The following is a 144,179-nucleotide window of genomic DNA, read 5'->3' on the forward strand; positions in this document are numbered from 1 at the left end:
AAACCCATTGCCAAAAGTGCCTTCATGCCATATTTGCTCCTCTCCTTAGTTTTTCTATTACTTTAACTACTAACGTAAGACCTACAATGGCTTGTGATCAGTGGTCTTTTTAATTTTCCTTTGCTGTGCACAACCTGTTTGTTGCACTGCACAACCCCTTCAAAATTTCTCCATAGAGGCATATGTGTGCATCTTAAAGGAACTCTTGGTTGCACGCAGACTTGGGAAGACAATGACCTAGTGGTATTATCACTAGACTATTAATCCCGAAACTCAGAGCTAATGTTCTGGGGACTCGGGTTCGAATCCCGCTACAGCAGGTGGTGGAATTTGAATTCAGTAAAAATTATCTGGAATTAAGAATCTACTGATTACCATGAAGCCATTGTCGATTGTGGGAAAAACCCATCTGGTTCACTAATGTCCTTTAGGGAAGGAAATCTGCCATCCTTACCCGGTCTGGCCTACATGTGACTCCAGAGCCACAGCAATGTGGTTGACACTCAACTCGGGCAACTGTGGACGGGCAATAAATGCTGGGCAGCCGGCGATGTCCATGTCCCATGAATGAATAAAAAGACGACTGCTTGTTGCTTGCACGGTATATTCTGCATTGATGCATGGCTGCACTCCCATGCAGCTTAGACGCAACGTAGTCAGTGATTACTATGATTGTCAATCCAACCAATTCTCTTTAATTGCTTAAAGTTGTGAAATTTTGATGATTGGTACACTTGACTCTGAACTTTAAATTTGAATGTTTTGCCATCCAATTCGAGGCTGCCCTACTTGGGAGTAGAAAGGAGAGAAATACTCTCACTTGCTGCAGCCACTCTGCGGAAAGGAAGAATTGCAGTCGCCTGGCCTTTTCTAAATGATGCAGCCGCCTTGTTGGTTATCAGATATCAGCTTTGGTGGCGGCTGTGTATTGGGATTGTCACTTCGCAGAGGAAGGTGTCTGCTTGCGAGCCACCTGCAGGCAGTTTAGAATGGGAGAAAATGGGATGAAAAGGTTTCTGATAAATGCTTTCTGTTGAGGGGATCTGCTTGAAAGGATTACACATACCGTTTTTCCAGATGATAAAAGACCTGGTAATCTTAATATTAGGAAGTCTCGTTGATCCTTTCCTCTACAGGGCAGTATATTCTGTTCAAGGGACAGCCACATAAAACCGCAGTGCTCCTCTGGAATTCGGCTGCTGTTTCCTTTATTGATGGTCATATAAATGTGAAAGAAGTTAGTGAAAAAAAGATGTTGCAATGCAACTTCACAATTATTAGTCAAGGACAAAGTAGACTTTACCTGTTGAAGCTAGGCTAAGAAGTGATTAGAGCTTAATTGGTATGTAGTTCAAACTTGCAAATAACGATTCTCGGGTTGGTTAAGTTTACTTTTTAGATTACGTTCTTGAAAGAACTCTCAAAAAATGGTTTGACATAAGATTTTTAAGCCACATAAAAGATAACATTAAAGTTTCAAGGGGACAGACCCCAGGACAAGATAACAAAGATCAGAATAATTGTCTCTTTAACTGAAAATTGCAGCATACATACTACATATTTCTTAGTAACAACTGTGACTACTTTTTAAGAAGAACACTTGTTCTCATTAGTAGTATGTATATTAAATGTTCTGAACATATGATTCACGTTGAGGTGTACAGAGAAATTAAAGTACCAGTATTACTGCTAAAATTGTTCAGTTTGTTGAATAGATGAGATGGTAGTGACAGTATCACGAACATCATGTGGGTTGATTGATACATTTGAGAACAAATGTTGTTCCACTGATTTACTGTCTCAGGTACTTCAGGCCGAGACAACTTGTTAACGAATTTAATATGATGTTATGCCAATAGCTTTTGAAAATTGCAGTTTTGAATGCAGTCTGGTGAATTACATGTTGGAATTATGTACTTCTAAATACACCTCGGGCCATTTCTGGCATGTCAGCACAGGGCTGCATTGCTTTTAAAGTGCTGACAGCTTACTGAATTATCATAGAAAGTGAGCAATAATTTATGTTCACAACTGGAAACTGCAGTAAATCTGTTATACAATTCCCAAAAACGGAGGCACATTCCTACAGTGATTTCAAATGAAATTTTAAAGGCCCTTTAGAACAAGTTATGTCACATTATATCTTTTCTTATTTACACTTCCAAAGTGAGGGTATATTTTTAATGTTCACATAATGTGCACCAGGTATAACCATTGGTGCACTTTTGTATTCCCATTGAAGGGTTCAACTACATCATTCCTCATTAACTCAGGCTCCATATCAATGTATAGTTTAGAACTGGTTTTCTTAGCCAAGCACGGGGCTAAGAAGCCAAAAAAATGAAGCAATTTGTAAATTGTAAATCAGCCTTTGTATTTCTCGTACAAAACCTGTGAGAATGGTTTTCTTACTGTGGGAACATTTTTCAACCTTGTTGCCAGTGCTGACATGTCTCATCTCTAAACATAATGAACATGATTGCATGGCAATTACAATCCCTGATTTAACTATTTTATGTTAACAAGTCATGCACATGATACTGTGTTAGTCATCTGGTCACATAGCAATTTTATAAAAGTTTGCAGCACAAGTGGTTTTGTTAGAAATTAACATATAGGATAAATGGTTAAACAGCACAAAACAGTAAATTTCCAACACAAGACATTCAACTGTTGAAGAAAACAACACAGATCAGTTCGAGACTTGTAGAAATTATTAACAATTCAATCGACTAAAAAGTGCAGAGAGTCTCATTTCAGGGATGATGTGTCTCTAGTCACAGACACCTTTCTGACATTTTCTTCAAACAATCCCCCCCTGCTCAGACTGAATAGTGACCAGTGAAGCACATCTTATTGTACACCTGGTTTTGTCTCTTGCCACATTCTAAGACCATGAGCAGAAATGTACGAAATTATAAAACATGACATTCAGTTTATTTCACCAAGTTACAATTCAAGATTCCTGTTAACCAATGTCAGGGCTATTTGTTAATATAACAAATCATATAAAAACATTTCTGCAGCCGTCTACAGTATATGCAGAATTTGCAATAGAAGGGCCAGTAGTAACCAATGATTGAGGAGCTAACCTCATTTTACATGTAACAAACTGCTAGGCTGTTCTTTCTGAGGTAATCACCTTCTTAGATTATAGATTAATTTCCTGAATTACTGTATTTCACTTGGACACCTACAGACATTGAGCCGAATCTTCAAATGCGAGTGGGATCCACTGCTGTCACAATTTGAAAATCAAGGTCCGGGAGGTTTTCTTTTTAGAGTGCGGGCATCACTGGCCAGGCCAGCATTTATTGCACATCCCTAATCACCCTTGGGAAGGGTAGGTGGTGGTTTTGGGATCCCAAAACCTCTGAGACAGTTTGAAATTTTCATTGTGCTGCTGGAGTAGAGAGAACAGGGAACCCTCTCACTGTCAATTAATGGCCTATTAAGCTCCCTTAGAAGCTTGTTGAGGGGCAGGGGTGGCTGGGAATGTAACTTTTAATGTTTATTTTGTTGATCCCAGAGAATGGTACACTTGCCTGGATGAATGCAGCTCCAACAAAACTCAAGAAGCTCGACACACCCAGGACAAATCAGTCTGGTTGATCTGTAACCCATCCACAAACATTCACTGCCTCCACCACTGATGTGCAGTGACAGAAGTGTGTCCCATCTACAAGACACACAACAGGGACTCACCCAAGACTCCTCAGACGGCACCTTCCAAACCCACGGCCACTACCATCTAGAAGGAGCACATGAAAGTTGCCCTCCCAGCCACTCAACATCCTGACTTGGAAAATATATCACCAATCCTTCATTGTTGCTGTGTCAAAATCCTAGAATTCCTCCCTAACAGCACTGCGGGTGTATCTACATCACAGGGATTGCAGTGGTTCCAGAAGGCAGTTCATCACCACCTTCTCGAGGTCAATTAGAGATGGGCAAAAAATGCAGGCCTTGCCAATGATGTCCACGTCCCATGAATCATTCTCATGTATTGAAAATTCTGACCATTTGATGAGCTGACCTCATTGGTGGGACAGTGGCTGGCTGGTGCCTGCCATCACTGCTGATACGAGGCAGACGCCCCCCCCCCCCAGAGATGGTTGCTGCAACTAATTGGGTGGCAAGATCACCTCCAGCCCAATTAGGATATTTGCATTAAAAATAGCCTCACGAGAGCAATGCAGTTGAGGCATGAGGTCTGGACCCGGAATTCATCTGGGTGTCATGTTCCTGACAGTGTTTTGAAAATCTAGTCCACTATTTCAAGAATTACCACGGGATCTTTAACAACCACACAAATCTGTTTGCTTCCAGAAATGAAGGGTTTGTTGTATAAAGAGAGATTGAACACTTTAGGCCTATACTCTCTGAATTTAGAAGAATGAGGGGAGATCAAATTGAGGTATAGAAGATGATAAAAGGTATGGGTATAGAGGTATGGAGCAAATGCTTCCCCTTGTGGGGCATTATAGGACGAGAGGTCATAGTCTTAGGATAAGGGGTAGCAAATTTAAAACAGAGTTGAGGAGAAACTACTCCCAAAGGGTTGTGAATCTGTGGAATTCGCTACTCTAAAGTGCAATGGATGCTGGGACAGTGAGTAAATTTAAGGAGGAGTTAGGCAAATTTTTAATTGGTAATGGGTTATGGGGAGAAGGCAGCAAAATGGGGATGAGGAGCATATCAGCCATGATCGAATGGTGGAGTGAACTCAATGGTCCGAATGGCCTAATTCTGCTCCTATATTTTATGAACTTATAAAAGCTCATCCAAAAGAACAGGACCTTCTGACAATACAGCACTTGCTCAGTCCTGGACTGGCACTTACACTTCTACCTCCAAGATGAGAGACACAAGAGATGAAAGTAGACCATACAGCCTACCGAGCCTGCTCCGCCATTCAATATGATTTAGATTGATTGTGGCCTCCAGTTTCTGCCCATTCCCCAAAATCACTTGATTCCCTGAGAAGCCAAACTTTTGCTTATCCCAGAGGAGTGTAGATTCTTTACAGAATCTCTACAGTGCAGAAAGTGGCCATTCAGCCCATCGAGTCTGCACTGACTCCCAGGATCCCACCCAGGCTGTTCCCTGTAACCCCACGTATTTACCCCACTAATTCCCCCTAATCTACACACCAAGGGGCAAATTACCATGGCCAATCCACCTAACGTGCATACCTTTGAATGTACTTTGTGCTTGGCTGAGGAGCCAATGGTGCAAAGCTACCATCTGTGGGATGACTGAACATCTCTAAGTCAGAATCCCACCGAAAAGAATGATGCGTTTCTGTGTTTTGTGTTTGACCACACCTCAGTCTCTCTGAACATCCACATTTATTGTTTTAAACCTTTTTAACAATATTCTGCTTTTCTATTCTTACCACCAAGTAAATATCCTCACATTTTCTCACAATATACTCTATCTGCCATCTTGATGTCCACTCAATTGACCTGTCTTGATCTTCAAGAGTTCCTGTGTTCTCACAACTTACATTTCCACCTGGCTTTGTATCACAGCGAAGGTGGATACATTACTCTCTGTCTCTTTGTCTAATCAAAGAATCCTACAGTGCAGAAGGAGGCCATTCGGCCCATCAAGTCTGCACCGACCACAATCCTACCCAGGCCCTATCCCCATAATCCCATGCATTTAGCCTAGCTAGTTCCCCTGACACTAAGAGGCAATTTAGCATGGCCAATCTACCTAACCTACACACTTTTGGAATGTGGGAGGAAACCGGAGCACCCGGAGGAAACCCACGCAGACATGGGGCGAACGTACAAACTCCACACAGACAGTCACCCAAGCCGGGAATCGAACCCGGGTCCCTGGCGCTGTGAGGCAGCAGTGCTAGCCATATGCCACCGTGCCACCCTTTAAGTCATTAATACAGATGGTAAATAACTGATGCCCCAGCACTGATCCTTGCTGTTATGTATTGTATGTCTTGTCTGGCTTGCCGTATCTTGCAAGCAAGTGCAATTGCAGGATCCATGTTTTCTTGTTAGTTTGATGACTGAAAAAATAAGGGACAGTTGCAACATTAACAACCTCCTATGCCTACATGTGTACTGATTAATCCTTGAAGGGTGCCAGGACCAAAAATGTTATAAACTGGCGATGAGGACAATGAACCTTTGAAGTTATGTCACCCGAAAAGTGAAACTAAAGTAAGAAAACTTTATTCTTCAACTGATCCACATTTTGCATTTGCAATGCACTGCACTGCACTGCAGGAGAAGACTGGCAGTTAAATGCAGGGGCATGCAGAGCTTGGAACAAAAATAAACCAGCAGACTTTAAAAATAAAAGGAAATTGTAAAGTATAACAAGAAGTAAGAAAAAAGCAATGGAACTGTTTGAAGATTTCAAAATAACAAAATGGCAATCAGAAGCATTATTGCAGTAAGTTAAAATAAAATCCAAGACACAGGCAGCACGGTGGCATAGTGGTTAGCGCTGCTGCCTCACAGCACCAGGGACCTGGGTTCAATTCCAGCCTCAAGTCACTGTCTGTGTGGAGTTTGCACATTCTCCTCGTGTCTGCATGGGTTTCCTCCGGTGCTCCGGTTTCCTCCCACGCTCCAAAGATGTACGAGTTAGGTTGATTGGCCAAGCTAAATTGACCCTTAGTGTCAGGGCAAATACATGGGGTTACGGGGATAGGCCTGGGTGGGTTTGTTGTCAGTGCAGACTCGATGGGTTGAATTGCCTCCTTCTGCACTGTCGGGTTTCTATGATTCAAAAGTTAAGAATAATAACAACAGAAAAGAGCTGGTGAAATAAGTTACTATATTGGGGAAAAAAAAGGGTTCTGATTGGACCACTTGTGGGAAACAAAATGAAACATCGAGCAGAGACTTCCTGTCATCACTAAACATTTTTAGCCAATTTTAGATCAGAAATGTGAGCTGATGCATTTGGTGGAAGGAATAAACGATCTGGAAGAAGGTGTAACTGGGGTGATCAGTAAGTTTGCGGACGACACGAAAATGGCTGGATTTGCAGATAGTGAGGAACATTGTCAGAGGCTACAGAAGGATATAGATAGGCTGGAAATTTGGGCAAAGAAATGACAGATGGAGTTCAATCCAGATAAATGTGAAGTGATGCATTTTGGTAGAACTAACTTAGGGAGGAGCTATACGATAAATGGCAGAACCATAAAGGGTGTAGATACGCAGAGGGACCTGGGTGTGCAAGTCCACAGATCCTTGAAGGTGACGTGGAGAAGGTAGTGAATAAGGCATACGGCATGCTTGCCTTTATAGGACGGGGCATAGAGTATAAAAGTTGGGGTCTGATGTTGCAGTTGTATAGAACGTTGGTTCGGCCGCATTTGGAATACTGCGCCCAGTTCTGGTCGCCACACTACCAGAAGGACGTGGAGGCTTTAGAGAGAGTGCAGAGGAGGTTTACCAGGATGTTGCCTGGTATGGAGGGGCTTAGTTATGAGGAGAGATTGGGTAAACTGGGGTTGTTCTCACTAGAAAGACGGAGGATGAGGGGTGACCTAATAGAGGTGTATAAAATTATGAAAGGCATAGATAGGGTGAACGGTGGGAAGCTTTTTCCCAGGTCAGTGGTGACGTTCACGAGGGGTCATAGGTTCAAGGTGAGGGGGGGGAGGTTTAACACGGATATCAGTAGGACGTATTTTACACAGAGGGTGGTGGGGGCCTGGAATGCGCTGCCGTGCAAAGTGGTGGAGGCGGACACACTGGGAATGTTTAAGACTTATCTAGATAGCCACATGAATGGAGTGGGAATGGAGGGATACAAAAGAATGGTCTAGTTTGGACCAGGGAGCGGCGCGGGCTTGGAGGGCCGAAGGGCCTGTCCCTGTGCTGTATTGTTCTTTGTTCTTTGTTCTTTGAATAGGCAATACAAACTTAATGGCACAATTCTAAAGAATGTGCAAGAACAGAGGAACCAGGGGCTGCACGTGCACTGATCTCTGAAGGTGTCGGGACATATCCAGAGAGTGGTTTGCAAAACACTTGGGACTTTGGCTTCTTAAATGGGATTTTATGACCTCGCTCAGGCGAAAATTCCATTCTGCGAGCTTCACCCGCCCCGGTTCCGGGGCAGGTAAAGCGGTGAAATTCCACCATTGAGTACAAAAGCAGGGAAGAAAGGTTGCAGAGGAGATTCACCAGGGATGGAGTGAAGGAGGAGGGATTTAGTTGCAAGATTAGTTCGAAAAGACTGGGATTGGTCTCCATAGAGCAAGGGAGATAAAGGGGAGATTTGAAAGAGGTGTACAAGATTATGACAGACTTTGAGAAGGTCAAGAAGGGAAAATTCTTTGATCAGTTGATGTACAAGGGTGAGGGGACACAGATTGAAGATCTTGGGCAAGAGGTGCAGGGGGAAGGTGAGGAACAACTTCTTTACGCATGAATGGTAATGATCTGGAACTTGCTGCCCACAGGATAGTCCAAGTGGAAACCAACAATAATTTCAAAAGGAAATTGATAGGTGCTTGAAGGATATAAACTTGCAGAGCCACAGGGATTGAGTGTGAGAATGGGACTGCCTGGCATTCTCCACAGGGAGCTGGCATGGACTCAGTGGGCCAAACGATCTTCTTGTGTGCCATAAATGGCATTATATTGCACGGTCAAGTTCACAGTTAGAGTCATTTCAATGCTGAGCCTCGAGCAAATACTGCAACAGGACATTGCGTAAAGGAGCACATTGCGTAAAGGGGCGCATTGAGTAGAGGAGCGCATTGCATATAGGAGCACATTGCGTGGAGGAGCACATTGCGTGGAGGAGCACATTGCATGGAGGAGCGCATTGCGTAGAGGAGCGCATTGCATATGTGGAAGAGCGCATTGCGTAGAGGAGCGCATTGCATAGAAGAGCACATTGCGTAGAGGAACGCATTGCATGGAGGAGCGCATTGGGTAGAGGAACGCATTGTGTGGAGGAGCGCATTGCGTAGAGTAGCGCATTGCGTGGAGGAGCGCATTGCGTAGAGTAGCGCATTGCGTGGAGGAGCGCATTGCGTAGAGTAGCGCATTGCGTGGAGGAGCGCATTGCGTGGAGGAGCGCATTGCATGGAGGTGCGCATTGCGTAGAGGAGCGCATTGCATATAGGAGCACATTGCGTGGAGGAGCGCATTGCGTGGAGGAGCACATTGCATGGAGGAGCGCATTGCGTAGAGGAGCGCATTGCATATGTGGAAGAGCGCATTGCGTAGAGGAGCGCATTGCATAGAAGAGCACATTGCGTAGAGGAACGCATTGCATGGAGGAGCGCATTGGGTAGAGGAACGCATTGTGTGGAGGAGCGCATTGCGTAGAGTAGCGCATTGCGTGGAGGAGCGCATTGCGTAGAGTAGCGCATTGCGTGGAGGAGCGCATTGCGTAGAGTAGCGCATTGCGTGGAGGAGCGCATTGCGTGGAGGAGCGCATTGCATGGAGGTGCGCATTGCGTAGAGGAGCGCATTGCATAGAAGAGCACATTGCGTAGAGGAGCGCATTGCATAGAAGAGCACATTGCGGAGAGGAACGCATTGCGTGGAGGAGCGCATTGGGTACGTAGAGGAGCACATTGTGCAGAGGAGCACATTGCATGGAGGAGCACATTGTGCAGAGGAGCACATTGCATGGAGGAGCGCATTGCTCAGAGCGCATTGCGTAGAAGAACGCATTGCGTAGAGGAGCACATTGCATAGAGGAGCGCATTGCTCGGAGCGCATTGCTCGGAGCGCATTGTGTAGAGGAGTGCATTGCGTAGAGGAGCGCATTGCTTAGAGGAGCGCATTGCTCAGAGCGCATTGCGTAGAAGAACGCATTGCATAGAGGAGCACATTGCATAGAGGAGCGCATTGCTCGGAGCGCATTGCTCGGAGCGCATTGCGTAGAGGAGTGCATTGCATAGATGAGTGCATTGCATAGAGGGGCGCATTGCATAGAGGAGCGCATTGCGTAGAGGAGTGCATTGCTTGGAGCGCATTGCGTATAAGAGCGCATTGCGTGGAGGAGCGCATTGTGTAAAGGAACACATTGTGTAGAGGAGCGCATTGCGTGGAGGAGCGCATTGCGTGGAGGAGCGCATTGCATAGAGGAGTGCATTGCGTGGAGGAGCGCATTGCGTGGAGGAGCGCATTGCGTGGAGGAGCGCATTTCGTACGTACAGGATCGCATTGCTTAGAGGAGCGTATTGCGTAGAGGAACATATTGCGTAGAGGAGCATATTGCGTAGAGGAACACATTGCGTGGAGGAGCGCATTGCGCAGAGGGGCGCATTGCGTAGAGGAGCGCATTGCGCAGAGGGGCGCATTGCGTAGAGGAACTCATTGCATAGAGGAGCGCATTGTGCAGAGGAGCACATTGCATGGAGGAGCGCATTGCGGAGAGGAGCGCATTGCTTAGAAGAGCGCATTGCTCAGAACGCATTGCGTAGAAGAACGCATTGCGTAGAGGAGCACATTGCATAGAGGAGAGCATTGCTCGGAGCGCATTGCTCGGAGCGCATTGCGTAGAGGAGTGCATTGCATAGAGGAGCGCATTGCATAGAGAAGCGCATTGCGTAGAGGAGTGCATTGCTTGGAGCGCATTGCGTATAAGAGCGCATTGCGTGGAGGAGCGCATTGTGTAAAGGAACACATTGCGTAGAGGAGCGCATTGCGTGGAGGAGCGCATTGCGTGGAGGAGCGCATTGCGTAGAGAAGCGCATTGCGTAGAGGAGCGCATTTCGTACGTACAGGATCGCATTGCTTAGAGGAGTGTATTGTGTAGAGGAACATATTGCGTAGAGGAGCACATTGCGTAGAAGAACACATTGCGTGGAGGAGCGCATTGCGTGGAGGAGCGTATTGCGTGGAGGAGCGCATTGCGTGGAGGAGCGCATTGCATATGTAGAGTGCATTACGTAGAGGAGCGCATTGTGCAGAGGAGTGCATTGCGTAGAGGAGTGCATCGTGTACGTAGAGGAGCGCATTGCTTAGAGGAGCGCATTGCATGGTGGAGCGCATTGTGTGGTGGAGCGCATTGCGTATGCAGAGGAGCGCATTGTGTAGAGGAGCGCATTGCTTAGAGGAGCACATTGCGTGCGTAGAGGAGCGCATTGCGTAGAGGAGCGCATTGCATCTAGGAGTGCATTGCTTAGAAGTGAACATTGCGTACATAGAGGAGCGCATTGCGTAGAGGAGCACATAGCGTAGAGGAGCGCATTGCATAGAGGAGCGCATTGCAAAGAGGAGCGCACTGCGCAGAGGGGCGCATTGCGCAGAGGGGTGCATTGAGTAGAGGAGCGCATTGCATAGAGGAGCGCATTGCGAGGAGGAGCACATTGCGTAGAGGATCGCATTGCATAGAGGAGCGTATTGCATAGCGGAGCACATTGCGTAGAGGAACGCATTGCGTAGAGGAGCGCATTGCGTGGAGGAGCGCATTGCATAGAGGAGCACATTGCATAGAGGAGCGCATTGCGCAGAGGGGCGCATTGCATAGAGGAGCGCATTGCTTAGAGGAGCGCATTGCTCGGAGCGCATTGCATAGAGGAGCACATTGCATAGAGGAGCGCATTGCGCAGAGGGGCGCATTGCATAGAGGAGCGTATTGCATAGCGGAGCACATTGCATAGAGGAGCACATTGCGTAGAGGAGCGTATTGCATAGCGGAGCACATTGCATAGAGGAACGCATTGCGTAGAGGAGCGCATTGCGTGGAGGAGCGCATTGCATAGACAACATAGGCTCTAAGGAGCAAAACGTGGAATCGTTGTGCGTGGAGATAAGGAATAGTAGGGGGAGAAAGACACTGGTAGGCGTGGTCTATAGGCCCCTAAATAATAACTTAGAGGTGGGGAGGGCTATAAACAAGCAAATAATGGATGCGTGCAAAAGTGGAACGGCAATAATCATGGGGGATTTTAACCTACATATTGATTGGTCGACTCAAATTGGACGTGGAGGGCTTGAGGAAGAGTTCTTGGAATGCTGTCGGGATTGTTTCATTGAACAGTATGTTACAGAACCTACGAGAGAGCGAGCTATCTTGGATCTGGTTCTGTGCAATGAGACAGGTAGGATTAAGGATCTTCTTGTGAAGGATCCTCTTGGGATGAGTGATCATAATATGGTGGAATTTCTAATACAGATGGAGGGTGAGAAAGTAGGGTCCCAAACCAGTGTCCTCTGCTTGAACAGAGGGGAGTACGATAGGATGAGGGTGGAATTGGCTAATGTAGACTGGGCGAGCAGACTGGTAGGTAGGACAGCTGAGGAACAGTGGAGGATTTTTAAGGAGATTTTTTTAAGTACTCAGCAAAAATATATTCCGGTGATAAAGAAGGACTGTAAGAAAAAGGATAACCGGACGTGGATAACGAAGGAAATAAAGGAGAGTATTAAAATAAAATCAGATGCGTACAGAGTGGCCAAAAATAGTGGAGAATTAGTGGATTGGGAAAGCTTTAAAGAAAAAAAAGAACGACTAAGAAAGCGATTAAGAAAGGAAAGATAGATTATGAAACTAAACTAGCTCAAAATATAAAAAATGATAGTAAAAGTTTTTACAAGTATATAAAAAGGAATAGAGTGGCTAGAGTGAATGTTGGACCCTTGGAAGATGAGAAGGGGGATTTAATAGTGGAAAACGAGGAAATGGCTGAGACTTTAAATAAGCTCTTTGTGTCGGTCTTCACGGTGGAAGACGCAAATAGTTTGCCGAATATTAGAGATCGAGAGTTGGTGGGAGGGGAGGTCCTTAATACAATTACTGTTACTAAGGAGGTGGTGCTTGGTAGACTAATAGGACTGAAGGTAGACAAGTCCCCGGGCCCGGATGGAATGCATCCCAGGGTACTGAAAGAAATGGCTGAGGTAATAGCAGATGCGTTAGTAGTAATTTATCAAAATTCGCTGGACTCTGGGGTAGTGCCGGCTGACTGGAAAACAGCTACTGTTACACCGCTGTTTAAAAAAGGAAGTAGACAAAAGGCGGGTAACTACAGGCCGGTTAGCTTAACGTCCGTAGTTGGGAAGATACTAGAGTCCATTATTAAAGAGGAAATAACAGAGCACCTGAATAAGAATGGTTCGATCAAGCAGACGCAGCATGGATTCATGAAGGGAAAGTCGTGTTTGACGAATCTACTGGACTTTTATGAAGATGTCACTAGTGCGGTTGACAGAGGGGAACCGGTGGATGTGGTGTTTTTAGATTTCCAGAAGGCGTTCGATAAGGTGCCTCACAAAAGGTTGCTGCAGAAGATTGGGGTACACGGAGTTAGGGGTAAGGTGTTGGCGTGGATTGGGGATTGGCTATCTAACAGGAAGCAGAGAGTTGGGATAAATGGGTGCTTTTCTGGTTGGCAGTTGGTGACCAGTGGCGTGCCGCAGGGATCGGTGCTGGGGCCTCAATTGTTTACCATTTACATAGATGATCTGGAGGAGGGGACTGAATGTAGGGTATTCAAGTTTGCTGATGACACGAAGCGAATTGCGTGGAGGACGCGGAAAGTCTGCAGAGAGATTTGGATAGGCTGAGCGAGTGGGCGAGGATCTGGCAGATGGAATATAACGTTAGCAAATGTGAGGTTATCCACTTTGGAAGAAATAATAGTAAATTGGAATATTATTTAAATGGAGAAAAATTACATCGTGCGACTGTGCAGAGGGACCTGGGGGTCCTTGTGCACAAATCGCAAAAACTCAGTCTGCAGGTGCAGCAGGTGATCAAGAAGGCGAATGGAATGTTGGCCTTTATCGCGAGGGGGATAGAATATAAAAGCAGGGAGGTCTTGCTGCAACTGTACAAGGCACTGGTGAGGCCGCAACTGGAGTACTGTGTGCAGTTTTGGTCCCCTTATTTGCGAAAGGATATATTGGCCTTGGATGGAGTGCAGAGAAGGTTCACCAGGTTGATACCGGAGATGAAGGGTGTAGCTTATGAGGAGAGATTAAACAGATTGGGTCTGTACTCGTTGGAGTTTAGAAGGATGAGGGGTGATCTTATAGAGACATATAAGATAATGAAGGGGCTGGATAGGGTAGAGGTGGAGAGATTCTTTCCACTTAGAAGGGAAACCAGAACTAGAGGGCACAGCCTCAAAATAAGGGGGGGCCGGTTCAGAACAGAGTTGAGGGGGAACTTCTTCTCTCAGAGGGTAGTGAATCTCTGGAATTCTCTGCCCATTGAAGTGGTGGAGGCTTCCTCGTTGAATATGTTTAAATCACGGGTAGATAGTTTTCTGATCGATAAGGGAATTAGGGGATATGGGGAGCAGGCGGGTAAGTGGAACTGATTCGCTTCAGATCAGCCATGATCTTGTTGAATGGCGGGGCAGGCTCGAAGGGCCAGATGGCCTACTCCTGCTCCTATTTCTTATGTTCTTATGTTCTTATAAGAGCGCATTGCGTAGAGGAGCGCATTGCATGGAGGAGCGCATTGCGTAGAGGAGTGCATTGCATAGAGGAACATATTGTGTAGAGGAGCGCATTACATAGAGGAGTGCATTGCGTAGAGGAACACATTGCGTAGAGGAGCGCATTACATAGAGGAGTGCATTGCGTAGAGGAACACATTGCGTAGAGGAGCGCATTACATAGAGGAGTGCATTGCGTAGAGGAACACATTGCGTAGAGGAGCGCATTGTCCAGAGGAGCGCATTGTGTAGAGGAGCGCATTGCGTAGAGGAACGCATTGCGTAGAGGAGCGCATTGCGTAGAGGAGCACATTGCGTACAGGAGCGCATTGCATAGAGGAGCGCATTGCGTACAGGAGCGCATTGTGTAGAGGAGAGCATTGCGTCGAGGAGCACATTGCGTAGAGGAGCACATTGTGTAGAGGAGCGCATTGCGTAGAGGAGTGCATTGCGTGGAGGAGCACATTGCGTAGAAGAGCGCATTGTGTAAAGGAGCGCATTGCGTAGAGGAGCGCATTGCTTAGAGGAGCGCATTGTTCGGAACGCATTGCGTAGAAGAGCGCATTGTGTAGAGGAGCACATTGCATAGAGGAGCGCATTGCTCGGAGCGCATTGCGTAGAGGAGCGCATTGCTCGGAGCGCATTGCGTAGAGGAGCGCATTGCTCGGAGCGCATTGCGTAGAGGAGCACATTGCTCGGAGCACATTGCGTAGAGGAGCGCATTGCTTGGAGCGCATTGCGTAGAGGAGCGCATTGCTCGGAGCACATTGCGTAGAAGAGCGCATTGCGTAGAGGAGCACATTGCGTAGAGGAGCGCATTGTGTAGAGGAACGCATTGCCTACATAGAGGAGCACATTCGTACGTAGTGGATCGCATTGCTTAGAGGAGCGCATTGCGTAGAGGAACATCTTGCGTAGAGGAGCGCATTACATAGAGGAGTGCATTGCGTAGAGGAGGACATCGCGTAGAGGAGCGCATTGCATGGAGGAGTGCATTGCGTAGAGGAACACATTGCGTAGAGGATCGCATTGCATAGAGGAGCGCATTGCGTAGAAGAACGCATTGCGTAGAGGAGCGCATTGCATAGAGGAGCGCATTGTGTACGTAGAGGAGCGCATTGCATAGAGGAGTGCATTGCGTACGTAGAGGAGCGCATTGCATAGAGGAGCGCATTGCGTAGAGGAGCACATTGCGTAGAGGAACACATTGCGTAGAGGAGTGCATTGCGTAGAGGAGCGCATTGCATAGAGGAGCGCATTGCGTAGAGGAGTGCATTGCGTAGAGGAACACATTGCATAGAGGAACACATTGCGTAGAGGAGTGCATTGCGTAGAGGAGCACATTGCGTAGAGGAACACATTGCGTAGAGGAGTGCATTGCGTAGAGGAGCGCATTGCATAGAGGAGCGCATTGCGTAGAGGAACACATTGCATAGAGGAGTGCATTGCGTAGAGGAGTGCATTGCGTAGAGGAGCACATTGCTCGGAGCGCATTGCGTAGAGGAGCGCATTGCGTAGAGGAGCGCATTGCGTAGAGGAGTGCATTGCGTAGAGGAGCGCATTGCTTAGAGGAGTGCATTGCGTAGAGGAGCGCATTGCGTAGAGGAGCGCATTGCGTAGAGGAGTGCATTGCGTAGAGGAGCGCATTGCGTAGAGGAACACATTGCGTAGAGGAGCGCATTGCGTAGAGGAACACATTGCGTAGAGGAGCGCATTGCGTAGAGGAGTGCATTGCTTAGAGGAGTGCATTGCGTAGAGGAGTGCATTGCGTAGAGGAGCGCATTGCTTAGAGGAGTGCATTGCGTAGAGGAGCGCATTGCGTAGAGGAACACATTGCGTAGAGGAGTGCATTGCATAGAGGAGCGCATTGCGTAGAGGAGCGCATTGCGTAGAGGAGCGCATTGCGTAGAGGAGCGCATTGCGTAGAGGAGCGCATTGCGTAGAGGAGTGCATTGCTTAGAGGAGCACATTGCGTAGAGGAGTGCATTGCGTAGAGGAGCACATTGCTCGGAGCGCATTGCGTAGAGGAGCGCATTGCTCGGAGCGCATTGCGTAGCGGAGTGCATTGCGTAGAGGAGCGCATTGCTTAAAGGAGCGCATTGCTCAGAGCGCATTGCGTAGAGGAGCACATTGCTCAGAGTGCATTGTGTAGAGGAGCGCATTGCTTAGAGGAGCACATTGCTCGGAGTGCATTGCGTAGAGGAGCTCATTACGTAGAAGAGCGCATTGCGTAGAGGAGCGCATCACGTAGAGGCTGAAGTGGCAAACAACAGAAAGGTCTGGGTCCTGCTTGTGGGACCTTAATCAAAGCGGTCACCCGGTCTGATTGTTCAGTTGTATAGCTGAACCGTCCAGGTAGGGATTGCAACACAGCATGGGAATTAGTCTCAACATTCCTGAGCTAAGGGGAATTCCTTTTCACTCCATGATGGAATAGCAAAGTGTTATCACAGAGTGCCATTTCATAGAATCACAGTTTAGTACAGTACAGAAGGGAAATTCAGCCCATCAAATCTGCACAGGCTCTTTCCAAGAGCAATTCAGTTAGTCCCAAACCCCCGTTATTTCCGGAAAATGTTTGTATAGAACCATACAATCCCTAGAGTGAAGGGGGAGGCCCTTTGGCCAACTGAGTCTGCACCGACTTTCCAAAAGAGCATCTTACCCAGACTCAACTCCCTCCCCTGCCCTATCCCTGTAACCCCGCACATTTACCATAGCTAATCCATCTAACTTACACATTTTTGAACACTAATGGGCATTTTAGCATGGCCAATCCAACTAAACTGCACGTCTTTGGACTATGGGAGGGACCCGGAGGAAACCCACACAGACACGGGGAGAATGTGCAAACTCCACAGTCACCCAAGGCCAGAAACTCTGTCAAACTCTGTTCTCTGGCACTGTGAGGCAGCAGTGCTAATCACCATGCCACCATGCCATCCTTTCTTGTGTTCAAATATTTATCCAAATTCCTTTTGAGGGCTAGAGTGTGATCGAAATTTTAGTATTCAAGGCTATAACTTTTCTGTTGCAATTTATCTGGACATTTCTTTACTTGAGCCTCATTATTGGTGATCATTACTTTCAGAACTCTGGCAGTTGTGTTCCATTTCATAGTGGCACAGTGGTTAGCACTGCTGCCTCACAGCGCCAGGGACCCGGGTTCGATTCCTGGCTTGGGTCACTGTGTGGAGTTTGCACATTCTCCCCGTGTCTGCGTGGATTTCCTCCTGGTGCTCTGGTTTCCTCCCACAGTCTGAAAGACGTGCTAATTAGATGCAATGACCCGAACAGGCACCGAAGTGTGGCGACTAGAGGAATTTCACAGTAACTTCATTGCAGTGTTAATGTAAGCCTTACTTGTGACTAATAAATAAACTTTAACTTTATTGTGGTAAGTCTAAGATTCCAGGTTTGAGGTATGAATTCCTTTATAGTCTTAAGAAGAGTATAAAGAAATTAGGTGCAACACTTGCAATGGCAAGTATACGAATGTTTTTCATTCAGTTTCCATGGTAATGTAATTCTGCATGCATTCATCATACGACAAATTATGTGTGAATGCTAAGTATTTTGAGGTGAAACATGACACTTGATCAGCAATAGGAAGGTACAAAATAGGAGAATTCATGATCAGTATTGTGCCCTAGACTATTTAGTCCAAACATGTATCCATTTTTATCTGCAAAAGGAACAAATACAATTATATTTAGAGGCCTTTTGCTCAGATATGTATTTTCATAATCACTCTGAAAAAAGCATTTAATGAAAGGATTATAAGCTTTTGTGGAGAGGCTGATGGCACAGTTCTGAACTGCACAGATGGTGAGAACTACATTGGTGCAGTGTCTGTCAGGTAGCAAATGTTTCTTTGTTTTGGTACACATTACTGGAGTTGAAAAACAAGCAAAACATATTTTCTTTTTGCCAAATTCAGGGTACCAACAGCTGATTGAGAAGCACCTTACGATTTAAAGCATTTAACTTGCGAAACCTTTTCCTTGTAGGAATAATCTACTGCACTGATTCTGAGCAGAGCTACTGACAATCAGTATTCAGGTGACCATTCCGACAAATAGCTAGCAACACTCCTGTGCTAATGAAGCAAACAGGCAATTAATTGCTGTCTATTACAGCCTTCTATTGACTGACTTCTGACTGACCTCCTTCTGTGCTATATCCATTTATGATATGTTTTGCCAGCATTTGACTACACTGTCATACATTTTCAGCACTCAGACCATTGAAAATACATTTCCAAGTTGCCATAGTGTGACAAACATATGAATTAGGAGCAGAAGTAGGCCACTCGGCCCGTCAAGCCTGCTCCACCATTCAATAAGGTCATGGCTGATCTGATTGTAACCTCAACCCCACATTCCTGCTGACCCCTGATAACCTTTCACCCCTCCCCCCACCTTGTTAATCAAGATTCTATCTAGCTCTGCCTTAAAAATATTCACAGTAAGGAGTCTAACAACACCAGGTTAAAGTCCAACACGTTTATTTGGTAGCAATTACCCCAGTCCAACACCGGCATCTCCACATCATTAAAAATATTCAAACATTCTGCTTCCACGCGCCTTTTGAGGAAGAGAGTTCCAAAGACCCACGACCCTCTGAAGAGAAAAAAAATCTCCTCATCTCTCTTAAATGAGCGCCCCCCTAATTTTTAAACAGTGACCCCCCCCCAGTACTAGATTCTCCAACAAGAGGAAACATCCTCTCCACATCCACCCTGTCAGTACTCCTCAGGATCTTAATTGGCATTGCAACTGCAGCTCACAAGACTCAAGAAACATGGGTGTGTCCTAAGTTAAATGATAATATAATTTCATATTTAAGCAATGTTACAATGTTGGGATTCAGACAGCGATCTGTAACTTGCAACAATTCAAATATTGGGTTTTTAGCAGTGGGAATTCTGAATCTTTTAAGCCAATATTATTCAATAATTCTGTTTATTTTGTATTACAACCATAACAGATTAAATCAAATATCAACAGATTTAAACAAGTGTATCAATATATCGCCATGGAAAACACAGAAATATGTAAGGATTGTAAGGATATGTAAGCTATAAAATATGTTGGAAGTACTTCGATTATTAAAGATCAGAAACTGATACTGTCGCAAGGCATGGGAACTCTAAAATCAATGGGTTAAAATCACAGATCAGTAGATACAAGACGGATGAATGAAGACATTCTACATCAAATTGGCACGTCACGGACAGTGGCAGTAAAGGAGTCAAAGATCATTTACATTTTTCCCAAAAGGTGTCGCACAAAGAATATTGGAAGAGGAAGATAGAATTGTAAGCTGGGTTGACAGTGGCTCAGCAGAGATTTGCCTGAAAGTTCTTAAAAGGCACTCTCCTGGGCCCCAATGAAACACCTTGGGGTGCTTTGCTAGGTTAAAAGTACTTTATAAATGCAGGTCGTCATTGTTCTTAAACAGATGCAGCTGCAAAATCAACACTTAACACTCATTGAGCCAGCACAACAAAGGACAGTAATATTCCTGTCTGTATAATTCATGTTGCTCAGAGCAGGATAAATTTATATTATATTACTTTATATTATAGCTTCATACAATACAAAAATTAGCAAATACTGCAGTTGCTCGATCTGGAACAAATGCTTGCATTTCATCGAATCATAGAAACCCTACAGTGCAGAAGGAGGCCATTCGGCCATTGAACCGACAACAATCCCACCAGCCCCTATCCCCGTAGCCCCACATATTTACCCTGCTGATCCCCCTGACCCTAAGGGGTAATTTAGCATGGCCAATCCACCTAACCCGCACATCTTTGGATTGTGGGAGGAAACCAGTGCACCTGGAGGAAACCTATGCAGACACAGGGAGAACGTGCAAACTCCACATCGACAGTCACCCAAGGCCAGAATTGAACCTGGGTTCCTGGCGCTGTGAGGCAGCAGTGCTAACCACTGTGCCACCATGCTGTCCATAGCATGCCAATTAGTTGTAGTACATGATACTGATAATTTTTGAAGTTATGTTTGGACCCTTCTTTAATTTCTCCCCTCACAAAGCTTTAAACTTTACCCCGAGGATGAGCAATAGGCCTGCTGGTAATCTTCACTTCTGTCTGACCCCCGCTGACCCCTGGGAAGTGGGCTAGAAGGGTTGACTATTCTAACTCTGTACAAGTATTCTGTCCCTCCCTGACAGCCCAAATTGGACCCCGATAATGACATTAATTAAAAGATATAAATGTGCAATACAAACACAGATTTGTACGATCTGCAATAATTCATGAAGCTGATATAACCTTTGCTTTAATATTGTGCAGCAGCCCACTGGGTGGGACACTCAAAGAGGAAAGCAAGTACTGAATAGGTAATGAGAAAATCATGCACCGAACCTTTAACTAAAATCTGATGGATTTATTTTCATTAGAAAGCGAATGAGTTAATCACGAATCAGCATGATTGAAATGGTCTCAGACACCGTGGAATTAAGCAGCTTTGGAGTCTTTTAGTAGTTGCTAGAGGGGTTTTCCATTTCCTAGATTTCCTCCGATTATAACCATAGTTTGTTCATTCCGCTAATAAGTGGTGTAGCCTATGGTCAAGATTTACTCGTTCCTTGGGGAAAAAAAATGCACAGACCTTCCCGCTTTGTTGTCAGACTGTACAAAGTATGCTTTGCTAACACTATTGGGTAATTCGATTTCACCGTTATTGTCACCACCCTTTGCTGAATTTCCTCCAGTTCCTTTATTTTCATCTATTTAATCAAAAATGCCAAATTTGCCGTGCGTAGTCCCGGCAAGTTTGATACGAGTCTGTTAAATAATTTTTATTTAGATTAACATGGACAAAGTCATGAAATAATGCACATGTTTATCTGCTTCCTTCGGCAGTTCTGTCCATGAGGATTCCACTTCAGAGGGCTGATAAATTATTGTCCACCGAGATTTTCAATTGTAATTTATCTCTGTGGTCAATATTTCTCTATTTTTGCTATACGTTCTTTGCGTCATATCCTTTGAAATTCTGGCCAGAATTTTAAGTTTCTCAGGCGAGCACACACCCTGCCTGGAAGCAAATTAAATTAAAGGGGGAGGCAGTGGCCTAGTGGTATTATCGCTAGATTATTAATCCAGAAAGTCAGCTAATGTTCTGGGGACCCGGGTTCAAATCCTGCCACGGCAGATAGTGGACTTTGAATTCAATAAACAACATCTGGAATTAAGAATCTTACAATGACCATGAAACCATTGTCGGAAGAACCCATCTGATTCACTTTAGGGAAGGAAATCTGCCGTCCTTACCCAGTATGGCCTACATATGACCCCAGACCCACAGCAATATGGTTGACTCTGAACTGCCCTCCAAGGGCAACTAGGGGATGGGCAATAAATGCTGGCCAGCCAGCGATGCCCATGTTCCACAATGAAGAAAAAAAAATTAAATCGCACAAGAAGACGTCAAGCACGTTTCCTGAAGTCACTGCGCACACGAGCAATATTTTGGTCAGCGGATGCATGAGATAGTCAGAGGCGCACTTACCGACAATCAAACAGGCAATTTAGCCCATTGAGGGGCCAATTGAACTCAATTTTACGTGGTTCATCTGCCTTTACAGTCAGTGGGCGGATGGGCTGATAGGCCAGGCGGCTTTTACCTTTTTGGCTTCAAACCCGATGCAGGATGGGCTGAAATGTCCGATCTTAAATTAAATTTTAACAAGTGTCTGGGGACTGAGGTTTGTGTTTGAATTTGCTGCCCCGACACCCTTTACATAATTTTTCCATCGTAGTTAATTTTTTTAGAGCTCTGCAGCTCCCTGAGACAGCACCGCAGCAACTGCCCACTCCTGAGAGATCACATTAGAAGCGCCAGCTCACAGTGCCTGCCCTCTTCCCGCACCCCCCAACAGCACTGAGCCTTTCCCAGTGCACGGTTCATGCCAGCTGCCCATTAATTGGCCAGCCGGTGTGAAATTGCGTTCCGAGGCTGGCCATGGCCAGAAGCACATTTTGTGTGTGTCCGACAGATGAAAAATTCCGGCCTCTCTATTGAGTTCAGCGCAATATGCCTTCAACTTATTCTTCAACTGTGGCAAACTCTGATCTCGGAATTGGGGAAAGAGGTCTCCAGCACAATATCTTGTTAGCTGTGCTTGTAAATTCTGGCAAATTGTCCTACTGCCTGTCGGGGTGTCAGCAAATGCTTGAAGAAGACTTTCATCCTTTTTCTTTAAAACGTTAGCTGACCAGATACTGTTTTGCTGTTTACACTACATCTTAGCCAAATCAATGATGCATTGATGCTGGTATGGCCCACAGTTCCAATACCTTAACATTAGAACTAGATTTCCAGTATGAAATATATACTGTTCTGTCTGATAAATGCCATCATTAATATTCAGTGAATGGAAAAGGAGCATGCAAAAATTAAATCATCACAAATTCAGTAGCATTGCTGAAGTACTTTTTCTGGTTGCTTCTTTTTCCTTTGTAATAACATCCTCAATCTTTGACATTATTTGTAATAATATGTCATTAGCCACTCTCGTAACATAACAGTGTAATCTCTGCTGCTGTTCATTGAGAATATCATTGCACATGACGGAAATTACTTTTATCAGGGTCAGCGTTTTGACCTCGTTTAATCATCAGCCAGTCACAACACAGGATTTGTGCCAGTGTACGTCAGCAATGTTGTGACAGGTACATTGTGAGCGAAAAACGTCAGGAGTATTGTGTCATATTACCAGAGCCTCACAAAAATCACAACTAATAGATTTTTGTCTTAACTTCAGTAATTCTAAAATTAAATCAGAGCAAAACAAACCAAAACTTATTAACACTAATTCTAAATCGAATCATAGAATCCGACAGTGCAAAAGGAGGCCATTTGGCCCATCGAGTCTACACCAGCTACAATCCCACCCAGGTCCTACCCCCATAGCCCCATGCATTTATCCTAGCTAGTCCCCCTGACACCAAGGTCAATTTAGCATGGCCAATTCACCTAACCCACACATCTTTGGACTGTGGGAGGAAACTGGAGCACCCGGAGGAAACCCACGCAGGCACGGGGAGAATGTGCAAACTCCACACAGACAGTGACCCAAGTCAGGAATCGAACCCAGGTCCCTGGCGCTGTGAGGCAGCAGCGCTAAAGGAATATTAAACTAAAAGGAAGAAATATTTTCTTGAGCATGAACTAATTTCCCATGCCTTGTGCAATCTTTGCAAACGACAATTCTGGCACTATTACCTAATGCTGCATTTGAAAAGTTAAACTATAATCTCTGTTCATTTTGACCACTAGACCTCTCTTAAATTGGTCAAAAATGTCACAATCACTAGAAAAGTAGTTCAATATATCACATTCCAAGTTAACAGAGAGCTACTCACATTTAAGGTTGTTCCTCAAAGAAAGACCAATTTCACAAATGAATACAATTAAGATTAAACCAGCAAAATCAGTGGAATTTCCAAGCACAAAATTTGCATTTGGAATATCCTAACTCTATAAGATCACTTCTGTACAGTGCCAACTTCCAATTATAATTAATGAGGCACTTAGCATGAAATGCTGTGGTCATAGATACACTCCCCTGCAAATTACAACTAGAATCATTTTGCTATTAACGTGTTTGGACAGATGGGGAAGAAACTCAGGTATTGAAAGCACTAAGAGGAGCATATTTAGTATAGATCTCTCCATTTATAATAACTAACAATTTCTTACATTGAGATGGATATGAATTCTTATCAGTGGTTTGCACTGTTTCTGGTCTGTCCCTGCACAAACCATCCATGGCATTGGTGTAGGTGGTGAGCCTGAATGGGAGAGATTTCATGGAAAAATCTATTGCACGGTATTTGGATCAACCTGGAGATGTGGTGGGAAAAATTCCGGATCAGCAACCATTGTGTAATAGCTTCCATGTAACAGCTGCCTATTAAAAAAGAAGAGTTGCAGGCACAGAGTTTACTATTGATGGCAGTGGACAAAAACAAAACCTAAACAAAGGTTTCTACAGAGAAAACTATGGAGATTAGTTCTGGCAGCAACGTTCCCTCAGTGACGTTACCAGGTCATTAGCCAGTATAATTTCTGGTAGCATGAAGCCTAATTTAAATGATACTGAATTGGTGCCAACACATTAGACAGGATCTTCTGTCCTGGAGTCTAAGGGTGAGACTGGCAAAGGCCGATAGTGGGCAGGAAAAGCAGCATTGAGCCCATTGACAGCAATGGCAGCTTTTCCCACCAGAAGGTGCAGCATCTCGTGCCAAAGATTTTCTGCCATGAGTTCCACGCCGTATCGCTGGCGGGTAGCCGTCGAGTTGCCCACTCTGCCATCTGCTCAGTGCCATCATCAGGGCGCCACATTTAAAGGCCACTCCAGGACACACAAGCCACTCCTAATAAGTCACCGGGAAGTGCTGGCGGCCAAGAAATCCACCCCCAAGTTTGCAGACATCTCCCTGGAGAGACTCCTGGTGCTGCAGAGGCCCAACGTGATGTGCTGTACCCTCGCTCAGGAAGAAAACCAGCGAGTATCTCCTTCATTCTGCCAGGGTAAGTCACTCTCCTCATCACTCTCCACATATACGCACACAGGCGCACACACACCTCATCTACAGGGATCTCACTACTCGCTCTCCCAAACACATCTTCATCTCCCCTGTGGGTCACATCCCCATTACCCCATTGCTCCCATCCACTCACCATCCACACATGCCAGGCATTCTTACCGTCTGTCCTGGCACACGTCCTGCTTACATACTCTCCATTTTTCTTCATGCAGAACAAGCTGGCACACGAGAGGGAGAGATCTCAGATGGGTGGAGAGATGTCAGAGCTGAAGGTCCTCTCAGATTTTGAGGACAGAACCAGAGCCATCCAGCTGGCCAGTGGAGGGGGGGGGGGGGTGCGGGGTGGGTGGGTTGTGTGTGGGGTGAGGGGGGTCTTCTACAATGTAAAGGACTAGCGTCACCCCGTCTTTGTGGTGTCAGATGCTCCGGAAATTGGAAGGTCGTTGTTAAACTTAGGTTTTAATCCGCATGTGACACTTTATAAAGATGCAAGTTTCAGTACAAGGGACGTTAATTGCAACTGGAGATCACCCTTAACCATGAACAAAAGGAAAAAGTGCTGGAAGAAACCCAAACTGTAATACAGGCATCGTCTAATAGCAATTAGCAATCACAACCCTACTCGCATGGACAACGAACAAGAGGCCACTCAGTCATTATTCTCAGAAGATCATCCCTGCTATTCCCTACTGAGACTGTCATATTAATCTTCATTGTATGAGATTGCTCAATTGGTCCTGCCAGTGTAAGAGTATGAAGCGATTTTGGGCTTGTAAATGGGCTTGAAACCTGGATTAAAATTCTGGAATTCCCTCCTTAACAGCATTGTGGATCAACCCACGGTGCATGGACTGCAGCGATTCAAAAAGGCAGCTCACCACCATCTTCTCAAGGGCAACTAGGGATGGGCAATAAATGCTGGCCAGTCAGTGACACCCATGTCCCACGAATGAATAAAAAAAACAGGGATAAATGGCCAGTGATCCAATAAATTGCACTGGGACGCCTGGAGTTATTGTCCTCTCATTTGGCCGGGCCAGATTTGATCATTTACATAAGTACATGAGGAGGGAAAGGAATAGAGAGATATGTGGATCAGGTTGGATGAAGTAGAATGGGAGAAGGCTTGTGAGATCAAAGACCAGCACAGACTGGTTGAGCCATCTGACCTGTTTCTCTTCTGTAAATGCTATGCAATCAATCTCAAAACAACTTTTCAAAGGATATTGCAAGAGTCATTTAGAGCGCTGCTCTTATCATTCATCAGTGCTGACAATGTCAGTTTTGTCCACACATGATAGGCAGAAAACTCTCAATCCTTTCATCTTAAATTTGAAGAGATTTGAAGAGTGCCTGGGGGTGCATGACAAGTGCGCTGTCAGTAAGGAATGACTAATATTGATCAGTTGATTCTCCTTCACCTTCGAGTCCATCAGCTTCAGGATATTTCTGAGTGAAAACCTTAGCTTTCCTTTTGTCTTTGGTGAACAACTGCCATAACAACTAAACATGTTGGAAAACACACAGCAGTCCTATCAATGGGGATGGAAACATTGAACAGAATTACTTGGCAAATCTTTCATATGTTATTGGAGCACTCAATCCTAACTAAGGTAAATGATTTTGTGGAAAAAAAATCCATTGTACTTCAAGACTACTGATGCTTGAGTGTTGAGAAATGTTCTTTTATGTGTAAACAACCAACACACCCTATGCACTATCCCTTCACCCCCATTCCACCCCCACCACCCTCCCCCACCCCCGACCCCTACTTAGGAATTTTGTCCAATGCTGTGTTTTATGCACCCCTTCACAACATACATTATTTGTTCTTGCTTTTCAATCACATTCTGCAGTGAGAAAATATATAAGTTCAGATGAATCTATACCCAGTGCATTAACTTGGATTACTAACAGAACTTGAATATTGCTGAAAAGATGCAGATATGTTGCTGAAGATTTTCATCTGGCACTCATCAGGACAAATGCAAGAATGCCAAATTTCAAAGCATCACAACTGTATATACTACAGGAGAGATGGGTGCTGATTGGTTAGAAAGACCCTTCTGATTGGCTGAGGCATCACCATGTAGAAAGCAACAGGATGTACTATAAACTCCCCCAACACCCTGGTAATTCAAACAAGGGGAAAGACTTGAACAGATCCGTATTGTTTACAGAGAATGGATTCCTACCTATGAATATACATTGCTTCTCTAGAAATAGAGTTAATTTACTATATTTGTGTCTTTTTAGGCAAACCTTTCACTCTGGAAGAGAGAAGTAGGTGTGGGTTATGCATGCATATACATATTTAAAGTCTTCCAACTTTTTGACAATGTCTATCAAGCTATGTACCATTGGATTCCTGGCTCCATTGTTTGTCAATAGCGTGTTAAAAATTATTTGATTAGAGTAAAGGGTATTGGAGAGGAGTACCAAAATTAGTGAATGAAGGGACTTCACTGTAGGTAGTTGGTTAGAAATTTTCATGCTATTGAACATTGTACTCATCAATTTCTACTATGGAGGGTTTTAATTTGAGCAACATTTTTGAAATTGTTACGATATGTTTTGCATTTCTCTGGATCACAAAATAATGGAATTTGTAATCATATAAGCTTGAATAATATAGCCCCTTCACATCCCTCTATTTTTTATTGTTCTATTTTATCAGGTTATTTATGCATGGATTCAAGAACCATTCTCAGACCTGAGCACATGACCTTGGCTGACTTATTGGGTGGAATTTTACAAGATTTTTTCTAAGTGTCCAGCCAGCGTGAAAACGGGAGAGTTCTTGATCCGTTTTTCGGGGGCATTTTCATGCCCACTCTTATGCACTTAGTCTTTGAAAAAGTGGGCGAGACCATTTCTAGCCACTAGAGGCAGTGGGCGGGGCTTAATTCGCCAGACAACCTGCAGCTCAGATCGGTGCCACAAACTGCGCATGTGCAGAAAAAGTGAAAGGAAAAACCCTGAATGACCCCCTCTCTCCTGGCAGAAACCCCCGCAGGCCAGATACAGCCTCTCCTTCTCCCTACAAACATTGGGGACCACCCCCCCCCCCCCATCAACATTGCTGACCCCCTTACCTTCCCCGGACCACCTTGCACATGGCCCCCTCATCACACCCCCCCCCCCCCCCCCCCATCCTGATGGCTGACTGACATGACTCTCTCTCTCTCTCTCCCCTGCCCCCGATCATCACAGATGTACAAATCATGCCCCTCCTCCATCAGCACACCTGCTGCAAGTGCTGACTTGGCTTCCCTTACATGGTAATAAGGCAAAATGCATTAAACTCGCTGGAATGCTCTAACGGGCACGTGACTCTCCCAAACTGCCTCCAGCTGATCTGCTTTAACAAGGGATAGCTCCATAAACACCCCAAGGACAGACAGACAGGCAGGCAGGCGTTGCAGGAAGAAATGGCCTCCAGGAAGACAGCTCCCCGTTTTTCTGATGCTGATCTGGCCAAGTTGTTGGAGACAGTGGAGGCAAAGGCAGGACACCCTCCTCTCCCCAGCAGGGCGCCGTCCCAGAAGAAGGGATGGAAACGCAGCCTGGGAGGCAGTGGCAGTGGCAGCTTGCATCACTGCCAGGGCACTGGCCAGGAGAACCGAGAAGCAATGCCACAAAAAACTGAATGACCTAATCAGGGCAGCAAGGGTGAGTGTTTAACCTCATCTGGCATCCTCCCCCTAAATGACCTCAGATTCCCCCACCCTCAGGACCCTGCATGCTTTCAATCCCTGACCCCCAAGCACCTCCCTTCTCCCCCCCCCCCCAAGAATATCCCTGACCTTGCCCTCTGAGGGCCACCCCCTGATACCCTGCAGGACTCGTGCCATCAGATTTTACATGGCCCGTTCTGTCCCAACAGGAGAAGAATGGCCATAATCACTGGGAGAGGGTGAAGACGGGGGTGGTGTGCCTGAGATCTGGGTCCTCACCCTCTTTGAGGAGCGGGTGCTGGAGCTTGAGGGAGAGGAGGAGATGTGGACCATTAGCGACAGCATGGTTGGGCTGGAGCGTAGAAGTGAGCACCTACCAATCCTCCACTTGTTGGAGAAATCTTAAATAAGTTGCATTCAGCCCAGATTCCTCTCCCTTCCTTGCACTTCACCTTGTGTTCTGTGTTGCAGGAAGGGACCCCGACGTGCCTGGGCCATCTGCATCATGGCCCCCACTGCTGCTCCCACCCATCCTGCCGCTAACAGCTCGGAAGACTCCTCAGAGGAAGCCAATGAAGGGACCTCCAAGGCCGACATCAGTTTTGCGTCAGCTTCCACCTCGCAATTCAACATCCCAGAGACTCTCACGTCAGTGGGTCAAGTTAGATGTGAGGCATCTGGGTCACCCTGTGGTGCGTACAACATATCTTCTGATGTACATCGGGTGGAGGAGGAATGTCCGAGGCCTCAGGCACGTGGGGGTTGCCAGAGGCGAAGTCTCAGCTGGCCCCAGGCTACGTGCTGAGGCTCTGCGATCACTTCTCCCCCGGTTGCTGGAGATGCAGCAACAGAGCCAGGGAATGAAGGAGGGGCTGACCAACTGTGGACCAACTGCGAAGCTGTTGGGAGCAATCCCAAAGCTTCCAGGCAGACCAGCTATTGCCTGTCCTGCGTGGTTCCCAGGCCAACACTGCAAGGATGGCATCCACGGTGGAAAGCTTGGGGCAGGAAATCCTCACCATGAGTGGCAGAGTCTAAGCGATGGCCGAGTCACAGCAGGCCATGGCAGAGTCCCAGAGGGCCGCAGCTGAGTCACAGTGGACCATAGCTGAGAGCCTCAACAGGCTTCCCAGGAATCTATGGCCCCTGGCTAAGAGGCTCAAATAATTCACTGGCTACAGCGTGTGGTATGCATTGGTGTTATAGGGATAGTGTATAGACCGTTGACACTGATGGGGTGTGGAAGTACAATTGTTGGTCCATCAAAGAAGCACAGAAAATGTTTTTACATTGGTAGTATTTAAGAGCTGTTCCTTATTGTACCATTTGAATGATACATAAGTTTCATATCCACAATCATTGCAATTTTAGCTATAAATTATGATGAGACGTGAAGACAATATGCTTCTCGGCAGAGATGGAATGAAACATCTAAGGTTTTGTCTCACATGTCTCAGTTGCCTATTTAAAAGTGAGGAGCAGTTTTCCTATTCGACCTTCTCAGATAGTTTCAGTCGGTGGAAATGGACTCAACCACATCAGTGAACTGATTCAGGTTAAGATTACTAGAGCAATATCTTTGTTACATGGACCTAGTCAATTCTCAGTCATCAGTAAAGTGATGGAAGGTGCCATTGACAATGTTATTAAATGGTTCTAACAAATTGCCCACTCACCAATGCTCAGTTTAGGTTCTGCCCACTCGGACTCCATTACTGCCTTAGTTCAAACATGGCCAAAAGAGCTGAATTCGGGACATGTAGCACTTTTTTATCATTAGTTAATATATTATTTGAGAGAACTACTGCCCTTGAGGGAAAACACAACTGGTTGTACACTTGTATTCATATCTTTTGTTTTTGTTTGTTGGAGGAAAATCGTCTAAGCCGCAAGAGTCCCACAGGTCAGTAATGGTTGTGGTTGTTGGAGGTCAATCATCTCAGCTCCAGGACATTACTGCAGGAGTTCCTCCAGATGGTGTCCTAGGCTCAACCATCTTCAACTGCTTCATCAATGACCTTCCCTCCATCATACGGTCAAAAATGGGCATGTTCACTGATAATTGCACAATGTTCAGTTCCATTCACAACTCCTCAGATAATAAAGCCACCCGGCAAGACCCAACATTCAGGCTGGGGCTGCTAACTGTTATGTAATATTTTCACCACAAAAATGCCAAGTATAGATCATCTCCAAAATGAGAGAATCTATCTACCACCCCTTGGCATTCAATAACATTACCATTTTCCCTACCATCAACCAGAAACTGAACTCTTCCAGCTACATACATACTGTGGCTACAAGAGAAGTTGAGAGGCTGGTAATTCTGTGGCAAGTGACTCACCCCATTACTCCCGAAAACTTGTCCATCATCTGTAAGACCCAAGTTAGGAGTATTACGGATTAGTGCAACTCCAACTCTCAAGAAGCTCAGCAACATCCAGGACAAAGATGCCCACTTGATTGGCAACCTATGAATCACCGTGAACATTTACTTGCCTCCTCAATGATGTAGAGTGGCAGCAGTGTGCACCATCTACCAGAGGCACTGCAGCAATTTCCAAAGTTCCTCCAACAGAACCTTTTGAACCATAACCTCTATCAGACAGTAGAAGATGGGCAGGAGATCCACAGAAACAACAGTACCTGTAAGACCCTCTCCTCTAATCTCCTTTTATGGAAGGGAATCTGCTGTCCTTACCTGGTCTGACCTACATGTGACTCCAAAGCCACAGCAATGTGGTTGACTCTCAACTCCCTTCAGGCAAACTAAGGATGGGCAATAAATGCTGGTCAGCCAGCAACACCCATGTCTGATGAATGAATTTTTTAAGAACATAAGAACATAAGAAATAGGAGCAGGAGTAGGCCATCTAGCCCCTCGAGCCTGCCCCGCCATTCAATAAGATCATGGCTGATCTGACGTGGATCAGTACCACTTACCCGCCTGATCCCCATAACCCTTAATTCCCTTACCGATCAGGAATCCATCCATCCGCGCTTTAAACATATTCAGCGAGGTAGCAGCCTCCACCACCTCAGTGGGCAGAGAATTCCAGAGATTCACCACCCTCTGGGAGAAGAAGTTCTTCCTCAACTCTGTCCTAAACTGACCCCCCCTTTATTTTGAGGCTGTGTCCTCTAGTTTTAACTTCCTTACTAAGTGGAAAGAATCTCTCCGCCTCCACCCTATCCAGCCCCCGCATTATCTTATAAGTCTCCATAAGATCCCCCCTCATCCTTCTAAACTCCAACGAGTACAAACCCAATCTCCTCAGCCTCTCCTCATAATCCAAACCCCTCATCTCCGGTATCAACCTGGTGAACCTTCTCTGCACTCCCTCCAATGCCAATATATCCTTCCCACGCTATCCTGACTTGGAACTATTTGGCTGTTCTTTCACTGCCACTGGGTTGAAGTCCTGGAACTCCTTCCCTAAAAGCACTGGAAGTGTTCCTCCAGCAGACAGACTGCAGCAATTTTTAAAAAATAGCTCACCGCCACCTTCTCAAGAATGAGGGATGGGTAATCAATGCTGGCCCTACCAGACATGCTCACATTCCAGGAATAGACCACCTTACTCATGATGCAAATATAAAGCTAAAAACAGTTCAGATCTGGGGCCAATGGTGCTCAATATTCAATCAATCTGAATGATGTTGCCTAAATTTCTAATTATATAAGATAATGCGGTTTTCAATAAGTTAAAAAATCACTAAGTGAAATTTGCTGCTGTTGTTAGGGATGTATAGGTATTGGTCAGAATTCTGCAGCAGTTCACGCCAGTGGGATTCTCCAGTCCCACTGGCAGCGCACTCCCGCGTGTTGGTTTCCTAACAGTGTGGGGTGACGCCATGGGAATTCCCATTGACAGCAACGGGACCAGAGAATCCTGCCGATAGCAAACAATGCGCCACCTCCCACTGGCGGGAAACACATGGCTGGGAGGCTGGAGAATCTCACCCATTATCCCCAATTAACTCTGTGTTTCCTCAAGGAGACACAGGGCAGCTCCATGTTATTATGAAGCAGATAATCTAATTTGAATTTGTGAAGCTGAAAGGTCTAGCTTTCTGAGATTATAAGATATATACCATTTCTAACAGGGAGTCAAAAAGATAGAGCCATCGAGTAGATTCTACTTCACATCTAGTAATCCCAGGTTACCTGGGCTCCTTGTCAGAGTTGGACATCAAACTAAACTCATGTAATTGTAAATCAGTTTTTCACATGTTGAATCAAGTTATTTCTAATGGAGCACTATCTCATTGTGTCCAGGGAAGGTAATTGTTACAGAATAATTGGTACAGAGCTTTAGTAGTAAATCTTTCTTAGTTTTTTCTTATATCTAAGTGTATGTTAATAGGAACCAATAGCACCCAGCCTTTTACCTCAGACGTGTGTGCAGTTCGAAGAGGAATAAGGATTTCTCTTTCAGCAAATACCACCAAAAAAGCATTAATGAGCCATTCATCCCATTGCTGTCCACATTGTTATTTTTTATTCATTCGTGGGATACGGGTATCGCTGGCTGGCCAGCATTTATTGCCCATCCCTAGTTGCCCGAGGGCAGTTGAGAATCAACCACATTGCTGCGGCTCTGGAGTCACATGTAGGCCAGACCATGTATGGATGGCAGATTTCCTTCCCTAATGTGCAGAAGATGGGTTTTTCTGACCATCGACAAAGGTTTCATGGTCATCAGTAGATTTTTAATTCCAGATATATTTTATTGAATTCAAACTCCGCCATCTGCCGTGGTGAGATTTGAACCTGGGTCCCCAGAACATTAGCTGAGTTTGTGGATTAATAGTCTGGTGATAATACCACTAGGCCATTGCCTCCCCGAGACTGTCCCCATTGCCGGCATAACAATGATCATTGCACTCCAAAAAATAATTCCCCATGTGAAACATTATGACAACAGATAGTGGACTATGTAAAGCAAGGGTCCCTTTTTTCTTTCATTGCATCAAATTAACCATTTGAGCTTCTTTAATTATTATTATATTTTAACCTATTAGTCAATGGTGCGTTATATAAACAAGCATATTTCAATTAAATTGTCAGCGGAGGTTTTGTGGATTGGCATTTGTGACGAAAGACTATAACCCCAAAAAAGTTTGAAATATGTGTTATATGTCATGTCATTAAAGTAATTACCACTCACAAAGTACTCTAACCTTTGCGTGCTGGAGCCACCATTGCTGGAGGGCTGAAACAGTCCCTGTGAAGGAATTCACGCTCAAATAGATACAACCATGGGGTGTACATGGCTGTATGCTGCAAAATAATATTCTAACTTTTCATACAATGGCCGGAATTCTCCGACCTCGCCCGTGGCAGGGTGGGAAAATCTCGCCGGAGTGAACGGTGGTAAGATTCCAGCCAAAATGTTTAATTAACTCTCTGCCTTAACTCTAAAACATTCAGCTCCATCTATCTTCTTCACTCATTAAGAATTAATTATCAATATCTATACGTTATTAGTTATTTCAATTATTTTTGAGCTGTTGATTAGCGGTTTGCCTGAACAAATTTTTCTGAAATGATTAGCTAGTGCTTGATTTGTATTCCTAAATTAGATAGCTAATAATTTACAGAAGTACCAAATCCTTCCTAACCAACATTGTCCCCAATAAGTAACTTAACCTTGAACCACAGGAATAATTGAAAGGCTTTTCCAGCAAGCACAAGTACAGTCACAGGCTATTAATGGTGCACTCTCAATTTTGTGCCATCAATTGATGAATGTCAATTGAACATGAATTGAAAAGCTCAGAAAACACGTACGAATTGTGACCAGTAATGGCGTGAACTCTCAAACTTCTTTCCCTCAGGTACATTCGGAATCAGGTCTCTAGATGTCTCTGTTTTGAAGACTGGGCTCATCACAATTTAGGCTTCCACCTCTGTTTAAACTGTTCTGCAAAGCTGCACGTACAGCATTTTTGAACTTGTTACTAAACAGAAGTGTCAATCAATTTATATTCATGTTTTAGGGCATATCAAAAAACCGGTTCAAACAGGATAAAGTAGAACCTTTAATTATTGTTCTTCCAAGTTATTACAATTTGTAGCACACCCACAGGCATCAACATAAGTGGAGCATGCAAAATCTATGGTAGGCCACGCACTACATCAGATCTTTCTATTTTTTAACTGACTATTCATTGTATATTCTTTTTCTTCTGAAAAATATCAATACGTCATACACACATGAAAATAAAGCGAAATCACAATAAGACAAGGAAGTTATTGTATTGAGTACTTGCATCTTGATTGATAAGTCACTACTAGGTCTCTGAGCCATCAGTCACTCAAATCAGCCAACCAAACCGTTTACACATTGTCAGTCCATGGCCAGGTGCAACCTGCCAACAATGTGAGGATGGGCTTATAGATAAAAGTCAGAAATGTTCACCATAGTTCAAGTACATTTTATGTCAGGAAATGATGGAACAGCATTAGTTACCACAGAGAAACGTGATGATTATGGTGCCCTTAGAAATTATAGAATCCCTACAGTGCAAAAGGAGGCCATTCAGCCCATCTGGTCTGCATCGACAACAATCCCACCTTGGCCTTATCCCCGTAATCCCACATATTTACCCCGCTAATTCCTCTGACCTACATATCCCGGAACACTAAGGGGCAATTTAGCATGGCCAATTCCCCCAAACCGCACATCTTTGGACGGCGGGAGGAAACTGGAGGAAACCCATTCAGGCACGGGGAGAATGTGCAAAGTCTACACAGACAGTGACCCAAACTGGGAATCGAACCCAAGTCCCTGGAGCTGTGAGGCAGCACTGCTAACCGTTGTGCCACCATGCCGCCTGTGGAAAAGGAAAATAATGTGGATTTTTAAAAAGAGATTTGAGAATCAAAACCACAGCGATCGACACCTTTCTGTGATCCTATTGAACTCAATGATCTTTGTTTAACCTTTTGATTTGATGATCTGATGCAATATATGTAGGTCAAGCTATTGCCCAGGAATGGATAATGGATTTCTCCTCACACTGATGTTCATGGACCAGCTTGACAGTCTCCCTCCCTCAAAACAGCCTTTATCAATCTTCAAAATTCTGCACAAAACATTAATCAGCGTTTCACAATTGTTCTGCTTGTATGTAAAAATTAGCTTGGTCAATTAGAATTATTAGAATATGCAGTATCATCTACAGTATAACAAACAAAGAACAAAGAACAATACAGCAGAGGAACAGGCCCTTCGGCCCTCCAAGCCTGCGGCGCTCATGTGCCCACTGGACCATTCTTTTGTATCCCTCTATTCCCAGTCTGTTCATGTGGTTATCTAGATAAGTCTTAAACGATCCCAGCGTGTCCACCTCAATCACCTTGCTTGGCAGTGCATTCCAGGCCCCCACCACCTTCTGTGTAAAATACGTCCCCCTGACATCTGTGTTGAACCTTGTCCCCCTCACCTTGAACCCGTGACCCCTTGTGTTCGTCACCTCCGACCTGGGAAAAAGCTTCCCATTGTTCACTCTATCTATGCCCTTCATAATTTTATACACTTCTATTAGGTTGCCCCTCATCCTCCGTCTTTCCAGGGAGAACAACCCCAGTTTACCTCATCTCTCCTCATAGCTAAGACCCTCCATACCAGGCAACATCCTGGTAAACCTTCTCTGTACTCTCTCCAAAGCCTCCATGTCCTTCTGGTAGTGTGGCGACCAGAACTGGACGCAGTATTCCAAATGTGGCCTAACCATCGTTCTATACAGCTGCAACATCATATGCCAACTTTTATATTCTATGTCCCGTCCAATAAAGGCAAGCATGCCATATGCCTTCTTCACCACCCTCTCCACCTGTGCTGCCACCTTTAAGGATCTGTGGACTTGTACACTCAGGTCCCTCTGTGTGTCTATACTCCTGATGATTCTGCTATTTATTGTATAGCTCCCCCTTACATTAGATATATTGTATAGCTTCCCCTTACATTAGATATACTTCACATGTTTTCTGCCAACACCATCTATAAAGATATACAAGATGTTAATGAACAGATATATTATTAGATAACATTATAGATTAAGTATACAGCAGTACGATTCAGTGACTGCAATCAAAATCCAAATTCTTACACCAAGAAACAATTAAAGAACAAACAAAAAGTTATGTAGTTTCTCTTCTTAAGACCAATAACAGATGGAAAGCACTACAGTTTGTGTTATGTTAAAAGGAAGGACAATTTTAGAATGCATGTAGATCGGCAGAGATGTAATTTTTCTAAGGCAGATTGTTTGACAAATAGACATTTCCTAGTTCTTCATGAGTTAATTCTAAACAAACACCAAAGAGAAAAATGAACAAGGATGCACCATTAATTGAAGGCTGCTAGTATTAAAGACTGATACATTTTAAATTGCATATCAGAGATGTTCTGGCTTTGAGTAGGGCATTATCCTTTCATTTCCAATAGCTCCACTCAAATCCAGTCCATACCAGTGGAATGAAAATTTCCCTTCTGAAAAGGGATCATTTTCCATGTTATTCTCCTTGCAAGAAGTCTTGTGTACCTTGTGTGCATACTGAAAACTCGAGAGAGTGCATGCAAATTTGTAACTATTAATTTAAAGGATCAGAATATAATGGCTGGGTCATGCCAGGATTTTAAAAATGGGTTTCTGGTGGGGCAGGCTGGGAGGGTAAATTTGGAAAGTTAGCCCTTAATATCAGACTTTCAAGCTGTGAACACTTTCAAGTTCCTGTGCGTTAAAGAGCACTGTTCACAAGACTGTCTACTGAGCAACACTAACAATCTGATATCAATCAGCAGTTTCGATTAGAGAGGATCATAAAGGTAGCCAGTATGGGAAATACTGTTGTATATTCCTCTCAGGTTAGGTTCAAATGCATTCTCAGGACAATATAGGGAGCCTTGTATCAAAGATTGTCCTTATATATAGCTGTAGCATTGGCATGAAGGGTTTTCACATTCACACTGATGCTGTTACGCTATGAGAGAAACTTTAATCTACAGTCGGGCACCAATGTAGAATGTGAAACACTGTAACCTACACCATAATTGACCTAAGCATACGGGGGGCCCGATTTTACCAAAACTTCGCGCCCATTGGGCGTCGGGCCTTTAACACGGTGCGCACACGATTCCTAGCAGAGCGCGGCTTTACCAACACCCGGGCCCGCGCCCGGATCTGGCGGCCCACCAATTTAAATGCATTTGCATGCATTTAAATCGACTTAATGAAGCGCGCGCCCAACTCTACCACCAAATCCCACTTTACCACCATGCGGCCCAATCCGCGTCCGCGTTTTGAACGACCTGATAAATAAAAGTCGGAAGCCGGCGCTTCCTCAGTGAGGGTTGGCGAGGAGGTAGGCGCGTTGCATTTGGAGGCTCCCTGGTACTTACGTGTGTCTTGAGTCGTGGCCATTCCGCTGTCTTGGGTCCGTGGCGTCTCTGCGAGTGTGGGGGGGGGGGGGGGGGCTGTTGCTGTGCACAAACTCCGATGTCTGTGTGGCAGCACGGACCTCGGGTCCTGCAGTGCAGCTGGGTCCTAGCACTGCAGCTCACTTCAGGCTGAAGATGTGCACACAGTGCAGATAGCACTGCTGCAGCCTTCCAATGTTACCAGGGGCTATGACTGTGTGCTGCATGTGTCTGGGGGGCATGGGGGGGCAGATGGACTTAGGAGAATCTTGCAAATTGCAAATAATGTAGCATCCTCTTTGTGCTGCCTAATTATCTATGAGAAAGGTAATTAAACTACAGTGTCCTAGTGAGCAAGTAGTGACCTGTATAATACATTTGTGATCTGTAACTGGATTGTTGATGCTCAAATGTTCAGAGTCCTGTGGTGAACTTGGAAGAATTGTCCCCGTGGTGGAACTTGGTTGGAAATAAGATTCAAGGAGATTACTACATCTGGGAAACCAACCATAGTGAAAAGAAGTTTGTATTGGCAACACTTCTCTCACATTCCATGGCAGATGTGTCCCTACTTATGAATGTGATTTGCAAGGGCAACGTTGGGTGCAGCTACTCTGCCTCTGGAGCAGCCTTGGATCCTTTCTGTCATTAGAGGAATCCCCTTTGGAAGATAATGTCAAAGTTATAATCGCAGGGACTAAAAACCTGACAGTCAAAAATCTCTGCTGTTTTGTATTTCGCGCCCGGGTGCGCTGCTTCGGATTTTTTTCGAACTGTGCATGCGCAGTTCACAACTCAGATCGGTCCGCCAGCGCTAAGCCCCGCCCACTGCGCACATCGGGCCGCAGCCGGCAAAACGCATATGGGTGCGCTGAAAAGAGGATTCCGGGCTCGGATCCGTATTACGCCCGGATCCCGCCCTTAGGCTCCGATTGGTAAAATCAGGCCCTGGATGTTGACACTAGCTACAAAAACAAGAAGTATTTTCAATCTCATCACTAACCTTTATGAGCTTCAAATTTAGGCAACAGTATAGCCCATCCTAAACCTCAGGGTAATATCTGTTACCTGGTTTCCTTGAGAATATTTTTAGCAATATTGACAGATGTCACTGCAAAGGTTGACTAGTAGCAATGTGTGCCGATATTTAGATCTATGAAGGAACTGTAAGGTTGTTTGGATGCTTTTTATGTAACCTCAATCGAGTTGTAGCAGATTGGAGGAAACTTGCGGCATGCATACTTTGCCCAGTTACCTTGCAGAGGTAAATACTGGCCAATTTTACCTCTGTAGATTTTCCTGAGGCTGTGAAACTATTTTTTTATAATCTCGCTTCAGTTCATTTAGATATTGGACTTCATTTGGTCAGATACCTGCCGGAATTTTCCAGCCCCCCATGGCAGGTTCCGCTGCGGCAGGGCCGGCGAGCCATTGAAATCTCCGTTCACATTGGCGGGACTGGAAGATCCACTGGCATGAGGGGCTGGAAAATTCTGTCCAATGGAGTTATCAGCCCCAACCACGGTGGCCTTCCCTTCTTGACTTGCTCTACCAGTATCTTCAGTGCTACAACCAAAAATGGGGCAGCTTAATCTTTCATGAGTTATGGGCGTTGTTGGCAATTGTTGCCCAAACCTCGTTGCCCTTGAATTGAGTGGCTTGTGGGGCCATTTGAGAAGGCAATTGACAGCCAACCACATTGCTGTGGCTCTGGGTTCACATGTAGGTCAGACCAGGTAAAGGTGGCAGATTTGCTTCCCTAAAGTGAATCAGATGGGGTTTTATGACAACGGTTTCATGGACATGACTGAGAGTAGCTTTTAATATATTGAATTCAAATCCTACCAGAGTAACCCTATCCCTAGAGCATTAACATAGGCCTCCAGATTCTCAATTCAGTGAAAATACTACCCCACTGTCTCACCACATTTGCTTCTGTGTTGTAGACTGAAATACCAAAAACGTCTGTAACATATTTTGGGCGGCACGGTGGCACAGTGATCAACACTGCTGCCTCACAGCGTCAGGGACCCGGGTTCGATTCCTGGCTTGGGTCACTGTCTGTGTGGAGTCTGCACGTTCTCCCCATGTGTGCGTGGGTTTCCGCTGGGTGCTCTAGTTTCCTCCCACAGTCTGAAAGACGTGCTGGGTAGGTGCATTGACCCGAACAGGCGCCGGAGTGTGGCGACTCGGGGAATTTCACAGTAACTTCATTGCAGTATTAATATAAGCCGTACTTGTGAATAATAAATAAATAAACTTTACTTTACTTTTACTTCCTGCCAGCAGAAACATCATATTCCCTTTAAGTAGCAGCAGCAGCCCTTTACGAACTCCTGCCATGCAGGAAATCCTCTAATCAATCAACTGAGTCCCCAGTGCCTGCTCCAATCATGGTCAAGCTCTAGTCTGATGTTGGTGCAAGTCAGTAACTGCAATGCTCACTGCAATCCCATTCTACTATATCAGTGCAGGGATCCTGGGATCCAAATGTCCACCCTCACACATTCTTTACAGCAATGAGCTTATTGTTGCTATTAAAAAGGGGCACATTACCCCCCCCGCCCCAACTATATCAGAAGGGAAATTGGCTCATATTTTCCATGCTAAAACTTCCCTCCACATCCACCCCAATAGATTAGCATTTGGAAATTACTTCAAGAGACAATCATTGATAAAATAAATGTAAACTGACACATCTGATTTTTGATAAACATCAGCAGTGAACAGCAGTTGTCTATTTTGCCAGTAACAACAGAAAATGAAAAATAATTACACTGTATATAACAAGACAAGACGCACATATATGAGTAAGAAGTTGCTCTTCGTCATTCTCACTGGTGGCTAGTCTCCCAATTCATAAGGTGCAAGGAACATCAAAGTTAATGCAATCATCAGGAAAATTACCAAGTGCTAGAAACCTCAGAAAATACAGAGGCTGTCACCAGAAGGGAAGAGGCAAACATTTGCAAAGAGTGCCAGAGGCTTTGTATTCACAGGTGTGTAATGCATCTTTCCTTATTAAGCCACGTAGTGCATCTGAATATTTGGCAGATACTGCCACTTAAATGACCACAAAGCATTCATTCACTGGATCTTACTTGTGACTCACATCCTGAAATAAGTGACAATTAATATGACATGACTACACAGATACATTGAAACATTAAAGAATGATTATCTATGTTGAGGCAACTGGGTAGACATAATCTAGTAATCACAGATCCATAATTACCAGCATGAGATAAACGCTCAGTACAAGAGTAGATTTCTCCCAACACCCACACCCTGGGAACGATTTTAGATATCAACACACCAGTTAGCCCTGGGTTGTTGCTTAGGGGTGCTTTACTGAGCTTTCATACTGCTGCTAGAAACTAAAAATTACAATAAAAATGCTTGATAGATTTGACAGCTCATTAAAGTTGCGTGTGCGAGAATGTGTGAAAGAGCTTATTTATAATTAGGGAAGAGAACATAGAAAGAAATATTCAGACTGTCAGGTGCAAAGAAATTCTACAGGGTGATAATCCAAGTTGATCATACCAAGAATGTTTAGAAACAATCTTGAGAGGCAGGTTATACTTACCATTTGAGCATGATATTCACTATTTCTGGATATCAGCGTTATCCAGAAATCCGTTACCACTGGGGTAAGACATCCAATCATAACCCAGTTGCTAAGATTCAAATATAGCCAGCCATTGAGCTCCTTGATATATTATAATATATGCTAATTATGCAAAGGAATGTGATATATGTTACCAGCTTTAATGCCAAGAATTGGAATTTAGAAAGACTCAACTTTGGCAGCCATGATTCTCTCAAGCTGTGCTTTTTATTCTTGGCAAACATCTTCGGAATACTTTCCGATGAATAGCTAGGTGGCAACAGAAGCCCAAAGTAAAGGTATATGCATGGGATAAGTGAACTATGTCTGAACTTCTCTGAACTGTATAAGATTGTCAGAAATGTACAACCTTGAAGTGGCTTCTTTTATTTTAAAAAATGGTACATCAAGTACAAGTTTCAACGAGAAAAACGATATGCTGCTGAAAATGTCTAACTGCCAAAGCAATAGATTGTACAGGAAGGTAAATAATTGACCCATTCTTCCCGCGTATCTTGTGAGTTTACATTACAGCCTATGATTCCATTTATTTCCCTAAAAGTAGCTCACAAAGCACTTTGCGTAAATATAAAATCAGCAGAATGGCAAAATTGTTTAAAAAAACATGCAAACATGCACTAAGTATTACATATATTCTGCAACTTGCACTTCCTTTTATACTTTTTTTCAAAATGGCATTGGTAGCTACCTGCCTCAAGTTCCATGTCTTGCATGTAAGAAATTAACAGCTGAGTATATTCTGTTTTATTTGGCTTCTCGGAAAAGTTATCATTTCCTTATTCTACTCCATTTGCTCCACAGAAAGTTACCATTCCTGTGGTCACAGTGGAAGCACTGGGGGGAGTGTGGGGGGCAATGGGGAAGCACAAATCCTCAGGCAACGGCAAGTAAATGTTTGAAATCATGGAGAAATATCTGACCAGTGACCAGAATCCACAATTTGCTGTTGTTGGATCATCTACAAGACTCTGTATTGGCAAATGAGGAGACATGTCAGCTACGAGGTCTTGTGATGGAGCTTTAGGAGGACTGTGTGGGGTGCAAAGCACGGGAGGCCTTTGTTTCTCCTTGTACTCCAGAAGGAATAATTTTTTCTACCTTAACCCTCATGAAAGCTGCCAACCAATATTCATTGAGAGAGAGAAGGCTACAGCAACTTTCGTGCTCAGGTATAGGTCCAAGTTCTAAACAAGGTCCTGCTGAGACAATGAGATCCCATTTTATCTAAGTTAGTGAGGCTTCAGCCTACTTCTACTATAGGTGCCTCAGCCATCTAACTGCAGCGAGTAGTTAAAATGATGGCTAGAAGGATTCTAGCAGGAATAGACCTGGACCAATGAAGTTTAGAATTTCCCTCTTCCCCGCTCCTGCTGACTGGAGTGGATTAAGTTTCTCTTGATGTCTCTGTTAAAATAACAGAGAGGGGAAAGTCATGTTTGGCAGTTCCGGTGAGTGACTGCGTTGAACTTTAGGGCCTGACCACACACCAGGCATCATGGCACCGGCCTCCAACTCTGACTGGCCACAATGTTAGGTGGCCAACATCCCTCTGGGCTGTAGGATGGGAGGTAAGATGGCAAGGATGTTGGGGGCCCTAATCCATGAAGGTGTTGGGGAAGGGTGGATGCGGGGGAAGGAAGCTATCCAGGTTGATTTTCCAGAAACCTGGAGGAAAATTCCTGCTTCTCTTAGCTCCACATTATTGAAGAGAGAATTACCTTTGGCCGGACAGCCAGCTAATACTGAAGGGATTGCGAATGCAAACAGATTCTTCATCGGATACCAATCAGCGGCCGACTGCCCAAGTCCAGGGGGCGCCACCAGCTGTCCTGCAATAGTTCCAGTGGGAGGGAACATCATCATGGTTACAGCGGCATTGGCAATGCGTCATCACGTCATTCCTCACCATCTCTGCCAGGCATCAAACCTAAGATTCAGACCAGTGTGTGGGCTTTAAAAAAAATGCCTTTTGTATAATACCCATATTTGCGAAATGGCTGCTTTTCCAGACACCTTATCCAATTGTGTGAGTTTCATTTTCCTCTCACAGCTTTTAAAGCAAAGCCACGCTGCAACATTGGAATAACCTATAATTATCAGAGCTTTCAACATAAAGGTGGGTAAATGGATCTCAAAATAATGTTGTACATTGGCAGATAGGTTTGATCTTCAGTCTAATTTGGTTTAAGTGACCTTTTGAAATGACATTTCATTTATCAGAAAGAGTATATTTAATTTTCATTAGAATGAAAAATGTTAATCATGTCATAGTTTGTCCTATTCACACTGAATACTAAACATTATGGCTGGTAGGACATTCAGCAGATGCAGATATTTATTTAGAGATCTTTATAAATCAATGCTAATACAGAAATAATTGAGAATGGAAGACTTGAATTGCTTTAGTCTTCTGAGGTATAGTGATTACTTAATTATTAATTAAGCATCACTTACATCAGTAGTTCTTCACAGAAAATATATATACAATCAAATTTCCTTAAAATCAAAGATTTTTGCTGAAGAAAAGCTTGATATTATAAAGGATTCCATCTTAATAACACTCCATCTGCTTTTCTACATAAAATTAAAGCCATTATTTAACAGCACCATAATTGAATAGGGAAAATTATCTTTAATAATTCTATGACCTAAAACATTCACAAAATAATTGGATATATTGAAGAGGGACTCAGAGGGACTTTGCAACAATCTTCAGCCAGAAGTGCTGAATGGATGATCAGTCTCAGCTTCCTCTGGAGGTCCCCAGCATCATAGATGCCAGACTTGAGCCAATTTGATTCTCACGTGATACCAAGAAATGGCTGAAGGCACTGGATACAGCAAAAGCTATGGGCTCTGACAATATTCCAGCAATAGTATGGAAGGCTTGTGCTCCAGAACTTGCCGTGCCCCAAGCCAAGCTTTTCTGGTACAGCTGCAACACTGCCATCTACCCGACAATGTGGAAAAATGCCCAGACCTGTCCTGTACACAAAAAGCAGGACAAATCTAGCCAGGCCAATTATTGCCCAATCAGTCTACTCTCAGTGATGGAAGGGGTCATCAACAGCGCTATCAAACATCACTTGCTTAGCAATAACCTGCTCACTGACACTCAGTTTGGGTTCCGCCCGGACCATTCAGCACCTGATCTCATTACAGCATTGGTTCAACCACGGACAAAAGAGCTGAACTCCAGAAGTGAGATGACAATGACTGCCCTTGACATCAAGGCAGCATTTGACTTAGTGTGGCATCAAGGAGCCCTAGCAAATCAATGGGAATCAGGGGAAAACTCTCCACTGGTTGGAGTCATTCCTAGCACAAAAAAAGGTTGCAGCTGTTGGAATTCCATCATCTCAGTTCCAAGATACTACTGCAGGAGTTCCTCGGGTAGTGTCCTAGGCCCAACCATATTCAGCTGCTTCAGCAATGACCTTTCTACCATCATAGGGTCAGAGGTGGAATGTTTTCTGATGATTGCATGATGTTTAGCACCATTTGCGACTCCTCAGATACTGAAGCAGACCATGTCCAAATGCGGCAAGACTTAGACAATATCCAGGTTTGGGTTGACAAGTGGTAAGTGACATTCGTTCCACACAAGTGCCAGACAATGATTATCTCCAAAAAGAGAATCAAACCATCTCCCCTTGACATTCAATGGCATTACCATTGCTGTAACCCCCACTATCAACATTCTAAGGGTTATCATTGCCCGGAAACTGAACTGGACTAGCTGTTGAATACTGTGGCTACACAAGCAAGTCAGAGGCTGGGAATCCTGAAACAAGTAGCTCACCTCCTGACTCCCCAAAGCCTGTCCATCATCTACAAGGCACAAGTCAGGAATGTGATGGATTACCCTCCCCTTGCCTGGATGAATGCAGCTCCAACAACACTCAAGAAGCTCGACACCATCCAGGACAATAACAGCTTGCTTGATTGGCACCCCATCCAAAAACATTCACTCCCCCCCCATTAGCAACACACAGTGGCAGCAGTGTGTCTCATTTATAAGATGCAGTGTAGGAACTCACCAAGGTTCCTTAGACAACATCTTCCAAACCCACCATTGCTACCATCTGGAGGAACAGAGTCAGCAGACACCTGGGCACACCATCACCTGGAAGTTCCCCTCCAAGTCACTCACCATCCTGACTTGGAAATATATCGCTGTTCCTTCACTGGGACAAAATCCTGGAATTCCCTCCCTAACAGCATGGTGAGCGTACCTACACCACTTGGACTGCAATGGTTCAAGAAGGCAGCTCACGATTAGTGATGGGCAATAAATGCTTACTTAGCCAGCAACATCCGCATCCCATGAATTAATAAAAAATATTATGTGGGGGTTTAATATTAACAATGCGAACAAGTTGGGCTATCAACTGACAAATAGTCAAATCCCAGGAAACTGCCTGTAGCGACAGTTTATCAGTAACAGCAGAAAATAGAAGAATTGAATTTATCCTCTTGTTATACAGACCCATCACTTATCGTAAGTGTGTTGGTGTTAGCAGTGGATGCTATGAATTTCATGGGTTCTAGTAGTCGCTAAAATACTATGGGTATCAGAAGGAGCTTCCACTGGGGTCTCATAATGGCCTGGCGAGTCACCAAATGCACGTTTGCCGGCAAAGGGAGAACTGTGGGAGAGACGCACTGCCGCACCAGTGCTTCCTGACTCAACCTCGGGAATAAAACCAAACATCACACATTGTTAAATACTGTACAGGGATGGGATGAGGTGTTAGCAAGGTCAGAAGAACTACAAGAAAGTGGACTTATTATGTTAAGCAGTACCTGTGTGCTGAACTCTTAGAATGGCAAATAGTTAGTGCTATTTGGGTAAGCTTGGAAAGTGTATGTAGTGAGCATCACACCTGGATTTTGTGTTGATATAAGATTGATACAAAAATATTACTGCCAAACAACAGACTTGACTCCTCTGTTTACCTGGAAATAAAGATCAAAGTATTTGCTGCGTATGTGAGTTTCAAAATACATGTATCTTCACAAGTGGAATCAGAAAGTCTATTTTTTTGTAAAACTCTTTTCCTTCCTGAAATTCGTAGATTAAACCATTTAACCAGTGGAATGGCCTCTTTCTGTTAGATTGTCTGGGCATATGCCACTTGTATCTTCTTGCTCCTAAAAGAAAAGTAAAATATTAAACCATCTTCCACAGCTGTCTGCCCTATGTTACAACAATGACTACACTTCATAAAGCAATTCATTGGCTGTAAAATGCTTTGGAATGTCCTGAGATTGTGAGTATCACAAAGGATACCTAAGGATACATATCTATTTTATATTTAAATTAGAGCATGGATTTCAATTGATTGATCAAAGTTGATTGTTTGAATAAGGGTTTCTGTTTTGATTTCTGAAGACAGTACAAATGTTGGCCACGATTTTCTGGGTACTTTGTGCACATGTGTGCATAAAAAGTGGATGAGCTCATTGGAACAGTCAAGGGAGTTGTTAAAGAGAGCTATCAAGCTTCAAGATATTTAAACCTCAAGCCCTTTAACTATTTGAAAAATAAAACAGTTTGTAATGTTGTAAAATAATCCGTGCTTGCTATTTCACTGTGTCTGTTGGCATAAATCTGAGGGTTGCCATTACAGGAGTAGTGCTGTGTGACTGATTTTTTAATCTAACATTATCACAGTGGGGTGCCTGTCAGTTTACCTTTTGATTGACAGTTCCAAGTGCTTATATCTGCTTTGAGGTGACACTATGGATACAGATGCTTGTGGAATTAAAGAAAGTTAAAACTTTTTTTTATCAATAAGTGTTTTTTTTCTAAATAGTAAATTCATCAATAGACACTTAAGAATTTTATTTGATAACAGCATGATCCTCAGATCTGTCCATGACGGATACTGGATGACTGGGCATGAAGGGTACAGGGGTAAATGGTAGCGGGTGGGGACATGGGTTAACATGAGTTCATATTAAGGGTTGGCACAGGAGCCACAAAGAGCCATGAGGGTTGATGAAGGGGCATAAGTTTGCATAGGGGCAATAACATCCAATTGTTTGGTGGGAGGGGCATGGGAGGGTATGATGGGACTTAGGGGGGGCTGAATGGGGGCACAGGATGGCATGCATGGGGCACTTAATGTGTGGGGGTGAGGGGGGGGGGTATGAGGGGTGAGTGCTGGAGGGCTGTTTCTTTTATTCTTTTTTTTCACAGCTGGGACAAAGTGCCCGAGCACTGAGAGAGGCCTTTAACCCAGCCCAACTCTGCATCCAGTAGCCCCTCTGACTGCCTATGAATAAAATCTTTCTGGGAGCATTAGGAATGACTCCCATAAACACAACTCCCACCCCATCCATGACAAAATGTTTAATTTTTCAGGAGCCGTGTTTGAGGAGCCGGGAATGCTCCCACCTCTGCACACCTGATGAAAGAGTGAAAATTCCAGCCTTAAGAGTTTAAGTGTAAAAAGGAAAATGAGTAAGTACATCATTGGTCTAAAGAAGTGATGAGCTGAAGGCTGCTTCTAAAAGTTTTCAGATATGAAAGAAATCCTTGTTCCAATTGCAAATGCACTGGCTGAGACACCAATGTCTTCCGACAACTTTGAAGTTCCAATGGAATGTGAATGACTTTCCAATATTATCATTATCAGTGCTGCAATCAGTTAAATTGTGACTATCCCACCAATAACATGCCAAATAAAAGTCAATCAATAACAGAATTATTCAAATTAAAATAAAGTAGCACCTGATGTTATTTTAGCAGAACCATCATTCTCTTAGTGGTTTGAACAGATGGCAACTCTGTGTTACACACCCTCAATGGCAATCTGGTTCATTTACTGGGCAGTTGGTGATACAGTTATAGATGTGATAAGCCCACCCATCCAACTGAGACTCAAACTCACTGAGAGTGAGGGTGGAGAGAGGCCATACAGGGTGGATAGGAAAAGTGACTCTCAAATTATTTAACATTAAGCTTTGTTGTGGTTTAGTCACAGAAAACATAATTTGCCATTTTTCTGCATTAATTTAGGTCCTTAACCATCTCAACCACAGAGGTACAGAATTAATTATAGTACTTGCTGCTATGCTACACAGTTTAAAAATACTTTACCTGGCTATGTTATTGACCAGCAGTTTCAGTCTGGACATGGTGATGAGATGTCCATCTTCTCGTACAACCTGATTGGTTGATTCCAAGGAGCGCTCTGAGGGGAGGAACCACATTGCTTAAAAATCCCTTTGCAACTCAAGCTTAAATTTGGAGTGAATGAAGGGAAAGGTAAAGAGGGAAAATATTTACCAGAAACCAGCAACCACAGTCCATGAAACTATTATATTGCCTACCCTGTTTGAAATCACTGAAAGGGTTGTATGAGGCTCAGAAGATGGTGAATAATCCAGTTTCAGTACATGGCAGGGTGGCACAAGTGGTTAGCACTGTTGCTTCACAACTCCAGGGACCCGGGTTCGATTCCTGGTTTGGGTCACTGTGTGGAGTTTGCACATTCTCCCCGTGTCTGCGTGGATTTCCTCCGGGTGCTCCGGTTTCCTCCCACTGTCCAAGCATAAGCAGCTTAGGTGGATTGGCCATGATAAATTCTCCCTCAGTGTACCCAAACAGACACTGGAGTGTGGCGACTAGGGGATTTTCACAGTAACTTCATTACAGTGTGAATGTAAGCATAATTGTGATGCTAATAAATAAACTAAAACTAAACCCTCAATGAACCCTGACCAATCTTTTCCAATGCTTGGTGATACGTATCTTAAAATCCATATATGTAGTGCAGAAGGAGGCCACTTGGCCCACCGAGCCTGCACCGACAACAATCTCACCCCGGCCCTATCCCCGTAACCCTATGTATTTACCCTGCTAATCCCCCTGACAATAAGGGGCAACTTTTGCATGATCAATCGACCTAACCCGCACATCTTTGGAGTGTGGGAGGAAACCAGAGCAACCAGAGGAAACCCATGCAGACATGGGGAGAATGTGAAAATTCCACACAGACAGTGACCCGAGGTTGGAATTGAACCTGGGTCCCTGGCGCTGTGAGGCAGCAGTGTTAACCATTGTGCTGCTTGAAGTAGGAATATTTCATTGAGAAAGCTCAGTATTGAATGAAGGCTAGAAATGCAGAAATATTAATTGTTAATGATAATATTAATATATATTTAATTATTGGAATGCTTTATTATGCACACTGGTCTTAGCTTTGGAAGTTATTCTTCCCCCTACCCCTCCCATATGAACAGATTGACTTGATCAATTACAGTGTAAATCAACATTAAACTTAAAAATTAGATGGGTGGTATCACTTAAAATGATTTTTCTCTTAGATGCATAGTGAGCTCCAAGGTTAAGAAACATCACAGAACAAAAGGTGTTGTGCATTATCAAATATTAAGCTGTTCTGTTTTTCTCTGGTAATTGGTATCAAGAATTCCTCTCTGGGCCGACAGTAGATCTCAGAATTAGGGGCAATATGGAGATCCTACGTAAGAAGTGAAAGTACTATCTGAAATCCCAGTGATAAATCAGAAACATCAGAGTGTAAATGTGAGAAAGTGAGCTATAAGACATGGTGGTGAATCACTCTTGAATGAGTGTGCTGTAACAGTTATGAAAACCAAAAGCAAATTAACTAGTGTTAACTCCACATGAGGTATGCAACTGCACAGGACAAAGTAGGGAGATTTAATGATCAGGCAGTTGGTCTCCCAGGCTAGAGTAGAGTTAATTATCAGGATAGCCAATGAGTTTCAACCTGATGAAATTTTTCAAAGCCATCTCGGCCTTTGGGCTAAGATGAAGCATCAAATCAAGCCCAAGATCAGGTGCAATGCCTCATATTGTCAGCTTGGATCTTGTTTTTCTCTTCATCAGGGCCACGGATTAGATTCAATTTGAATTTGTTTTTTTTGGATGGAATAAAAATGAAAAAAGGTATCACAATCATGTCATAATAATTGGAAAGGGATCCCTCATAATAGATCTTCTTCTGCCTAGTCTGGGTGGGCTGAGGCTAAATTTAGTAGTCCAGCTGAGATCAGTGGTTCAACACAAATGGTAGAACAATGTTCATTTTAATTTAAAACTGGTCGACCTTCAGGCCAATGTAAATCTCCCATTACTGATATTGCATTAGTCATTCTAAACTATACAATAAGAAATGATTCTGTTTGAATGGTCCAGTTCTCCCCCTACAATAACTTTTGCCATTAAGATTAAACACATTTGCTCACTGGATGAAAGTTGGCATGTCTTCTTTTGGTAGTTTGAGAATGCAGTCTATTTTTTCTGAGAGTAATATGTGTGCTGTTCCTTTTGCTCATGGTAGCTTACCAAGGCTATTATCAACTCATATTATCCAGTGAGCCAACTGAAAAGTGCACATGGGTGACAAGAGTTGATTGATGCCAATGTTCTTTCTTAAAGTCAGCATTACATGATTACATGAAGAATTTTGAGATACTGGATGGCTGTCTGCATCCATGAAATTGTACCCCAATAATACTCAATGGTAATTTTTGTGATTATATAATATGGACGACATCTATACAGCATCAATTATATAACTCTACTGATCTTAGTTTCCATTTTGGAGCGAGGTGTAACTCGCAACTGAATCAGTATTGTCAGTTTTACACCAACATCCAAAGACAAAGTTACCCCCATCACCTTCTAGACAGGAGGGGAGAAATCTGAAAAATGAAATGCATACAACATTATCAGGTCTCCCTGCCAAAGATAAAATACTCCTCCCCTTACCTGGTTTAATCTGTAGATGTTCCTTATGCAGATCTACTTGTAGCAGTATCAAGTATGCTGTAATCTCTGGTAAGCCAGGTTAAGAAAATTGAATGCACTCCAATAAAGGAATATTAGCACACTTCAATGTTAAATATGCACTTATAAAGGAAGCCACTGGACTGAAATAAGTTGCTTTTGGTCACTTACACATAGGCATAAGGGGAACCCATGAGTTGCCTCTTCAAAAAGTATTGGCCATATTTAAAGTCTTGAATGAGCAAAATTTGACCCTTTTCTGGGTGTCAGGCTGGGGAGTCAGGGGCGAGGGCTGGGATGGCTCCTTAATACTTAACCCTGGCACTTTGCTGAACGGTGGAGATGGAGGTGGAATGGCTGCCTGCTCCTAGGAAGTGGGCAGTTGATTTGCATCCTGAAAAGCTCGATTATGGGCCTTTTTAAGGGGCCACCAGCATTTTGTTGATGGCAGAGCAAGCTCTACCTCCCCCCCCCCCCCCACAGAATGGGAGAACTGTCAACTTAATGGAGGCAGCCTTGCTGCAGCAGCCAGAGGTTGCACAGCCCCAAAAGGTAGCAGCAGGCACAGGTTTCATTCCTTTTTCATTTAACTGTCGGAGGCTTGGTGACCTTGTTGAGAATTCAGAGCCACTGAGCCCTCTGATTGGGCTGGAAGCATCAGGAGCTACTCACTGTCCTTAATTTCACAGTGGGATTACACGCAGCTAATTAGCAGGCCTTCTGCAGTCAAATTCCCGAGTTGGTCCTGCTGTCCGCAAGTGCAGGCGCTGGACCCACTTTCTGCCCTGATGCTGAGGCCCCAAAGGCCACAGTAAAACTCAGTTTGATGTGTGCTAGTTGTTCCTTCCAGGGCTTCGCTAGCTTTGACATGTTAGTTCTGGTGCTAATCTATCTTTCTCTCTCAGACAATCACTGATCCGCGGTGTATTTTCAGCTTTGCCAATCTTTTCCTTTGGCTTTTCAACACTTAAGAATTTTCTTTAGATCTCTACAATTGAAGACTTTTACCTTCATGCACAAGCTTAACAAATGTGAATGGCTTAGCTTTTCCTGGTCTGTACTATAAATACCAAATCCTTCTGCACATTTACAATATTCCCCTTAGTCTGAGGTGGTGATGCTCATGTTGAATCCGAGATAGTTTGGATAATTGTATGTGATTTTTTAAGGAATCTAGACCAAGATTTTTCAAGCACATTTTTGGAAGACCCATAACTAAAGACTAAACTAGATTTAGAACATGTAGAATCCTAAATTGACCATTTTGGACTTATTTAATTTTTGAATTCATTGACCTAAATTACTTAGATGAGTGATAGTGTAAATAGCTTCTCTGAACCTGTACGCAAACCACCAATTTATTTCTTATTGTTTCATGGAATGTGGGCATGACTGTTGTAAGGCCAGCATTTGTTGTCCATCCACAACCACTCTCTGGCTCAATGGAAGAAGCCAGAGAGTGGTTGTGGAGGATTGCTTCTCTGAGAGGAGGCCTGTGACTAGTGGCGTGCCGCAGGGATCGGTGTTGGGTCCATTGTTGTTTGTCATCTATATCAATGATCTGGATGATAATGTGGTAAATTGGATCAGCAAGTTTGCTGATGATACAAAGATTGGAGGTGTAGTGGACGGTGAGGAAGGTTTTCAAAGCTTGCAGAGGGATTTGGACCAACTAGAAAAATGGGCTGAAAAATGGCAAATGGAATTTAACGCAGACAAGTGTGAGATATTGCACTTTGGAAGGACAAACCAAAGAAGAACGTACAGGGTAAATGGTAGGACTCTGAAGAGTGCAGTTGAACAGAGGGATCTGGAAATACAGGTACAGAATTCCCTAAAAGTGGCGTCACAGGTGGATAGGGTCGTAAAGAGTGCCTTTGGTACATTGGCCTTTATAAATCGGAGTATCGAGTATAAAAGTTGGAGTGTTATGGTAAGGTTATATAAGGCATTGGTGAGGCCGAATTTGGAGTATTGTGTACAGTTTTGGTCACCTAGTTACAGGAAGGATGTAAATAAGGTTGAAAGAGTGCAGAGAAGGTTCACAAGGATGTTGCCGGGACTTGAGAAGCTGAGTTACAGAGAGAGATTGAATAGGTTGGGACTTTATTCCCTGGAGCGTAGAAGATTGAGGGGAGATTTGATAGAGGTGTATAAGATTTTGATGGGTATAGATAGAGTGAATGGAAGCAGGCTTTTTCCGCTGAGGCTAGGGGAGAAAAAAACCAGAGGGCATGGGTTAAGGGTGAAAGGAGAAAAGTTTAAAGGGAATATTAGGGGGGGCTTCTTCACGCAGAGAGTGGTGGGAGTGTGGAATGAGCTGCCAGATAAAGTGGTAAATGCGGGGTCACTTTTAACATTTAAGAAAAACTTAGACGGGTTCATGGATGAGAGGGGTGCGGAGGGATATGGTCCAAGTGCAGGTCAGTGGGACTAGGCAAAAAATGGTTCGGCACAGACAAGAAGGGCCAAAAGGCCTGTTTCTGAACTGTAATTTTCTATGGTTCTATGGTTCTATCCCTAATTGCACTTCAGAAGGCCAATTCTCCCATCAGTTCCTTGACATAATGGCAGGAGATAGGCTAAAACATATAACAGTAATGGCATGTGGCTCTTAAATCTTTTGAATGTTATATCTGGTGTACTAAGGGAAGTGACAGAGCTGATTGTTGGCAGAATTTTGGTTGATCATACAGCTAATTCTTGAAGATTTCTACTTATAATAAATGTGTTATGTTCCAGTCCCTGGTCTTATGGTAAATGTCAATACGTCGTGGGGAGATGACGGATATGGTGTAGCATAAAGATTCTGGCCTCCAAGTTACTAGGGCTTTCTGGTTGAATTCAGTTAAAAGTCCAATGGGAATGTTGCCAACTCCAATTCGACCAGGATTTGCTGTCTCCCAGATAGCTTCAATGCCAGACTCATTGCGGCCTTGCTTGAGGACAAATTATCTCTCCATTCCAAAAAGAAAGTCACACCAGGCTTAGAACTACTGCATCCCTGGCCGCAGAGGCACCAGGCATACATTCGGCAGCTGGAATGCCAAATAAGATGAAGTACCCACTCTCCTGATAAGCAGAGATATTCCACATTGAGAGGTTAGGGCTCCAGGATACAATTTTGGCCTGGACATCAGGTGGCGTGGGGTAGGGGGAGATAATGTTTACAAAAAGGGTTTAAAGTGGGTCCTCTAAGGCAATGATCCACACTTGTTTCAGCCTGGTCCTCAGCAGAGCAAATTTGACTGCTCTTTCTGGCATCTTCGGTAGCGGTGGTGGTGGAAGGAAGGTAGAGGGGGTGCAAGTTATGGAAATCCAGATGCACATCCACGATATCAAGGATCTGTTCCTGCAAGTTCAGCTTCAGCCTTGATCCCAGTATAGCTGCTAGAATCAAATGTCCATAGATTTTATGGCCCTCTGATTTTACTGTTAATATGTCCCTGCTGTGACCCTAACAATTAAGTGCAAATGGGTACTTGGCTTTGCACTTTAGAGTGCGAAGACGTTTTTAACTTTTTCTAAGTGGTAAAGAGACTTTAGCTCATTCCTACTCATAACAACATCTCAGGAAAACAATAACTGCTGCTGGACCGAATGTCAAATTCCCTGATATCTTTTGCAACCATCGCCACAAAAGAAAATACCATCATTGAGAGCTGTAACATGATGTTGTGCTAGCAGATCGCAGTTGGAGCAGCAGTGGGATGTTAAAATTAGCCTGGGGACTGCTGGGCTAAGGGGGTGATTTGGATTATTGGCCTGTGACACTTCCTGGAAATTGCGTCCAAGAGAGTCTCACAGAATCTGAGCTTTGTGTGAAGCCCCAATGCTATCAAACAGCCAACTGATTCTCATCGTTCAGCTTTTCAGTTCATTGATTTAGCAGTCATCGTGAAATGATTATTTAATACTGGTTTTCTTTTTAAAAAGACAACCTTCTGGTTTTGCTGGGTTTTGTTGTTTAAAACATTAACTTATTTCTCAGAATGTACATATGTTTCAAATGGGACTACAGATTTTCCTGCCAGATCATTTAAGAAAATCCACGGGCTTCCGGGAGCTATAATTGTTATCCTAATTAAGAAATATTTCCCAATAGTAAGACGGCTGTATATTAATTAATCTGAGCACCAGAAACCCATTTACAAGACAATGCTTCGGAAGTTGGCAGTCAAATATTTTCATATTGAGAATTGAGACCAATTAATTGAAGAGCTCTATTTTTCTTCCCTGAAAGACATGTGTAAAGTTGAAAGATCGGTGAAGTTAACAATCCAGCATAGGCGGTTTTATTTTTATTATTTAGCTATTACAAGTTACAAGATATCTACAAATTCGTTTTGTAGGATACGTGCTGCACTTGATAGAGGAATAAAGACACTTCGCTTAGCAGCAATGGACTGTTCAACCAAGACCTGGCTCACTTTTGCATTGCACTGCGGAGCTATTTTTTCAAAGGCCTGTGCAAATTCTGTGCTGGTTAGATAACCAGGCTGAGTCCCAGAATGCTGCCGGAGATTGTCTTCACACTGAGGAACATACAGGTAATATTCAAAGAATGACTGAATCCCATTAGTGCTTAAAGTGCAAAAGTAAAACAAAAATCACTCTATTCAGTGAAGGTGTTAAAACTGCTTAAATGGCATGTAATCTGCACGTCTTTATTTTTGCTTCAACTCGAACTATGTTGGCTTTGGAATCCATGCTCTTTCTGAATGTCCTGAAATTCTTTGATAATGCCTGGGCTAATTATTAAACCAAGCTGAACAAAACAATCTAGGGTGGTCTGGTAGCTTAGCACTGAAGATAGGCTCTTCATAATCCTTTGCTCTGCCTGACATTCAGAATCTGCCAGCCACTTTTCCAATGATTATTTGTTAAATTTGTACTTTTTTTTTAACACAACTATCTTCCTCCTTCTAAAAATCCCTGACCCTACAGATTGCGATTAATACATTTTAATTGTGGAGTTATGCTATAGGCTTTTGAGACCTATACTTGGTTAGACTGATACTAATCTGGCAGACCCAATTTACATTGATGGCTCTGCATCTGTCTCATGTGAAGGAAAACAGAGCTTTAAACATGCTCACCTGCACAACTCACGAGGATTCAACTGTTGACTAAATTTTAATATTAGTGAAGAGATGGATTTTGCCATCGGTGGTAAGAATCAGGAGGCGGGAATGATCCCACATTGCAATCCTGCCTCCATTGCCAGGTTGCTGTGAAACGGGATTTTCCCAGTGGAAGGCTCCACTTTCCACTGCTGACTATCCAACTTCCTTCTTGGTCCCCATGCCAACTGACACTGTAGATAGTTCAATCTCCTCAGGTACTGTCCCCCTCTTATTCAAAACTGCCACTGTCATTTGCTTTCTTAAAAACCTATCTCTAACCCCATGCCTTTACAAACTACTATCCCATCTTCAAATTAGAAAGAGTGCAGAAAAGATTTACTTGGATGCGACTGGGACTTGATGGTTTGAGTTATAAGGAGAGGCTGGATAGACTGGGACTTTTTTTCCCTGGAGCATAGGAGGCTTAGGGGTGATCTTATAGAGGTCTATAAAATAATGAGGGGCATAGATCAGCTAGATAGTCAACATATTTTTCCAAAGACAGGGGACTCTAAAACTAGAGGGCATAGGTTTGAGATGAGAGGGGAGAGATACAAAAGGGTCAAGAGGGGCAATTTTTTCACACAGAGGGTGGCGAGTGTATGGAATGAGCTGCCCGAGGCAGTAGTAGAGACTGGTGCAATTTTGTCTTTTAAAAGGCATTTAGACAGTTACATGGCTAAGATGGATATAGAGGGATATGGGCCAAATGTGGGCAATTGTGACTAGCTTAGTGGTAAAAACTGGGCGGCATAAGCAAGTTGGGCCAAAGGGCCTGTTTCCATGCTGTAAACCTCTAACTCTCTATCCTCTCCAAAGTTCAGAGGAAGAATGGCTCTACCGGAAACAAATGACTCTCGAAACATAATTTATGAACGTTGTTGGGCTTTGGGGATTGGGTGTCAGCCAGTCAGCTTTCCAAGGCCGGAATAGGGAGAACGTCGTTGATTTGCCACTGTGAGCATTGATGAACCCCCCCCCCCCAGCTGTGCAAATAATCTCGCCCTGAGCAATTGGGACCAGATTGCCAGGCTGCGACTATGGCAGCCAAAGGTTCTGCTCATTTACACCTGCATCAGTGGAACAGATTTTAAGGAATGAAAGAGTTCACAGATTTTCTCCATTTCTAGGTGCAATCCACATATTACCCACGACAGGTGCTACAGGTACTTTATCCAAACATGCATTAAATGGGAGGATGGGGAAGTGCAGGGTGCAAATGGGGCTGTGGCACAATAGGAACATTCTATTTTTAAAACTGAAGTGCAATGATAACAATAACAATCTTTACATTTTATCAGTTAAGTTGGAAATATATGAGCAAAGAACAAGCCTGTAGATTCAAAAACATCATTAGCCAAAGTTGCAGAATTATTTTAATTTTAAAGATGGTTTGGTTGAAAAGTAAACAAATTTGGAATACTCTGGCAAATGTAAAGAATACATAAAGCTACCCAACCTTTGACACACAATGTGGATGCCAGATTTACAAAATCGAAGAATAAAATTCCTTGTGGCCATTGTGTGTGGTGAAATCATGAATGTATCTATTCTGTGCAGTCAGTGTTGCTGCACATAGCAATTACAGCACTGTTCCAGTTGGTTCAGAGATCTGCAATGTTTGCATTTGTCTGTTTTGTCCTTACCACTTCAAACAATGGTTCAGAATTTGCTAAGATGAGTTTCAGAATATATTCCATCACGAGTGTTTTTGAAACATGTTTCTCATTGAGGCCCAGATATCCCATCACCATTGTCTCCATTTCGTCAACCTACAAATGGTTGGAAGAGGGAAAGTAATAGTCAATACTTAACTTTCAAAGATGAAAGAAAGAGCAACAACACCAAGGTTAACGAGTTGATGGGTTGGCATTTGCCCCTCTCCTACTACATTGTGAACGTAGAGGGTAAAATTACTGCTGGATGATATGGGCTATTTTCCGATTGATGGCTGCTCATTTTGAGGCTCTTAAACAGATGGTCAGCAGATTAAGAATGCAGGGCAGGGTGGACATAGGTGGTGGTTACAACTCAATCAAGGCTTATTTAAGCAGTGCGTATTTGTTTTTGCTTAAATGTAAAAATGACCCAACACCACGTATTTGCAAATTTCAAGTACTAATAGGCAACGAATATAGCAGACACATTCTATCCATTTTGCCTGGACATTGAGTATCCGAACCTGCAGCCTTAAAGGAACATTTGGTAGCTGCTCAAGAAAAGGCTCAGAATTACTTTCAGAAGAATTTTAATAAGACAGGAAAGCCAGAATATTCACCCTGCCTGTGTCTCACAGCCAGGCTCTGTTTGATCCCATCCCCTCATGTTCCCAGGCCTCAACCTCTTGCCAATGAAATTGAGCATCTAAGAGTGGGTTGTTAGTGGATAAGTACCATTTGCTAGCACTGTCAATGACATTTTCCATCACATTGTTGGTGATTGAGAGTAAATTGATGGGGTGGCAATTGTCCAAACTGCATTTGTCCTGATTTTTGTGGATGCACCACATTGCCATTGCCATTTTCACATTGCCATGTTGCTGTCAGTATTGTAGCTGTACTGGGGCAGAAGCACAGCTAGTCCTGGAGCACAAGTTTTCAGTACAATAGCCAGGATGTTGTCGTGGTTCTTACACAGCCTTTGCTCTGTCTAGTACAGTCAGTTATTTCTGGAGCAAATTAAATTGGCTGGAGACTGGCACCTTTGATGATGGGTACCTGAGGAGGCCAAAATGGATTATTCACTCAGCACTTCTGGCTGAAGGTGGTTGCAAATGCTTCAGCCTCATCTTTTGTACTTGAGTGCTGGGCAGTATCACATTGAGAATGGAGATGTTTGTGGAGCCTCCTCCTCTGGTAAGTTATTTAACTGTCCACCATCATTCACAACTGGACATGGCCGGACTGCTTTGACCCTGATGTGTCGGATCACTTAGTGATATTGAGAATATGCAGCTTCCACAGCTTAACATGCATGTTGCCCTGTATTGTAGCTTCACCTAGCTGGTTCCTCGTTTTTAGGTGTGCTTGGTGCTACCCCTGGTCTGCTCCTGGGTCTGCCCAGAAATTAGTGCTGGAATACTGCCAGGGCTGCTGTAAACAGACCTTGTGTTCTTTAGCTCAAGGATCAGAGGGAATTTGGAGAGATGTGCACGTGCAAAGTTAAAATCTTTTCCCAAGAAAAGGTAGATCACAACATAGAAAAACATACTCCCCAACAATCAAAAACTCATCATGGGAAGAAACAATAGTTTGTTACTTTGGCTGTGAGAAGGTTAACTCAAAGGCATCTTTATCTAACGGAGAATGATCTATTAGACCAGTCTTGGGGAAAAAAATGTCCGGATCACTGTCACACTTCAATGAAGTATACAAGGATGATAAGGATGGCTGCATTTCACAACTCCTCTACTAAAATTCAGGTCAAATGGACTATTAACTCCCTGCATCAGTGGCTTTTAAAGGGAGCTAAATTGTCCCTGTTAATCAGTGCACAGCACAACGATGTGCATTCTGCAATCCTGCAATGATATGCTTTGTATGGTAACAGGGCAAACAACCTTTCTCTTTATCAACAAAAGATCTGAAGTGTTCAAGGGCTTATCTACACAGAAGCACACATTTCTGTACATAGAGGAATATTATGGAGTTACAGAACAGTACATAATGAAATATATTGAAATCCCATCATGCTATGCCACAGGATGAGTGGAGACAATTTTTGTGCTCACCAATTCTCCATATAATATAATGTTATATTTTTATCTGTTGAAAGACGTTGCTGATTGGGGACCATAAAGGGGGAGGGAGAGTTTTCAAATCAGTTACCTAAATTCTTCTAGGTCATGCTGACTGGTTACAGAATAACATTAGTGAAATCTTGTGAACTGGACATTCATCTATCTTATGTCATCAAATGGTAGATGGAATGGAAGAACTTGTGAAGGAGGGGGTGACAAAAATCAAAATTGGGAAAGAAGAAAGAAATAGCAACTGTCTAACAATGTCTGAAAAACTTGTGTCAGGAATAATGCAAGTGTGTAAGGGTACAGAGCTAACTAAGCAATCCCTGTGCAGCGGAGGAATTCGGACACATCATATGCTGCACCAGAGGAGGTTGGGTGAGGGTGGCTGTTTCATCAGTGAACAGAATCAGAGAACAAGCGAAGAATACATTTGCAGACCTCCAAAGGTTACTGAGGCAAATGTCTTCACAAATTGCTAAGCTTACCATGTTGCCATACGAAACAGTTCAACAGCACTTCACTGCAAGTTTGATGCAGCATCACAGTGGGAGAATGTACAGCGGCCTGGTAATTGTTCACCTACTTTCTAAAAAGCACTGCGAAGCCTATACTTTAAAGGACACTCTGTTTTGATGTACGTCAGTGCCTCTGCAACACATTGGCAGGTCGATCAGGACACAGAACTCACTGTGCATACTTAAGTGATTGACCTCATGAAATCCAATGGCAGCCAAGTGTGACATTAGTGAGTATAACATTTGTCACAGCTCATCCTGTCTTTTCAATGCCAAGGTCCAGAAACTGTCCAGATGAAAAGTAAAGAATATTATCGCCAGTTATCTAAACTTAATTGTTAGTGCATCATCTGCAAACTATCAGGTCAGTGCACTGGTGAAAGTGTTCATAATATTCCCCCCACGGAATATCCTCTCTACATAATTGACAGTTTGAAAAGATCAGTACAGGGCAATGTACAAAATTGTAGCTTAGAGGTATATGTGTTATTGATGAGTCTGTTTGAAGTTTGAGTTTAAATTTCAGTTGAAGTAATGAAGAAACCTGATGTAATTAATTTTCCGACACCCCTGTACATTGCTACTAATGGACAAATTATATCCTTCTGCTGATCAGCAAAAAGCAAAAAATGGCAGCAACGACTGAACACTGCTAAAGCAACCTATTCAATGTTTTAAAGTAACAAATCTACCAATAATACCATAGCATGTACCCACCATCATACCCAGACTTACTCTATTCAGAATCTCATTCAACTTTTATATTATTTGAACATTGATATTTATTCTAATGTTTTATCATTAAAATTTGCTCATAGTCTCCAATTTAAATTATATTTTCTGATAAGTAAGACTGTCAGGAGTAGTTCAAATAATCACTTTGATCTAGAAATTTGGTTGCCCCTGTTATAGGGAGGGTGCAGAGTGCACTGGCCTGTTTAATTGGTCACAGGCAGCATGTTTATTTGAACTGAGATCTCATTAAAATGATTCAGGTGTGGTCACTGCGGGGGTGAAAAATCAGGTTTCTCTGACGCCGTGCTTAATGTTAATACCTTCTGTATAGCGATGCACATTTACAAACACATGTGGAAAGGTAATTCCTGATAGTTGCAGCTCTCAACATAAGCTGGGTGCTGCCACATACATTGTCCACTCCGCAACTTCCAGTTTCAGGCTTGGTAAAAATTGGTTCAGATGATTTAATTTCAGGTCGGATTCTCTAACTTCGCCCACAGCTGGCATTTTCCGGACTTGCTGCAGTGAACGGAGATTTGGCTGAGCGTCTAATTCTCTGTTCTCGCAGCAGGACGTGAACGGCCAGAGAATTCTGGCCTTCATCTTTCCAGAATACCAATCAGTAGCCCACTACAAAGTAGCTGCTTTTAAATGGGTCCAACAACAATTCATGCCAGTTGTGCACCATCTTCTATTTGAAGACGTTCTTCCTGACGTCTGCTGTATCTGCAAGTGTTTTCTTCCCTAAACTAATTAACATTAAAAAAGTGTTATATTTCCCAGCACTGACATCTCTCACTATGATGTGGAGATGCCGGCGTTGGACTGGGGTAATCACAGTAAAAAGTTTAACAACACCAGGTTAAAGTTCAACAGGTTTATTTGGTAGCAAAAGCCACACAAGCTTTCGGAGCTCCAAGCCCCTTCTTCAGGTGAGTGGCCACTCACCTGAAGAAGGGGCTTGGAGCTCCGAAAGCTTGTGTGGCTTTTGCTACCAAATAAACCTGTTGGACTTTAACCTGGTGTTGTTAAACGTCTTACTGTATCTCTCACTATGTCATTTTCATCACCACATATCAGAGTTCCTCTAACATTTCAGTTCAGTTTGTTATGTTCACTATGAAGATGGATGTATTCCATCTTTTTTTGTCCTTATCTCTGTGAAGGATGTCTATTTTAGGGACCATTGGCACCCAGACTCAGAACCTAATTTAGTATTTTTTTCCAACTTCTTATTCTGCCATCTTAATTTGAGATTGGTGCTTTAATGTCAATTTCATTGAATTTGGATAATTGAGGGCTTCAGAGGCTACGCCACCAGGAACAGGTGGCATTGCCTCTGAAGAATGCTTACAGCACAGTTAGAGGAGATCCTTATTTATTCCATGAGGATGAAATTTGAATCTAGGTTCTAGCGCTGACATGACACTGCTCACTCACTAGATCCTTTAATGATCCACAAATATATCTATTGTCCAAATTATGACTATTATAATGATACCAATTCACACTATTATCACACAAGAAAAAATTGCATTGCAAAACTTTGTTTTTTTATTGGTAATCATAAAAAAAAGCGAATAAATTTGTAGCTCTGCTGGTGCAAGTCATATGCCGGAATTTTGCCACTTTGCCCGCCCCGGAATTGGGGCAGGCATGGCTCGCAGAATGGAATGCTCCATTGGCTCCGGGCAGGGGTTTTACGAGCCTCACCCAAGTGAGGTCATAAAATACTGGCCATAGTCTGCCACTCCACCTCCTTCTGATTAGGGTTTATTTTCAGGTCCTTTTTCTGGTAAGACAAACAGATGGTGGAGGCCTGGAGAGTCTGACTGAGATATAGCATAATAATAACTTTATTTTCCATTTGCTCAAACTGGGGACTTACTTCTCCCAGTTTGAGAGCAATGGAGCTTTTAAAGCTTTTGTTAATTTTGTTTAGTTCTTTGCAGAAATATTTTAGTATAGACTTTTGTACTACACTTTTGCTGGCATTTTTCGTATAATTTTGTTAGCACTTTTTTATTTGCCTTAAACATATGCTAAAAAATGTAATTGGGATCTGGGTATTGCTAGCAATAACTGCACTTATCGCCCATCTCCAGTTGTCCTGAGAAGGTGATCTTGAGCCTTCTCCTTAAGCTGCTGCAATTCTTGTCATGACGGTACTCCCACAATGGTGTTAGATAAGCAATTACGGGATATTGACACAACAAGGAATGAGGATATATGATACAAAATGTTCAAGGCAGGATGGGGTGTAATTTGGAGAGGAACATGGTTAAGTTGGTTAACATAAGTTATCCTAGATAGCGAATTTTAGTCGAATCTAACCATTTTTAGATCAGTTTCATTTTACATTTTCTGAAGTAAGCTAATAAGGTCAAAGAAGCTATTTTGAGATGAACATTTGACTGAAGAAGTCATTTTGTATTCCGTGAACCATCACATTTATTAACCAAAGAATTGCATTGACTAGACATTAGTGAGAACGAAATGATTAAATAAGTAGTCAGCCTCAGCTGATGATAATTGACGACCCTATAATTAATCAGTAATCAGTTATGGGGGAGATGGTGGCATAATGGTAATGTCACTGGATTAGTAATCCAGAAGCTCAGGCTAATGCTCTGGGAACACGGGTTCAAATCCGACCGTGGCAACTGGTGGAATTACATTCAATAAATTTTTAAAATCTGGAATATAAAGCTAGTCTCAGTAATGGTGACCATGAAAATGATCATCAATTGTTATAAACAATCATTTGGTTTACTCATGAGTTTTAAGGCAGGAAATCTGTAATCTTTACTTGGTCTGGCCGACATATAATTCTAGACCCACAGCAATGTGGTTGGCTCTTAACTGCCCTCTGAAATGGCCAAGCAAGTCACTATGTTCAAGGGTAATTAGGGATAGGCAACAAATGCTGAACTTGCCAGCAACGGCCACAAGCCATGAAAGAGTAAAGAAAAAGAACACTCGGTTATAAATTAAAATTCTGTATAAGCTTAATTGTTTCAGAAAAACAATAGCAGAGCGAGCAGAATCTGTCCAGACAAAGGAACCTTTCTAACTTTTGATAAGCCACCGGACATCATGGTTTCCCAAGGTCTGGCTCAAGAATAAGGCTCATTTGTTTACAATCTGACCAAGATTAGGAAGTAAGGGGCATTGAAAGATGTAATTAAAGACCAATGGAATTAACCTAACAACAGCTAGAACCAACCAATAAGCTAACAGTGGCCTGACCTCACATTGCATGATATCCACTAAAAGTAATTAAAATGAGGTCCTGTGAAAAGCTAGCTAACAATCTACTGATACCACTGTGGTGGGGGGGGGGGGGGGGGGGGGGGTGGGGGGGTGGGGTGGGGGGGTGGGGTGGGGGGGTGGGGTGGGCGGAAGGCAGGGGGAAAGCTATTTTTGGTTCTGCTCGGGGTGCCAATGGCATGAAACAACCCCCCCCCACCCCCCGGCTTTTTCTTGACAAAGTGCCATAAGATCTGGAGAGAAAACCTAACATGAGAATGCCATTTTCTGTCAGATCCTGACACTTTGCCATTTTTTGGTAAGATTATGCCCTACGTTGGGTGCCATAGTTAATGCTGAATAGGACTGCAAAAACTTACAAGAAGACATCAATAAATCTGCAGAATGAGCAAATGAATTTCAACACTGGTAATTGTGAAGTATTCCACATTTTGGTAATAAACAAGTCACATTACTAGGAAAGTAAGAATATAAAAGCAACGGATCTAGGAAGACAAATACACATCACTGAACATGGCAATACAGGTTAAAGAAGATGAAGTTAAGCTCTGTGATTTATTTCTAGGAGGGTACAATTGAAAACTTCAAAAATTATGTTGAACTTGTAGTGAACATTGATTAGAACACACTGTAGTATTGTACACAACTCTAATCATGTTATAAAAAGGATATGGAAGCATTGGATTTAAAAGGATGATGCCAGAAATTTGAGGTTATACCTATCAGGAAAATATGAAAAGGTTGGATGCTGAGGGATGAGTATTTAACACCTTCAACACTATGCAAGATTTTGATACAGTAGTTAGTGTGAGATTTCCACAAAAGTAAATTACTGCGGATGCTGGAATCTGAAACAAAAACAGAAAATACTGGAAAATCTCAGCAGGTCCGAAAGCATCTGTGGAGAGAGAACAGAACCAATGTTTTGAGTCTGGATGACTGATGCGCTATCAATAAGGCGAAAGACTACCGATATGCCAATATAAGTGTAGGCTTTTATTCACAACAGAATCAGGAGCAGATCCCAACAATTAACCGACCTGGACTGAACAAGGGGGAGGAGACAGCCACCTTTATACTAGGTGCTGAGGGGAGGAACCAAACTGGAAGGGGATGTGTCCAGGTATGACAAACACACACAACGGTGGTCCATATAGGACAAAGGCACAACTGAGGTCCACCACATTCACCCCTTCCTTTTAAAAAAACAACACGGGGGTGAAGCGGAAACAATATCACAAGTCCAGACGAACCGGTGGCTTGATCCGTCGTCGCGATCGTCGTAGTGCAGGTCGCAGAGTCGTCCGAGCAGGGAGCGATGTCGGCCCAGGCTCCGTACAGTGAGCGTCGAGAGAAGGCGCTGGGTGGTGTGAAGCGGACCGATCCGTCGTCCCGTCCAGTCGTCGGGTACTGCGTGGCGACGGCTCCGGCGACTCAAGCGAGCTGTACATAGGGGCGAGAGGAATGAGCAGTGGCCCTGGTGGCGTATGGGGAATAGTGGGAACCGGAGCTGGGGGGTGGGGGGCTGCAACAGGCTCTGGGCACACTACATTGGGGACAGGGACTGAGGGAGGAAGAGGCGTAGCAGTCTCCGAATGGACGACACCAGGGACCGTGGGGCGGAAGGACGTGATGACCTCCGGGGCACCCGCTGGTGCCAAGTCACGGACAGAAACCGTGTCCTCCCGCCCATCAGGGTACGCTACATAAGCATATTGGGGATTAGCATGGAGCAATTGGACCTCCTCGACCAAGGGATCTGCCTTATGGGTCCGGACATGCTTCCGAAGCAGGACGGGTCCCGGGGACATCAGCCAATCCGGGAGCGAAGTACCCGAGGAGGACTTCCTGGGAAATGAAAACTTCCGCTCGTGAGGGGTCGTATTGGTCGCTGTGCACAAGAGTGACCTAATGGAATGGAATGCGTCCGGAAGGACGTCTTGCCAACGGCTGACTGGAAGGCCCCTAGACCGTAACGCTAATAGAACGGCCTTCCAGACGGTTGCGTTCTCCCGCTCTACTTGACCATTGCCCCTGGGGTTATAGCTAGTGGTGCGGCTGGAGGCAACGCCTTTGGCGAGCAGGTACTGCCTCAGCTCGTCACTCATGAAAGAGGACCCACGGTCGCTATGAATATAGGCTGGGAAGCCGAACAGGGTGAAGAGCTTGTTCAGGGTCCGAATCACTGTAGCCGTGGTCATGTCCGAGCAGGGGAAGGCAAAAGGGAAACGTGAGTATTCGTCAATGATATTCAGGAAATAAACATTGCGGTTAGAGGAGGGGAGGGGGCCTTTAAAATCAACGCTAAGGCGCTCGAACGCGCGAGTGGCCTTTACAAGGTGCGCCCTACCTGGCCGGTAGAACTGCGGTTTGCACTCAGCGCAGACCCTGCATTGCCTGGTAATCGTCCGGACTTCCTCAAGGGAGAAGGGCAGGTTACGGGACTTGACAAAATGGAAAAATCTGGTGACACCCGGGTGACAGAGGTCGTTATGGAGGGACTGTAGCTGGTCTAGTTGGGCACTGGCACATGATCCACGGGACAGGGCGTCTGGGGGCTCATTGAGCTTCCCAGGCCGGTACATGATGTCATATCTGTAGGTGGAGAGCTCAATCCTCCACCGCAAGATCTTGTCATTCTTAATCTTGCCCTTTTGCCTGGTGTTAAACAGGAAGGCAACTGACCGCTGGTCCGTAATTAAGGTGAATCGTTGGCCCGCGAGATAATGGTGCCAGTGCCGGACGGCTTCCACGATGGCCTGGGCCTCCTTCTCGACCGAGGAGTGTCGAATCTCAGGGCCTTGTAAGGTCCGGGAAAAGAAGGCCACCGGACGGCCCCTCTGGTTAAGGGTGGCAGCTAGGGCAAAGTCAGACGCATCACTTTCCACTTGGAATGGGATGGATTCGTCCACAGCGTGCATCGCGGCCTTCGCGATGTCCGCTTTGATGTCATCGAAGGCCCGACAGGCCTCCTCCGCCAGGGGAAAAGAGGTCGATTTTAGGAGCGGACGGGCTTTATCTGCGTAACGGGGAACCCACTGGGCATAATAGGAGAAGAAGCCCAGGCATCTCCTCAGTGCTTTGAGGGTAGTAGGGAGGGGAAGCTGCATAAGGGGACGCATACGGGCTGGGTCGGGGCCAAGGACACCATTTTCTATCACGTACCCAAGGATGGTGAGGCGGCGTGTCCGGAAAACACACTTCGCCTCATTGTATGTGAGGTTCAGGAGAGTGGCCGTACGAAGGAATTTTTGTAGGTTGGCATCATGGTCCTGCAGGTCATGGCCGCAGATGGTGACGTTATCCAGATACGGGAAAGTGGCCCGTAGTCCGTGCTGGTCCACCATTTGATCCATGGCCCGTTGGAAGACTGAGACCCCATTGGTGACACCAAAGGGGACTCGGAGGAACTGGTAGAGGCGGCCATCCGCCTCAAAGGCAGTGTATGGGCGATCCTCCGAGCGGATAGGGAGCTGGTGGTAAGCCGATTTCAAATCGATCGTTGAAAAAACCCTATAGTGCGCGATGTGGTTGACTATGTCCGCGATACGGGGAAGAGGATATGCATCTAGTTGGGTATACCTGTTTATGGTCTGGCTGTAGTCAATCACCATGCGGTGTTTCTCCCCCGATTTAACTACGACCACTTGCGCCCTCCAGGGGCTGGTGCTGGCCTGGATAATCCCTTCCTGGAGCAAACGTTGTACCTCGGACCGAATGAAGGCCCGGTCATCCGCACTATAGCGCCTACTCTTGGTGGCTATAGGCCTACAATCCGGGGTGAGGTTATCAAATAACGGGGGGGGGGTGATCTTGAGGGTCGAGAGACTGCAGGTGGTGCGCGAGGGGCGCTGCCGTGACGGCGCCTTGCAGACGGAGAGCGGGGGATAAGGGCCATCATACTGCAGGATGACGCTTCTATGATGGCTGAGGAAATCTAACCCCAGCAGTACAGCTGTGCAGAGTCGCGGCAGCACGAGGAGCCGAAAACACTCGTAGACTGTGCCCTGTACCGTCAGCGTCACCAAGCAGCACCCGAGGACCTCCACTGAGTGAGAATTCGAGGCCATGGAGATGGTCTGGCTCCAGGGTCGCACGGGAAGGGCATATTGACGCACTGTGCGAGGGTGTATAAAACTTTCCGTGCTCCCACAGTCAAACAGGCAGTTTTCTGCATAACCATTTACCTTGATCTCCATTATGGACTTGGAGAGTTGATGTGGCTGCGACTGGTCCAGGCAAATCGATGCCACTGTTGAATTAAAGAAGAATCCATCTTCGTCGCCGTCTGATGACGTCACGGATGAAGCTTCCTGCTCAGCTTGCCTTGATGTCAGTCTCAAAGATGGCGACTCCCGCACTTCCGGTGACCGCATCAAAGATGGCGATTCCCACACTTCCGGTGACCGCATCCAAGATGGCGATTCGCGTGCAGCCGCCGCCTGCATCAAAGATGGCCGCGCCCTCGGAGCACACATGGCTCCACGAGTCTTCAGAAGCGGCTTTGCTCTGCAGACTTTAACAAAGTGGCCTAGCTTACCGCATCCGGAGCAAATCGCGTCCTTTGCCGGGCAGTGACGCCGAGGGTGCTTAGGGAGGCCACAAAAGTAACATTTGGGCCCTGCTGGAGCAGCCGTCGCAGTGGAGCCGTCGGTGGAACGGGATCCAAGGTAAGACCCGAGATTATGGGAGGCTGCTTCTAACGTTTCAGCCATCGTGGCCGTTTTCCGGAGGTCTAGATCATCTTGTTCCAGCAGACGCTGCTGGATGTATGTAGACTCAATGCCCGCAACGTAGGCGTCGCGGATCAGATCCTCCGTGTTCTGAGCTGCTGAAACAGCCTTACAGTCGCATGCTCGGGCGAGGACTCGCAGGGCGCGCAGAAATTGGGCGCACGATTCTCCTGGCTGCTGTTTGCGGGTAGTTAGGAGGTGTCTGGCGTAAACCACGTTAGGGCTCTTTCGGAACTGCCCTTTTAGGAGTTCGATAGCGTCCGCGTAAGTAGCAGCGTCCCGGAAGATTCCATAGACAGTTTCGCTTACCCGGGCGCGGAGCACGTGGAGTTTAGCAGCGTCGGTGTCGATGGCCGTAGCGGTGTCGACGAATGCTTCGAAGCAGTCCAACCAATGATCAAATTTATCAGAGGCTCCAACCTCTTGAGGGTCTAATGCTAACTTGTCGGGTTTTAGAAACTGCTCCATACTAGTAACTGTTGTGAATAAAATTGATGCGCTATCAATAAGGCAAAAGACTACCGGTATGCCAATATAAGTGTAGGCTTTTATTCACAACAGAATCAGGAGCAGATCCCAACAATTAACCGACCTGGACTGAACAAGGGGGAGGAGACAGCCACCTTTATACTAGGTGCTGAGGGGAGGAACCAAACTGGAAGGGGATGTGTCCAGGTATGACAAACACACACAACGGTGGTCCATATAGGACAAAGGCACAACTGAGGTCCACCACAATGACCCTTAACAGAGATATTTCCAATTGTGATAAAGAGGCCATTAAGCCATTCACCAAAAAACAAATTCGGGAATTCAGAAGGAATTTATTTCCACACAGAGGTGAGAATGTGAGAATTGTTATCCTAGGGATTAGTTGAGGTGAATAGTATAGATACATTTAAGGAGAAATTAGATAAGCCTATGATGTAGAAAGGAATAAAAGGAAAAGAAAAGTTACAATGTACAAATGAGGCAGGGTAGGATAAGGCTCAAAATGAGCATGAATGCTGGCATGGACTAGTTGGGCTGAATGTGCTGTATATTCTATGCAATCCTATGTAAAAGTGTGGCCTGGGTTAATGTTAAATATGTAAATATATAGTCTACATCATCAATAACATAAAATCACATGACAACAGATCAAGAGATATGTAGGGCCTCATGCTGAAACATGAGGCTAACTTTTATGGGGCACCTCCTCCCCTGACCTCCTGAAGGAAAGTCGGCTGGAAGCTGACTTTCTTCATGCAAGCCCACCCCACATAATAGGAGAGTCGACCATTATAGTCCTTCGAGCCTGCTCTACTATTTAATATCATGGCTGATCTTGGGCTTTAACACCACTTCCCTTCCCATCCCTCATGTTCCCTTGATTCCCTGAGACCCCAAAAATATGTCAGCCCAACCTTAAATGTATTCAGTGATGGTGTGTCCACAACCTTCTGGGGTAGAGAATTACAAAGATTCACAACCCTTCGAGTGAAATAACGTCCCCTCATTTCAGTTGTAACAATGTCCCCACATTTTAGATTCTCCAACCAGCTGAATCAATCTCTCAGCATTCACCCCATGAAGCCCCTTCGGAATCTTGTAGGTTTCAATGGGACAGGCTCGTTCTAAACTCCAGAGAAAATAAATTGAATTTGCTCAGCTTCTCATCATAGGACAACCCACTCATCCCAAGGACTAACCTCAATGAACATTTGCTGTACAATTCTAGCAATGTGCTCTTTATTCCTGTACACCTTGCAATAAAGATCAACGTATCATCTGCCTTCCTAACTTGCATCCTCAAAATAAATTTGTTAAACATGGTTTTCCTTTGGTAAAACCATGTTGACTTGTTCTACTCGTACTATGCTTTTCTAAGTGCATTGTGAACACAAGAACACAAAGCAAGAACACAAGAAATAGAAGTAGGAGTTGGCCACCAGGCCCTTCAAGCCTGCCCCACCATTCAATACAATCATGGCTGATCTAGGCCTCAATTCCTTTTCTGTGCCATTTCCCCATAGCCCTCTCTTCTTCGATCTACCAAATATTTATCCACCTCTACTTCAAATACTTCTAATGATCCAGCTTCCACCACGCTTTGGAGCAGAGAATTCCAGAGATTCACCGCCCTCTGTGAGAAGAAACTACTACGCACCTCAGTTTTAAATGACCGGCTCTTTATCTTGTAGCTATGTCCCCCTGTTTGAGATTCTCCCAGTAGTGAAAACATCTCACCATCTACCCTGTCAAGCCCCCTCAGGATCTTATATGTTTGAATATATGTCACCGCTCACTCTTCTAAACTCCAAGGAATACAGACCCAGAGCATTTAGTCTCTCTTTATAGGACAACCCTCTCATCCCAGGAATTAGACTGGTGAATCTCTTTTGGACTGCCTTCAATGTTACTAAATCTTTTTTAAGGAAGGAGGCCAAAACTATACGTAGTATTTCAGGTAAGGCCTCACCAACACCAGGTATAATTTCAACAAAACCTTCCTATTTTTAAACTCCAACCTTTTTGCAATAAAGGTCAAAATGCCATTTACCTTCTTAACTACATGTTGGACCTGTCTGCGAGCTTGTGGTGATTCATACACTAGAACACCTAGATCACTCTGTACTTCAGTCACCTATCACCTACCGTCTTTCTCCATTCAGATAATAATCTGCCTTATGATTCTTCCTAACAAAATGCATGACCTCACACTTCCCCGCATTAAACTCCATTTTCCAGGTTTTTGCCCAGTCATCCAATCTATCTACATCCCGTTGCAGAATCACAATATCCTCAACACAACATGCCCTTCCAGCTATCTTTGTAGCATCCGAAAATTTGGAAACCTGACATTCTGTTTCTTCTGCCAAGTCATTAATGTAAATAGTGAACAATGGCAGGCCATGAACTGATCCCTCCGGTTCTCCACTAGTCATATCTTTCCACTCTGAAAAGGACCCATTTATTCTAACTCTCTGTTTTCTATCTGACAGCCAGTTTTCAATTCATGCTACCACACTTCCTCCAATTTCATGGGCTTTTACTTTATGCACGAGCCTCTTATGCAGCACCTTGTCAAATGCCTGTTGGAAATCTAAATACACTACATCCACAGGTTCCCCTCTATCTACTCTCACTGTGTCACTTCCTCAAAGAATTCGAACAAGTTTGTCAAACATGATTTACCTTTCATAAAACCATGTTGACTAGGTTTGATTATATTCAGTTTTCCTAAATGATTAGCTATTTCCTCTTTGATTATTGACTCCAGTATCTTGCCAATAATAGATTTTAAACTAACTGGCTTATAGTTCCCTGCCTTCTGCCTTTCTCCCTTTTTGAACAAGTCATCGCACTGGCTGTTTTCCAATCTTCTGGTACCTCCTGGAATTTTGCGAGATGGTAAAAATTTCAACCAATGGATCCATTATCTCTGCAGCCATTTCCATTAAAACCCTAATGTGCAGTTCCTCCGGTCCTGGCGACATGTCTGCCTTTAGTCCTTTAAGTTTCTCTAATACTTGATCCCTTGTGATTGGAATTTTTCTAAGTTCTACTATGTTATTTGAAATCAGTAAGAAGTCTCACAACACCAGGTTAAAGTCCAACAGGTTTATTTGGTAGCAAAAGCCAGTAGCTATCGGTGCACTGCTCCTTCGTCAGGTAAGTGGAAGTTTTGTTCACAAACAGGGCATATAAAGACACAAACTCAATTTACAAAATAATGGTTGGAATGCGAGTCTTTCCAGGTAATCAAGTTTTAAAGGTACAGACAATGTGAGTGGAGAGAGGGTTGAGCACAGGTTAAAGAGATGTGTATTGTCTCCAGCCGGGACAGTTAGTAAGATTTTGCAAGCCCAGGCAAGTCGTGGGGGTTACAGATAGTGTGACATGAACCCAAGGTCCCGGTTGAGGCTGACCTCGTGTGGGTGGAACTTGGCTCTGAGTCTCTGCTCAGCGACTCTGCATTGTCGTATGTTGTGAAGGCCGCCTTGGAGAACGCTTACCTGAAGATCAGAGGCTGAATGCCTGTGACCCCTGAAGTGTTCCCCAACAGGAAGAGAACACTCTTGCCTGGTGATTGTCGAGCAGTGTTCATCCATCCATTGTCGTAGCGTCTGCATGGTCTCCCCAATGTACCATGCCTCGGGTCATCCTTTCCTGCAGCGTATCAGGTCGACAACGTTGGCCGAGTTGCTAGAGTATGTACCGTGTACCTGGTGGATGGTGTTCTCACATGATGGCATCCGTGTCGATGATCCGGCACATCTTGCAGAGGTTGCTGTGGCAGGGTTGTGTGGTGTCGTGGTCACTGTTCTCCTGAAGGCTGGGTAATTTGCTGTGGACAATGGTCTGTTTGAGGTTGTGCGGTTGTTTGAAGGCAAGGAGTGGGGGTGTGGGGATGGCCTTGGCGAGATGTTCGTCTTCATCAATGACACGTTGAAGGCTCCGGAGAAGATGTCGTAGCTTCTCCGCACCGGGGAAGTACTGGACGACGAAGGGTACTATGTCCGCCGTGTCCCGTGTTTGTCTTCTGAGGAGGTCGGTTGCGGTTTTTCACTGTAGCGCGTCGGAACTGTCGATTGATGAGTCGAGCACCATATCCTGTTCTTATGAGGGCATCTTTCAGCGTCTGGAGGTGTCTGTTGCGATCCTCCTCATCTGAGCAGATCCTGTGTATATGGAGGCTTGTCCGTAGGGGATGGCTTCTTTAACGTGTTTAGGGTGGAAGCTGGAGAAGTGGAGCATCGTGAGGTTATCCATGGGCTTGCGGTACAGTGAAGTGCTGAGGTGACCGTCCTTGATGGAGATGCGTGTGTCCAAGAATGCAACCGATTAATCGGTTGCATTCTTGACTTCACTCTACCGCAAACCCGCGGATAACCTCACGATGCTCCACTTCTCCAGCTTCCACCCTAAACACGTTAAAGAAGCCATCTCCTACGGACAAGCCCTCCGTATATGAGCTTTTTAACATTTCCTTACTAATAGGTTCCAGCATTTTTCCAACAACTGCTATTAGGCCAACTGGCCTGTAATTCCCTGTTTTTTCCCTCCTTCCTTTCTTGAAAAGCAGAATAACATTTCCCAACTCCCAATATGATGCGTCCATTCCCAAATCCGATAAATTCTAAAAAATCATAGCTAGCATATTCACTATCGCTGCAGTGTCGAGAAGTTGTGATAAAATGCAAATTAAGGAGTCAAATAATTAGGAATGTGTTCTGGGAATGTATGATTAAAAGAGAGCACACTATATTTGAATTGGAATTGGTTAGGAAGACAGATTGACAGAGGTTTTTGATATGCGGAATAGCCTCGTAACATTGTAAACAGATATTTACCCAAGACATAGGGACAACAAGAGGGCATATAATTTCAGGAGTTAAAGCACAGATGGTAAAACTTCAAAAGAGAAAGTGAATGTGAATTTCATTCTGAAAGGGTGAGCTCATGTAAAAAATGTCATTAAGAGGGACCTCTAAGACAAGTAGACCAGATAAGGAAAGATCAAAACATAAAGCAATACATCAATGGCAGGGCTCATCATATATGGGGAGGTGAGCTGAGCAGAGCAGAGCTGGGTTCAAGATCACAGCCACACACAGCAGGAAGTTGTGCTCACTGCAAAAAAGTCAATGTCTAAACCGTCAGTTATTTTTATTCTAATCCAGAAGAATTCCCTAAAGAGATACAAGTGCTCAGTTGGTAACTATGGCTAGATTTTGCTTATAGTTTTTAAACCTATGGGATGTTTTTTGGGGAGGTTTAGCTTGGGTTTAGGAAAATAGAGGGATTTGGAACTGGATCAATGTAATGATATTTGTGTGTAGCCATTATTGTAGTTAGGTATATGTGTTTTGTTGCCTTTCTTGTTTGTTTTAATGTTGAATAAACATTTATTTTGTTTAATTATTACAAGGCCAAAACCTACCTCATTGGTCTTCATATCTTTCCTCGCATATTAACAAAAAACACAGTTGGGAACCAGCATTTCAAATTTCCCTTCTGAGACTTGGAATACCCTTGCATTTAACATCAGTTGGGTTCTTAACAGCAGCTATCTATTTTTAAAACTCTAGGGTGTGGATCATCAGGCTTTAGTCTCTTAAATTTCTCCAATTTTCTGTTGATTTCCTCATTCTTTTTAGCCCCTACTATACCATCTATTTCTGGAATGAAACTTGTGTCTGCTACTATGAACACAGACACAAAGGGGCGGATTTTCCCATTGCGCCCACCATGGGAATCGTAGTGGCCGAGGGACGGACCATGGAAAGGTCCATTGACCTCAGGAGGGCTTTTCCATTTTCAGGGTGAGCGCGGCCAGAAAATCCCACTCAAAATGTTTGTTCAGTGCCTCTGCTATTCCCCATGTTAATTTCTCCTGTCTCTGATTCTAATGGACCAAGATTAACTTTAGCTGTTCTCCCCCATGCATCAAAACCTCTTCTCCCCACACCACTCTTTAAGCTATGCATTTATTTCTCCCCTCATACCTGTATAATTGGCTTTGTTTAAGTTTAAGATTCTTGTTTGTGATTGGAGCATGTCACTTTCAAATTTAACCTGGAATTTGATCGTATTATGATAATTATTTCCCCGTGGATCTTTAACCAAGACATTACTAATTAATCCTGCTTCATTCTACAATACAACATCTAAGATAAGTTCATCACTACTTGGTTCCAAGATGCACTGGTCCAAGAAACTGTCATGAAAATATTCCACAAACTCATAGTCTAGACCACTCTTGTCAACTTGATTGTCCCTGTCTATCTGAAGATTAAAGTCCCTTACAATTGTCTTTGTTACAGATGCCAATGATTTCTTGTTTAATACGCTAGTGTTAGGGGACCTGTAAATGACTCCCACCAGTGTTTTCTGACTTTTGCCATTCCTAATTTCTACCCATACTCATTCTACTTCATGATCTTCTGAGGCCAGATCCCGTCTCTCTAAAATCCTTACATCATCGTTTAATATCAGGAATACCTCTTCTCCTTTGCCATTTCATCTGACTTTCTGAAATATTGTGCACTTTGGCATATTTATTTCCCAACCTTGATTACCTTGCAACAATGTTTCTGCAATGGTGCTTAGATCTTAATCATTTATCTCAATTTGTGTTATTACTTCATCAATCTTATTGCAGATGCTTTGTATATTCAGATAAAGATTTTCTTTTTTTTTTAGTTCTATTCCCAGCCTTATTCGTTCATGTACAATTTTTGATAAATACCCTGTCCCTTTCTGCCCCAGGCTGCTTGCCTTTACCCACATTTCTATACTCCTCTATTGCCTCAACCTTTCCCTTTGGATTTCTAAATCTCAGTCAACCCTGCTCCACCTCTGTTAGTTTAAAGTCCTGTCCCCAACCTTAGTTATATGATTGACCAGGATACTGGTCTCACCTCCATTTCAAGTGTGTCTCATCACAATGGAATAGCTCACTCCTTTTTGAAAGTTTGCTTATTAGTGTCACAAGTAGGCTTACATTAACACTACAATTAAGTTACTGTGAAAATCCCCTAGTCGCCACACTCCGACGCCTGTTCAGTAACACTGAGGGAGAATTTAGCGTGGCCAATACACTTAACCAGCACGTCTTTCAGACTGTGGGAGGAAACTCACGCAGACACAGGGAGAACGTGCAGGCTCCACACAGACAGTGATCCAAGTCGGGAATCAAACCTGGGTCCCTGGTGCTGTGAGGCAGCAGTGCTAACCACTGTGCCACTATGCCGGCCCCACTCCTCCCTGGTTACTGAAGTCACTGCCTCATGAATCAAAATCCCTTTTTCCCCCACACCATTCTTTGAGCCATGTGTTTATATCTCTAAGCTGCTTCACCCTATGCCTATTGGTGCATGGCTCAGGTAACAACCATTGGTGTTCTGCGCTTTAAATTGGCCCCTAACTTCTCAAATTCTCTTAGCAGAACATCATTCCTGGTTCTACCTAGGTTGTTGGGTCATGACAACTGGATTCTCCCCCTTCCACTCCAAGTTCCTCTCCAGTTGTAAGAAGATGTCCTTAACCATGGCACTGGGCAGGCAACACAATCTTGGGAGCACCCAGTTGTGGCTGCAGAGAACAGTATCTATTCCCATGACTATGCTGACTCTTTAATGCTACCACATTCCTCTTTGCTCCACCCAATTGAATGACATCCTTCACCATGGTGCCATGGCCAGTCTGCTCATCCACCTTTCAATCCTTCTCTTCATCCAGGCAGGTAGCAAACACCTTGTATCTGTTGGACAAATAGAGGTGCTGAGGCTCCTCCATCACTACTTGCTGAATCCTCTTACCTGCCTGACTTGCTGTCACACCCTTCTGTCGCTGATCAGTGACAAACTCTATAGATCTACTCCGCAGAAATAATGCACTGTAGGTGGGCTAAATTGGCTAAAGTCACTAGGTAGGATGTTCCTCCCTTGGGAACTGCCAGCCAATCGGATTGGCTGACAGCTCTAGCATTCCTGTCAGCACCAAGAGCTCAATAGTGAGCACTGTCAGGACCACAATGAGTCCCAAGAAGATGGTCCAAAAGGTCCCAGAGTGAGATAAGTCTGGGAAATTGGGCGGGTGGATTTGGCCAGTTTAGGGAGGAGGTTTAGGGGTAAGTGGTGGATTTTGCAGATAGGCAAGCAGGAGGGAAGGGGATACTTCCTAGAGGGACGGCCTGTCCACTCTACCTGCCCACCCATATCAACCCCATTGTGGCTTGGGCAGCGTACTATTGGGGTCAATTGGCTTGTTAACAAACTCAGTTGACCTTTATTTATTCTTTTAAACACAGTGGAGCGGGCTGCTGATTTCAACACCTGTCCATCTAGCATGTTATGGAGGTGAGCTCAGGGGGTTGGCAGGAAAGTGGTGGGATGGGCACCTGCCCATTTTGTGTGTCCTCCTGTCAAAAGCATGCCCAGCGGGGTACATAAAACCCAGCTCATAGTTAGTATAATGTTTGATAAAAGGTAGCATTTACCAAGAATCTAGCCTCCTGCAGTGTCTCTAAGTCCAGACCCACAACTACCACATTTAAGTCCCTCAGAACAACAACAGATGGCCATACTTATTTAATGTCCCCAAAAGCTGGTGTATGTCGTTACCCACACTCTGTGACCAGCTACCACCAATCTTGTGTTGGGTGGGGTGGAGTGGGGTGGGGGTGGTATTAATTGCCACAACCACAATATTTCATAGTTGAAGTCGTATAGAGGGAAGCCTGGGAGAAAATGGTCTGCAGGGACTTTAGGTTGAACTGCAAACTCATTCCCTCAAAATGGTCAAGGAAGTTATCTGCATATTTAATTAGGATCAACCTTGGGAAATTCTGCCAGATTGGGCTCAGCTGGTAATTGCTGAGTATAAAACTCTGTGTTTTGTTATGCACAGCATTGTTTTAAACCCAGGAGAATCTATTCTATTACTATCACCACACAGTATACAGCTTTTAACAAGTAATTTTGCATGAATTTAATCTCCACTGAATCCTTTGAAGACATCGTACTGCTTATTTGGCTGGTTGTTAGTTTTGCAATCAAGTTACCGATTTTGGAAATCCTGCGAGTGATTCAAGGCTAAAAATACCTTTTTTTTGGCTTTGCACATGCAGAATCTTCTGAGTTAATTTGGTAGCTTACCTGTAACGAGTAAACTGTAGAGACAAACATCTGGAAATCACTAACAGATTGCCAGGAGACACAGTTCACCAGCTCGGCCATCAAAACAATGTAACGTAACACCACAGCATCCAACTTCCCAGACAAAATATGGCCAAATACGGCAATCAGCTATGAACACAAAGAACAGAAATTGAATAGATTAAAATATGCAGATTACTAAAGTACAAAGCATCAAAAATAATGAATCTTGAGAAATTGGAGTGAAATGCGGGAGTCCAACAAAACTTCTTTTAGGAAACTGCTCCAATGTTATTTCTGCACCTGGCGTAAAAGGTTTCTCTCCGTCACTCAATAGATCTGTGTACAACTCACAGATTCACTCATGGCAAGTAGAAAGGCATGAACCATTATTTTGTAATGCTTTGACAGTTATACCATATAATACACAATGCATTATCCTGCTAATAATGTGGAACTATATACCTTTTGCCTTGAAGGCTGAAAAATCTGATTGCTGTAAATCGGCCTGTCATCAGGTCATTGCAAGGCTAATTCGTGTTAACTTTCTGATCAGTGGGATGGTATAGTTTCTCCCTAGTCCCCACTCCTCACACACACAGATCCAGAAACAAAAAACAAAAACTAACAGCTTTCATTCTTTTTAAAACATATTTCTAAGTTTGCTTTAGTATCCAAAACAGATGTGTCAACCACAGCGTGATAGGTACCTGATAGATGGAAAACTTTGATAGATGGGTAGATAGTTACTTTGGAACCTATCCAACTGAGAAGTGGATATACAAATATCCACTGATTAAAATGTGGCTATTTACACCCATACATTTGAAGCAATGAATAATGGTATTGTCACTGGACTAGTCATCCAGAGACCCAGGGGACTCGCGTTCAAATCCTGCCACGGCAGATGGTGAAATTTGAATTGACTAAAAATCTGGAATTAAAAGTCTCAATGATGACCATGAAACCATTATCGATTGTCATAAAAACCCATCTGGTTCACAAATGCTCTTTAGGGAAGGAAATCTGCCGTCCTTACCTGATTTGGCCTACATGTGACTCCAGACCCATAGCAATGTGGTTTGACTCTTAAATGCCCTCTGAAATGGCCTAGCAAACCACTCAGTTCAGGGGCAATTGGGATGCGCAATAAAATGCTGGCCCAGCCAGCGACACCCTCATCCCTTGAATAAATTTTTAAAAATCTTTATGTGCATTATTCAGCTAAAAGAGCCCAAATTGCATACATGTGTTACGCATATTTTTAAAGGAGTCTTGCACAAAGAAAATGACTGATGATACTTTATCAGTCTATAGATCCTTTCATAGCCTTCCAAAAACAGAATAGCTGCAGGAACAGTTTGATACATGCTCAAGTTAAACTACTTCAAAGTGTTTTAGCTGGACCTATTGAAAGGTAAGTATTTATAACAAGCATTTTCTTGGGGAGCTTACCCTGTTTGTTGATGCATATTTCTCTATAGCTGTCAGAAAATTAAATAGTGACAAGTTGCTGAAGTCTTCCACAACATAGTAATCAGTAAAAAGTGCCACAAGGGAATCCTGCAAAAATCAAGCATATGTGAAACATGTTAGGAAAATTCACATCAGTATTAAACAATTTTCCCATCCTGACGCAGTGACCGGAGGTTTGGCTGGCCGCCAAATTCCCTGACTTACCTGCAGCGGGGACGAAGTGCGAATGGCATGCAAGATTGTGCCCTGTGATTTTAAAAATAAAACTGCTTATCCATATTTAAGTGAGATTTTTCATCATATCTTTTCCCAATAAACATTTCGGATAGCAGCCCACCAAGACTTCAGTGATCGCTGTAATAAAAAAATATAACTAAGATGAATGAGGGAATATGGCCATCCAGTGACAGCGATGATAAGCAACCCTGTGAAAGTATCCCCTTCCCATGTCGTATCAAGCTTCAAACTGAGGAAATCAGTCAAGCCATAGGAACAGGATGCCTATCGCATGGTAGTTACAGACAGATGAAACATTTCACTTCTGATCCAATATGGGACGGTTCCTCAAGGGTTCTCCCTTTGTTGTACATTTGCAGCTTTTCCCACATTCCCACATCCATAACATTCTTTTAGTGGCCGCACCTTCAATTGCCTTGCCTTGAAAGTCTTGAATTCCCTTCCTACACCTCTCGGCCTCTCTACCTCGCTGCCTTCCTTCAAGACAAATGTTGCAATTGATCATGATCATCAGTTTAGTTAAATGGCGGCACGGTGGCACGGTGGTTAGCACTGCTGTCTCACAGCGCCAGGGACCCGGGTTCGATTCCAGACTTAGGTCACTAAGTCTGCACGTTCTCCCCATGTCTGCGTGGGTTTCCTCCGGTTATTGCGGTTTCTTCCCACAGTGTGAAAGACGTGCTGATTAGGTGCATTGGCCATGCTAAATTCTCCTCAGTGTACCCAAACAGGCGCCGGAGCGTGGCAACTAGGGGATTTTCACAGTACCTTCATTGCAGTGTTAATGTAAACCTACTTGTGACACTAAGGGCCCGATTTTACCAAAACTTTGCGCCCGAAAACGGGCGCGAAATCACGGTAAAGTCGGGCGTCGGGCCTTTAACGCGATCTGTACCCGAATCCGAGCAGCTTTACCGACACCTGATTCGGGCGCGGGTCCGGTCTGTGCCCAAATCGGGTGGCCCGACGATTTAAATGCATTAGCAAGCATTTAAATCGACTTAATGAACTGCGCGCCCAACTCTACCGCCAAATCCCACTCTGGTCCGTTCCGGATCCGCGCTGTAAGCGATCTGCAGAATAAAAATCCGAAGCGGATTTCTATTCTGCAGGGGAACCTCCGAAGCCCATCCTCCTCGGCCATCCTTCGCAGACCCCCCCCCCGCTAACCACCCTGGCAGACCCCACCTCCCCGGATCAGACCCTCCTGGGAGGCAGGCCCCCCCGGCAGAACCCCCCCCTCCCCCGGAATCAGTCCCCCCTGGGAGACAGGCCCCCTGGGAGACCCTCCCCCTCCCAGGATCAGACCCCCCTGGGAGGCAGGCCCCCCTTGGCAGAGCACACCCCCAACCTACCTCGATCGCTGGTCTTTCTCCACCATCCTTCCGACCTGCAGTCCTTCGAGAGCCTGCAGCACCTTCCTGGCCTTCCGCTGGCGTCTGCCGGAGGAGGGGGGCGGGCTCAGATGGATCTCTGGTTGGGGGGGGTGGAATTGGGGGGGGGAGGATGGACTTGGAAGAATCTTGCAAACTGAGAATAATGTAGCATCTTCTTTGTGCTGCCTAATTATCTATGGGAAAGGTAATTAAAAATTTGGGAGAATATTTCAAAATATGGATGGGGGGTTATATATTTTGAAATATTTTCCCAAATTTTTGACTGTCAGATTTTTAGTTCCTGCGATTATAATTTTGACATTATCTTCCAAAGGGAATTCCTCTAATTCTGTGCAATGTTCAGATGAAAACAAGATGAAAGAAAGGATCCAAGGCTGCTCCAGAGGCAGATTAGCTGCGCCCAACGTTGCCCATGCAAATCACATTCATAAGTCGGGGCACATCTGCCATGGAATGTGAGAGAAGAGTTGCCAATACAAACTTCTTTTCACTATGGTTGATTTCCCAGATTTAGTAATCTCTTTGAATCTTATTTCCAACCCAGGTTCCACCACGGGGACAATTCTTCCAAGTTCACCACATGACTCTGAACATTTGAGCACCTCATGGCTCATGGCTACAGGGACATCAACAATCCAGTTACAGATCACAAATGTATTATACAGGTCACTAATTGCTCACTAGGACACTGTAGTTTAATTACCTTTCCCATAGATAATTAGGCAGCACAAAGAAAATGCTACATTATTTTCAGTTTGCAAGATTCTCCCAAGTCCATCCTCCCTCCCTCTCTGCTCTCTCTGCTGTTTTTTTCTTTCGCGCCCGGGCGCACTGCTTCAGATTTTTTTTCGAACTGCGCATGCACAGTTCAGAGCTCCGATCGTTCCGGCAGCGCTGAGCCCCGCCCACTGCGCGGATCGGACTGGAGCTGGCAAAAAGCATATGGGTGCGCTGCGAAGAGGATTCCGGGCTCAGATCTGCATTACGCCCGGATCCGGCCCTTAGACTCCAAATGGTAAAATCGGGCCCTAATAAATAAACTTCAAACTTTTATTTCTTGTTTAAGCAACTGATTTATGATTTCAAGTTGAAACAATAATCATGTACAAACCATAAGCTGAAAATTACATCTGAAATATTATCAGCCAAATGCTTAAAGCATTCCTTTGTCACCTTTTTTAGTGTTGGTACTAATCTGTTTCAGTTAAATGTGTTAGCACCTCTGTTAAAGTAGTACACCTTTTGTGGCAAAAAAGTAGCAGACAGCGAAATTGAAAGGGTTAATATATCACAGATCACATTTATCATGATTTTCTTAAAACCTACCTCTGAGAAAGTTTTTCACAGAAGAATCAGAATCTCTACAGTGTAGAAGGAGGCCATTTGGCCCATCAAGTCTGCACTGACAACAATCCCACCCAGACTCTATCCCCGTAACCTCTCATATTTACCCTGCTTATCCCCCCTGACACTAAGGGGCAATTTAACATGGCCAATCAACTTAATCTGTACATCTTTGGATTGCGGGAGGAAACTGGAGCACCCGGAGGAAACCCATGCAGACACAGGGAGAATGTGCAAACTCCACACGGAGAGTGACCCAAGGCCGGAATTGAACCTGGATCCCTGGCGCTGTGAGACAGCAGTGCTAACCACTGAGCCACTTGACCTAATATCTCCATAAGTGGCTTGGTGTCAATTGACTATATTTTATAATGCTCCTTTGAGGTGACTTGGGGCACACTGTTATGTTGAGGTGCTATATAAGTTGCTGTTGTTGAATGCAACATGAAATGAAAACATTGAACACTCGGGCTGAGATTTTCTGCTCCTATTCGCTGCAGGCATGTTTGGTGGCACAACTGGAAAATATCGTGAGAAGGCCCAATACGAGTTCCTTGGCAGTGTAAATGTGGGACACTACATTTACCACCGTGCAACGTCGGGAATGTCATTCTAATACACTTGTGTATCATTATCAGGCCCATTCACCTGAATCATGCCCTCCACCGCTCCCCCCCCCCCCCCACCCCCACCCCTCCTAAGTCAAATTTTATGCCCATGGTGGCATGATGTCAGAATGCTGTCACATGGACTCAAAAGGTGTACACCGAGTGAGCAGCACTCTGCCGGGAGCTCGGAGTGAGTGCACTGAAGCTGGGGTAGTGCTCGCAGAACAGCTCTGCATCTTCAGGGGTGAGGCAAGACTGCTTAAGCAGCTTCTTCGTGGCTGCCTTGTGGTCCCAGGTCACAGGCGTCAATGAAGGGTTGAAGGGAGAAAAGAGAAGGAAAGGAAAAGGCAGCGACTAACGCTGGACAGTGTGCTTCCCAGCATTGGCAGCATGACTTCCCAGCGGCTTCCTCTGACTTAAAATGTGCTGTGTGCAGGGCATCCCTTAAAGAGGGCATTCGGATTATTGAAGCACTGAGGTGATGGTGGGGTGGGCGAATCAGAACCACCCGCCAGCGACCCAAGGTGAAACCCGTGCCATTTTTAATATAAAGTGCCACACAATACGGCGCTAAGCTGCCGTTGCTGACTTCACCTGAAGTCAAGCTTTGCCGATTTCTGGAAGAATTCCACCCTAGGAGATGGTTTATATTTCTTTCTCTATACCAACTTTCTTTTAGTGCTCCAAAGCATCCGACAATCCCGGAGAGGCAGATAGGTCGTGTGTGCTTAGCTTTTCTTCAACAGGTCTTTAGCAGTAATGTGAATTTTGTGTCTCTTCAACTTTCAAAACTCCTTTAATCCCTCCAGGGATGCATCTGATCTTTATGTTACCTTTGCTAATGACCCAATTGAATGGGTAAATGCTTTGTCGGATGTCTGTAAATCGCTTGATTGATTAAATCTTTGTTTTACATGGCCTTCCAATCACTTTGATATTCTACTTGCAATAAAAAAGTTGAGGTTTGGAAAACATAAATGCTGCTTAATATAGAATTGAAGGATTTTCACATCTGATTCACACCACTAACAACTGTCTTTAACGAGTAATTATGTAAGACTGGCAATTACATTGTGTGATATTATTTTAGCTTAATCCTTTCATATCAAATTTCACTGTCTGCTATTTTAACAGAGGTGCTAACACATTTAATTGAAACAGATTAGCACCTACACTAAAATAGTTGACAAAGTAATTTATCATGAATGCTTTAAGCATTTGACTGATAATATCTCAGACATAATTTTCAGTTTATGGTTTGGTACCTGATTATAGTTCCAACCTGATATTGTAAATTAGCCGCTTAATCAAGAGAAAAAAAAGTTACACAAATTATCTAAAATGATAATCATGATAGATTACAACACTTGCGCCTTTCTTCTTCCTTCACTGTATTTTCTGCTTCCAATGTTGTAATCCTAACAATGGGGGATGTATTAATCCCTTTTGTAGAAAACTAATACTTGAGCTTTTAGCTCACATCCCATCAGATAGAAGAAATTTAATTAGAGTTAAATCTCTTTAAAAATTCATGAATTTCTCCTCCCCTTGTTTTAAAAAAAATACATGCACATGATTAAGCAATAGCGTGATCCTTGCACTGTACAGTAAAAGACACAATACAAGAAATAACTGTTTATTTAAAGAGCAGAAGGCTATTTATTGACAAGAAGAAAGGGCCTTGGATATCCCATCAGCTTAGTAAGCTGGGACAAAGGGATGTCTTATAACAACTTCAGAGTTATTATACTGATTACAAACTACAACCAATTAAGCAGAGCCTAACCTTTTCTTCATATGTAAAGTGGGAACCCTTATGTGTCCCAGATTCAGAAGAGCAGATTTTGTTCATGCTTTGATTAGAGAGAATGGTACTTTCCATCTCAACTGAACCAGCAGGAAAGGGGGACCACAGATTAATTACCTTAAATAAACAACAAAGTTTGTCCGAAGCAGGGAGTTTAATGATCAGTCAACAAAGATTAGGGGAGAGGGGCTTACGGAAAGACAAAATTAGGGGAACAAGAGCTTTGGAATGATAAGCCAAAATGAAAATATCTCCCATGCGCCTCTTTTATAATCTGTGGGCACCGCTGGCAAGGCCAGTGTTTAGTGCCAACGCACAACTGCCCTTACTGCCTGTTGTAGTGTAATTACAGCCACAGTACTGTTAGGGATGGAACTCCAGTATTTTGATCAAACAGTGAAGGAACTTATCCAACAATAGAGAATCTAATATCTCCCCTTAACATTTTGCTGATGAACAAGACTGGACTAATGGGTAGTAAATAACGAGATCTGGCCTACTTTTTGTGGACAAGATCTATTTGGGCAATTTTCCATATTTTTGAGTAGATTTGCAGAATGTTGTCAGGGTCCATAGCCTTTGCTGTATCCAATGCCTTCAGCCAATTCTTGATGCCATGTGGAGTGAATCAAATTAGCTGAAGACTGGCATTTATGATGCTGCGCCCTCAAAAGAGGCTGAGATGGATCATCCACTCGGTGCTTCTGGCTAAAGAACTCTCACTATGCTGTACACAAATTATCTAATTCAAATACAATTGGGCTGAAAGTTAACTAATCCAAAAATATATTACCTACTGGTTTGACACATAGAAATTTACCAATGACTTCCCTGCTTCTGATATGTATTTGGAAATAATAACCATTACAATTGTGGTTCATTAGCTGCTAAATGTGGTCTTTCTAGCTTTATTTTTGATAAGGTATAATAGACAGTCAGACTCAAGATGAAGAGGAGGAGAAAAACAGTTTGTTATGCCTAGTAAAGCATGTCATATTCAATACTACATGGACTGCATTCAGTATAGAATTTTCCGGAACTGCCTTTTATTTTTAAAATGAGGCAGCTGTAAATTGTCAGGCCATGTCTCCAATTTCTGCATAGACTCAGATGTAACTGGAAAGTTCTTAATTGAATGACGATAGGCAGAATGCCTCCTTAAATGAACGTACCAAGATGAACTTGTGGAATTCACACATTATATTGTGTGTGGATTTACCCAAAACTCAATCCCTATGGACTCCAGATCTCTCTGAGCTCTTACTTAAGATACTTAACAAAAAAGAGAGCCACATAAACCAGTTAATCATAGGTGAATGGTCACAATCCATCCCTCATTGTCAGGCAATGACTTTGAACTTCAAATCATTCTGAGTGGACAACAGGAGTAGTCATCATGTGGTCACCTGATCAAAACTGTCCTTAGATATTGAATTTTATTACCACAAAAACCAGGAAGAAACCAGTCAGTCTGGAAACCTCACAGAAGAAACTGCAGCAACATAGACAGCAAATTAAAACTAAGACTGCAACATTATAAAGTCTCCCAGCCTGTTCCTTTTCAAGTCCACCAGTACAGAAACCTATCCTTCTGATAAGACTACATTAACTTAGCGACTTTATTAAAATCCATCGCTTTGAGGGAATCCTGTCATAATCTTGATACAGGACTAGAGCTATTGAATCCACATAGACTACCCTCCAGGATTGTAAATAACTTCATGACTGTGCCTACAATACATACTTTTTCCTAAGACAAATCAAACATATGAGTTAGGAATTATTATTTTGTTTACAACCCTATTCTTCTCAACTGTATTGTGTGTGCGCGTGTATGGCATATGTTGTATGGGTGTGCAAGCGTGTGCCAAGTGAGTGACGTAGCATTAGACTTTCAGGGTGAGTAAATATTCCCCTTTATTTAAACCCATGAAAGCTTGCTGCTGGTTATTCAAATTCACCACCCACTCGGGGGTTAAGAAACACACACACATCTTCCTTTTCAAAAACACACTGATAATGGGCAGCAAAGGGAGGTAATTGGAGTTTCAACTCTCAATCATCCCTGTCCGTGCCAAAATTAAGAGCTGCATCAATTGGTGTTAACAAGGTGAATCTGAGATTAAAAGAGTACATAACAAACAAAAAGGGAAAAGTTCAGTCGCCTAAATTGTTCTTTAAGGAAAGAGGACTACAGCAGTCCTCTGTGTATGTTAACACTAAAAAGTGAAATGGTTGACTTTAATGTGAAATCATTTGCAGAACGGAGGATATAACTTGGCGCAGGTTGGCAACCTTAACTATTGAACAGCTTAAAAACAGTAGCTGACCATGTGGCATTTAACGTGAGGAAAAGGGCAACATGATCTGAGATATTAAAAGTGCTCCCTCAACTCAGAACCTGAAACAGACCAGTTTAACCATAGCAAAATTTGTTTGGAAGAACAGAGGCTATAGTTTCAGGCAGGAAGAGAGGAATGGAGGAGAGAATTCCAAAGTAAAGAAAGACAGAATTCCAGAGGGGAGAAGTTTAAGAGGGCATTGCAAGCACAAAAGGATAGTTAAATGAGACAGGTTGAATTGGTTTACGTATTGGAGAAAGAAGCTGCAGATAATTCAAATGACTCTCGCTCAGACACAAATTTTGATTTCTTATAATATTCCTAGTTAGTACCCATGTAGAAGATTCTTTGTGAAGCTGGCAGATAAGTTGAAGTGGTCTGAAGAGATTTGGACTCTCCTAATGCGGGTCAAATGACAGGAAAAGTTTGCAAGGTTTATTCCATGTTCCCTGCAGAGAGCTCTTTAAATGATGAACAAACAACAAATGCTATCCTGAATGTCTACGAATTAGTGCCAGAAGTATCCTGCTAGACATTTAGGAGTTTTCATAAAAAGCCCACTCAAACCTTTCTCAAATTTGAAAGAATTAAGAACTTGCATTTGACCATTTACAGGCAGCACGGTGGCATAGTGGTTAGCACTGCTGCCTCACAGTGCCAGGGACCTGGGTTCAATACTAGCCTCGGGTCACTGTCTGTGTGGAGTTTGCACTTCCTCCCCATGTCTGCGTGGGTTTCCTCCGGGTGCTCCGGTTTCCTGCCACAGTCCAAGTTGTGCAGGTTAGGTGGATTGACCATGGCAAATTGCCCCTTAGTGTCAGGGTGACTAGCAGGGTAAATATGTGGGATTACAGGGACAGGGTCTGGGTGGGATTGTTGTCAGTGCAGAGTCAAAGGGCCGAATGGCCTCCTTCTGTGCTGTAGGGATTCTATGATTCTATGACCAGAGGACGTGAGTGCTCCAAACTGACAACTCTTACGAAGCATGAAGAGAAGTAATTTTGTTTGAGGAGTTTGAAAACTGCTTCTTGTACAGCCTCAAAAAACATGAAAGAGTAAAAACATGAAAGAGTAAAAATAGAGTTTCAAAAGCCACAGAAGCAGTCACCTTAGCAGATCACTATGAATTAACCTACAAACTACTAATTTGTGGACGGGGTTGGTGAGGGTTAGGGAGGCTGAATGGAGGTCAGTCAGATTTAAAGAGGCTGCGAGATGCCTCACCTAGCTGAAGTGCCACAAGGGAATGCAGAAGAAGCTGGTCACCTATGGACAGTGTCCAGAGGACCTGGCACAGATCCCCAAAGTGAAGGACAAAGGGAAGTTAATACACCCGCAGAAAATAAAGAACGTCAGAGAATGACTAAAAGGTTAATGAGGAGAAAGAAATTAGAGTATGAGGATGTTAAAATTTAAGGGGTTGCATGATTGCTTTAAGAGCCAATTACATGATTTGAAGGTGACGTCACTGAGATGTTTCACAGGCTCCTGTTTAGTTTCAGTTTGTACTCTGTACAGACAGCAACTCCTTCAATAAATCTGTTATTGTTAGTTTGAATCTACTTTCAATGTGCAAACCACAACTTTTTCTTTTTGTTAAAACCCACAACCACAAGGAGATTACAAAAAGAAAATTGGCGATGAGTCAGGATTTTGTTTCATCGAAAACATTGAGAAAAGATCCTAAGTAAAAAATCATTGTAGGTCCTTGCACTTTGAATATTAGAAGTCTGGGGAAAATAAGCAACAGGATTAATGATTGAAGTGTCAAAGTTTCTTCCTGGGAAAATAATTGGGTAGACTCTATATGATTCTATAGGGACATTGACAACATTTAAAAGACATTTGGACAGATACATGGATAGGAAAGGTTTAAAGGGATATATGGGTCAAATGCAGGCAAATGGGGTTAGCTTAGGTGGGCATTTTGATTGGACCAGTTTGGGCCAAAGAGCCTGTCTCCATGTCGTTGATTCTATGACTCCTCAAAGCTGCAGAGTCCTCGCACACGTTGGAGTGTGCAGCGGCAGAGCAGGAGACTCACTACACAGTTAAAAAAGGGTAGAAGCTCTGTGTGGTTTTAAAAGAGGGTTACTTTTCCGATCAGTAAAGGGTGAAATTCCAGGCAGTATCTGGCATATTTTTGAATAAGGGATGTTTTGCTTTATGGCTGGGTCTTTTAAAAAAACATCAAGTCAACGGTCTGCAGTGTAAAAAGTGGAGTTCTGAGAAGACAGTAAAAAATACATATACTTAAGAGTCTCAAGGCGCTAGTGCCTGCGAGAGAAATGGTGCATCAATGAGGATCAATGGATCCTTTCAAAGAGGAAAATTAATCATGGAGTTCCTATGCAGTACCTTGTACAAGTGAATTAAATTGAAAACAAGTTGTCCATACCAGTTTTTCTCAGTATAATCGGAAGTAGAACCTACAATATGTTCCAGAGTACGGTTTATCCAGCAAAGCCAGGAGCCAAAAGTTATGATGGCCTGACAAAGATCCTTGAAGAGCATTACCCCCCAAAGTCAATTATAGAACATTACAACGCAGTACAGGCCCTTCGGCCCTCGATGTTGCGCCGACCTGTGAAACCAATCTAAAGCCCATCTAACCTATACTATTCCAATATCATCCATATGTTTATCCAATGATCATTTAAATGCCCTTAATGTTGGCGAGTCCACTACTGTTGCAGGTAGGGCATTCCACGCCCTTACTACTCTCTGAGTAAAGAACCTACCTCTGACATCTGTCCTATATCTATCACCCCTCAATTTAAAGCTATGTCCCCTCGTGCGAGCCATCACCATCCGAGGAAAAAGGCTCTCACTGTCCACCCTATCTAATCCTTTGATCATCTTATATGCCTCTATTAAGTCACCTCTTAACCTTCTTCTCTCTAACGAAAACAGCCTCAAGTCCCTCAGCCTTTCCTCATAAGACCTTCCCACCATACCAGGCAACATCCTGGTAAATCTCCTCTGCATCCTTTCCAATGCTTCCACATCCTTCCTATAATGCGGCGACCAGAACTGTACGCAATACTCCAAGTGCGGCCGCACCAGAGTTTTGTACAGCTGCAACATGACATCATGGTTCCGAAACTCAATCCTTCTACCAATAAAAGCTAACACATCGTACGCAAAAGCTAACACATCATACGCCTTCTTAACAACCCTACCAACCTGGGTGCCAACTTTCAGGGATCTATGCACATGGAAAATGTGGAATTATCAATGTGGAATAGTTCAGTTCAGTTCAACCGAAGGAATCAAGTGGAAGGTGAAAGCATTGCTCAGTTTGTGGCAACCTTAAATCGGCTGACACAACATTGTGTGTTTGGTGAGTCATTAGAAGATTCTCTTTGAGATCATCTAGTTTGTGGTCTCCAAAATGAGGCTATCCAAAGAAGATTGCTTACTGAACATGCCTTGACTTTAAAGACAGCAATAGAAATCGCATTATCAATGGAATGGGCTGCTAAAGAGGCTTCACAATTTGGTGCAGGAATGAAGATCCACAAGTTTGGAACTGCACATAAGAAGTCAAAACAGCAACAAGCATGTCAAAGATGTGCCAAACTGGGTACTCAGCAAGTGGATGTTGGAGGGAGGATAGTCAATCCAAGAATTGTGGAAAAATGTCTCACACTGCAAAAGCTTGTTGGGCTAAACCAGCTTCCTTGAGAAGAATATTCAGAAGAAGAATCTGGGCGCCTTCAAGAAGAAGAGCAAGTTGCATCCTACAAAAATAATTTACAACATGGGAGAAAAGAATTACGACTGTGAAGAAGAAAATGGGGCTAAAGGAATCAAGGGATATGGGGAGAAGGGGGGATCAGGATATTGAATTTGATGATCAGCCATGAACATAATGAATGGCGGAGCAGGCTTGAAGGGCCGAATGGCCTACTCCTGCTTCTAAGTTCTATGGGCCCGATTTTGCCATTGCCTTGCTCCCGTTTTCGATCGCGGAAACTTGGTAAAGTCGGGCATGAGGTGAATAACGCGATCCGCGCCCGCGTCCACACAGATGCCCACTTTACCAAGGCCCGAAAATGACTGCGATCGGAACCGCGCCCAAAACGGGTCCGATGTCAATTTAAATGTATTTGCATGCATTTAAATTGACTTAATGAGCTGGACGCCCAATCTTATCAGCATTTCATCCTTTACCATCGCGTTCGCCCGTCCAGATTTAGCGTGAAACAGACATGCTCAGCAAAGGCCTGTTTCGGGCGCTCTACCTTCTGAAAAGGTAAGTTGAGAGCTTCCAATGGCTCTCTAACTCAGATCAGTTGGGGGTGGGGAGGGGGGGGGCGATGAAGGAGGGAGGTGGGAAGAGGAGGGAAGCCCAATCATTCTCTGATGGTGGGAGGAATGGAGGCCAGATGGTTCTTGGTGTGGAGGGGGAGGAGAAGGGAGGCCAGATGGTTCTCTGGTTGGGGAGTGGGGGGGGGGGGGGGGGGTGGATGAGGAGGGAGGCCAGATCGTTCTCTGGTGGGGTAGGGAAGAGGGAGGACCAGATCATTCTCTGGTGGAGGGGGAGGAGGAGGGAGGCCTGATCATCCTCTGTTGGGGGGTGGGGGGGAGGAGGAGGGCCAGATTGCTCTCTGGTGGAGGGCGGGGGAAGAGGGAGCCCGATCATTCTCTGGTGGGGGGGAGAGGAGGGCGGGCCAGATCGTTCTCTGGTGGGGGGGGGGGGGAGAGGAGGAGGGCCAGATCATTCTCTGGTGGAGGGAGGGGAGGAGTGGGGAGGACGAGGGCCAGATGGATCTCTGGTGGGGGGAGAGGGGCAGGGGCAGGGGGGTTCCCTGCCACTCTGTGGGCAATTGGTGGAGGGGGAAGGAGGTCAGGATCAGTCTGGGTAGCGGGGGGGGGGGGGGTGGTGGGTGGGTGGATAAGGGGGACAGTTATGTTGTGGGGGTGGGTCTGTGGGGGCCATCGCTCTTGGGCCACTTTAGCCGCCTTTTGCGGCCCGCGAGTGATGTGACAGGGGAGCATTTTCCAAATTTTTTTTTCACTGCACATGCGCAGTTGAAAGCTCCAATCGAAGCAGCAGCGTTTCGGGTGTGATAGGCCACGCCCACAGCGCAATTCAGACTCGCGATTTTTTTTCAAGCTAAGTGCCCGAGAACAGGTTTCCAAGTCGAATTACGCCCAGATTCAGCACTTAAAATCAAAATGGTCCCTATGTTTCTATAATAAAGAAATAGCAGATGAAACGAACAGATAATTTGTTTCTATGTTCACAATAAAAGATACTGTAAAAGACAGAAAAACATTCTAGTAATAGATGTAAATCATGAGGTTGAAGAGAGGAACATGCTGAATTATAATCACTAGAGATGCAGAACTGAGCAAACAGATGGAGTTGCGGGCTGACAAGTCTCTGGGTCCTTCATCTTAGGGTCTTAAAAGAAGTGGCTAATGAGGTAATAGACAAGTTGGTGCTAATTTTCCAAAATTCTCTAGATTCTGGAAAGGTTCCAACAGACTGGAAAATAGGAAATGTGACCCCTCTATTCAAGAAATGAGGCGGAAAAGAGGAAACCGGTTAGCCTGACTTCTGTGGTGGGGAATGTTTTTGATTTGATTTTGATTGGATTTATTATTGTCACATGTATTAACATATCGTGAAAAGTATTGTTTCTTGCACGCTATACAGACAAAAACATACCGTTCATAGAGAAGGAAACGAGTGAGTGCAGAATGTAGTGTTACAGTCATAGCTACCGTGTAGAGAAAGATCAACTTAGTGGGAGGTAGGTCCATTCAAAAGTCTCATGGCAGCAGGGAAGAAGCTGTTCTTGAGTCGGTTGGTACGTGACCTCAGACTTTTGTATCTTTTTCCCAAAGGAAGAAGGTGGAAGAGAGAATGTCCGGGGTGCGTGGGGTCCTTAATTATGCTGGCTGCTTTTGCGAAGCAGCGGGAAGTACAGACAGAGTCAATAGATGGGAGGCTGGTTTGCGTGATGGACTGGGCTACATTCACGACCTTTTGTATTTTCTTGCAGTCTTGGGCAGAGCAGGAACCATACCAAGCTGTAGGAATTGATCATTAAGGAGTTTATAGCTGAGCACTTAGAAAAACTCAAGGTAATAGAGAAGAGTTAGCATGGTTTTGTGAAAGAGAAATCATGTTTAACCAATTTATTGCAGTTTCTTTATGGGGTAACATGCATTATGGATATAGGGGAGCCTGTGGATATACAGTACTTGTATTTCCAGAAGACATTTGATGAAGTTATTGCGCCAAATAAAAGCTCATCGTGTAGCGAGTATCGATAGAAGAATGGTTGGCTGGCAGAAAACAGGGAGCATGTATAAATGGGTCTTTTTCAGATTGCAGGATGTGACAAATGAAGTCCCATAGGGGTCTCAAACCTTTATAATTTAAAACAATGAGCATGGTAGTTACATTTGCGGATGCATGTTTTGAAGTAGAAATAAGGAGGTTGCAGATGGATATAAATAGGCTGAGTGAGTGGGCAAAAATTTGGCAGATGGAGTATAATGTGGGAAAAGAAGTAGTTCACTTTGGCAGGAAGAATTAAAAAAAGAGCATTACTTAAATGGCAAACAGCTGCAGAATTTAGAATTTTTAAATTATTTCATGGGATGTGGGTGTTGCTGGCTGGGTCAGCATTTATTGCCCATTCTTGATTGCCCTTTAGGGAGGCATTTTAAGAGTGAATGAACCGCATTGCTGTGCCCTTGAGAGGGGCATTTTAAGAGTCACACAAAGGCCAGACTGGGAAAGGCCGGCAAATTTCCTTCCCTAAAGGACATTAGTGAACGGGATCGGTTTTCACAAGAATGGTTTCATGGTCATCATTAGACTTTTAATTCTAGATTTTTATCTAATTCAAATTTCATAATTTGCTGTGATGGGATTCGAACCCCAGTCCCCAGAGCATTATCCTATATTACTATGCTACTGAGACGCAGAAGAATCGAGGTGTTCCAGTGCATGAATCTCAAAATGTTAGTACACAGATCGTGCAAATAATTAAGGCAGCTAATGGAATAATATCCTTTATTACAAGAGGAATTGAACATACAAATAAGAATGTTATGTTTCAGTTATTCAGAACATTGGTGAGACCACATCTGAACTACTGCATGAAGCTTTGATCGTGCTGTTTAGGATAGGATGTAAATGCATTAGAGGTATTTCAGGGGAGGTTTACTAAATTGATACTTGGAATGAGCAGGTTGGTTTATGAGGAAAGATTGGACAGACTGAGCGAGTTTCCACTGGAGTTTAGAAGAGTGAGGGGTCACTTGATCAAAGTATATTAGATCTTGAAATAGTGGATGTGGAAAGGATGGTTCCTCTCGTGCCTGAGTCCAGAACTAAGCGGCACTCTTTTAAATTAGAGGTCACAATTTTAAGACAGATACGAGGAGAAATTGTTTACTCTCAGAGGGTTGTGCAACTCTGGAACTCTCTGCCTCTAAAGGCAGTGGAGGCAGGGTCATTGAATAAGACGGAGATAGGGAGATTCTTGTTAAACACGAGAATCAAAGGTTATTGGGGGTAGATGGGAATGTGGAATTTGAAACACAAACAGATCTGCCATGATCATATTCAATAATGGAGCAGCCTCAAGGGGTCGAATAGCCTACCTCTGTTGCTGTTTCATATGTCATAAGCTGGATAACAATTGTGAAAACCATAAAGGAAATACAAGTGCAGTGTGGAATTGCCCACTCAAGGATCAAGCGCTCAAGTTCAAACTTAAAATCCATTTAGACTCAGCAATTCCGCTTCACACCCTCTTGAAGACAAGGTGCAGGAGGGTAACCCACACAATTTATAGGGGGTAAAAACAGTTTACTCACTGTCACCCTAGAAAGAATTATCAATGGACAATGGGTTATCATAGAATTCACAGAATTTCTACAGTGCAAAAAGAGGCCATTCAGCCCATTGAGGCTGCACTGAGTCTCTGACAGAGCATCTTACCCAGGCTCACCCCAAGCCCTACCCCATAACCCCACACATCTATCCCGATAATCCCCCTAATCTTGGAATACTAAGGGGCAATTTAGCCTGGCCAATCCACCTAACCTGCACATCTTTGGACCAAGGAAATTCTTTGCAGACCTACGGAAGCAGCAGTGAAAGGGTTAAAAACTTCACAGGCAATGAAACTGCCGTCGGAGAAACTTGTATAATACAAGCTTTGGAAAAAAAGAGGCTTCTCTTCGTGAAATTTGATTCACTCCGGGACTTCAGAATTGAGCTCAAACTTCTAAGAAACTCAAAATTCACCAAAGAGTATGTCATTCAGTGTTACAATTCCCAAGGCCTTATGGACAGATATTAATGAAAATTTAAATCCACTAGGCAACATGTAACTGGGAATTTAAAAAAGGATAAAGAATTGGAGACACTAATTTCCCGAGCAAAAGTGTTCCTAAGATCAGGTCACAACATTGGAGGAAATTCAACCATAGTTGTGCCTCACCAAAAGAATCTGAGAATCTGAAACTTGAAGCAGAAAAATGGTGCAACCAAAGCAACCTGTAGCAATGTAAAATTAATGTGTGAATGGTAGAATGAGTGTGTGCAGAATGTATGTTCAAATTTCTCTTGTTGTATCATGAAAACAAAGCAAAAGAAAATAAAAAATCAAGATTCAATTTTTCCCCTGCAGCAGAGACATGGTCAAGCCCAGTAATGGCACGTCATATCCATCCCTTTAAACATGTACTGTATTCAGTATAGAATTTTCTGGAACTGCCTGTTCTTTTCAAAGTGGACATTAAAAGACTGCCAAGATGTCTTCCAAGGGTTAAGCGACTTTTACAATTTCTGCATATACTCAGAAATATCTCAAGGCTTTAAAACGTGAATGACCACGGATGGACTCCCTCCCTTAATGAACATGCCAAGATTAAATCTCTTTCACTCAGTCAGGAGACCCATTAAAAATGGAGGTGGATCCAGAGCCCGGCATTCCTGACCCCTATTCCCACATTTCCTGATTTTCAGGACTGTCTTTTGATGGTGTTGGCTGGGTCTGTTCAGAAGCCTGCACCCTATCCTGGCCATCTCCATTGTGAGGATAGGCATCTCCTAGTCTTCCAGAACCTTCACCGAGTTGGACCAGCTTTTCAAAGACTCCAGGATCATGGCCATTGTTATCATAAGTCATTGTCTGCATTGATGGACATTTTGAAAGGTAAGTTCAAAGGGTTCTCCTCATCCCCCAATCCAAAGGTATGTCCTCCTAAACAGTCCCCAGGAACCCCAATGTCACCTCTATGCTAGGGTATGCCCGAAAACAACACCTATGGCTGCTTATGCCCTCGATACCAAGTTATGGCACTTCCATGCCCATTCACCCAATAGACACTGTATAGAACCAATGAACCCTATAGTGACAGGATGCTGAGTCACAAAAAGCTTCAAGAGCAAAAGTCATTCATTGATAACTTTCCACATTCTTAAAAAAGCACTCCCTTTTTACTGCAGCCCAATAAAAGTGTCAATCATACAGACCTTTTAAAGTATCAATCATGGAAATTGCAAACACTTTAAAACTCTTAACATTTTACAAATAAACACTGCAAAATTGACAGCATAGATCACCGAGCCAGTGTCCTCAATCAAACAATGTTTTCTCCGGGGCTCAGTTGTTTTACCAGCTAATGGATTTCTGGGTTGTCAGCCAAACCTCACTGTGTATTCCTGGCTGAGAGTCCAGCCATCCATTAGATTAGTAAAACACCTGAGTCCGGTGTTTGAAATTGATACTTTCCGAGAATTTAGTAGCAAACTAACATTTAGGTTTCCGGTCGTGCTGTTGCTACCATACCAGGACTCCCATTTTGCAGATGTTGTGGGCAGCCAAAATAAAACTGTAGCTTCAAATTCTCACTTAACTCTGGTTCTGCTTCATATCCAAAGCAGCATATGGCGGACTCACTGAAGCAGTAGGCTTACTATTCATTGCTGCAAATTACTTAGGTTGGGGGTGACTAAATGAACTGTAAGCATTTGATATATTTATTTAGTTTCCTTCAGAGGAATGAAGCTTATATTATCCTCATTAAAAATGAATCAAGCCACAGCCCTCTTTTTAAAAAAAGATCATTATATTTGTTGTCTTTTGCTTTGTGCTGTGATTTCTGATTGCCTTATAATTAAGTCTTGCTGAATTAAGAATATTCTTTCCTCAAGAGGGATGGCGTTGATGTTTAATTTTTTTTACAAGTGCATCTTCTGTCTTATTGCTTCTAATTATAGAACATAGAACATTACAGCGCAGTACAGGCCCTTCGGCCCTCGGTGTTGCACCGACCTGTGAAACCAATCTAAAGCCCATCTAACCTACACTATTCCAATATCATCCATATGTTTATCCAATGACCATTTAAATGCCCTTAATGTTGGCGAGTCCACTACTGTTGCAGGCAGGGCATTCCACGCCCTCACTACTCTCTGAGTAAAGAACCTACCTCTGACATCTGTCCTATATCTATCACCCCTCAATTTAAAGCTATGTCCCCTCGTGCTAGCCATCACCATCCGAGGAAAAAGGCTCTCACTGTCCATCCTATCTAATCCTCTGATCATCTTATATGCCTCTATTAAGTCACCTCTTAACCTTCTTCTCTCTAACGAAAACAGCCTCAAGTCCCTCAGCCTTTCCTCATAAGACCTTCCCACCATACCAGGCAACATCCTGGTAAATCTCCTCTGCATCCTTTCCAATGCTTCCACATCCTTCCTATAATGCGGCGACCAGAACTGTACGCAATACTCCAAGTGCGGCCGCACCAGAGTTTTGTACAGCTGCAACATGACCTCATGGCTCCGGAACTCAATCCCTCTACCAATAAAAGCTAACACACCGTACGCCTTCTTAACAACCCTATCAACCCGGGTGCCAACTTTCAGGGATCTATGCACATGGACACCGAGATCTCTCTGCTCATCCACACTACCAAGTATCTTACCATTAGCCCAGTACTCTGTATTCCTGTTACTCCTTCCAAAGTGAATCACCTCACACTTTTCTGCATTAAACTCCATTTGCCACCTCTCAGCCCAGCTCTGCAGCTTATCGATGTCCCTCTGTAACCTGCAACATCCTTCCGCACTGTCCACAACTCCACTGACTTTAGTGTCATCCGCAAATTTACTAACCCATCCTTCTACACCCTCATCCAGGTCATTTATAAAAATGACAAATAGCAGTGGCCCCAAAACAGATCCTTGCGGTACACCACTAGTAACTGAACTCCAGGATGAACATTTCCCATCAACCACCACCCTCTGTCTTCTTACAGCTAGCCAATTTATGATCCAAACTGCTAAATCACCCTCAATCCCATGCCTCCGTATCTTCTGCAATAGCTTACCGTGGGGAACCTGATCAAACGCTTTATTGAAATCTATATACACCACATCAACTGCTTTACCCTTATCCACCTCTTTGGTCACCTTCTCAAAGAACTCAGCAAGGTTTGTGAGGCACGACCTACCCTTCACAAAACCGTGTTGACTATCCTTAATCAAATTATTCCTTACTAGATGATTATAAATCCTATCTCTTACAATCCTTTCCAAAATCTGCCCACAACAGAAGTAAGGCTCACTGGTCTATAATTACCAGGGTTGTCTCTACTCCCTTTCTTGAACAAGGGGAAAACATTTGCTATCCTCCAGTCTTCTGGCACTATTCCTGTAGACAATGACGATATAAAGATCAAAGTCAAAGGCTCTGCAATCTCCTCCCTAGCCTCCCAGAGAATCCTAGGATAAATCCCATCCGGCCCAGGGAGCTTATCTATTTTCACACTTTCCAGAATTGCTAACACCTCCTCCTTATGAACCTCAATCCCGTCTAATCTAATAGCCTGTATCTCAGTATTCTCCTCAACAACATTGTCTTTTTCCTGCGTGAATACTGACGAAAAATATTCATTTAGCGCTTCTCCTATCTCTTCGGACTCCACGCACAACTTCCCACTACTGTCCTTGACTGGCCCTAAACTTACCCTAGTCATTCTTTTATTCCTGACATACCTATACAAAGCTTTAGGGTTTTCCTTGATCCTACCTGCCAAAGACTTCTCATGTCCCCTCCTGGCTCTTCTTAGCTCACTCTTTAGGTCCTTCCTGACTAACTTGTAACTCTCAAGCGCCCTAACTGAGCCTTCATGTCTCATCTTTACATAAGTCTCCTTCTTCCTCTTCACAAGAGATTCAACTTCTTTAGTAAACCACGATTCCCTTGCTCGACCACTTCCTCCCTGCCTGACAGGTACATACTTATCAAGGACACGCAGTAGCTGTTCCTTGAACAAGCTCCACATTTCAATTGTGCCCATCCCCTGCAGTTTCCTTCCACATCCTATGCATCCTAAATCACACCTAATCGCATCATAATTTCCTTTCCCCAGCTATAAATCTTGCCCTGCGGTATATACCTATCCCTTTCCATCACTAAAGTAAACGTAACCGAATTGTGGTCACTATCATCAAAGTGTTCACCTACCTCCAAATCTAACACCTGGCCTGATTCATTACCCAGTACCAAACCCAATGTGGCCTCGCCTCTTGTTGGCCTACCTACATACTGTGTCAGGAAACCCTCCTGCACACATTGGACAAAAACTGACCAATCTAAAGTATTCGAACTATAGCTTTTCCAGTCAATATTTGTAAAGTTAAAGTCCCCCATAACAACTACCCTGCTACTTTCGCTCCTATCCAGAATCATCTTGGCAATCCTTTCCTCTACATCTCTGGAACTTTTCGGAGACCTATAGAAAACTCCCAACAGGGTGACCTCTCCTTTCCTGTTTCTAACCTCAGCCCATACAACCTCAACAGACGAGTCCTCATCAAACGTCCTTTCTGCCACCGTAATATTGTCCTTGACTAACAATGCCACACCTCCCCCTCTTTTACCACCTTCCCTGCACTTACTGAAACATCTAAACCCCGGAACCTGCAACAACCATTCCTGTCCCTGCTCTATCCATGTCTCTGAAATGGCCACAACATCGAAGTCCCAGGTACCAACCCATGCTGCAAGCTCACCCACCTTATCCCGGATGCTCCTGGCATTGAAGTAGACACACTTCAAACCACCTTCCTTCCTGCCTGCCAGTACACTCCTGCGACCTTGAAACCTTATTCATGACCTCACTACTCTCAACCTCCTGTACACTGGAGCTACAATTCAGGTTCCCATTCCCCCTGCTGAATTAGTTTAAACCCTCCCGAAGAGCATTAGCAAATTTCCCCCCCAGGATATTGGTACCCCTCTGGTTCAGGTGTAGACCATCCCATTTGCAGAGGTACCACCTATCCCAGAATGACCCCCAATTATCCAGGTATCTGAATCCCTCCCTCCTGCACCATCCCTGTAACCACGTGTTCAACTGCTCTCTCTTCCTATTCCTCTCCTCGCTAGCACGTGGCACGGGTAACAAACCAGAGATAACAACTGTGTTTGTTCTAGCTCTAAGCTTCCACCCTAACTCCCTGAATTATAGGTAACATTAGTGAATAAAATAGGGTATTGTACTAATGATTGGCTTTTGAATAGAAAGAAATTAAATTGATTGGAGCAAGCAAAATTCTTATATTTACTAATAATTTACTTATACAATCTACTATCTAATTAATGAATTCATTTAAAGCACAACTTTCAAACTATTGCCTATTTATTGCAATATAGATTTCAAATAATTAGAAATGTTAATACGTTTGCCTACTTGACCTTGAAGCTCAAATGCCTCTCCCTACACAAACACATCCAGTTGGTAACACACACTACATCACAAAGTCTCATTTTCCCAAGCATTCGAAAATCAACAAGTTAGAATTCATACTCTACAAACTAGGGAAGGTCATGGCATAGTGGTATTGTCACTGGATCAGTAATCCAGAGACCCAGGTCAAAGCTTGCCATTGCAGTTAGTGAAATTTAACTGGGCGGCACGGTGGCACCGTGGTTAGCACTGCTGCCTCACAGTGCCAGGGACCCGGGTTCAATTCTGGCCTCAGGTCATTGTCTGTGTGGAGTTTGCACATTCTCCCTGTGTCTGCGTGGGTTTCCTCCAGGTGCTCCGGTTTCCTCCCACACTCCAAAGATGTGCGGGTTAGGCCATGATAAATTGACCCTAGTGTCAGGGGGATTAGCAGAGTAAATATGTGGGGTTACGGTAATAGGGTCTGGGTGGGATTGTGGTCGGTGCAGTCTCGATGGGCTGAATGGCCTCCTTCTGCACTGTAGGGATTCTATGATTCCATGATGATAACTGTAAGGCTGAGAATCATGGGTGTTTGATAGTCGCTTGCAACTGATCACTAACATCCCATGATGAATTATAATTTTATTAAACTGTTTCTTAAAATTCAAATATGGAACCTTGCTTAGCAATTTTCACTAAACTCATCCACATGTCCAGTAAATTAAACTTTGCAACTATGTTTTTACTTTAAATCCTTCTCCAATTTTCTCTATTCCTCAACTAATGTCTTTGATTCATGCTATAGTGTAGCTTCCCGGGTACCAGCTACTCTCCACCACCTCACCAAATTGTCCACTTAGAAGACTAGATGTTGAGGGCTACTGAGGTACTTAATGAAGGACGACATCAAGTCAAGTTTTATGTTGTCCTCACTCAACATGAATTGCTTCTAATTTTTACTGATATGCATTTTAACTGTGGGCAACTGAAGTGAACAAATATTTTTTTTTAAGAATCCATTTTCACCACAGATAATTACCTGAACAGAAAGAGCTGGTTCGTTCATTAGTTTGGTTTCATCTTTCCACACAAGATTGGCTGCAAGGTGTTCGATTATAGACAGACAGCGATGCTGTAACAGGAAAGATAGAAAAATACAAGTGAAGGGAAATAACATTTCAATGCATTTTTCCCACATTTAGAAAATAATCTCGAAAAAATTCTAAGGCCTCCAAGGGAAATAGGTGCAAGGTCAGCACAACAGCTGCACTCTCCACCCATTGTTGTTGGTCCGAGGCTAGGTCAGTTTGAAGTCAGGGCCTCATTAGTTTGCCTCCAGGAAGCTGCGATGCCAAAATGGCTGCCCTCCTGAATCCCATTGGTTGTGGAAGGGCATGAACTTCAATCCTGAGGCAGCCAGCAGGCCGTGCCAGATCAGATCACATCAGGGAATGGGCAAAGTGGTGATCCTGAGAAGGGTCTGGGATGACCTGAAGCTTTTCTGGGGAGTCTCGGAAGAGCATTTCTGCTACTTTGGGGTCCACAAAAAATGTTTTCTGTCATATTTTCTGAGTGGCCACTGAATTGCAGGTGGAAATAGGTGATCCTGCAAAACCACCCATTTGCATCTGGAAATTGCAATTGGGATCCTAAAAATGTTGTAGGATCCCAATTTAAATATACATGTAGCCTTTTTTTCTGTTTCAAGCAAGTGGGTTTGCTTGCCCATTCACAGGCTACCTAAATACTTCATCAGTTGAGTCTCGTGAGTGAGTTGAGTGGCTGAGATGGCCCCTCTCCAACTTACAATTGCTAATCACCAATCCTTCTGGTGAGAATTGGATGACTGGCAGTTGAACATCACTCCTTTCATTCCTACTGCTATTGTTCTAAATGACACTAACAATATAATCATAAAAGTGTAATGACAAATTTGAATTCCCATAATTAGCCATTGTACGGCAAAACAAGTCACTTCAGCTAGATATAAAGTTTATTTATTAGTCACAAGTAGGCTTACATTAACACTGCAATGAAGTTGCTGTGAAAATCCTCGAGTTGCCACACTCAGGCTCCTGTTCAGGTACACTGAAGGAGAATTTAGCATGACCAATTCACCTTTGGACTGTGGAAGGAAACCAGAGCACCTGGAAGAAACCCACGCAGACACGGGGAGAATGTGCAGACTCCGCACAGACAGTGACCCAAGCTGGGAATTGAATCTAGGTCCCTGGCACAGTGAGACAGCAGTGATAACCACTGTGCCACCGTGCCGCCCTTACTTGGTACCAAAGCAGAAACAAATAGCTCCTTATGTGTGGTCTGTGTCATGTTTTTTAATGTCCCATGGAAGCACCTTGAGTATTTTATGTTAAAGATGGTATATAAATACAAGCTGCTGTTGGTAAAACAGCGACATGGTTAAATGCTTGTACTTAAGTTCTAACAAGGTTGCACTGTGCCTGTCTTCAGTTTGAAAGATGGTGCCCCATCCAGCTGTTTATTAGTGAAATAAATATTTGCTGAATCACTGTAAGCCTATAATGAGATGACGCTTTCTTTAGTGTTGCAGTTTGCCGCCAGTAAAAATGATCTCTGAAAGCGGGACCATCAAGAAGAGTGACAAGGCTTAAATAAAAGCATTTTGAGATGAAAGGACTCTGGCAGATATTACGTGCATCATGGACAGCCATGGAGACAAACAGGTGGGCGCTTGAGAAAGCTGGTGTGAAGAGGAACGTATCTGAGACAGCAATATCAAAGGAGCTCACATGTTGTGGGCAGATGCATGATGTGAGGCAGGCGCGGAGTGGGCGGGATAAAGAGGGAATGCAAAGTAAAACACTTGGAAAAGGTGCACAAGGAAGGTCTAAAATGGCTTGGATGGATAATATCAGAATGTGCACTGGCCTCCCTTTGGGACAGGCAGTGAGGGAAGCAGAGAATAGAAAGCAATGGAGAGAGATTGCTCATAGTGCAGCCAACTCTCAAAATGAGAATAGACGAAAGACGAAAGCCTGTATTCTGTAGTATTCTCAACTGTAGGTGACCAGACCTTTTTGAGTACTTGGTAATAGAATTTGTTGAGTAATAAACTTTCTTGAATTACATTTGAAATGTTACATAATTACACCTATAAAGCTAGTAGTATCTGAAGTTAATACTCCAGGTGTTATGGTTCTCGAACTCAGAAATTAGATATTAATTTGTTTTTTTCTTAACTAAAGATAGATTGAAGATCTCCTACATGCTCACTAGATGGGCTTATATTATTTACTTGAAGTTCTGCTAGATGACTACTCTGGGCTCTACAAGTGAAAGTGCTTAACAATATATAACTTCAATATAACTGTGTTAAAGTCAACTTGATTCAGTGCTTTACTAGTTGGTGTGAGACCATCTGCTTTGCTTCAGCTTGCCATTGATCATGGTATCATTATAGCATGTGCAGAAAAAAACTGCTCAGGTGGTTCACCTCAACTTTAAACTCACAATTTTTAATGTTAAGAGAGATGGCTTGTAAAGTTGGCTCCTTTTTCTGACTTCAATCTTCACTGACATCTGGAGGCTGGTAACCTGAGCTTTCTTTATGCATGGTTGGTATGGTCAGGCAATGGTTTTTAAACGCATGCTACAGGCAGGGAGCCTAGCTCAGCGGGAGTACATTTTGGAGATTTGCAGATGGATTACTCATGATTTTCCAACATGGTGAATGAGGCTCTCTCTTTCTCAATCACAAGTGCACATTTATAAACCCAGTCATTATAACTCCACACTCCTGCAATACTTTATATGCAAGGCCCTTCACTGAATGTGGCCAGAAGGCTCTACAGGAAAAGGCATCATGTCAGCCTATTCCATATCCGATGTTCACACACGGAAATTCCAGAAGAGGTCACTGGATAGCTGTCAGAAGTAGGAATGCATGATTTTTCCCTTCATTGAATGCTCAGGTCAATCATAATGTTCCCTTGGCTGAGATCAGCATACTCAACACACGAGAAGAACCAATAGCATCGGACCATGGGTTGTGCCATTACCAAATGATACAATTTAATAAGCCAGAAATTACAGTAACAGTGAACATTTGATGCATTTGTTTGACACTTCTCTATCCATACTTTAACAGTAATATTAGTTGATTTAAAATAAGTTGTTTGATGCCACTGTTAAAAGAGGAGAATGTGAATGCATTAAATGCTTTTCTGTTACTGTTACTGGCAGTAGTTTATGACCTTATAATTATCAATTCCCTACAGGTTATTATACTAGCCCCCAAAAAAGGCAGGGCTGGATATTAAATATTCATGGATACAAGATGCTCAGGAAAGATAGAGAATGAAAGAAAGAAGAACGGAACAATATTGATTAAGGAAAATATTGCAGTGCTGGAGACAGGGCACGTCCTGGAGACCAAGGACAGAATCTATTTGGTTAGAGTTAAGCAACATTAGAGGTGCTATTTTTCTAATGGGGATGTTCTGCAGGCTACGGGCTACTGGGAAATATAAAAGGAGCACATTTTCAGGGAAATTAAAGAGGCGAGAATACTATAGGGTAGTTATAACTGGGGACTTTATTTATCCCAATATGTATTGGGATAGTAATAGGCTAAAAGGTGGAAGAGTTTCTGGAACATGTTCAGGAGAATTTTCTTGTTCAGAATGTTTCTGGCCTAACAAGGAGGCATTGCTGGATCTGGTTTTGGGAAAGGAGTTTGGTTAAGTGGATCAAGAATCAGTGGGGAACATTCTGTGGAATTCCCTGACCAGTGAAGCAGTTGAGGCTACCTCATTGAATGTTTTTAAGGCAAGGAAAGATATATTTTTGAGCAGTAAAGGAATTAAGAGTTATGGTGAGCAGGCGGGTAAGTGGAGCCGAGTTCACAAACAGATCAGCCATGATCTTACTGAATGGCGAAGCAGGCTCAGGGGCCAGATGGCCTACTCCTGCTCCTAGTTCTTATGTTCTCATTCAGGGAATAGTGATCATAGTTTCACGAGGTTTAGGTTGGCTACTGAAATAGACAAGAGCAATCTGGAGTAAAAATAATTAATTGGGGGAAGATCAGTTTCAGTGGTATAACAACAGGTCTGGCCTAGGTAAATTGGAATCAAGATTAGCAGGAAAAAACTGTAACAGAACAGTGGGCTCCCTTTAAAGATGAGATGGTTCCGGTAAGTTTGAGGTGCATTTTCAGGATAGGGGAAGGTAGGGCAACCAATTACATAGCTCCCCGGACAAAAGAGCGCAAGAGGAAGCAGATTAAAGCCTGTGCATGACAGATGTCGGATTGCTAATACAAGTGAGAACTATGTGTTAGGAAACAAAAGGTAGTTTTAAGGGATTTATATTTGTATTGGTAGACATTAGAAATAAGTGGATTTAATTTAACGTTTCTGTGGTTGGAAGGGACCTATAGTTCGGTTCATGCTGGACAAAGGTGTTTGTATGTGTGGGCCCTGATTTTACTGGCACGGCCGCCTGAGGCTCTTAAGATCGAGCCCAAGGCCAATGGGGAATGCCGTTCTGTGAGCCTCACCCGCCCCAGTTTCGGGGCGGCCGTGCCGGTAAAATAAGGGCCATGGGGCTGGTTAAGTTCCAACTGTGTTTGTGTTGTGCTTAGAGAGGGCTACAATATGAAGAATAAATGTAGTTGCAGGGGCGTTGCTTAGAAGCAGGGCACCCACTTTCCAGAGAGAGAAAACTTTCCTTTGTTCTTAGTTTTAACTGGAAGTCAGAGCAGTTGGAGACTGCTGAGGAGTGAGCAGCTCTCAACTCTGCCAGGAGAAGCTGGACAGGACAAGGGAGTTGCAAGGATGCAAGCTTCATAAGAAACAAGATACAGTCCTGATAAACAGGGAACTGGGACAGAAAGAAGGCTTCAGACAACTGGAGTTAAGAGATTAAAGACCTAGGTATTGTTCAGAAGAAATCAAGGAAGGTTAAACAAAGGGCTCTGAGTTAGAGAGACAATTGCATTTAATTAAATTTAAAGTGGGACAGCAGACCTTCGCAGAGAGTTGAAATGTTTGACGTAATTTTACTAATAATCTGGAAATTGGAAGTTAAAGCATTGTGACTGTTTGGGCAGTAATCGCGACAAAGAAAACCTAAAGGGGCTGGTACAGAAATCTGGAATGGGTTCTGCTAAAAATGGAGCAGAAGTTCTGTTCAAAAGAGTCACTGGAAAATGTGGACTGCATTTCAGAATGTGAACGCTAATGGAAAGCATTATTATGAATGAAGATTTTAAAGTATGTTTCAGGGAGTGGAGTGCGGCAACTCTCATGTGACAATCATCTGGGGGGATTCTGAGGCGAAAACCACAGGTACTAACTTGGATTCACAGTGGAGTGTGCACGTGACCACAGTCATCTTGTGTGCATCAGAGGGACTTTGTTTGTTAATGAGGCCTGTTTAGATGATCATATACACAGTAATCCGTGTTATTCTTAAAACCTCTGCGTAATTGTTAAGATAAAGGGGGAGCAAAGGAGTATTGTATGATAATCCAATTTTTCCATGTTTAATAAATGTTTTTTCCTTGTCATCAAAACTAATTTGCAGTCCTATGACTCTGTTCCTCCATGTTTGATAAAAAAGGAAAGAAATATGGTCTTTTGAGCCAGGGTTTCATTCTGGGATCTTCCCATCCAGTTATATCAACTAGGATCATAACCGAAGCTGAACACGGAAAGTTTGGAGGGAAATTGAATAAGGAAATAAGAGAGGCAATGAGAGAGTATGAGAAGATACTGGCAACTAGCAAAAATGGGAATCTGCAATATTCTACTGACATATAAACAGGAGGAGGAGAGGTGTTGATTAAGGACCAAAAATGGAATCTACACATGGAGACAGAGTGCATGGATGAGGCAATGAGTACTTTGCACCTGTCTTTACTGAGGAAGAAGACACTGCCAAAATCATATTGAAAGAGGAAGTGAGATACTGAGTGAGTGAACAATTGATATACAGGAGGTTTTAGAAGAGCTAGCTGTATTTAAAGTTACATCATGAGGGTAGGATGGGATGCATCTGGGGATGCTGAGGGAAGTAAGGGTGGAAACCGTGGAGATGCTGACAATAATATTCCAAGCCTCCTTAGATATGGAGGTTAGAGAATTGTAACCTTCACATATTTGTTCAGGAAAAAAAGTGTAAATATAAGCCCAGCAATATTAACGATAGAGGGTTGGCAGCAGGAGAAATACTTAATACGATTAATGTTACCAGAGAGGCAGTGCTGGGTAGACTAATGGGACTGAAGGTGGACAAGTCCCCGGGTCCGGATGGAATGCATCCCAGGGTATTGAAAGAAATGTCAGAGGTAATAGTGGATGCGGTAGTGATTATTTATCAAAACTCGTTGCATTCTGGGGTAGTGCCGGTTGATTGGAAAACGGCTAATGTTACGCCGCTGTTTAAAAAAGGAAGGAGACAAAAGGCGGGTAACTATAGGCCGGTCAGCTTAACGTCTGTAGTAGGGAAAATGCTGGAATCCATTATTAAAGAGGAGATAGCAGGGCATCTGGATAGAAATGGTTCGATCAATCAGACGCAGCATGGATTCATGAGGGGAAAGTCGTGCTTGACGAACATGTTGGATTTTTATGAAGATGTGACGAGGGCGGTTGATGGAGGAGAACCGGTGGATGCGGTGTTTTTGGATTTCCAAAAGGCGTTTGATAAGGTGCCCCATAAAAGGCTGCTGAAGAAGATTAGGGCACACGGAGTTGGGGGTAGTGTGTTAAAGTGGATTGGGGACTGGCTATCCGACAGGAAGCAAAGAGTCGGAATAAATGGGTGTTTTTCCGGTTGGAGGAAGGTAACTAGTGGCGTGCCGCAGGGATCGGTACTCGGGCCGCAACTGTTTACCATTTATATAGATGATCTGGAGGAGGGGACGGAGTGTAGGGTAACGAAGTTTGCAGACGACACAAAGATAAGTGGAAAAGTGAATCGTGTGGAGGACGGAGAAGATCTGCAGAGAGATTTGGACAGGCTGAGTGAGTGGGCGAGGATATGGCAAATGGAGTATAACGTTGAGAAATGCGAGGTTATACACTTTGGAGGAAATAATAACAAATGGGATTACTATCTCAATGGAAACAAATTAAAACATGCTACCGTGCAAAGGGACCTGGGGGTCCTTGTGCATGAGACGCAAAAGCCCAGTCTGCAGGTACAACAGGTGATCAAGAAGGCAAATGGGATGTTGGCCTATATTGCGAGGGGGATAGAATATAAAAGCAGGGATGTCTTGATGCACCTGTACAGGGCATTGGTGAGGCCGCAGCTGGAATACTGTGTGCAGTATTGGTCCCCTTATATGAGGAAGGATATATTGGCATTGGAGGGAGTGCAGAGAAGGTTCACCAGGTTGATACCGGAGATGAGGGGTTTGGATTATGAGGAGAGGCTGAGGAGATTGGGTTTGTACTCGTTGGAGTTTAGAAGGATGAGGGGGGATCTTATGGAGACTTATAAGATAATGCGGGGGCTGGATAGGGTGGAGGCGGAGAGATTCTTTCCACTTAGTAAGGAAGTTAAAACTAGAGGACACAGCCTCAAAAAATAAAGGGGGGTCGGTTTAAGACAGAGTTGAGGAGGAACTTCTTCTCCCAGAGGGTGGTGAATCTCTGGAATTCTCTGCCCACTGAGGTGGTGGAGGCTACCTCGCTGAATATGTTTAAAGCGCGGATGGATGGATTCCTGATTGGTAAGGGAATTAAGGGTTATGGGGATCAGGCGGGTAAGTGGTACTGATCCACGTCAGATCAGCCATGATCTTATTGAATGGCGGGGCAGGCTCGAGGGGCTAGATGGCCTACTCCTGCTCCTATTTCTTATGTTCTTATGTTCTTAACTGGTGCTTCCCTTAGTGAAAATTGAGAGGAGAGTTGATTGAGGTGTTCAAAATATGGTGATTCTTGGCAAGGTAGGTAGAGAGAAACTGTTCCCATTGGCGAAAGGGTAGAGAACCAGAGGACATTGATTTTAACTGATTGATAAAAGAACCAACAGCAATGTGAGGAAGAACCTTTTTATGCAGCAAGTGTGGAGGATCTGCAATACATTGCATGAGAGTATGGTGGAGGAAATGGCTTTCAAAAAGGAATTAGATGAGCACCTGAAGAGACTAAAATTTGCAGGGCCACAGGGAAAGGGGCTAGCTAAGTTGTTCTCGTAGAGAGCTGACACAGACAAGGTGGGTCCAATCACCTCCTTCTATAATTCTACAGGTTTTGCTCCAAAGGTAAGATAAACATTCAAATTTTAGATTAATTGGAGAGTAATGTGCCAGGAGAACCCTAGTGTGCTTCTCATATTTAAAATTAAATGATTTACAAGGTACGGTAAATTCTAGAGGGTGCAACCCAAATTCACCAAAATGATAAGGGCTAACAGGGTTTCATAGATTAGACTTGTAGTATCTTGAATTCAGAAGATTAAGGAGTGATCTAAATGAGGTACTTAAGATAATGAAGGCAGTTTATAGGAGATAAAAAGAAAGTATTTCCTCTGGGGGGAGTCAATAACAAGAAGGAATAGTGAGCTGGGTTGTTTGGCCAGAAAAGCAGAATCTTCACACAAGGGGCAGCAACAATCCGAAACTCTCAGCTTCAAGAAGGCTGAAAGTTACTTGAAAATTTATAAACTGAATTTGATTATTTTAATATAAGGTAAGACTATTGAGCGTTATGGAACAAAGATGGTTGGATGGAGTTAATACGGTGATCAAGCATAATCTTAAGTGAATGGCGGAACAGACTGAAAAGGATATTAGACTATTCAGCCCCATGTTCCTACAATGATAATCATCACATTGGTCAGACTTCTGTACATTTATGGATCAAAAGCAACCTAAACCTTCTTTGCCAGAGACAGAAGTAGAAGCGAGAGACACTTTAGCATTTTCTCATGAAAAGATAGCAGATTTGACAGAGTTCTAAATACCCAATGGTATAAAGGGATATAGGGTGGCACAGTAGCACGGTGGTTAGCACTGCTGCCTCACAGCGCCAGGGACCCGGGTTCGATTTCCGGCTTGGGTCACTGTGCGGATTATTTGCACCACTATTTGATACAAAATACAAATGAGATACTGAAAGTGAGATTTCACTGTCTGGAGCTCTGCGAAATTGTTGAAAATGAGTTGTGCCTGCTATACTCTGCATAGTTTCACAACACTGATAGTGGAAACTCCTCAGCCAGAGGACCATGAGGGTCAGCTTGCTGTTTTGGCAGAGGAGAAGAAGTGGAGGAAGAAGAGGGGAAATCCAAATGAAATGAGACACAATTTGCAACAATATGTTGATAACAAGATGCCTGTTATTTTGGCAGCTTAAAAAGTCCAAACAAAGTATAACAGACATGAAAGGTTGTTATTGATGTTTATGTCAATGCTTTACATGGTTCATTGCTGATGCTGTATTAAACTGAGGGCGTATTATTAGTGGCATGAATACAATAGGCAAGCTTGTCTTGGTACTTGCCTCTAGTTCAGAGAATTTCTTTCTTGTCTATTTACAAAATCTATGGGAGACAATGTTCAATTTCTATGTTATCTCAATGCTGCACAGTTCATCTTAGAGGAAAGTTCCACTATGCCTCAAATATAGAAATTCTTTTCTGGCCAGTATCTCATCAAAGGGGGCAGTTCTGCATCTTGCCATTAGTAGAATTCCATGGTCTTAGCAGCAGTCAAGCAAAACAAGCAGTATGCTGAGAAACTGTTAATCAGAGCAGCAAAGCTGCGTGAAGTTTGGACTTAATAGTTAATAATATGCCTTTCTGCCGAGGATCATGAATCAGCAGGTGTGGGAGTTTCCTACAGGTTCTTCGACACTGACATAAATAGGGAGGGGAGCAGAAGTTGCAATTTCTTTTTAACCTTGGTTGCTTCACAAGTTGTTGCTCCTGTATCTCTGCCCACTTGCAATTGCAACATTTTCTGTGCTTATGAAAAGCATGCAAGCAACACATGTTGATTATTTTAATTGACTGATTCTATTGAATCTGGTGAGGTCAGATTCCCACACTGTGAGAGTAAGCTCACGTGTGCAGCCAGCCTTGAGGTCATTGTGCCTGGAATCACCTCTAGACTGTTCCCCATCATTTGTTTTTGGTTTAATGTACATTTAATAAACATTTCAAAATAAATGTAAAAAGAAAATCATGGGCCTGCTCAAAACTGAAAAAGACTGGATAGTTAAATGATGATATTGCTGGTGGGTAAATGTCATTTGACATGTATTGAGGCTCCAGATTTGGAGGGGCTATTAAGAATTGTAGTCTCGAGAGATACACTTGGCAGTTTTAGTTTGTCAGACTTGTGGTAGAGTGTCACATTTGTGAGATCTGGAAGAGGTGCTGGCCTCATGGGGAGGCAATGGCCTGGTGGTATTATCGCCAGACTATTAATCCAGAAACTCAGCTAATGTTCTGGGGACCCGGGTTCGAATCCCACCATGGCAGGTGGTGGAATTTCAATTCAATAAAAAATACGTGAAATTAAGAATCTACCGATGACCATGAAATCATTGTCAGTTATCAGAAAAACCCATCTGGTTCACTAATATCCTTTAAGGAAGGAAATCTGCCATCCTTATCTGGTCTGGCCTACATGTGACTCCACAGCCATAGCAATGGGGTTGACTCTCAACTGCCCTCTGAGATGGCCTGGTAAACCTCTCAGTTTCAAGGGCAACTAGGGGTTGGAAATAATTGCTTGCCAACTAGTGATGCGCCCATGTCCACAAATGAATTTTTAAAAATCTGGAGGTATGGTGTACTCAGTGTCTGGGATGTTGAGATGCCACATCAGGTACATTATAACATGTGGAAAGGGGAAGTAAAGTTGGTATGAGTAAATTTGTGACTGTTTTGGTGAAGAATCAGCGTGATGCTTACAAGAGCAATTTCCCTTTCAGGGTATATAGCAGATTGAGAGAACAAATGGAAAGTTTTGTTACTGGAATCCAATTTGGGAGAAAATTGAAACTGGGGAAATAACGTTTTATGTAATATTACTGGTAAATCATTACAAATATAATAAAATGGGAAGGAGTAAAACACAAAAATGTTAGCCAATGAGGAGACAATAAATAAACCAACTGAATAATTTTCACAATGTAGATCATAGGCTCAAGTGTACTTGAGAGATGTATTTTTATAAAGAAATATTTATATAAAGATTTTTGTTTATTCATGTATTTGTTTTACTTAGGTATTCACTTCTGTGCAAGTCAAAAAATGTTACTTTTTACTGTCTGTTACCCCCACAGAATGCAATGAATACCAGTGTGGGACAGATTGAGGTCTATGGATTCACCTTTTAATTAACCTCAGTGCTCTGCTAAACTCTAACTATACACAGTACTATATCCCCAGAGTGCTCGGCAAGACAATCTAATGAGGGAGACATCTGTTTGCATTACTATGTATCACTAATATCATGCAGATGAGCAGTTTTGTAAAATTCAATGGAACTGGCATTAACCCTACAGTCTATTTCCTTTTTGTTGCTTAACCGTATTCACCCATCCATCCAATTGCATTGCAATGAGTTTGAAAGGTCCGTGGCAAGTGGTCCAGATAAATTATAATAATGAACGCCAATGTTGGAAAACAATATGCAAAAATATGTTTTGTCAACATCAAATCAAAGAACTAAATTACCAGAGAGATTATTCTGGGCAGCACTTGCTTGAGTTGTGTACATCTCCTGAAGCAATCCCAGATTGATGAAAAATCATTTCCCTGTAAAATAAAAAAGAGAAACCCGAAAATAAATTCCTTAAAAGTGCAAACATTTTCAAGAGTATCATTCCCACTTTTTTTCATAAATTCATGCACTTCTGAAAAGTAATTTGTTTATTGTTACTCAATTAATTCTTCCTCCCCCGCCCCTCAACCCAAGCATCATTAATGCATTCACATTTCGCAAATACAATAACTTACAAAGAAGGATCACTCTGCTAACAAGCATAGGGCTGGAACAACAATAATTAGTGTAAATTGCCTTTCTAAACCTCAGTATAGGAACAAATTTGAACATGCTGCTGCTTAATGTCACTGCTATATGATATGAGAAGTTATTAAGGAAGCTTTAAAAACATGAAAACCATAAATCAAGGAATCAAAGCCATTCGAATGCAATCTGAGAGTGTGAAGTTTAGACATAATAGTTAACACTCCTCCCTGCAGAGGGTCAGGGATTAGGATGGTGTGGGAGTTTCCTACAGGTTCTTTCACACTGACATAAGTGGGAGGGGAAAGCAGAAACCCTGATTTTATTTTAACCTCAGTGCCTTCCACTTTCCCAATCTCACTCTGAAATTCTCCCTAACTACACGAGGAATTGATAGGTAGACGAAACCATATGTAGCAGACAACCTGACGAAGGAGGTCAGGCCTACAAAGGCAAAGCAGTAATGTGCCTAAAAGATAATGGTCGGAATTTTATCGCCGTTCGTACTGGCGGGATTTTCCCATACTGCTGCCGCGAATGGAGATTTGGCTGGCTGCCAAATTCTCTGACTTTGCTGCAGTGGGAGTGTGGCGTGAACGGCAGATAAGATCGTGCCCAATATCAACAGTCTCAGATTTAAAGGGGGCGATTTTCCAGCTCTTCCTGCAAGTGCAATCTTTTGGTTCCCCCTCCTCTCCCTCTCCGGGGTGGAGAAAATGGGAAATCCCATAGATGGCGGTGGGATCTTCTGGGCAACTGCAGGCCAATTCCCTCTACCGAGAACTGCGTGTGTGTGCGTGCGTGCGCCTGTGTGCATGTGTGTGCGTGCGTTCATTGGAACATCTACCCCAGAAAGTGTAATAAAGATTCTGTTATGTTTTTAAACTGTTACTCATGCTCTTAGCACAACAGTTTACATTTTCACATTTTTCTTAAAAGCACCATATTTTCTGAATTACATTTGAGATGAAAACTATCATGGAGATTATTAGTTAGTTTTAACTGCTTTAATTTAACACATTGTACAAGGTCTGGACTAAAGCTTTTTTTTGCGAAGTACTGCTTCTTGAAAATCTGAGCAGTAAATCTTCGTCTTTCATGACAAATGATACAATATAGCCAGGAGTTTTGGCAAGAAATTTAACATAATGCTTTTGGCACTTTCAGAAAATGCAGCAAGAAAGATTAATTAGAAAGCTAATAATTAGAATGAAGGCAATTTAAAGCCATTTTTGAAATTGCTGATAATTTTGCAAAACCCACTTAACAGATGAAAATCATCATTCTGTCGGGCAGTATAACTACTGCAGTGCAGTACCATTTGTTTGCTCTTTTCATGCCCAATTCTCCTGTGAAGGTGCTGACACGCGCTGAAATATAGGCAAACTCACATTGGGAAGTTTGCTGAAACAACTATTATTCAGATGCAGATGATCATGGCTGTATTTTACCTTGCCTGGCCTGAGAGCAGCGGTCAGTGGGGTGGTACGGACAATCAACACATGATCATGGAAATTAGGAGTAGGTCATTCCATAAGATCAAACAATGTTTGCCAAAACATTGAATGTTTTCAAGCAGCGGCTAGATATAGCACTTGGGGCGAATGGGATCAAAGGTTATGGGGAGAAAACAGGATTAGGCTATTGAGTTGGACGATCAGCCATGATTGTGATGAATGGCAGAGCAGGCTCGAAGGGCCGAATGGCCTCCTCCTGCTCCTATCTTCTATATTTCTATGTTTCTCTCATGGCTGATCTGATTGGGGCCTCAAAACTACTTTCCTTCCGATCCCCATACCCTTTTGTAGTAGTAGTGTCTGGTACATACAGGGTTAATTTGGGACTGAGTACAGTACCGCCCACACAGTGGTGTAAGACCCAGAGCCAGGGACAGTCTAGAGATGGGCACTTGCACCTCCTCCAATGCGGTCCCCTCTACTTTGGAGAGACTAACCATAGATTGGGTGACCGCTTTGTGGAACATCTTCGTTCCACCTGCAAGCGTGACCCCCAACTTTCCTGTCTCTTGCCATTTCAACTTAGCATCTTGCTGTCATGCCCACATGTGGGCAGCATGGTGGCACAGTGGCTACCACTGCTGCCTCACAGTACCAGGGACCCAGGTTCAATTCCAGCCTCGGGTCACTGTCTGTGTGGAGTTTGCACATTCTCCCCGTGTCTGCGTGGGTTTCCTCCGGGTGCTCCGGTTTCCTCCCAGAGTCCGAAGATGTGCGAATTTGGTTGATTGGCCATGCTAAATTGCCTCTTAGTGTCAGGGAGATTAGCAGGGTAAATACTTGGGGTTATGGGGATAGGGCTATGTGGGATTGTTGTCGGTGCAGGCTCGATGGGCTGAATGGCCTCTTTCTACACTGTTGGGATTCTATGATTCTATGTCCATCCTTGGCCTGCTGCAATGCTCCAGTGATGCCCAACACAAACTGGAAGAACAACACCTCATCCTCCAATTAGGCATGTTATAGCCTTCTGGACTCAACATTGAGTTCAACAACTTTAGACTGTGAAGTTTCTGCTCCATCTTGACCCCCTTTTTGTTTTTCAGTTTCCTTGGATTATCTCAACAAAACCAACTCCCTCCCCCTTGTTGTTCAGTTTTGCTCCCACTGAGCAGTGAGTAGTTCTCCTTTAACACAGTCTGATATCTTACCTTAATGCCACCACTAACACCCTCTTTGTCTTGTGTCCACAACAGCTTTGTCAATCTCTCCTTCGATCCAACCTGTCCTTGACCTTCCATTCTGCCCCATCCCCCTTTCCAACTATATAATTAATTACATTTCTATTCCTTTTCAAGTCTGTAGAAAGGTCATATGGACTAAAAATGTTAATTCAGTTTCTCTCCCCATAGATGCTATCAGACTTGTTGAGCTATCCGGCATTTGCTGTGAACAATGGTCTGTTTGAGATTGTGCGGTTGTTTGTAGCGACCACGACACCACACAACAGTAAATAATAAATATTTAGTGTTAATATGCTCAAGACTACAAAGCCTAGTTCATGGTATCCAAAGCAGGATTCTTCATAGTGGCAGCTTGAGGATCAAAGACCCTTATCCTCACAAGAGTGCAGATAAATTTAGGAACAGGACATCTTCAACGGATTCTGAACTGAAACAAACTCTGAACTAAAGCTGCAGATACGGAGAACATTTATCAGGAAAAAAAAGCTCCAGAGACAGAAGAGCCTGGAAGCAAAAAGCAAAAGGTTTTACTCCAGCATAAGATTCCACTGAATCTCCCTTGGAAGTCCAGTTTCAGCAAGCAGAGTTCACATCAAATTCCAGGTCAGCTAGTCCTGCAAAACCCTTTTTATTCATTCAGTCAGAAGCGCCGTTTGAAAGAAACCAGTTGCTAATCCCATTCCAAGACTCAGAGTAATTGAGGACTCTTCTTCTTCAAATAGATGCACACTGCCACCATTTTGGAAAGGCCACCAGAAATTGACAAGCACTAGAAGATCTCTTGATCAGCACTGAAAGGCAACACCATCTCGGAAGTCTATAATCTCTTAAAGCTGTACCCACACTTTTGAAAATCTTCGAAACATATCACAATTCCACACTTCCAGCTCCACGGGGATTGACCTATGGCCCTGATGAGACACAAAATTAGAGTCTTTGGAGGAAAACATTTTGAAGATACAGCATTGCAGCAGGCTTAAATAAAACAATCAGGAGGAGGGCAAGTCAATGCAGCTTTTTACTCGATTAGGCCAATTGCATACAAGATCTTTACACAACAAGCTATCGATGAGTTAGATTCCAAATTTAATGACGTTCTAAAATCCTTCGCTGTTTATTTCAACCCGAGATCTAGTAAAATATTGGAGAGATCCAAATTTAATAAGAGAATCCAACTGCTCGGGGAACATGTTGATTCCTTCAAAAACAATCTCTACCAGCTGTAGAGATTCTCTACATGCTGTACATGATGTAAAGGCTCTACGGGCTACAGGAGGTGAATATGGCAATTTAAAGTGAGCTCATCCGAGGCAGAATCGTAGTGGGAGTTGCAGATGATTCACTCTCTGACCTCCAACAGGTTAATGGTGATCTTATCCCAGACAAGTCAATCCAACGAGTTAGCCTGTCTGAGATACATGAACAAAGCAGGACCATCCTAAGGACACAGAACATGATGTGGGACAGAAACCAACCCTCAGTCCACAATAGCAGGTCACAGAAATGCAGGGACCATCTAAGTCACAGGAAAGATCCTGTGTCCTGTGAGCACTGCCCAGTGTTTCCACTGCGATCGACAAGGACACTTTGTGCAACTCAAACACCCAGCACCGTGCACACATCACAAAGGTCAGCCACGAGGTCAAGACCTAAAACCCAGAAAACATTCAGCCTTGCTTCTTGGGTGAGCTGAAAAAATGCAGCTCCTTGTATTGTAATGTGGACAATCTGGAAAATGGTCATCTAACAAATTTTAAATTAGATTCAGGATCCAGCGTGACATTCCTGTCAGACAAGGAACTGTGCCTCAAAAACTATAAACTTCAAACAACAGACACTTTGCTTCAGGCGGCAGGAGGACTCTGCCTTTAGGTCAAAGGTACCCTGCAGGCAACTCTACTGGACAACAAAACAATCTGAGCGACCCTCTTCATCGTCCACAATCAGGACCACTCTCTGTTAAGCTATAATGCCTGTATTGAGCATAATCTCCTGACTGGTGAATTCAATCAGCAGACACCAGTTTCCAAAGCTCTTCATGTGACTGGTACGGCTGGAAAATGTCTATAGGATCACATTTGGGTGTGAAGCCAAGCCACTGTGCCTCTTCGCTCCATGAAACATCCCCCACCTTGTCTTGAAGGAAGTATGATGGCAGCAGTATGACATGGTCAACATTGGAGTCATTGCTGCAATCAAGCAACCTACCACATCCTAACTACATTTGCTTGGGCAGATTTTACTTCAACCGCCTGCCATTTGGGATTATACTGGCATCGGAGATGTTCCAACACATGATCCTTCAGAGCCTTCAGGGAGTCGTTTGCCACCAGGACGATGTCCTCGTTCACAGGACCATGTTGGAAGAGCACAACAGTCTCGGAGAGATTGCTGATGGTGAGCGATAAATGTGAGTTCACCAAAACATCCATCCGGCTCCTGGGCCACATTGTCAGCAACAAAACCCACACAAAACTATGGCGATCACTGACTTTTGATTTGATGTATTATTATCACATGTATTAACATAGATGAAAAGTATTGTTTCTTGCGCGCTATACAGACAAAACATACCGGTCATAAAGAAGGAAAGGAGAGAGTGCAGAATGCAGTGTTACAGTCATAGCTAGGGTGTAGAGAAAGATCAACTTGATGCAAGCTAGGTCCATTCAAAAGTCTGACAGCAGCAGGGAAGAAGCTGTTCTTGAGTCGGTTGGTACGTGATCTCAGACTTTTGTATCTTTTTCCCGAAGGAAGAAGGTGGAAGAGAGAATGTCCGGGGTACGTGGGGTCCTTGATTATGCTGCCTGCTTTGCCAAGGCAGTGGGAAGTGTAGACAGAGTCAATGGATGAGAAGCTGGTTTGCGTGATGGATTGGGCTACATTCATGACCTTTTTTTGTAGTTCCTTGCGGTCTTGGACAGAGCAGGAACCATACCAAGCTATGATACAACCAAAAAAAATGCTTTCTATAGTGCATCTGTAAAAGTTGGTGATAGTCGTAGCTGACATGCCAAATTTCCTTAGACTTCCTCACCCCTTCCTCCCTCCTCAACCTCCAGCACACCCAGAGATGGTAAACCAGCTGGCAAAGCTTTTGCCTCACTTGGCCAAGTCACGGCATCTCTGAGACACCTGCTCAAGAAAGACCAAGCCTGTACTGGGATCCCCAGCACAAGAATGCGTTCGCTCATATCAAGGAGACTGACATTCTGACCCATTACGACCCAACACTGCACACCATCATAGTGGAGAATGCTTCCTCCACAGGCTACAGAGCAGCTCTCTTTCAGGAGCAATTGGATAGCAGTCAGTGACCTGTCTAGAGGACAAAGTCACAGAGTCCAGGTGTGCCATCATCAAGAAGAAAGCTCTGGTGGTCACATGAGCCTCAAAATCACAACTGAGACAGATCCCAGACCACTGATCTCCTTGTTAAACAAAAAGAATTTGAAAAATGCCCCCTCGACTCCGACTCTCGGACCGCGGCCGCACTCCGAGTCCAACAGTCCCGTCAAGTGCAGCTCTGAGATGTGTGTCTGCATCCGCACCAACTGCCAAAAGGGATGGCCGCGTCAGAAACCAAGCTGTGGTTCAGCAAAAATGTTGTTCAAACAGCAGAGCCACTTCACAGTCATGGGTGACCTCCTGGTCCGTGGCAAACAGCTGCTCAGTATGTTGTCCCTGTGGGCGCATGTCCTTCAGCAAGTACGCCATAATCATCGAGGAATCCAGGACACAGGCCCAATCTGCCACCTGGTGGCAGCTATCTCCAAACCAGTAGAAGAGACCATTGCAAATTTCCAGGTGTGTGCGTTGTACCACCAAAAGCAAAGGGAGCCACTCATTCTCACGAAATTCCCCAAAGCCTGTGGGAATGGCTGGCTGTAGACAATATGGCTGTTCACGCCGGTGGGATTTTCCCACTGCAGTGAATGGAGATTTGACTGGGTGCCAAATTCTCTGACTTCACTGCAGCAGAACCGTGGCGCGAACAGCTGGTAAGATTGTGCCCAAAAGAACACTACTCACTTCACTAATTCCACATATTACCATCTCTTCTGTCAATACTCCTTCCAAACTTCATATCTTTTCATTTCTCACCATTAAGGATTGACTTGCACCTGTATCCCTTAACATCGTAACTTCTTTACCTACAGCATGTTTGTACATGAGTAAACCTTACCCACACAAATAAAATCTTTAAAAAGATCTGACACCTGCTTATCAACCAACCTTTGAACAGGCTGTACATTCTTTTCCACCTCTTCAGCTTCAACCATGGTTGTCTTTGCCAATTTAACAAACTGGCTTATCCTGTTTAAACATGTCTGTCTTCCCAGTACTTTTCTTAAGTCAGCGACTTTGTGTGTCCAACTTTCTTCCACCCTCATAAGTTTCCTTTTTAACTTGAGGCAAACTTTCTTTACTGTATCCAACGAGACCTTCTTTGCCTTGAGCACCTGTGGATTTATCCTTTCCCCAGATTCTATTCCTCACTGATTCAAATTGTTGTTGAAAACCAAACCTTCATTTATGACCCAATTCAAAATTATATGCCATTTCTGCCTCCAGTCTCTCAGTTTTAACCCTTTGCTCTTCTCCCATTTTAAGTTGAAGTTCTCTTTTCAGTTTCTGAAGTTCAAATGCTCTCTTTTTCTTTTTTCTCACTCTCCTTTTGTTCTGCCATTGCCACTCTCTCTCTCTCCTTTTAATTGCAATTCAAGCTGTCTCAATTCTTTTCCTTGTGCACGGTGGTCAGCACTGCTGCCTCACAGCGCCAGGGACCCAGGTTCAATTCCGGCCTTAGGTCACTCTGTGTGAAGTTTGCATGTTCTCCCCATGTCTGTGTGGGTTTCCACTGCGTGCTCCAGTTTCCTCCCACACTCCAAAAAGATGTGCAGGTTAGGTGGATTGGCCATTCTAAATTGCCCCTTAGTATCAGGGGAATTAGAACATAGAACAGTATAGCACAGAACAGGCCCTTCGGCCCACGATGTTGTGCCGAGCTTTGTCTGAAACCCAGATCAAGATATTTCCTCCCTATCATCCCGAAGTACTCCATGTGCCTATCCAATAGCTTCTTAAATGTTCCTAAAGTTTCTGACTCCACTATCCCTGCAGGCAGTCCATTCCACACCCCAACCACTCTCTGAGTAAAAAACCTACCTCGGACATCCTTCCTATATCTCCCACCATGAACCCTATAGTTATGCTCCCTAGTTACCGCTCCATTCACCCGAGGAAATAGTCTTTGAACGTTCACCCTATCTATCCCCCTCATCATCTTATAAACCTCTATCAAGTCTCCTCTCAACCTCCTCCGCTCCAAAGAGAAAAGCCCAAGTTCCCTCAACCTTTCCTCATAAGACCTACCCTCCAAACCAGGCAGCATCCTGGTAAATCTCCTTTGCACTCTTTCCAGTGTCTCCACATCCTTCTTGTAGTGAGGTGACCAGAACTGCACACAATATTCCAAATGTGGTCTCACCAAGGTCCTGTACAGTTGCAGCATAACCCCATGGCTCTTAACCTCAAACCCCCTGATAATGAACGCCAATTAGCAGGGTAAATTTGTGGGGTTACGGGGATCGGACCTGGGTAGCATCGTTGTCAGTGCAGGCTTGGTGGGCTGAATGGTCTCATTCTGCACTGTAGGGATTGTATGATTTGTAATTGAATTTTAGCCAATTCCAATGGTTGTGTCTCTGGCATTTTTAAATACTGAGCTAGTGCTGAAATTATCTCGTCCTTCCTCATCCTTTCAGGCAAAGTCAACTACAGCTGGTTCACCAAATCCAAAAGCTTTGTCTTAACCACCCTTTGTAAACCACTCTAAGTGACCCCTTCCACACCCAGGAAATCCTTAGCCACTGAAAGAGCTATTGTCAGAAGGCATTCCCTATTTAAACTAATGAAATGCAATACCTGAAAGAAAGCATCAGTTCCCCAATACCCACTGTCTTTAAATTCAATAATCCCAAATCAAACAAGGAATTATACTGTTTAATCCCAGACAAGCCCCCTTCCTCCCATTTTTTTGTTTGGGCCCTGGACCAGAATCGCAAATTGCATTAGGAAGCCAGATTAGACCCCCAGAAATTTGGTGCATATTTGAGGAGAGAATTCTTCACTCCACGACTAATTCCGCTGACAAATTAGGGATCTTTAAGACTATAACAAACTTTATTTAATAACGCGGTTTAACTATGACTCTAACAAATGAAGCAGTTTAACTATTACCCATTGAACAATATTTAAACATGAAAAGAAACAACTGAAAATTCTGAATTATCACTGTTTCGGGTCCAAATAAGCAACATTCTTCTTACAGACTTAAAAACTACTTTAAAAACAGTTAGCAACCAATAATATACTTGCTGCAAGGAGTGCACACGGTCTAATAGCTTTCCGAGTGGTTTTGATTTTCAAAGCAACTTGCAGATGTCTGTATTTAAACAAACACCAGCCAGAACTCCAAGGCTGTTTCCTCTCTGCTACATACCTACTCGTCCCATTAACCACATTATCACATGACCCTGTAGACCTAAACCCACCTTCCATTTCATTAATCAAATACCCCAGGAGGCCTTTCCTTTTTGTAAACAAAAGGCCATTAGTTCATTCTCAAGTAAACACTTTGTGATTGTAATAAGTAATTATCCTGCTTTCTTAGCATCTAAGCTATATTCCTACCAGACATACCAACTGCTTGTAGAAAAAACTGAACATTAAAACAGTCCCCTTAAACATTAAAAAATATATAGATATGTAATAAAAGCATGCTATCATCACATAGATGTTAAACCAACTGGCCTGTAGCTTCTTACTCTTAAGACTCTTGGACCTTGTCAGCTTTAAGTTCTAATAATTTTCTCAGTACCCTTTCCTGGGTGATTGTAATTTATTTAAGCTCCTCCCTCCTGATTCACAATTATTTCTGCCACGTTATTTGCATCCTCTGCAGTGAAAACAGATGCAAAACATCTGTTCAATTCATTCACTGTTTTGTTATTTTCCAGCATTAATTCCCCCGACTCATTCTCTAAAGGACTAATACTCATCTTAATTACGCTATTCCTTTTTAAATACTTGCAAAAACTCTTACAATCTGTTTTTATCTTTTTAGCTAGTTTTCTCTCATACTCCAATTTATCCTTCATTATTCTGTTAGGAAAAGCAAATGAGTTTTAAAGCATTTTTATTTGTATTGGTAAACATTAGAAATAAGGTGCAAGTGTGTTTTAAGTGAGTTTATTGTAGTGCTACAGTCACAGCTAGGGTGAAGAGAAACATCAACTTAATATGAGGCAGGTCCATTCAAAGGTCTGATGGCAGCAGGGAAGAAGCTATTCTTGAGTCGGTTGGTACATGACCTCAGACGCTTGTATCATTTTCCTGACGGAAGAAGGCGGAAGAGAGTATGTCAGGGGTGCGTGGGGTCCTTGATTATGCTGGCTGCTTTTCCGAAGCAGCAGGAAGTGTAGACAGTGTCAATGGGTGGGAGGCTGGTTTGAGTGGATTGTGCTTCGTTCACAATCCTTTGTAGTTTCTTGCGGTTTTGGATAGAGCAGGAGCCACACCAAGCTGCGATACAACCAGAAAGAATGCTTTCTATGGTACATCTGTAAACGTTGGTGAGAGTTGAAGCTGGCATGCCAAATTTCCTTTGTCTTCTGAGAAATTAGAAGCATTGGTAAACTTTCTTAACTACAGTGTCAGCATGGGGTGGGGGGGAGGGGGGGGGGGACCAGGAGAGGTTGTGGTGATCTGACACCCAAAAACTTGAAGCTCTCGACCATTTCTACTTCATCTCCATTGATATAGACAGAGCATGTCCTCCACTATGTTTCCTGAAGTCAATGACTATATCCTTAGTTTTGTTGACATTGAGGGAGAGATTATTGTCGTTGCACCAGTGCACCAGATTCTCTATCTTTTTCCTGTACTCTGTCTCATCATTGTTGGAGATCCGACCCACTACGGTGGTGTCATCAGCAAACTTGAAAATCAAATTGGAGGGGAATTTGGCCACACATTAATAGGTGTATAAGGAGTATAGTAAGGGGCCAAGGATACAGCCCTGAGAGGCACCGGTATTGAGGATGATCATGGAAGAAGTGTTATTGCCTTACTGATTGCGGTCTGTCGGTTAGGAAGTTCAGGATCCAGTCGCAGAGGAAGGAGCCGAACCCCAGGCCACGGAGTTTAAAGATACGATTCGTAGGAATAATGGTATTGATGGCTGAGCTGCAGTCGATAAATAGGAGTCTGACATAGGTGTCCTTGTTATCTGGATGTTCCAGGGTTGAGTGCAGGGCCAGGGAGGTGGCGTCTGCTATGGACCTGTTGTGGCGGTAGGCGAACTGTAGTGGATCCAGGCAATCTGGGATGCTGGAATTGATTCGTGCGATGACTAACCTTTCGAGGCACTTCATAATGATGTGTGTCAGAGTCACTGGCGACAGTCATTAAGACAATCTGCCTGGCTTTTCCCATATTCCACCTTCTCTAATCTCCAGCTCGTACAACACTCTGTTGCCCAGGCTTTAACTTGCATTGAGTGTTGTTCACCCACCACCACAGATCACTGATTCGCTGGTCTGCATTGGCTTCCAGTTGAGCAGTATTTTGATTTAGAATTCTCATCTATATTTTGCAACCTCCTCAAACTCTAAAAGCTGCTGAGATTTCTATGCAGTTCCAATACTGGCCTTCTGCACATGCCGGATTTTAGTTGTGCCACCCTTGGTAGCTGTGCCCTTAACCAGTCTTGGTCCTAAACTCTCAAATTTCCTCTCTAAATCTCTCCATCTCTCTTCGGAAAGAGATATTCCTTTAAACCTACCATTTTGACCAAGCTTCTGGTCATCTGACCTAATATTTTCTATGTAACTTGGTGTCAAATTTTGTTTACTAATGCTCCTGAATTGCTTGGGGTATGTTAGAAACATAGAAACATAGAAAAACTACAGCACAAAACAGGCCCTTCGGCCCCACAAGTTGTGCCGAACATATCCCTACCTTTTAGGCCTACCTATAACCCTCCATCCTATTAAGTCCCATGTACTCATCCAGGAGTCTCTTAAAAGACCCTATTGAGTTTGCCTCCACCACCACTGACGGCAGCCAATTCCACTCACCCACCAACCTCTGTGTGAAAAATGTCCCCCTAACATTTCCCCTGTACCTACCCCCCAGCACCTTAAACCTGTGTCCTCTCGTAGCAGCCATTTCCACCCTGGGAAAAAGCCTCTGAGAGACCACCCGATCTATGCCTCTCAACATCTTATATACCTCTATTAGGTCTCCTCTGATCCTACGTCTCTCCAAGGAGAAAAGACCGAGCTCCCTCAGCCTATCCTCATAAGGCATGCCACTCAATCCAGGCAACATCCTTGTAAATCTCCTCTGCACCCTTTCAATCTTTTCCACATCCTTCCTGTAATGAGGCGACCAGAACTGAGCACAGTACTCCAAGTGGGATCTGAGGAGGGTCTTATATAGCTGCATCATTCCCGTTACTATCTTAAAGGCGCTATATAAATGCATTGTGTTGTTGTCAAGGGAACTCAAGCAGGTTCTGAATGTCAATGGAGTCTTAAGATTGAATTACAATCTTAAACTCTGATAACTATGTTATGTGTGCAGTATAATTTGGATAAATGTGAGGTTATTCACTTTGGAAGCAAAAACAAGAAGCAGATTACAACCTGAATGGCTGTAAATTGGGAGAGGGGAGTGTGCAGCGGGACCTGGGTGTCCTTGTGCACCAGTCGCTGAAGGTAAGCATGTCGGTGCAGCAGGCGGTAAAAAAGGCAAATAGTATGTTGGCCTTCATTGCGAGAGGTTTCGAGTACAGGAGCAGGGATGTATTGTTGCAATTATACAGGGCCTTGGTGAGGCCACACCTCGAGTATTGTGTGCAGTTTTGGTCTCCTTTTCTGAGGAAGGATGTTCTTGCTCTCGAGGGAGTGCAGCGAAGGTTTACCAGGCTGATTCTGGGGATGGCGGGACCGATGTATGAGGAGAGATTGACTTGGTTAGGAATGTTTTTGCTGGAGTTCAGACGAATGAGGAGGGATCTCATAGAGACTTATAAAATTCTAACAGGACTAGACAGGGTAGATGCAGGGAGGATATTCCTGATGGTGGGGGAGTCCAGAACCAGGGGGTCACAATCTGAGGATACAGGGTACACCATTTAGGACGGTGGTGAGGAGACATTTCTTTACCAAAAGAGTGGTGAGCCTGTGGAATTCATTACCACAGGAAGTAGCTGATTCCAAAACATTGAATGTATTCACGAGGCAGCTGGATATAGCACTTGGGACGAATGGGATCAAAGGTTATGGGGAAAAAGCATGATTAGGCTATTGAGTTGGATGATCAGCCATGGTCATAATGAATGGTGGAGCGCCTCCTCATCCTATCTTCTATGTCTCTATGTCTTTATGTCTCTATGGGCCCTATTTTACCATTTTAATTCTAAGTGCCAGGCGGACTAGTGTTTCAGATTCGACTTTTAGACCCGTTCTCAAGCACCCCCATAAGCACTCTGCCTGAAAGAATAGCAGCGATTCTGAATCACACTGCAGAAGCCTGTGGGTGGGGCTTAATACGCCCAAGACCCTGCAGCTCCGATCGGCGCCACCAACTACGCATGCGCAGTAAAAATAAAACGCTCCCCTGCCAGATAATGCCTCCCCCTGGCCCCCACAGACATTGTCCCACCCCCACAACATTATTGACCCCCTTATCCCCCACCCACCCCTACCCTGACCGATCGCAGCCCCCTGCCCCCCTTCTCCCCCACCGATCACATGCAGAATGGCAATGGACCCCCCTTTCCCCCTCACTGAGCAGAGGCAGAGTAGCAGCGGACGCCCCTGCCCCACTTGGCCCACCCCCCCACCTGACGCACAAAGCCATCTGACCCACCCCCTTCCATCCCCCCCACCGATCTGACGCACAGAGCCATCTGACCCATCTCCCTCCCCATCTGACGCACAAAGCCATCTGACCCACCTCCCCCCCCCCCCCCATCTGACGCACAGAGCTATCAGACCCACTTCCCCCCCCCAAACGATAGAGACAGGATGTATGTGCATTTAGAACGGAACAATCTCATTAGTGACAGACAGCATGGTTTTGTAAGAGGGAGGTCGTGCCTTACAAATTTGGTGGAGTTTTTTGAGGAAGTGACAAAAACGGTTGATGAAGGAAGGGCCGTGGATGTCGTCTATATGGATTTCAGCAAGGCATTTGACAAAGTCCCACATGGCAGGTTGGTTAAGAAGGTGAAGGCTCATGGGATACAAGGAGAAGTGGCGCGATGGGTTGAGAACTGGCTTGGCCATAGGAGACAGAGGGTAGTGGTCGAAGGGTCTTTTTCCGGCTGGAGGTCTGTGACCAGTGGTGTTCCGCAGGGCTCTGTACTGGGACCTCTGCTATTTGTGATATATATAAATGATTTGGAAGAAGGTGTAACTGGTGTAATCAGCAAGTTTGCGGATGACACGAAGATGGCTGGAATTGCGGATAGCGAAGAGCATTGTCGGGCAATACAGCAGGATATAGATAGGCTGGAAAATTGGGCGGAGAGGTGGCAGATGGAATTTAATCCGGATAAATGCGAAGTGATGCATTTTGGAAGAAATAATGTAGGGAGGAGTTATACAATAAATGGCAGAGTCATCAGGAGTATAGAAACACAGAGGGACCTAGGTGTGCAAGTCCACAAATCCTTGAAGGTGGCAACACAGGTGGAGAAGGTGGTGAAGAAGGCATATGGTATGCTTGCCTTTATAGGACGGGGTATAGAGTATAAAAGCTGGAGTCTGATGATGCAGCTGTATAGAACGCTGGTTAGGCCGCATTTGGAGTACTGCGTCCAGTTCTGGTCGCCGCACTACCAGAAGGACGTGGAGGCATTGGAGAGAGTGCAGAGAAGGTTTACCAGGATGTTGCCTGGTATGGAGGGTCTTAGCTATGAGGAGAGATTGGGTAGACTGGGGTTGTTCTCCTTGGAAAGACGGAGAATGAGGGGAGATCTAATAGAGGTATACAAGATTATGAAGGGTATAGATAGGGTGAACAGTGGGAAGCTTTTTCCCAGGTCGGAGGTGACGATCACGAGGGGTCACGGGCTCAAGCTGAGAGGGGCGAAGTATAACTCAGACATCAGAGGGACGTTTTTTACACAGAGGGTGGTGGGGGCCTGGAATGCGCTGCCAAGTAGGGTGGTGGAGGCAGGCACGCTGACATCGTTTAAGACTTACCTGGATAGTCACATGAGCAGCCTGGGAATGGAGGGATACAAACGATTGGTCTAGTTGGACCAAGGAGCGGCACAGGCTTGGAGGGCCGAAGGGCCTGTTTCCTGTGCTGTACTGTTCTTTGTTCTTTGTTCTTTGACGCACAGAGCCATCTGACCCACTTCCCCCCCACCACCGATCTAAAGAAGAGAGCCGCTGGAAGCTCGGAACTTACCTCCTCAGAAGCTGGAGCACCCGAATCGGACCTTTACGGACTATGTCTGTTTCGTGCCAAATCTGGACATGCGAACGCGGTGGTAAAGGGGGAAATGCCGATAAGTTTGGGTGTGCAGCCCATTAAGTCAATTTAAATGCATGCAAATGCATTTAAATTGACGTCATGCCCGCAGTTTTGGGCGCGGTCCCGACGGCGGCCATTTTTGCCCTTGGTAGAGGAGGAACCGGCGCGGAGGCGGGCACGGATCGTGCTACTTGCCTCACGCCTGACTTTACCAAGTTTTCACGTACGAAAATGGGCACAACTTGATGGTAAAATCGGGCCCGATGTCTCTATCCTTTAAAATAAGACACATATGACAGGTATTTGAGAAAGAGAAATTAAAGATTGTTTTAACTGTTCATGGCAGTGGAATATTGTCAAAAGACATATAAAATAAATTATGATGTAGGTCCTCAAAGTACATAGCATTGTCTAACTGAAACAGGATTATTAACAAGTCTTTTCTGGCAGTCGTGTCCTAGGAAATAAATTATACAGTATATATTATTGGTTAATATTCCTTGCCCTTGAGAGTCATGCAACAGCCAAAACAATATATTTAAACTGTGTATGTGCATAAAGCAATGTGTAGTACTAAGACCTGACAGTTCTCACAGTTCCCAATAGACTTATTTCCAGAGGTCAATTGTTTAACATAATAAACTATCGCCCGTCAACAACGTGTATTTAAATCCATTGTTATACAGTTGCTTCAAACAGTAGACTTTCCACACAAAACAAATGACTATTTAAATAGAACTTTATTTTTAGGTTAAGGGCAAAGTACTCACTTAATTCTCATCCTTGGTTCCATACCGATGTCTGAATTTAGAAGTGGGGAAAAGCAATGCAAAAATAAAAGGGAGAACATGTCATTTTCTTGAAGGCCACTGTTTGCCATCCAGGCTGACAGAAGTGTCAGTAAGGGATCACTGGGACTAGTGACCATAATTCCATTAATTTTAAGATTGCTATGGAGAATAATAGATCTGGCCCAAAAGTTAAAATTCTAAATTGGGGCAAGGCCAATTTTGATGGTATTAGACAGGAACTTTCAAAAGTTGACTTAAGGAGTCTGTTGGCAGGCAAAGGGACGTCTGGTAAGTGGGAGGCTTTCAGAAGTGTGTTAACCAGGGTTCAGTGTAAGCGCATTCCTTTGAGAGTGAAGGGCAAGGCTTTGAGAAGTAGGGAACCCTGGATGACTCAGGATATTGAGGCCCTGGTCAAGAAGAAGAAGGAGGCAATAGACATGCATGGGCAGCTGGGATCAAGTGGATCCCTTAAAGAGTATAGACGGTGTCGGAGTAGTTAAGGGAGAAATCAGAAGGGCAAAAAGGGGGCATAAGATTGCTCTGGCAGATAAAACAAAGGAGAATCCAAAGAGTTTCTACAAATACAGAAAGAGCAAAAGAATAACTAGGGAGAGAGTAGAGGCTCTTAAGGATCAACAAGGTCATTTATGTGCGGATCCACAAGAGATGGGTGAGATCCTAAATGAATATTTCTCATCAGTATTTACCGTTGAGGAAGGCATGGATGTTAGGGAACTTGGGGAAATAAATAGTGATGTCTTGAGGGGTGTACATATTACAGAGAAACAGGCGCATCAAGGTAGATAAATCCCCGGGACCTGCTGAAGTGTATCCCAGGACGTGGGAGGCTAGGGAGAAAATTGCGGGTCCCTGGCAAAGACATTTGAATCATCGACAGCTATTGGTGAGGTGCCTGAAGACTGGAGGATGGCAAATGTTGTGTCTTTGTTTAAGAAGGGCTGTAGGGAAAAGCTGGGAACTACAGGCCGATAAGCCTAATGTCTGTTGTGGGTAAGCTGTTAGAAGGTATTCTTAGAGACAGGATCTATAGGCATTTAGAGAGGCAAGAACTGATTAGGGACAGTCAGCATGGCTTTGTGAGTGGAAAATCAGATCTCTCGAATTTGATTGAGTTTTTTGAAGGGGTAACCAAGAAGGTAGATGAGGGCAGGGCAGTCGATGTTGTCTACATGGACTTTAGCAAGGCCTTTGACAAGGTACCACATGGTCGGTTGTTGCATAAGGTTAAATTTCATGGGATCCAGGGTGAGGTAGCCAATTGGATATAAAATTGTCTTGATGACAGAGGACAGAGGGTGGTTGTAGAGGGTTGTTTTTCAAACTGGAGGCCTGTGACCAATGGTGTGCCTCAGAGTTGGTGGGTCCACTGTAATTTTTCATTTACATTAATGATTTGGATGAGAATTTAGGAGGCATGGTTAGTAAGTTTGCAGATGACACCAAGATTGGTGGCATAGTGGATAGTGAAGAAGGTTATCTTGGATTGCAATGGGATCTTGATCAATTAGGCCAGTGGGCTGATGAATGGCAGATGGAGTTTAATTTAGATAAATGCGAGGTGATGCATTTTGGTAGATCGAACAAGGGCAGGATTTACTCAGTTAATGGTAGGGTGTTGGGGAGAGTTATAGAACAAAGAGATCTAGGGGTACAGGTTCATAGCTCCTTGACAGTGGAGTCACAAGTGGACAGGGTGGTGAAGAAGGCATTTGGCAAGCTTGGTTTCATTGGTCAGAACATTAAATACAGGAATTGGGACATCTTGTTGAAGTTATACAAGACATTGGTAAGGCCACACTTGGAATACTGTGTGCAGTTCTGGTCACCCTATTATAGAAAGGATATTATTAAACTAGAAAGAGTGCAGAAAAGATTTACTAGGATGCTACCGGGATTTGCTGGTTTGGGTTATAAGGAGAGGCTGGATCGACTGGGACTTTTTTTCCCTGGAGCGTAGGAGGTTTAGGGGTGATCTTATAGCGGTCTATAAAATAATGAAGGGCATAGATAAGGAAGGGAGTCAACATCTTTTCCTGAAGGTAGGGGTGTCTAAAACTAGACAGCATAGGTTTAAGGTGTGAGGGGAGAGATACAAAAGGGTCCAGAGGGGCAATTTTTTCACATAGAGGGTGGTGAGTGTCTGGAACAAGCTGCCAGAGGTAGTAGTGGAGGCGGGTATAATTTTGTCTTTTAAAGAGTGTTTAGACAATTACATGGGTAAGATGGGTTTGGAGGGATATGGGCTAAATGTGGGGAATTGGGAATAGTTTAGTGATAAAAACTGGTCGGCATGGACAAGTTGGGCTGAAGGGCCTGTTTCTATGTTGTCAACCTCTATGACCTCTATGGGGCTTACCTTTTTCCAGTTCTGTGGAAAGGTCATCCAGCAAAAACATTAAATGTCTCTCACTCCATGGACGCTGCTCAACTTTCTCTGCTATTTCTGTTTTTATTTGCTGATGGTGCTGATTTTCATTATTCCTTAGAATACATTGTTTCATGTACCCGTAACTAGGCTTATCAGCGGAACACCCTGGTCTGAGGGCAGTTGTGAAATTAATAATCTCAATACTGGAAGCTGTTAATTAGGTACATTAGCTCAGGGATTTGTTTCACATATGCCTGGAATAGGCAGCTTACATAGCGGGAAATGGTATGTTAAGCCCCCCACCTGACTGATTTTTCTTTAAAACTCCAATTCTTTGTCCCTGTGCTTTGAAGGAATTGTATAAGTGCGAGTTACAGTTGTTTTTGAAGCCATTAATCATTAATTTATTTGGTTCAACTTTTCCCCTTTATATTTGGCCAGTTATTCTTATTGCAATAAATGCCTTGATTTGTTACATTTACATCATTGGTCCACAACGGGCGCAATTAGTCTGGAAATGACACAAAACAGAAGGTAGCTTAAGGATTTTTTCTGGCCAGGTTTATTCGGTATTAACTGGAGGCAATGGTTTAATAGCACAAAGAAAAGGATATGCAGCAGCCCGTCTTATTCTACAAGTAAGCAAAATCTATCTTTGCCTTAAAAACATTCAATGAGAAAGCCTCCAACATTGTATTTCATCTGCCAGACCCTTGCCCACTCACTTAAACTATCTATATCCCTTTGCAGACATTCAGTGTCCTCTGCACACTTTGCTCTACTACTCATCTTAGCGTCATCTGCGAACTTTGACACAGAACACTTGATCTCCAACTCGAAATCATCTATGTAAATTGTAAAAATTTGTGGTCCCAACACTGATCCCTGAGGCACACCACTAGTCACTGAAAACACCCATTTACCCCCACTCTTTGCTTTCTGTTAGTTAACCAATCCTCTATCCATGCTAATACATTACCCGTAACACCGTACACCTTTATCTTATGTAGCAGCCTTTTGTGCGGCACCTTGTCAAATGCCTTCTGGAAATTCAGATACACCACATCCACCGATTCCCTATTGTCCACTGCACTCGTAATGTCCTCAAAGAATTCCACCAAATTAGTTAAACATGACCTGCCTTTCATGAACCCATGCTGGGTCTTCCCAATGGGACAATTTCTATCCAGATGTCTCGCCATTTCTTCCTTGATGATGGGGATTCAAGCATTTTCCCCACTACAGAAGTTAAGCTAACCGGCCTACAGTTTGTCTTTTGTCTGCCTCCTTTATTAAACAGTGGCGTCACATTTGCGGTGAATCAGAGGAGCCACGGACCACCCTTGTGAGTGATTTCTTGGGAATTGAACCATCCTAAAAATGGGTAACTGATTAATCAACCTGACAGTAAAGGCTTGCAATACAGTTTTCCACTTTATGCAATAGTGTGGAGGTTCCATTAGAAACATAACTTTTAAGTAACTGTGCATTCTCTGACATATTACGAGTCCACTTAAAGAACAATATAAAATGGCATCATTATCCTTCTATAACAATGAAGTTAACATATAAACTCGTGTTCTGACTTAGCAGCTTAGTGCAAGTAAACCAATGTGTTGCATTGCCATACAAATCCTACTTACAATTAATGAAGATTATTGGAAGGAAACTTTCTACAGACTTAGAGAAATGTTTGGGTCACTACATATGGTGTATTCAATACATTATTTATGCCTAAATTGATACAGGCAAAATTCTGCTGACATAGTCTCCTTGCCAGTGCAATGTTAGTCGATGAAATAAAGGGTTTGTTTTCATTTTCAAGAATTTTCCATTTATAAAGTAGTCCCCTGTGTAACATATCTCATTCATAATCCATTAGATTTTACCGAGAGATTTCAAATCCTTCTGAAATTGTTTGGTTGAGCTAAAAGGAAAGTTATTGCTGCTGCACAAGAGCAGAAATTGCAATCTGATAATTCAATCGTCGGAACCACATTATATCTGGCCTAAAAATTCAAAACACTCAGCAGTAATAACATTCACAATATCAGTGCTGCTGTCAATTATATTCGATATAACAAAAGAAAGTTACCAATGTCAGGTCTGTTGCATTGAGGTTAATTATAGTCACACACTACAGGCAGAATTTAATGCCCACCCCCTAGGTACGTTTGGAGGCAGCGGGGTCACTTAATCTTGCTGGAGCATTTGTGACGGGGAGCGCACTGTCCTCTCATCTCTGCATTGATTGAGTCCAGTGGGTGGGATGGAGAGGGGGAGTGGATGAATGCCCACCCCCCACCCCACCACCAAAGGGATGGCACGATGGCACAGTGGTTAGCATTGCTGTTTCACAGTGTCAGGGACCTGGGTTCGATTCCTGGCTTGGGTCACTGTCTGTGTGGAGTCTGCACGTTCTCCCCATGTCTGCGTGGGTTTCCTCCTGGTGCTCTGGTTTCCTCCCACTGTCTGAAAGATGTGCTGGTTAGGTGCATTGGCCATGTTAAATTCTCCCTCGGTGTACCCGAACAGGTGCCAGAGTGTGGCGACTAGGGGATTTTCACAGTGTTAATGTAAGTTTACTTGTGACTAATAAATAAATAAAAAATTAAGTGGCCAATTACTGCCCACTTGCCTCATTCTGCCTCCATGAGTATTCAGTTCGACTCGCCATGGGTGGGGCGGTCACCATACAGGAAGCCCAAAAAGCAAGAGCCGTTATGGGCTTCGGGGCGGGGTACCCTCATTATCAGGCACTCAGTGCTGTGGAGTGTTTTTTGGAGTCGTTGGAATGAATTGAGGGCAGAGAGTTTGGTCACCTGTCCACACTGAAGTTGTAAGTGTGGGGGTTGTAGCTGCAGGACCCCTCCGGCTGCAGAATCACAGACATGTGGAGCTGCAGGGAGGGGAAGCGCAGAGGAAAGTGGAGGGATTTCAGGGATTTCTCCTATTTCACTGCAGCCAGAAGCAGGGATCTGGGTGTCTTCCTGCATTAATTACAGAAAACTAGTATGCAGGTACAGCAGATAATAAGGAAGGCAAATGGAATTTTGGCATTTATTGCAGAAAGATTAGAATATAAAAGTAGGGATGTGTTGCTGCAACTATACAAGGCATTAGTGAGACTGCACCTGGAGTATTGTGTACAGTTTTGGTCCCCTTACTTAAGGAGGGATGTAGTTGCACTGGAGATGGTTCGGAGGAGGTTCACTAGATTGATTCAAGACATGAGGGGGTTTGTCTTATGAAGAGAGACTCAACGGTTTAGGCCTACGCTCTCTAGAGTTTAGAAGAATGAGAGGAGATCTAATTGAGGTGTATAAAATGATACAGGGGATTTGACAGGCCAGATGTAGAAAGTAGGTTTCCTCTTGTTCAACATTCTAGAATGAGAGGTCATAGTTATAGGATAAGGGGAGCAGATTTAAAACAGAGATAAGGAGAAATTATTTCTCTCAAAGGGTCATGAATCTGTGGAATTCACCACCCCAGAGTATGGTGGATGCCGGGACATTGAGTAAATTTAAGGAAGAGATAGACAGATTTTTAATGAATGGGTTTGAAGGGCTTTGGTGAACGGGAAGGAAAGTGGAGTTGAGGCCGATATGAGATCAGCCATGATTGTACCAAATGATGGAGCTGGCTTGAGGGGCTGAACAGCCTACTCCTGCTCCGAGTTCTTATGTTAGAAGCAATGTCCAAGATGCCTTAAATTGAACAAAACTACGTCACTTCCTTTAACAAGACTTCCAGCTTCAAATCAGTGTGAAGATTGTGTTGGACAAGATCATCGTCACTTTAAACTTCCACGTGGCTGGATCATTCCAGGCAGGAGCGGGCGACATAGTGAATATCTCCTAGTGTTACTGCATCTGGGAGCTGGTGGATGCCTCGTATGTAATGCAAGTCAATTTCATCACCGTCTCTTGATGCAGAGAGAACAGGATGAGCAGGTAGGCGGCTTTACCAGGGTAGTGGGATTCCCAATGCTGCAGGGAGCCATCAACTGCACACATCAGTTCTGTGGGCCATACAAGGTGAGGTACAGGAACCACAAGGGCTACAAGTCCATCAATGTGCAGTTGTATGTGACCATGCGCAAGGCATAATGTAATTGAATGCCCGCTATCTTGGCATCAATCACAATAACGTCACGCTGAAGTAGTCTGCTGTTTCATTATCCACGATATGGAGATGCCGGCGTTGGACTGGGGTAAACACAGTAAGAAGTTTAACAACACCAGGTTAAAGTCCAACAGGTTTATTTGGTAGCAAAAGCCACACAAGCTTTCGGAGCTGCAAGCCCCTTCTTCAGGTGAGTGGGAATTCTGTTCACAAACAGAGCTTATAAAGACACAGACTCAATTTACATGAATAATGGTTGGAATGCGAATACTTACAACTAATCAAGTCTTTAAGAAACAAAACAACGTGAGTGGAGAGAGCATCAAGACAGGCTAAAAAGATGTGTATTGTCTCCAGACAAGACAGCCAGTGAAACTCTGTGGGGGTTACAAATAGTGTGACATGAACCCAATATCCCGGTTGAGGCCGTCCTCGTGTGTGCGGAACTTGGCTATCAGTCTCTGCTCAGCGACTCTGCGCCATCGTGTGTCGCGAAGGCCGCCTTGGAGAACGCTTACCCGAATATCAGAGGCCGAATGCCCGTGACCGCTGAAGTGCTCCCCAACAGGAAGAGAACAGTCTTGCCTGGTGATTGTTGAGCGGTGTTCATTCATCCGTTGTCGCAGCGTCTGCATAGTTTCCCCAATGTACCATGCCTCGGGACATCCTTTCTTGCAGCGTATCAGGTAGACAACGTTGGCCGAGTTGCAAGAGTATGTACCGTGTACCTGGTGGATGGTGTTCTCACGTGAGATGATGGCATCTGTGTCGATGATCCGGCACGTCTTGCAGAGGTTGCTGAGGCAGGGTTGTGTGGTGTCATGGTCACTGTTCTCCTGAAGGCTGGGTAGTTTGCTGCGGACAATGGTCTGTTTGAGGTTGTGCGGTTGTTTGAAGGCAAGAAGTGGGGGTGTGGGGATGGCCTTGGCGAGATGTTCGTCTTCATCAATGACATGTTGAAGGCTCCGAAGGAGATGCCGTAGCTTCTCCGCTCCGGGGAAGTACTGGACAACAAAGGGTACTCTGTCCACTGTGTCCCGTGTTTGTCTTCTGAGGAGGTCGGTGCGGTTTTTCGCTGTGGCGCGTTGGGACTGTTGATCAATGAGTCGAGCGCTATATCCTGTTCTTATGAGGGCATCTTTCAGCGTCTGGAGGTGTCTGTTGTGATCCTCCTCATCCGAGCAGATCCTGTGTATACGGAGGGCTTGTCCGTAGGGAATGGCTTCTTTAACGTGTTTAGGGTGGAAGCTGGAGAAGTGGAGCATCGTGAGGTTATCCGTGGGCTTGCGGTACAGTGAGGTGCTGAGGTGACCGTCCTTAATGGAGATGCGTGTGTCCAAGAATGCAACCGATTCCGGAGAGTAGTCTATGGTGAGTCTGATGGTGGGATGGAACTTGTTGATGTCATCATAGAGTTGTTTCAGTGATTGTTCACCATGAGTCCAAAGGAAGAAAATGTCATCGATGTATCTAGTGTATAGCATCGGTTGAAGGTCCCGTGCGGTGAAGAAGTCTTGTTCGAACCTGTGCATGAAGTCTTGTTCGAACCTGTGCATTATCCACGAGCCATTCAAGAAGGAGCAGATGCAGGCTTCTCAAAGACAAGGACACCCCATCAGTTCATGGTTAATAATCCCTCTCACAAGCCCAATCACACAAGGACAACAGGTGTAAAATAAGGCTTGCTGCCACACTGACTACTCTATTTCCCTTCGGAGATCTCCCATCAATACCAGGGACTGGCTTTAAAGGCTGCAAATGGGTAGGGCTGTCCTCCTGCATGTATGTAAAATATGGCGGAATAACACTGGGTCGACAATCCGATATCATCTGCCAGTCTCCAATAATACAGAAGGCAGATGGATGCCGAAACCGTCCGTCCAACCTTTTGAAAAAACAATTAGCAAACTATTGAGCTTGTTAAAAAGCTTACTGACTGCAATTTTCTGTTGACCAGACCATTTTTCACTAGTCACACAGGAAATAAGTTGAGTGAATTACAACAGGTATAAGGGGGTGGCACAAGGGTGATGAAAAGACCTGCAAATGGGACTATGGCTGCATGTAGCAGCAGAGTCTGGTGGTGAAGGTGACAACATCTGGCTGTTAGACTCTATTTCTTCAGTTTGTATAGGCTGGTGTAACAATTAAGGAGAGAATGAGGGGGAAGTGGAACCTTAAATTGGTGGCTAGAACTGACTTTCAGTTGACGGCCTAACCACTCTCTCGCCAGGTGTCCAGATTGGGCACAAAGCCTCCTTCACAATGCTAATTGGCAGAAAGCTGCTAATTGGACAGACGTCACTTGATTCAATGTGCTGAAACAGTGGAGGCGGGAGTGAGTGGACTGTACACTTCCTGTTCCGTCTCCCTTACTTACCCTGCTGGAAACCGTAAAGTCCAGCTTCATGCCTCTACAATTCCCCATCCACCTGGGACATTCCACTCTACTGCCTCTTGGCACTATGTCTTGCAATAAAAGAGACTAATAATAACCTTTCACGAACGTCTTTATCAAACAATACATCCAATTACATCCAACGGGCAGCACGGTGGCACAGCGGTTAGAACTGCTGCCTCACAGCACCAGGGACCTGGGTTCAATTCCAGCCTTGGGCTACTGTCTGTGTGGCATTTGCACTTTCTCCCTGTGTCTGCGTGGGTTTCCTCCGGATGCTCCGGTTTCCTCATACAGTCCAAAGATGTGCTGGTTAGGTTGATTGGCCATGCTAAATTGACCCTAATGTCAGGGGGTTTAACAGGTAAATCAGGGTTACAGGAATGGGGCCTGGGTGGGATTGTGGTCAGCTTCTTCTGTACTGTAGGGATTCTAAGAATCTCAATTTTAAAAAAAATATATAAATTAACTGTTCACCCTTGTGCATTCTTTACTGCTTGTGGTTACTTCTGCTTGGTCTAGTGTTCTTAAACCGTGCTCCCCCAGTGGCTGCAGCTACAGTGATAGTAGGCTACTGACTTTCAATGGGTAAACTGCAGTCGGCCTGGCAGGACACTCTCAGCAGCTTTGGGCCTTGAATGCCCAGCTTTGGACTGTATCACCTATTCTTGGGCACCAGCATTTACAGTTGACTGAAAGGGAACTGTCGAATGACAGTTGTGGAGTCACGGATGTTGTCAGCCAGAGAGGGCATTCTCCACTGTTAATCATATGGGATGACACATCAACAATCCTCGTGATCTGGTGGAGGACAGACTGCTGGACTGCCACAAGAATCTATGTGCCCCTTTGAGCACAGAGATCCACAGTCCCGATAGCAGAAATCTCAGTCTGTATGACCGCAAGCATGGGCTTTTATGATCTCTGTACCAGTGTTTACAGAGGTGCTGGGTCCAATTTTAACTCTAAGTGGATGAGTTGAAACCTTGCCCATTGAGTGACTTCTGCCTGTGCTGCAATGCAGGCTGACTTAGCAATCACTCAGTAAGAAGTCTCAACACCAGGTTAAAGTCCAACAGCTTTATTTGGTAGCACAAGCCACTAGCTTTCAGAGCGCTGCTCCTTCATCAGGTAAGTGGGAGTTCTGTTCACAAACAGGGCATATAAAGACACAAACTCAATTTACATTGTTTGTGTCTTTATATGCCCTGTTTGTGAACAGAACTCTCACTTACCTGATGAAGGAACAACGCTCCAAAAGCTAGTGGCTTGCGCTACCAAATAAAGCTGTTGGAATTTAACCTGGTGTTGGGAGACTTCTTACTGTGTTTACCCCAGTCCAACGCCGGCATCTCCACATCTTAGCAGTCACTCGCCAGGGCATTACAGCTGGGCCAGCACATGCAGTCATGGAGTTGGCTAACAATTCTACAGTGTAAAGAATGTGCTCCAAGCTCTGAATCATACCCTCTGTCATATTAGAACACAGGAACACAAGAGAGGAGAGCAGGAGTCGGCCATATTGCCCCTCGGGCTTGCTCTGCCATTCAATAGGATCATTGTTGTTCTAACTGTTTAAGTTTATGTATCAGTGTCACAAGTAGGCTTACATTAACACTGCAATGAAGTTATTGTGAAAATCCCCTAGTTGCCATACTCTGGCGCCTGTTCAGAAACACTGAGGGAGAATTTAGCATAACCAATGCACCAAACCAGCATGTCTTTCAGACTGTGGGAGGAAACCGAAGAACCCGGAGGAAACCCACGCAGACATGGGGAGAATGTGCAGACTCCGTACAGTGACCCAAGCCGGGAATTGAACCTGGGTCCCTGATGCTGTGAGGCAGCAGTGCTAACCAATGTGCCACCCAAATCCACTTTCCTGTCTGTTCTCCATGATCTTTTACTCCTTTGTGATCAAAAATCAAACTCAGCCTTGAATAAATTCAATAACTCAGCCTCCACTGCTCTCTGGGTATAAAATTACAAAGATTAACTACAAGTGAGAGAAGATATTCCTCCTCCTCTCCATCTTAAATGGGAGACTCTCTATTCTGAAATTGTTCTCGCTCATTCTAGATTTCACCACGTGGGGAAATATCCTCAGTATCTACCCTGTCAAGCCCCTCAGAATCTTATGTTTCAATAAGATCGCCTCTCACTCTTCTAAACTCCAATGAATATAGGCCAAGCCTGCTAAAGTTTTCCTAATAAGGCAACCCATTCATCCCAGGAATCAACCGAGTGAAACTTCTCTGAACTGCTTCCAAATCAGGCATATCCCTGCTTGAATGAGGCCAAAACTGTACATAGTACTCCGGGTGTGGTCTCACCAATGACCTGTAAAGTTGCAGCATGACTTCCCTGCTTTTATACTCCATTCCCTTTGCAATATTGGCCAACATTCTATTTGTTTTCTTAATTACTTGCTGTACCTACATACTAACAATTTGTGACTCGTGTCGAAGATCCCTCAGCATTCTGTAGTCTCTCTATATTTAAATTGTACTCTGCTTTTCCACTTTTCCTGCCAAGGAGAATGACCTCGAATTTTCCTATGTTATACTCCATTTGTCATTGCAGCCAGGATCTCCTGGCAGACCTGTCAGACTCATCTTGGTGTCCGTGTTCATCGGCACTTGGCTGTATTGAAGTCCTCACCTGATTCCCCTATAGCAGAACTTGTATTCGACTCTGCATGTATTAGGATGGAGATCCCAGACTTCCCAGTGGTATGTTCAGCACAGATGCGGTATTACAGGTCTCCACCCAATTTTCTGATCACTTTTGTTTGTAAGAATCGGGCATCACCAATGTTGCCAATTCAAAAACCTGATCGAATGCATTGAGTGAAAAGGGGAGAAATTTGACAAAATAAAGAACCTTCCCTCTCCCCTGCCAAAGGTAAGCTGTTCACTAAAAGAGAGTTGAGGTTGTGTGCTTCAAATGTCAAATAATGTTGCTGTGCATCTCTTGGCTGAAAAATTATTTTCCCTGTGATTTGATTGCTATGATCAAATTGTTTCCATATTGTTCAACTTTGCTGATGCAACTTGTCATTTCTTCAATTGCAGTCATGAAGTTCTCAGCTAGTATATTACTAATTTGAACAAAGAAACAAATAATAATGGAATGCAAGAATGTATGTGTGCTGAATGGAGGGAGATAATGTATTTTCATTTATAAGATTGATGATTAATGAGAAGATTCACCGATTAACATTGCATATTTTCCTAATTTCGCATTAGAAAAATGTTGTGCTGTAAAGATTTGTGTTAAACTAGTTCCATTGGGCCCGATTTTACCAACAAGTTGTGCCATTTTCGGGTGCGCAGACTTGGTAAAGTCGGGCGTGAGGCGAGTAGCGCGATCTGCAACCACCTCCGCGCCTGTTCCCCCTTTACCAAGCGCCCAAAATGGCCACGATCGGCACCATGCCCAAAACGGGCACGACGTTAATTTAAATGCATTTGCATGCATTTAAATTGACTAAATGGGCTGGACGCCCAAACTTACCTGCATTTCCCTTTTTACCATCGCGTTCGCCCATCCAGATTCGGCGCGAAACAGACATGGTCTGCAAAAGTCTGTATCTGGGCTCCAGCTTCTGAGGTGGTAAGTTCAGACCTTCCAGCAATTCTCTAACTCAGATTGGTAGGGCGGGGGGGTGTGGTGGAGACGGGCCAGACTATTCTCTGATGGGGAGGGTGGGAGGGGAGCAGGAGGGAGGCGGGTCAGATTGTTCTCTGGTGGGTGGGTAGGGGAGGAGGAGAGCCAGATGTATCTCCAAATAGATCTCTGGTGGTTGGGGGGTGGAGGGCCGATCGTTCTACTGGTGGGGAGGGGGAGGAGGAGGGCCACATGGCTCTCTGGTTAGGAGGGAGGAGGGCCACATGGATCTCTGGTGGGGAGGCGGGGGAGAGAGGAGGAGGAGGGGTAGATATATCTCTAGTGGGGAGGGGGGGGGGAGGAGGAGGGAGGCAGGCCAGATGTTCTCTGGTGGGGACGGGTCC

The 144,179-nt window shown here is 43.9% G+C and overlaps 1 protein-coding gene across 1 annotated transcript; it reads right to left on the bottom strand.

The window, feature by feature from the left end:
• Nucleotides 1-2,187: 2,187 nt before the first annotated feature.
• On the bottom strand, nucleotides 2,188-79,652 carry LOC144500850 (uncharacterized). Its single transcript, XM_078224325.1, has 6 exons — nucleotides 79,641-79,652; nucleotides 79,287-79,436; nucleotides 58,288-58,413; nucleotides 55,873-56,050; nucleotides 51,498-51,563; nucleotides 2,188-2,324 (listed from the first exon to the last, which is right to left on the bottom strand). Exons 1-6 carry the CDS (start codon nucleotides 79,650-79,652, stop codon nucleotides 2,188-2,190), a joined length of 669 nt encoding a protein of 222 aa, XP_078080451.1.
• Nucleotides 79,653-144,179: the final 64,527 nt, after the last annotated feature.

Source organism: Mustelus asterias, chromosome 11 (assembly GCF_964213995.1).
Source record: "Mustelus asterias chromosome 11, sMusAst1.hap1.1, whole genome shotgun sequence".
NCBI lineage: Eukaryota > Metazoa > Chordata > Chondrichthyes > Carcharhiniformes > Triakidae > Mustelus > Mustelus asterias.

Excerpts from the sequence above, each read along its gene's own strand:
- LOC144500850 (XM_078224325.1), bottom strand. Across the intron at positions 56,051-58,287 it reads CTGAACCATTGTTTGAAGTG|TGTGAAGACAATCTCCGGCA; the intron begins GTAAGGACAAAA and ends TATGTTCCTCAG. Across the intron at positions 51,564-55,872 it reads TCCTCTATCAAGTGCAGCAC|AGATTACAGCATACTTGATA; the intron begins GTATCCTACAAA and ends CTGGCTTACCAG.